Source organism: Parambassis ranga, chromosome 2, assembly GCF_900634625.1.
Source record: "Parambassis ranga chromosome 2, fParRan2.1, whole genome shotgun sequence".
NCBI classification, from domain to species: Eukaryota; Metazoa; Chordata; class Actinopteri; family Ambassidae; genus Parambassis; species Parambassis ranga.
In genome coordinates, this window is record NC_041023.1 from 1,855,345 (window position 1) to 1,965,002 (window position 109,658).

A 109,658-nucleotide genomic window follows, 5' to 3' on the forward strand; every position below is an offset into this window, starting at 1 on the left:
TCCACAGATGGTTGGACTTCTCTTCCTCTTGCTAGCGTCCACGTTTTGGCATCACAGAATGGGGCTTAAAGGCCACTGAAGACTGTGGAAGCTTCCATTCAGAGAGAAACCTCGTCTTCCTCATCAGGGAAGGAGAATGAAGCCATGATGGCTAAAAAAAACTGCAGCTCCTCAAAACACCCAGACTGCCTGGGGTCAGCGTCATGGGCAAACAACACATGGTGCGAAGTGGCTGAATCTCTCTGAAGATGGATGAAAGCTCTGCTGAAGACATGCTGGACTTCACCTGTTTTACTGAGGTCCTCTTGAATTTTCTGCTTTTTCCTTCATAACCAGCACGTTACAGCGACAAACAGAGAAAATGATGAATAAAACATCTGACCTGAAGCCGAGCGTTCGATCAGATCATCAGATCCATCTGTGGGGATTTTAGCTCAGTGGTTCAGATCAATGTTTTCTAGAGTGCCTGAGAGCACACAGATCCTTTTGTTGGCTAAAAAAGCATCTCTCTCTCTCTCTCTCTCTCTCTCTCTCTTTGGCTTTCATCTCTCATTCGGGCTCGGGGCATTGATTGAGTGAGTGTGGAGTCATTGACATCAAACCTGGCCACTGTCTTTTATTCCTTCCAGTTTCGTAGAGACTTACAGGTACTCCGGTCGCCGGGTTGCCAGGCTACAGCGCAGGATTTACTTCAAAAAGGTGGGATTATCTGTCATATATGTCACAGACGAAATGTCCTTCAGCAAATGTGAAGAGAGGATTAATCAGCAGGACGCCTTTGTGAATGAATTTCAGAGACGTTTCTAAAAAAGGACTTAATCCTGTACACCTGAGACGTTCCACATTTAGCGTAAACAGGGTTATTTTAACACGGAGGCCTGTTGGGATTAACTCAGCCTCTAGTGGCCTTCAGTGGAACTGCATCTTCATCGTCTTGTATCCGCTTTGCGTGAAATAACAGCGATTGGTCTCCCTTTGATGAAAGCACCCCAAAGTAAACTGTTGTTGACTCCAGGTGGTAAACATGTGATCAATCACTTGAGCTGAGCGCTTATGAGAGAGCGCCGAAGGTCACGATGAACCACACACGTGACCCCGTCTTCCAGATGTTTACCGTCAGCATGATGAATCTGTTTGTCTTCATTAGGCTCTGGGGTTAAACTTCAACCAATCAAATTGCTCCTTTAATCGTGCGCCTTATTGGAGGATTGATTATAATTAGACCTGCTTGATGGGAAGTTAATATCCGTCAATTATGCAGGAGATACCGGAATAACAAAGACCAAACACGGCTCGATGATGCTCCCTTGCTGATGACTTGCTGCGATGACAGAGACTCCAGGCTGGCCTCAATCTGTCTCCAAGAAGAAATACATCTGAATATTCAATACTTTTTTAAAGAGCACACACTTTCTCTCCTGGGATAACAATCCTCTTTTTAAAACATCTGCTGAACGCACCTCATGCGATTTTAGGCATCACTGTATTGTGACTGGACACCTGTGTGACATATCCAACGTTATTTAAGAGGCCGATGTGGGTCATTTGAGGCAGAAATGTTTAACTGTGGACAAGACTGACATGGTCCGATCGGTGGAAACACTCAGAGTCCTCCAGTGAGGCGTTATTTTTCATGATGGTGGACACAGCTGAACACTCCTGACAGGTGAAGTCATGCGAGCGTAGCGTCAAAAACGCCTGTGGTCGGCTTAATACACTGCAAAATATGGCGATAAGCGCCGGGCATTCACAGCCAGCTGGTAGGTCAGGCTGATTACACCCCTCCCAGACCGCAAGACAACAACACCGGCAGATAATATCTGTGCCCACAGCATGTGTCCAACACAACACATCACCGACTGTCGGTGTGTATTCAACCATTCCGACCATCATCTGTGATAATGTGACCTCACCGAATCTCATCAGGAAGGTCAAAGGTCGTCGCAGCAGTGCGGTGTGTGACAGGTGAAATAAGGTGAGAGGAAAACACACATCTCAGTGTGTTCACTCTGCTCTGCTGGCTCTGTGTGTGTGTGTGTGTGTCACAAATATATCAGTGGGATTCCTTCCCTCCGGCCAACCCGATTAGAGAAAACACTTCACCCAGAGAAAGGTGCCTGTGTGTGTGTCTGTGTGTGTGTGCTTCTACTATTATGAGTTTTTTTTACCACAGTAGCTGCTTGACCCCTCCTGAGAAAAATCCAGTTTGTTTTGTTCTTCTTGAAAACAGATCTATCGATGCCCACATTGTATTTCTCTGATTCCAACGGGCTTCAACCTTGAGCTGCAGCCAAAAGCCAGACAGGCGCCTCACACACACACACACACACACTTCACATCGCTGGTCTGGGGCCAGCTTCCAGCACTCCCTGTTTGTGCCAGCGCTGTCATCGCCGCTCCAAACACAGTGCTTGATAACGCCAGAGAGAGACGGGGGGGAGCTGCTGCCAACACGCTATCTGATCTAACCATCGCTTCATGCTATTAAACCACAGTGATCGTCTTATGCAGAGACCTGGCACGGCCGGTGGGGTGGGGCGGGGTTAGAGGAGAGGGGAGGGCATGTAAGTTATTGGGTTATTTGATTTGGCTCCACCCCATCACAGATGCTTCATTGATTTTGGGCCTGCAGCACCTCCAAAAGGTTCAGCAGTGTTTTTTATTTTTATTATTAATAGGTAACAGTTCGGTACAGGATCAGCTCTGGTGAAAATCAATATAACCTGCTTCTAATCAATATCAGTTTTTCCCTGTAACCTTCTTAAGTTTTTCGATTAAATCTTATCAATTTTTTTAAATGTTTGGCGCTGACAGATGTTTTGTTCTGTCCATGAACACTGTATTTTCCTAAAGGGTGAGTGATGCTAATTGTATCTGTGTGTGTGTGTGTGTGTGTGTTTCCCAGTTCACCTTCCTCTGACTGCAAAGGAGATGTGAGATGAGGACGACGTTTGGCTGGGAGGTTAAACAAGGTCAAAGGTCACTGTATGGGAATCTAAATCATGGTGGGTTCATATTAGGAAACACACACACACACACACACACACAGACTCTGAGGTTGAGGCTCAGTGATGCTGACAGCTTTACAGCCTCTCTTGTGTACCAACAGCATCCCGAAGCACCAGTGACCTCGAGAGCTGTGGATCATTTTTAGACAGTGTCATCACTGCACCCAGAGATGAAAAGACCGCATTTCCCATCAGCCCTATCACTGCGTTTGGTGTCAGACACATGCTCCCTGAGCTTTCATGGTCTAAATATCGACATGTGACGCCACATCAGATTTTTTTAAAGTAAGAAAACAATGGATGGAATTCACTCCCTAAGAATAAAAAAAATGACCTTACCTGATTTGACCTTGTGACCCTTCTTCATCTCCTTACCACATTCCAATCTGCACGTGTTTAACTAGATGTGCAGGACTGAGTTGGATTGGCCCGTGGTGATGTAATGTACCTGATGAATGCACCCGCCTACTCCTCCTCATCCTCATCCAGGCAGCCGGCCAGGCAGCATGAGCTCATATGTCCTTGGGAAGGGAAAGAAAGAGAAGACGAAGAAGAAGAAGAAGAAGAAGAAGGCGGGTTGGTGAGGGGGGGGCATCTTTCATTCTTAAGTAGCCCCTTGACAAATGAAACGGGACTGAGACACTATTTTTCCATAACACTCCAGAGAATAAAGCACTGGACTGTTAGACTGTAACACTGTGAGGTTTAGTAATGTAAAGCCACACCAAAACACCCATTTTTAATCATCTTATGATTTATTAAAATCATGTTTATGTCATTCAAATGTTTGTCACAAATTATTCCACATTAGTCCTGCTGATTTAAACACTTTGACAGGCTGCTGACCTTGAAGAATTCATGTTTTCTCCATTAAACCTACCCCAGTTGTATTAAAGTCTCATTAATATACACATTTAGTATTAATTTGCCTGAACACAACGCTGCTAATGACTCCTTTAAGCTAATATAATCAAGACATCACATAAGAATATGACGTGCTGCATTTGTGGCCTCATATTTTGGTAAACAGTGCCATCTGGTGGATCAATACTTCAAGTGCAATCAGGCACATAATTATCCCAACAGTTAAAAACAAACATATAAATACGGAAGCGCTGAACTGTCACAGTAGAAAAAAATTTTTTATCACTATCTCGTTATAACGTCAAATGCTATCACATTATAACGACATATTATCTCGTTATAACGACATATTATCTCGTTATAACGTCAAACCGTATCTCGTTATAACGTAAAACCTTATCTCGTTATAACGTGATATTATCTCAAGCATGAAATAGAAATTAAATCTTGTAAATGTGTCATTTTCCGATGTGAGCAGCAAACCGGTTAGGTTAGGCTACTTATAAACAGTTCATTTTTTATTACAGCAATAAAATGTATCTCGTTATAACCAGATAATATCACGTTATAACGAGATAGCGTCTTATCACGTTATAAGGAGATACGGTTTGACATTATAACGAGATAATATGTCGTTATAACGTGATAGCATTTGACGTTATAACGAGATAGTGATTAATTTGTTTTTCTACTGTGGCAGTTCAGCGCTTCCGTATATAAACATACAACCACTCATTAAAACTAAACGCTGAAAACTCAGATTAGAGTATTGAGTAATCTGGTTCGTAATTTCAGACAATAAAGATTTGTCACATTTGTCTTTTTGCTGATTGTAGCCGCGATAGAAAAAAAATGGCCGTGAACCGCCATCATGGCTGTTAGCTTGTGTTAGCATGACGCCATTAGCCCACACTAGACGGGACTAATTCACGGCCTCCAACAACCACTGACTTTATAACTAAACTGCACATAAAGCAAAGAAGTCATACTAAGCACCGAATATGACTACGAGTACTTGGAGTTTATTTCAAATGATAATATCTGCCCGGAGCCACAAGAAATTAGCATGCTAACGTTAGCTGCTAAGCTAAGTGCTTACGGCTGTTGACGCGTCCGTTTCTGGACTTTTGACTTGTCTCCACCTTCCAAACGTATCGTCAGCATTTATAAAACATAGAAATAAATACTGCAGGATTGTTGTAGGACAAAACAGTAACATTTAGCGTGTTTTTGAAATGTCCGCTAACATTTCCATCGTCACATTAGCCGAAATTACTACTTCCGGTATTAGCTTCACTTATTTAGCTAAACTAAAACTGCATGATTACCAATGGCAGTCCTACTTTTGGCAACAAAATATATATGTGTGTGTGTGTATATGTGTATAAGCTTCATGTGATATTATTTATTATTTTATTATTATCAGACTGTAGGTTTAAATTGTGTGATTAAAGTTTATTTGTAGAGAAAACGCCGTTCTTTACGCCGTCCCGGTTGTCATGGAGCTGCAGTGAGCGGCGTTCAATGACCTGAAGAGAGTGTGGTTTTTTTCCACCGCTTGTAATCTGGCGAATATACCTTGATATTCCAGCGGCGTCCTGATCGCGTAAACGTTTGTTTTTTTACGCAGGTTTCTTTTAAAGAGACACTTTGAAATTAGTGTGGTGCTGATGCGGGCCCAGGCGCGCGCAGCAACACTGTGTGCGTGAGCGCGCCCCCGCCACCAGTCCGGACGATGCGGCTGTCTCTGCGCATCCTCCTCTCAGACTCTCCCTCTGCAGACCGGGCAGCACTTTCCCCCGAGACTTCCCGTCTTTCGCTGTTTCTGCGGGAGGCCTGTACACCGGAGTGTGGGACGCAGCGCTGCGGTGGATCCTGCCTGGCCATGGCGCAGCTGACGAGGGATATTTAGCCTGGATACAGGACGCGTTGCGCATTGGATGGGTGGGAAACTTTCAAGGAGGCGCCTCGGTCTTTGTCAATAATAACTTGTGCTCTGTAATTAAATTAAACCCTGAACCGTGAGTTGGACATCATCAAGAGGTCCGTGGACCTCAGCTTGGGCACCACCGTGCCTCACAGAGACTGATCCTGGTTGCTACCCGCATTCATCTGGAGTGGGCGGTGTAAACAGAAGCAGCAGCAGCAGCAGCAGCAGTCATGGTGGATGCAGCGGAGTGCGGGGTGAGGGTGATGTGCCGCTTCAGGCCCCTGAACGAGTCCGAAATCAACCGAGGAGACAAATACATCCCCAAATTCAAAGATGACGACACGGTGGTCATAACGGCAAGTCTGTCTGTCTGTCTGTCACTGAGGAGGGTAAAATAATAACAGAAGGAAAGTCATCTGCAGGCAGGAAGCCAAGTGCGCAGTGAGGCAGAAATACATGTAAATATATTTATTACAAATGTAAAAGAGAGAGAGAGCTCTGACCATAGAAACAGCATCAGACTTCACAAGTTTAAGCAACAGAAATGATATTTATGTGTTTGTTTTCTCCTCCTTGGACTTTCATGTGGGTGGAGTTTACAACGATTACAAAATAAAAGTCTGAAAATCAAAAAGATGGAGACGTGCCAGCCTCCTCTCCATCAGCAGCTCTGCATCATTCAGGCCGCTCGGTCCCCCCGTCACCGCCTGCTTCATCAATCAGAGGAGCAGCAGCCTGGTGCTGTGTGGCTGCTGCTGAGGAGGCCAGGCAGGAGGAGTGATGGATGGACAGAGGGTGGAGCTGCTGGAGCAGTTTAAAAAAACACATGATGATCAATACTGCTCACATTTGCAGGAACAGATTGATTGTTAAAAACTGAATTATGTATCAGGTTGAACCTTTTTTTTCACACTAACTGATCAGCTGCATTGATTGATTGATTGATTTGTCTGGATTCTGTTCTTAGAAGCTCAGGTTTTGTACAAAAATGGGTCAAAAACAGCCTGATGGGTGTGAACCTGTTGTTGTTTTGTCTATAAAAAAACAGGGCAAGCCGTACATGTTCGACCGCGTGCTGCCTCCCAACACGTCGCAGGAGCAGGTCTACGACCAGTGTGCCAAGCAGATAGTCAAAGGTAGGAAAGGGGGAACCCCTGGCTCCTGTGGGTGGCGCTGGTGCTTTGGCTGTGATGTGACGTTTCTGTCCGTCCCCCAGATGTCCTCGGCGGGTACAACGGGACCATCTTCGCCTACGGGCAGACATCCTCCGGGAAGACACACACCATGGAGGTAAGTCGACGCGGGCCTGATGGTGAGGCAAACACACAGGTCCCTGAACGCAGCTTAGAATGTGTCACTGTAGCAGATTAATCCAGTGAAACAGAAGCCCTGAGCCTCTCTCTCTGATCACTGTCTTTACAACACATGGTAATCTTTCCTCTTTAAGCCCTCGTTACATCATCAGAGCGTCGACCCCGTTTGACCCCATGTGCTGTGTGTGTGTGTGTGTTCAGGGCAAACTGCACGACCACCAGCTGATGGGGATCATCCCGCGCATCGCCCACGACATCTTTGACCACATCTACTCCATGGACGAGAACCTCGAGTTTCACATCAAGGTAAATATTTAAAAAAAAAATGAAAATGTGTTGTTGATTCACTTTAAACACAACAAACTGACGCTTCTCTGTGCAGGTCTCTTATTTTGAAATCTACCTGGATAAGATCAGAGACCTGCTGGACGGTGAGTCTGAGTCTGTATGTCCTGTTCGCAGCGTGCACATTTGACATTTTTTTTCTCGTTTTTAAAAGTGTCCAAGACGAACCTGTCCGTGCACGAGGACAAAAACAGAGTGCCCTACGTCAAGGTTTGTGCGCTTTGACTTCAGGTGTGTCGGTCTGGCTGCTGCCGAGCGTGACTCCTCTTCAATGTTGTCTCTCACAGGGATGCACCGAGCGCTTCGTGTCCAGTCCGGAGGAGGTGATGGACGTCATCGACGAGGGGAAAGCTAATCGGCACGTGGCAGTGACCAGTGAGTGTTGTCTTTTTTTTGTCCATCGCAGGTTTGTGTAGTTTCACACGTGTGACAAAGAGTGTGTGTGTTGTAGACATGAACGAACACAGCTCTCGCAGCCACAGCATCTTCCTCATCAACATCAAGCAGGAGAACATCGAGACCGAGACCAAACTGTCGGGGAAGCTCTACCTGGTCGACCTGGCTGGCAGCGAGAAGGTGGGTTGGAGTTAAAGATCTCTGAAAGGTGCCGAAACCTTTGAACCATGTGACCTCTTTGAGCAGGTGAGCAAGACCGGAGCGGAGGGAGCGGTGCTGGACGAGGCGAAGAACATCAACAAATCCCTGTCTGCGCTGGGAAACGTCATCTCTGCTCTGGCCGAAGGAACCGTAAGTCACAACAGCGGAGTCTGTCTCTGTGAAACATGAGGACTTGGTGTCGGTGTCAGAGGATGTGAGAGTGTGACATGTTCCAGAAAAGCCACGTGCCGTACAGAGACAGCAAGATGACCCGGATCCTGCAGGACTCTCTGGGAGGGAACTGCCGCACCACCATCATCATCTGCTGCTCGCCGTCCGTCTACAACGAGGCGGAGACCAAGTCCACGCTCATGTTCGGACAGAGGTACCCGCTCTGTCATTCCTCTTTCAAATATTTCCCAAGTGCTGCTGGGAAATCATCCCTCCAGCTCCAAGAAAATCTGCACCTCTGCAGAAAAGACACCGTAGGACAGGATGATGCTGATTCATCAGGGTGACGTCAGTTCTGCTAACTAACCACCAGATGGCAGCGGGTCTCCCACTGTTATTCCTATTTATAGCCTCTCTTACCTTCTCCTGTATGTGTCTTCTAAAACAAAGAATAATCCACCATTTCTAATCTGACAGTAAACAGTAATCTGACCCTGATTCAAGCTGTTTATGTAACACACACACACACACACACACGCTGAATGATTACTGTGCAGCCATCTGCTGAGGAGGAAATGAAAGAGTTTAAACCACCAACGAGATTTACAGCAGCTGCAGACGCAGCACAGCATCCCTAGGAGGCGCTGCTAAGACGACTCTCTGTGTGTGTGTGTTTATATAGAGCCAAGACCATCAAGAACACGGTGTCTGTGAACCTGGAGCTCACGGCCGAGGAGTGGAAGAAGAAGTACGAGAAGGAGAAGGACAAGAACAAGAGCCTGAAGAACGTCATCCAGAGGCTGGAGGCGGAGCTCAGCCGCTGGAGGAACGGTGAGATGATGTCACTGCTCCTCCTCTTCCTCCTCCTCCTACTCAGCATCCTCGCTCTCTTTTCCCTTCTTTGTTGCTTGGTAACCACGGAAACCCCCGCGCCCGCTTCCCTGCTGACAACACTCCGTCTCCACGGCAACAAATCAGCCTGCAGTCCTCACACACACACACATGATGCCTCCTCTTCACAAAGTTTGTGTGTTTTTTGCTTCCTGTTTCAGGGGAGAATGTTCCGGAGGAGGAGCAGCTGAGCTCCAAAGATCAGAGGAGCGCCGAGCCGTACGACAACACTCCCATCATCGACAACCTGCTGCCGGCTGGAGGTGGAGGCGCCGTCTCCTGTGAGGAGAGGAGCAAGTACGACGAGGACATCAGCAACCTGTACAAGCAGCTGGACGACAAGGTGAGGACACGTCCTGTCCTGCTCTCGTTCGTGTAAATGTCTGCGCCTTGTTTACGTTTAAAAATGTCTGCAGGACGATGAGATCAATCAGCACAGCCAGCTGGCGGAGAAGCTCAAGGAGCAGATGATGGACCAGGAGGAGGTTTGTCTCCTTTTTTTTAACACTTTCTCCTTTAGGTGGATGTTTCTGACGGTGTTCTGTCCTACACAGCTGCTGGCGTCCACGCGGCGGGACTATGAGAAGATCCAGGAGGAGCTGTGCCGGCTGCAGACGGAGAACGAGCTGGCCAAGGAGGAGGTGAAGGAGGTGCTGCAGGCGCTGGAGGAGCTGGCCGTCAACTACGACCAGAAGATCCAAGAGGTGGAGGAGCGGGACCAGGCCAACCTGCAGCTGACGGAGGAGCTGCAGCACAAGACGGTGGGTGGGGTCCTCCTGATGTGGAGTGTGTGTGTGTGAGCAGTGGCTGATGGTGTGTGTTGTGGGCAGGCGCTGCTGGCGGTGGTGCAGCGGGAGCTGAGTCAGCTGCAGGAACTCAACGGCCTGCAGAGGAAGAGAGCCGCCGAGGTCCTCAACCTGCTGCTGCGAGACCTCAGCGACATCGGCGCCATCATCGGCACCAGCGACATCAAGACCACAGCGGTAAGCGACGCTGTTACAGACACACAACACAACAGGTGACTCACAAACACTTTGTCTGTCCCAGTCCTCAGAGGCGAAGGGGAACGGGTCGGCCGTGGAGGAGGAGTTCACCGTCGCTCGCCTCTACATCAGCAAGATGAAGTCTGAGGTCAAGTCTCTGGTCAATCGCAGCAAGCAGCTGGAGAGCACTCAGGCCGACGCCCACCGCAAGATCCAGGCCAACGACAAGGAGCTGGCGTCCTGTCAGCTGCTCATCTCCCAGGTAACCACAAACACAACACCGCAGGGAAGGTGGAGGTCGTCCTCATCCTCCTTCACGGTGTCCCCCTCTTTGTGCAGCATCAGGCCAAGATCAAGTCCCTGACCGACTACATGCAGAACATGGAGCAGAAGAAGAGGCAGCTGGAGGAGAGTCAGGACGCTCTGACGGAGGAGCTCGCCAAGCTGCAGGCTCACGGTGGGTGCACGACACAACACGGCACAACACGACACAACACAACATCTGCCGCACGCACTAATAACACCGTGTGCACTTCAGAGAAACGGCACGAGCTGTCAGGGGACGAGAAGGAGGACATCCAAGATGAGGACATGAAGGTAAAAAAACAAAATGGCCGCCCATTTGAAGCTGGGCTCAGATGATGTCGTTCTCATGCGCATGGTGTCTTTGTCCTCTAGAAGACGCTGGAGGAGCAGCTGGAGCATCACAGGGAGGCTCATCAGAAGCAGCTGAGCCGCCTCCGAGACGAGATCGAAGACAAGCAGAGGATGCTGGACGAGCTGACAGAGTAAGGAGGACGCACTGCAGGGTCACGTTTACAGATTGCGCGTCAGCGTACGTGTGATTGAAGGAAAAACTCTGTCTCAGCTTAAACCAGGGTCTGCTGCTGGAGCAGGTGAGGCTCATGTCCGACTACGACAAACTGAAGGCGGAGGAGCAGGAGAAGGACGCGAAGCTGCAGAAACTCATGTGGGTACCGGAGAACACACTCCCTGCTCCGCTGTCCATCAGCGTGTCTCTGTAACATGTCTCACTGTCTGTCAGGCTGCTGAACGAGCAGGGCGAGCAGGCCAGGGAGGATCTGAAGGGTCTGGAGGAGACTGTGGTGAGTCCCGCAGGCGCTGCCGTCGTTGCCGTGGGATACCAGGTCCTCGCATCACACTTATCTCTTTGTCTTTCTGTCTCAGGCCAAAGAGCTGCAGACGCTGCACAACCTGCGCAAACTCTTCGTTCAGGACCTCACCATGAGGGTCAAGAAGGTACGCCTGCTCCTCCTCCTCCTCCTCTTCCTCTTCCTCACTGTCATCTATGTTTCCAGAATCTGCTGCTCAGGTCTGTTTTTGTTTAGAGCGCAGAGCTCGACTTTGAAGAGGGACTCAGCAACGTGGCTCAGAAACAGAAGATCTCCTTCCTGGAGAACAACCTGGAGCAGCTCACCAAGGTCCACAAGCAGGTACAGACATCACCGGGACCCGATCTAACAGAACGGGTACAGCAGTCATTAAGAGGTTCTCTCTGCAGCTGGTCCGGGACAACGCAGACCTCCGCTGCGAGCTGCCCAAGCTGGAGAAGCGCCTTCGGGCCACGGCAGAGCGGGTCAAAGCCCTGGAGAACGCCCTGAAGGAGGCCAAGGAGAACGCCATGAGGGACCGCAAGCGCTACCAGCAGGAGGTGGACCGCATCAAGGAGGCCGTGCGGGCCAAGAACATGGCCAGGAGGGGGTACTCGGCACAGATCGGTGAGACCTTCTCCCAGCTGGCTAAAAATATGTGAAAACATTGTGAAATATTTAATCAATAAATTCAATTTCTGTCTCTCAGCAAAGCCCATCAGGCCAGGCCACCATCCACTGTCATCCCCCATCTGCAGCTCCGTCAGAGTCAGAGTTGTTGTGGACACCTACACCCACAACAACTGATCCCACAGCAGCAAGGCAGCCTGTGAGTGTGAACACCGCAGTACCCACAGTCACCACTAGGTGATCAACACTAACATGTAATGACTGCCTCTCTACAGACATACCATAAACAACGCATGGCCCGCCCGCCATCCTACCTGGATCCCACCAGCCCCGCCCCTCCTGCTGGAGCACCAATGGGAGGCCATCACCACAGACTGTCACCGCTTCAAACATCCACAGTGTAAATACGGACATTTTTCACAGTGGTAGATTAAATATGCATCATAGTTATTGATCATTATTTCCAACATACATTCTTTACGTACTATTTTTGCACCATGTACGGTGTTTTTTGTTAATATCGTATATGGAAGGCGGAGGTGAAGCTGCATGGAGTGGAGCTCGTGTTAAAGGCATGCTGGGAAGGTTCAGGCTGTGGCGTCATATATCTGAGTGCACCCACGATCAAAGACAATAAATCTGTTTGTCTCACAATGAGGTGAAAAAAAACCTTCAGGTGTGTCGTCATGATATAATCTTTAATCCCTATACATATACGTCCATCTGTAACATTGCACATCATCATCATCATCATCATCATCAGTTTGGACAGGAACAGACAGACGGGCTATTTTGGTCAGGTCACGAGTAAAATTAATAAAAATAATCAATAAATAATAGAAAACTCTTCTTCACACCAGCACATAGAAAGGTCTACATATCGAATACAACAATGCAACAGGACGGCTGAACATTGTATCTGTACAAATAGTGTTTTTTTTCTTCTTCACATGTGTCACGTACTTTTATGATACACTGCAATGAGTCCTCCCCGCAGTTCTCTCCACGTCTTCTTCTTCAGGTGGATATTTATGTTATTAAAGCCGACACACTGCAACACTTTTACTGCAGGATGAGAGAGAGAGAGATGACGTCAGTGGACAACGACGTCAGGGCTGGGTTTTCTAACGAGCACCTTTTGACCGAGTCCAAAGATTTATGTGAATATTTGAAGCTAAGAGGTTGTAATCGGATTAGTTGTGACTTAAAGTGCTAGAAATGTGATTAAAAATGACACCGTCACAGCAGCCGTGTGTGTGTGTGGTGTAACACTTCCCTCACACACACATCGGTGTATTAACGTGAGAGAATTTATTTGCCACCACTTGGTGGCGCTAATGCTCCAGGCTGCTGCTTTAAACCTGCAGGAGAAGAAGAGGAATGTTTGAGTCAAAAGCTGCAGGCGCAGCAAACCGAGCCCTGATCACCAACACAGATGCACACACGCACACACACACACGCCACCCTGTCACACACACACACACACACACACACACCGAAAAACATGGTGGAACCGTCTCTACACCCAGGAGTCGGGGGAGCCGGTGAACTTGTTCGCCCTGTTTGAAGGCCGCCGCGTGGTGGAGTAGAAGTCCACGTAGTTGGTGTTGGCTTTGAAACGGAGCGACTGGCTGGCGAAGCCGTCCGGGGACGACGGGGTGAGGTGGACCGGCTCGTCCTCGTAGGGCTCCTCGCCGTAGCCTTGTGGGGACGACAGGTACATTCGGTAGCTGTTGTAGTTCTTCCTGTCAGGCTCGTCGTAGAATGGCTCCGGGTGCTGCGAGGAGAGGACAGGAGTGGTTATTAAAGAAGGACGGGCGGAGTTTGAGTTTGAAGAGTTCCCTACCTGAGATCTCCTCAAGTCCTCTCCTGACTGGGACGAATACGTCCCGATGAAGTACGGGGTTTTCTTCTCAGACCCTGACAGGGACAGAAAAAACAACCTTCAGCCTCCTCTTCATCACAAACAGGGCTACCTGGAAGCTGATTGGCTCAGACCTGTGTACGGCTGCTTGTGTAAACTGTTGTCTCCGTAATACGTGTCGAGTTGCATAGATGACTGCGCCCGCTGATAGTTGGAGCTGTGTCTGCGGATCCCGAGCATCGCCGGCGAGGACGTCGCGCTGCCGCCTGGAGACAGAAAAACATCAGTACGACAACAACAACAAAACCAGCGAGGGGTGTATGACATCATCTCTGTCTCACACCTGATTGGATGACGGGGGACATCTGCAGCGGGCTGGTGGGCAGCGTCGGCTGAGAGCGGTAACGGTCTCGTTCCAGGGTGGAGACGGGCGTGACGAAGTGTGTGTAGTTCCAGCCATCCTGCATGCAGCACAGAAACATCAGTGTGTGTGTGTGTGTGTGTGTGTGTGTGTGTGTGTGTGTGTGCGTGTGTGTGTGTGTGTATGCTGACCTGTTTGTAGAGGCTCCTCAGCTCTCTGTACTGCCACAGTGTGTTCAACACCTGAGCTGCTGCCTTCACCACCTTCATCGAGTACCTGCACACACACACACACACACACACACACACACACACACACACACACACACACACACGTCATGTATGAAGTAACCAGACATGTTATAATCCTGCCATGGACCCAGGTCCTACCCTTTCCCTCGTCCTTTGCTGATGTCCACCAGCTTCTCGATGCCGCCGCTGTCCGCTAAAGCTTTGGCGTTCTCCATGTTGCGGCTGGTGACCTCGTGCAGCGTGCAGCAGACCGACGCCACTGTGTCATCAGAGAGGAAGGTCGGGCTGCCGCCGGGGAGGCGGTTCACCAGATCCCGCATGGCGTACTTTCCTGCAGCAGGACACACAAGAAGCAGTGTTGTGATGTTGTAATGTATAATTTCACCACCAGAGGGCGACGTGTTATCACTGAGTCTCATTAGAATGAATGGATTCGCTCATAAAAACTGTTGGAAGCTGTTGGAAGTGTGAAGATGATCTCTTCACAGCTTGGGCTTGGATCAATCTGTGTGTGTGTGTCTGTGTGCATGTGTGTGTACCTATCAGCTCCTTGTTGCGGCCATCTAGAGCCATGTTACGCAGAGCCGTGGCGACGGAGCAGACGACCCGGTCGTTGTCCATCCTCAGCAGCTCCACCAGGATGGGCAGACCCTTCTCCTTACGCACCGCGGCTCGGATGTAGGCTGAAAACTGCACACACAGACACACACAGATATCAATATTATGACAACACTTTTAGAGTTATCCGGCTCCGGTTGTCTCACAGTACCTTCCAGTTCCCGGCAGAGAGGTTCTGCAGGGAGCCGGCGGCGCCCTCCAGCGTGGCGGGGTTGGAGCTCTCAGCCAGCAGGTTGAGGTATGGCTTCACCACCATCGGGTGCCACAGCAGCTCCGCCCCTCGCGGCGGCTGGGAGAAACCCGGGATCGGCCCCAAGCCGTCCCACTGTGCCACAAACAAACACAACATTAGTCGCCGTGGATCTTCAGTGGTGGAAACGTTGTCAGTGTGTTGGTACCTTGCCGTCAGGCCAGCCGCTCCTCTTCCTGCCGCGCCTCCTCTTGCCCCAGCAGAGGTAGTCCAGCTCCTTCACCGGGGAGGAGAAGCCCAGCAGGGTGTCCAGCTCCTGGTTACCGAGGAGACGAGAGGAGGGCATCTCCACCTCCAGTCTGTACGAGAGGTTCCTCAGGGTGCAGACGCTGTTCTCCACGATCTGACCAGGGAAGAAACACACATGCTGGAGGAGAGGCTGCGTGTGTGTATAAATGTGTGTGTCTGTGTGTGTGTGTTTATGCTGCACCTTGCTGTCATAGTCGGACGTGTTGACGCAGGCTCTGAGGACGTGAAGCAGTGAATCCACCAGGCCCTCACAGCAGCGCAACTGGCTCCTCGCCTCCTCCCCCGCGGAGCTCAGGTTCCTCACGCACACACACACACACACACACATGGATTCAGACTGAGGTGCAGTGTGTGGGTTCCCCCACAGGGTGGCTTTAAAACCTGCCTGGATACAGTAAAGGAAGGGAGCCGATCCTCCAATAGGAACCTCCAGCCAGCTGCTAATGGAGTGCTGACATGAGAGGACTGCACAGCAGCACAGAGCTCCCACAATGCATCTCTGCACTATACCATCAATCTACAGCCAGGAGGAGAAAAGCAGGCGGCTGATGACATCGATCAGCTGAACATACGTCTGAATGAATCTAAAAACCTCCAACCTTCAGACAGACTGCGCCTTCACCCCCTGACAGCACCTCTCCGTTATCCATTATTGATATTATTGATCGATCCTCACCTCAGACAGCCGGTGGTGTTGCGCAGCAGCAGGGACGACTGGAACTTGACTTTGTGCTCGTCGCGGTGCGAGCTGCTGCTCCAGCCCGAGTGCGGGATGACCACCGTGTTGGTGAGCGTGCTCAGAGCGTCGCGGATGATGGTCATCTTCACCGCGTCGCACGAGGAGAGGTTCCACAGGACGCCTAAAGGGGGCCAGCACACAGGAAGCACTTAGTTTTCTGCTTCATGTGTGTGTGTGTGTGTTTCTGCCTGTCGTGTTTCCAAAGCACATTATCTGAGCATCTGTGCCGAGATCTGTTCTGTCAACAGAGCGCGTTGAGTGTTTAAGCCGTCGCCGCCGCTCTCACCTCCCACAGAACAGCCGAGACACAGATTAACGTGCCGCCAGCCAGAGAGCGGACACCCACACACACACACGCCTGAGTCTGTCTTTAACGTACCCGTGACGAGCTCCCGGACCTCGTTGTCTGTGGTCTTCCGGAGGAGGCGCAGCAGGGCGGGCACGCCGCCGCAGTTTCTCAGCGCCACCTTGTTGTTGTCGGTGGCTTTGCCGTACACGAGGTTCCTCAAGGCCCCACAGGCGCTTTTCTGCACCTCGGAAACTTTGTTGTCCAGCAGGTCCACCAGGTGCTGGATCCCACCCAGATGACACACCTGATGTACAGAGATCAATGTTATTCTCATTAAAGCCCGAAAAACCAACAATCAGAGCTCTTAAGGGTTAAAATGTACAAATAAAATCAGATTAGCGTCTATTAAACTGCACTAAAATCATATCTTGGAATAAATCCTGGACCCAGATGCACAGAAGAGTTTGCACAGAAAACTTTGTGGAAATAAAGCAGGTCTCAGGAGAGCGGCAGAGCGGCGCTCCGTTTCTCTGATTCCGCCTTCAAACTGAAGGCGCTGGTTTCTAAACGAGCAGGCGTGCGTCCAGGCTCATTAAAAGCTCGTCACCACACAGACCAAACCAACTCTCGAGCGGAGCCGCACCATTGTGTTGGCTTTATTTACCGCATGGGAGGCAGAGCAAAGCGGATCTGGGAAGAGGGGGGCTTCGGCGTTTTGGCAACGCCGCGGCTCAAAGTTTTGCTGGAGCAGATGGCGCTCTGGCTGCCGGTCTGAGGCAGGCAGCAGCTCCAAACACTTCCAGGACAGTTCAGAGGCACAGATCTGTTTTCATAGATGATGCTGGCGTCCCCTTACCTCCACCTTGATCCTGTTGTCTCCGTAGCACAGGTGCTGCAGGTAGGCGGCGGCGTTGGCCTGCACGGAGGGGAAGTGGTGCTGCAGCATGTGGATGACCTCTGGAAGCTCAGGGTCACGCCACGCAAACTCCCTGAGGAGAGAGGAGGAAGAGAGTGTGCGCTCTAAATCTGTTGTGTGTCAGACTCTGTGTGTGTGTGTGTGTGTGTGTACCTGGGGTCCTTGTGGATGCTCTCGATGGATGGCGTGCGGGTGATGATGCGGTCCACCAGCCCAGAGTGCCTGTGAGAGAAGACGGGCTCTGCGGGGACCCTGAAGGAATCGACGTACGCCGCCGCAGAGCTCAGCCCGTAGCTGCTTCTTTGGTACGGCAGCGTGCTGCAATGGCTTGTGGTCCGAGGGAGGGTCCCCATACCTGTGGGAGAGCAGCGTTAAAGCCTGTTCCTGCATCTTAACTAAACTAAAATGGCTCCTTAGATAAATCCGCAGAGCTTTACATCAAGACTTCAATTAAGACGCGGCGAGCACATGAAAGGTTTCAGCCTAATTAAGCTCTGACCTCGGGGAACTGTGATATTAACACTTCATGCGCCTGTAAAGCGAGATTTCCTGCTCAGATTTCAGAGCAATCATCTTCAGAGCAGGACCAAGCTTCTTCATGTGTGCTGAGGGGGGCATAAAGGTGGAGAACAGGGACCAGCTGCCACCAGGGGGAGACTGAAAGACGGTGCAGTACCTGTGTTCGCCCTGTAGAGGGAGCCCTGGGGGTCGTGCGTGGGGCTGTGGTACAGCGGGCTGTGGAAGGAGCGCTCGTCGAAAACAGGCGTCATGTGGCAGTCTGGGGACAACGCCGCCCTCAGCTCGGGGTCTATCTGCTGCCCGTGGCCGGCGTACGAGCTGTGGAGGCCTGCACGCAAACAAAGAAACTTTATTCACACCACGTGACACAAACAGACATGATTCAAACATGATGCAGGCGAGGTGGACGGCTGCGTTTGACACAAGAGATGAGCTGCGAGCGGCCACATCAGAGTCAAACCAGCCGAGCGGAGAGTTCCTCCGTCCTCCAATCTCTGAGCAGATCAGTTCAAAGAGCGCTCCAATTATAAAGAGGCTCCAGGGCACCATGGGGGGGGGGGGGGGGGGAAGCACACAATCTGCACTTTAAGCTCTTTTCTTGATTTACATAAATTTCCCAGTCAAATTAAAAAAAGGAAACAGTCTTTATACTTTCCAATAGTCCTTAAATGCATCGTCTGCTCTCATAATGGATTTATTCTGCATTAGCTTTAACAATAATCTGTAAAAACCGATCAATGCACACCTCAGTGCAGACATGAAGCCGCAGCTGACCCACGTGTGACCAGAAAATTTCACGTTTTTTTGTGCGTTGGCGGCTAACCAGGTCTCACTACCTAAGCTGTGAGTGTAGCTGATCAGTAATAGCCTAATCTAGTATATCCATCTATTGCTTATCTCCCTCATGTAATCTGGGATTATGCTGGATCTGCAGGATAACTGGGAATAAGGACTTAGGCGGCGTATTAGGCCACTTAGCAGCACCGCCGGATGGAAATCACTCAGCTGGAGAGGAGGAGGAGGCACAACACACACACACACACACAAAAGGTGCATGACTGCGTGCACACATGTGCGGCAGCATCACAGAACCCTCCATCAGCTGATTATCACAGGATGATGCTCCTCTGGGCTTTGTGCAGTGGAAACGCCCATATTTGGGTCAGTGGGCGGGGCTTAGAGGAGAAGCTGTAAATCCTCCATGTTACCAATAACAAGCAGAAAAGCATTGATCAGTTCAGCAGCGTGTAGCTAACAGGCAGATATATTTAGACTTCTTATCATGTGGAGGAGGAGGAGTCTTTTGTGCTTTGAGTGGCGGGTGCAGCGGGTGGAGAGGTGGTGCCCTGCAGGCCTGATTCCAGGTCACACTCAGAGCAGTGTTGTGATGGTTTTGAATGTGCGCTGCAGAGTGTGTTTTCCAGCAGATAAAGAGGAGCTCCGCTCCGCAGCCTCCACCCCTCCACTGATTTCATAACCTTTTGTCTGCGGCGGCGCTGGTTTCATGTCGTCGACATGTTCAGCGAGCAGGAAGGCTGCTGCTGCAGCAGAGCATCATCACAGCTGGCTGCATGTTGAACAGAAGAAGTGCAAGCTCGGCAGGCGATGTTATCTGGCAGCTCATTTCATGGAGTTCTGACTGGAATTATCTTCCAGCGCTGGCAGATGATGCTGCCGGGTTTGCCAGGATGAGGAAATAAGGAGTGTGATCTTTGAGGGGGGGGGGGGGGGGGGGGGGGGATTTCACTTGTACCAGGTGGATGTTAAGGCTTCGTTTTAATGTGGTTGGTGTGTGTGGAGGAAAACAAAGAGCCAGAAAGTGTTGGAAACAGGATGAAACAGGATGAGTCCAGATCAGTGGGAGGAGCCAAACACAGTAAACATGCAGACTGTCAGAGGGTGGGACTGACCTATCAGGCTGTCTGGGCGGGGCAGCGCGCTCCTCTGGTAGAGGCCGTATGGGTCGGCGCCGTAGGCCAGCGGCTGGCTCTGCCTGGGCAGCGTGGAGCCGTAGTGCTGGGGCACCGCCGTCATCCCCGAGCGCAGCGGGGACCCCGTCAAACCCCGCCCTTCGATCAAAGACAGGGTGGAGCCTAACCTCGCTCCTCCTCCTACTCCTCCACCACCACCAACTAGGGCCTGGGTGCCATCGGTTGGGGAGGTCGGTGACGGGCAGGAGGGCGGCATGGTGGTGCCGGGGAAGACGGCGGGCAGCGGTTTGGGCTCAGACAGGATCGGGGAGTCGTACGTGCTGCCCTGGGACGTTCGCAAGGAGATCCGGGAGGGCGAGACGGTGCCGCAGCCAGGCGATTGGCTTCTGGAAGGAAGGGAGGCCATCCTCCGTAAGACCCGGCTGGACGCCTGCACAGAAAGCAGAACCCTAAGTTCCTCTGTGGTCCTCCCAGTGTCACTAATAACTGACATTTACTGACATTTGAAATCATCTCTAATTAACATTCACTTGACGCCTGACGTCTACGTCCTCTCCAGGCCCCAAACTGCCAAAATGTCAACCATAACATCCAGAACACTGCTGACAATTAATCACTTCAGAATTGTAGCTGAATTTAATTATTATTTCCTTCCTCCTCCTTTTTTTTACGAAGTGTTAAATGTCGCTCAATTACAGGCTCAGCCAACTGGAGGCCGATCTGTGCCGCCTTAATCCGCCGAAGCCTCGCAGGAAGGCTGCCGGGCTCGGAATAAATCACAATGGCGTCACTATTATCTGTCACTCCGGCTTCTGCAGCTCTGCTGTGCAAAGAGCGCGTCATTATAAAGCTGTTTTAAGGTTTGCAGCTGTCCTGGCTTCTTCTCAGGTAACACCGAACATGTGGAGGCTTAATTTCCCCCCACGAGCTTCAGTTAAGAGACTGTATGTGATCTTCATCAGCCACTGGAATATGTCCAGTCGTCATCGTGTTACAGACGTTCAAATTTACATTTTTTTTTCCCTCTCATCCGAGCTGAGAGCTGCGGTTCAAAGCTAATTAGTTAACTCAATCATTTGAATTTGATCCAGAACGACTACAGAAGTGACGGAAAGGAGAAAGTCATCTCCTTAACTGCTTTCCAAGGTCAAGCATGGTCTTTGAGCGTCAGCTTTCTGGGCTTCAAATGGCCCAGAATGTCTGCTAAGTGACTAATTATATGATTATGCAGCATTTAAATGCTAGCTAGGTCTGTTAAGCCTTCTGTTACGTACAACAGCCTAGCCATAGCTGGCTAATTAAGCTAATGTTAGCTCAACAAGTCTAAAAGTAAAGCTACAATGTTTAGCTGTTTACTATACAGATTTTTATTTTACATTTTAGCTATAACAAATTAAGCTAATGTTAGCTCAGCTAGAAGTTAAAAGAGAAAAAGCTAATTCTTGTAGCTGTAGCTGGCTAATTAAGCTAAATAAATCAAGCTATTAAAACAACGTTTAGCTGCACGCTAATGACCTTTTTAAAAATAAAATTGCATCCTTAGCTAATGATGGTAACGCTAACTATTGTAGCTATAGCTTAGCTCTACAAATAAAATAGTACTCTGGTAGTTATGAGAGAAAACGCTTGAGTGTAGCTTGTTAGCTTCCAGGAAGAGTAAACATAAGCTAAGTGTTAGCTGCAGGTGTATATTACTGCATGCGACATAGCAAAAGAGCTAATGTTAGCTTACACCTGTTACACCACAAATGTTTGCTAACAAACATGCTAGCACAGGGGGGCCCCTACCTGCCCGGAGGCCTGGCCCTCTGCTCTGGGGCTCCTGGATAAGGAGGCGCGCGGCTCTGAACGCACCACGTTCTGGTTGCTATAGTAACTGACGCTGCTGTCCTGGTAGCCGCTGTCTGAATAGGAGGTCATCTGGGCCGAGTGACCTCCTGAGCCTGGAACAGAACAGAACAAACACACACATGAGGGGGGCCGTGGTGCATCGTGGGAAAGCAGCGACTGCAGCTCGTCGATTTGCATATTTATCTCCCTGTGCATTCAACTTGTTTGAAGGCATTATGCATATAAATACATATCTGCATTAAGCCCGGGCTGCTCCCGGAACAATCTGCTGGCCTACTTTCCTGTGTAGGATGAGGAGGAGAAGGCATGTGGGGGATATTTTTACACCACCAGCACCACCAGCACCGCTCCAACTGTATGGAGTATAAATAAGACCAAAGGCGAATTTTGTTTTAACATTTCAAACAGCCACTCCTGTTTACTGAAATTAGCACAGCAGGACAGAGGTGGAGGATTCGTCTCCCTTTCACAGGCGGGCTGAGGGTGGGGGTGGTGGTGGTGGTGGGGGGCAGATGGATGGAAATGTCACACGCTCCAGTGAAGATGCCTAATGTCCAACAGCGACAGGCTGTGGTTGTGATGCGGAGCTCCCAGGTGTGAACGCACGTGGTGCAAATCAGACGGCGCCGCCGATCTGAGAGGAAGCTTTGTTACGCTGGCAGAAATCAGCACAGCTTGAGCACGAGGAGGGGGTTAAAAGTAAGAGCCAGTTATTCTGAAATGTGTATTAATGCGCTGCTGAAAATAGTCCCAAACAAAAGCTTTCCTCATGCAGAAACATGGCCGCCACTTGCTCCTCCTCCTCCTCCTCCTCCTTACTTTGAGCGAGCTAACTTCCTGTTTGTTAGCCGGGCCGAGCAGGTGATAAACTCTGAACATTTAACAGACCCTCACTGTCATGCAGGGAGGCGCGGTCCACTTCAGGCAGGTAGAGCCCCTCCTCCGCCTCCAGGTGACGCCCCGGACATCCGGACGCCTCCATGGCTCCACCCTGAGACTCTCCACCTGTAAAAAAAAAAACATGATCCCAATGGATTTCATCTTTTCAAGCCGTGTGTGTGTGTGTGTGTGTGTGTGTTCTGGGGGTTATAAAGTTAAAAATCAGCAATCATACCTGCAGATCTCCATGCAAACGACTTCTCAGAGGAGCTTCGGTGACAGAGACGAGCAGGGAGGAGACGGGAGACCACAGAGAGAAAGAGGTCAATCGGAAGCATCCACCCAAAACTCCTTCAGTGAAGCTGTGACACATGTCAGAGTGGGACATCCTACCTGCTACTGTCTCCCCCCGGCGACTCGGCTCCCAGCATGCACCTCTCCAGCTGGCTCGCCACGATCTGCCGCTCCTCCTCCAGTTCCCGAGTCAGCCGCTCAAACTGCAGCTCCTGCAGCGAAGACGTGGCGATTATTACCCAGCATCCTCCGTGACACGGCGCTCTAAGCCTCATCCTTAACACCCATTTGATGCCAGTTAGACTTAAATGTAAAAACCTCATTTTGCATTCAGCTGGGACACCACCCAGGCTGAGGCGGAGTTAAGGTGGATTTTAAACATTAAAACTGTGTCCAGCACCTTGTTAGGAGGTCAGGGTGCAGATAAAGTAATGACACAGGTGGTGAATGGTGATGGAGTAACAGGTCCGAGGCCCTGAGAGGAGCTGGAGGACAAACCATCTCCACAGGTGGAGGCCTTCAGGCCCCCTGCTGGGCGACGAATGTGTGAGCTGCAGGTTAATGCACCAAACACACACATTGCTATTAGAGGAGTGTCCTCCACCCTCCCTCCACAGTCCACAGAGCTGGTCTGGCTCCAGGAAGGATCGGGGGTGTGAAAGTGGAGCAGTCCCTCATCTCTGTTCTGTTACATCACACAGAAACAGCTTCCATTCATCACAGCAGCACAGCTGGTGTCATCTCAGAGGTCCGCTGGAGAATCAGCCGTCTGCAATTAACCCACCGAGTCCCACACAACGGACCTGGACCCACGAGACGGGAGTTCACCTCCACAAAGATGGGACTCTCAGGGAGCCAGATCTGTTCCACCTCAGTGTTCAGTAGATGAGACTTTTTACAGTTTGAAGTGGAAAAAAGTGGAAAAGTCTCCTTCTGACTGAGGGGTGAGGTTCTGACTGAGGGTGAGGTTCTGACTGAGGGTGAGGTTCTGACTGAGGGTGAGGTTCTGACTGAGGGTGAGGTTCTGACTGCAGGGTGTAGCCCTGACTGAGGGGTGTAGCCCTGACTGAGGGGTGAAGTCCTTCAAATCTGAATAATCCCTTCCAAACTACAGAAGACTTAACTCCCGCCGCAGCTTTTTTTCGTTTGCTCTCTTGATAAAAGCTCTTTCTGTATGTGGGTCAGCTCCGGTCATGTGACGCTCGCAGCCTTCACTGTCTCTTTAGTCGGATGGTGTTTAAGCTAATGGTCTCATGCTGATGGTGTTTTAGGTGGTGTCATCCACAATAACACAGACCAAGATCTGGGCATGTGTATGGTCCACGGAGGAGGGTGACGGCGCTGCTGTCCCTGCTGCACCCTGTCCCTGCTGCACCCTGTCCCCTCTCATTGATGCACCCTGTCCATGCTGCACCCTGTCCCTGCTGCACCCTGTCCCCTCTCATTGCTGCACCCTGTCCCTGCTGCACCCTGTCCCTGCTGCACCCTGTCCCTGATGCACCCTGTCCCTGCTGCACCCTGTCCCTGCTGCACCCTGTCCCCTCTCATTGCTGCACCCTGTTACTGCTGCACCCTGTCATTGCTGCCTGCCCCACGTCTGCCTCACAGCAGCACACAGCTGCCCTTGTTTTAGTTACAGCACGCCTCGAGGGCCAAACAGCGGCGCCCGGCACCTCGTGATGTCTGGAGACGCGGCACGGTCCTGCCACCCCGACGCAGAGCAGTGCCAGGCGATGTCTGTACCAGCTAACGTCACGGTGCTCTGTGCTCCTCCGTGCTGCTCCCCGTCTTACAGGGAGGCCTTATCTTAGCTCTGTTGCCCCGCACACACACTTCCTGTCTCCTGTCAGCCAAACAGCAACAAGTCGAGCTCTGGAGGCCGTAAACACAGCCTGATGACATCACAGGCGGGGGGGGGGGTGCTCCTCTCTGACGCGCACGCTGTGGCTCAGGAGGAATCAGCATCCTCCTCCACCACGCTGACTCTGCTGCAGACACGCCAACCTCAGGCTTCCGTCACGTCGAGTCAAGAAGGCTGCATCACACACACACACACTCTGACGTCAAGCGTGGTCCTTCTGGCTCTAATCAGGGGAAATCAATTCACGCGTGGATTGTTGTTGTTTTATTGAGCTCCCCCCTCTTATATATCCTGAGATTTGCTGAGTGTGCATGTTCTTTTCCAGCAGCAGCAGCGTCATGCGTCACATCTATGTGGGACCAGGCGCGTACACCTGGGAGCTGCCCTGCACGGAGGAAGAGGAGGAGGAGGAGCATGTGACAGCCTGAGCCAGTAGAAACCCTTCAGTGTGGATCTGTGTGGATCTGGGTGGAGCTGCGTGGTGCTGTGTGGATCTGTGTGGATCTGGGTGGAGCTGTGTGGTGCTGCGTGGATCTGTGTGGATCTGGGTGGAGCTACGTGGATCTGTGAGGAGCTGTGTGGATCTGCGTGGAGCTGGGTGGATCTGGGTGGAGCTGTGTGGAGCTGCGTGGTGCTGTGTGGATCTGTGTGGATTTGGGTGGAGCTGTGTGGTGCTGCGTGGATCTGTGTGGATCTGGGTGGAGCTACGTGGATCTGTGAGGAGCTGTGTGGATCTGTGTGGTGCTGTGTGGAGCTGTGTGGAGCTGGGTGGAGCTGTGTGGAGCTGGGTGGAGCTGTGTGGTGCTGTGTGGAGCTGTGGTTGTTGTGACAGCTCGGATCACCTGTCATGGACGTGTTTCAGTCTCAAACGTCTCATCTTTCAGTTTCTGCTGCAGGCTGTTGTCTCAACATGGAATCCATCCTCCCCGTGTTTGCTGAAGAAGAAGTGACTAAATTAAGCGGCACCGGGTTTGGGTTCGGGTTTCTCTGCCCCCCTCCCCCTTCACGTCACTAAATGAGAGCGGAGTGGAGCAGCATCCGGGCCCCAGTAACTGCTGTGCTCCATTTAGCGCGGCTAATGTGACATTTCTGTGGAGGAACTGCAGGCGGTAGATTTGACGCTTCAGCGGCGGCGCCGCCTGCATCGCAGCATCCCAGCCCCGCTCAGAGGGAAGCACCGTGATGATGGTTTCTGCTCACAGATTGTTCAACGGTCCCAGACGTGGGTCCATAGCAAACCTCTAACCCTGTGTTTAATACCTAACCTTCACCACGACCAGCCGAGAAGCGGGGAAACCTCCCTCTCCCCAGCCACCTTTTTCAAAAAGGGGGCGTTACCAGACCAGCTGACAGATGTAACCCCCCTCACCCACATCCTGGGTCTGCACCAGGGCCTCCTCCACTTCACCAGGGAGGCGCCTGAAGCACCTGAACTAGCTCCTGCTAACAAAACAGCTAGGTGTCAGGGGTGGAGAACCACAGAGTCCTGGCTTCAAGACTCTTCAAGTCTTTGCTTTACTGTCCCACGATGGGTGGCCTCAGCTAACATGTCACCAATGATTACTTTGGACCACAACAACACAACAACAACAAAATATGGCCGACATCACTGATCTCACAGATGCTTCCGAGCTTTAGCACACACATGAAACGACTGCTCAGCGGCCAGCTAGACCCAAAGACGTCCAGCTGCCCTTGACTTAACCCTTGTGGGCTCAGAGCGGATCAGATTTCATCACCTCACAGTGATCCGTCCTCAGAAAACATCACTTCTGGTGCTGAAAATGCACCAAATAAAACACTTTCATCATGACGAAATAAATAACAGACACACAACCTCTGTCCTTAACCTCACATCCGTCCAGATTTAGGCCCAAATCTGCAGCCTAACAGATTAAAAGTAAGAGCAGATTCTTGGACATCATAAGCCTTTAAATAGCCGTGTGCCCGATTCACACACACCCGGGGACCGAGTCCAGAACATGGCCGGCGTCCAGGCGGACTGAAGAGCAGGAGAACAGGCGGACTCCCGTAAATAACAGCAGGAGAGGATGAGACAGACGGAGGCTGCGCTCACATGTGTCTCCATCATCAAAATCTGGCCTAACCAGACCCTTCATCATACACACCTCACTCTCAGAGTCTTCCTCACATGTTTTTCAGAGGGGGAGAGAATTATTACGGGGGTCCAACAGTGGAAATTATTCATGAGACTTTTAATAGAATTCTGGGTGTAAATTCTCGGGGCTCAGCATGGAGCCTCATCTGGAGATAATCTGCTCAGTAATTTTGGGTGAATCGCAGACTTCGTTTATTCTGTGAGCCTGGAGAGGGAACAAAGGGACGAAGGCCAGGGGTGAGAAGGGGACATCAGACACAAGCAGGACGCAACATAAGTCCTCAAAATGGGACGCCAAATGACCGAGAAGACATAAGAAGACAACGGATGACCTCAGAGATGCTGAATGTCCACACGGTGACACAAGAAGGGACACAAAATGACCATGAAGGGATGAGAAATGAGGCAGGAGACTCAAATCAGGAGCAAACTGTCACCCAGAGGCCACGAGGAGACACAGAAGACGCCAAACAGGATGGAACAATGACCCAGAAACACAAAGACAGAAGCATGGATGCAAAACACCAGAAAGAGACACAGAAGAACAACAATGGGACGAAGCGAGTGGAGACACAGACAGAGAGACGCTAAAACCAGCTCATAGAGACATGAAGTGGAGACGGAGGATCAGCTCTGATCAGGGTGTCTACTTCTAACATCCGTGGAGCACAGGTGTGAAAATGAAGCGCACACTCACACCGACAAGGGTGTGACTGCAGCATCTCCTACCTGCTCCTTCACCGAAGCCAGCAGGTTGGTGGTGGTGGTGGTGGTGGTGGTGGTGCCGGAGTCCTGACCGCTCGGCCCCTCTCTGACCGCCATGGGCCCTTCCCCCTTTGCGTCGCCCTCCTCCATCTCCTCCACCACTCCGCTCCGCTGTAGTCCGGAGGCCGGCTGGCTGCTGAGGCGCCCTCTCTGACCCTGCAGGGGGATTACAAGCCGGTCAGGACGTGGACAAGGAGGACAGAGGAGGACAGAGGAGGACAGAGGAGGACCGTCCCCTCCCCTCTGAGGGGCAAAGTGGGACCTCACACAGTGACACAATCTGAGCTGTATTAACCCTTTCCGCCTCCATAGATTACCTCAAAGGTGATGCATTTTCAGGTGTGCATAGGAGGCATTTTAGCAGCATGTCACGTTCTTCATCACCTCCTCCTCCTCCTCCTCCATACTAAACATCACGCCGCCTGTCAGTCAAACATCAATCACTCAGGCAGCCAAGGACGAGGTCACACCGACTCACCGGACCTGAGACCGGGGAGCGCGGCTGCGCTCAAGCCGAGCCTGGCTCTCTGGTGTCCGTGCCTGCTGCACACAAGCCTCCCTCCTCTCCCTCCCCTCTCCTCCCCGCCGCCCGCCTGTCAAGCGGCCGCGGCCGTCAGAGCGACTCACCGGCCAGATGTTGCTGTTAGAAGCAGGCCACAGCTGGCTGGATCCGTCCTCTTACGCATCCATCCTCCTCCCGCAGGCGGCCGTGACAGCTACTACATTTCCCACGCGCCGACGTCACAGACAAACAAACAAATAAACAATCCCGCGCGCGTCCACACGCTCCTCGTGCGATAATCTGGTTCTTCTTCTTCTTTTTAATCCCGTGTCGATGCGCGCGGCACCCAGCCAGCCACCCACCCACCGACCGACGGACGACCAACCCGCCCAGCTACCCTCCCCTCTTTACCGATCAGCGGCGTGACGTCACCATGCGGCTATATGGATTATTTTCCGATACAGGGATCGATCGGGTGCCGATGCAATAATGAGGCTGTGCACGCGCCGCGTCTGCAGCAGCTGCGTGCAGAGAGGACGCAGGAGAGAGAGAGAGAGAGAGAGAGAGAGAGAGAGAGTGTGTGTGAGTGTGTGAGTGTGTGTTCTACACAAACCGCTGTAGGCCTGACTGGTCGTTAAGGGACTCCCATTAACATTTAACAGGCAAAGTTTATGCAGTTCAGTTTAAATTATTGAAGTCCACTAATCTAAGTTTGTTTTTTTAACATCAGAAATGTCAGTAAAAAAAAGTGAAATATTACTTTTATTGATTTTATACATGTGCTTTTATTTTGTATTTTTTAAATTGATTAATTTTATTTTCTTCTTTTTATTTAATTAAAATTTATTCTACTTTTAAATAACATTTTATTTAATATTGTATTTTTTTTTAATTTATTTTGTATTTAATTTAAATTTATTCTACTTTTAAATAACATTTTATTTAAATTTTGTATGTTTTTTAATTTTATTTTTTTATTGAATTAAAATGTATTCTATTTTTTAAATAACATTTTAATTTAGTATTTTTATAAATTTAATTAAATTTTTTTAATTAAAATGTATTCTACTTTTAAATAAACATTTTATTTTTAAACATTTAAATCTAAAGAGCCTAGTGATGAATAAAAATAAGGAAACTAAACCTTTTGGTAAAAAACTAAAAAACTCAGATTATATGTTCCTGATTTAAGGGTCGAACGTCAACCTTAATGTCGCTTCACAAAAAAAAAAAAAAATCCCTTTGTCCCACAGATTATGAGACAAACAAAGGACAGCAGACATCTTCATGCACATGCCCATTTATTTTAATTACAGTTAAGACTCTGTGTGCAGTGGTGGCGCTGAGCGGGGGGGTCTTGCACCGAGCCGTGTCCTCCAGTGCATCTTTAAAAACAAAAAAAACGTCAGGCTGCTAAAAGTAGTTTTACATCTGCTGGCCTGTAATACCTGAATAATCCAACATAAAACTCGCTCATTGGAGATGGTACATCCCTTTTACTGAAAGCCAACGATCACTTGTTTTTTTTACACCACACACAGATAAATAATGCACCATAGATGAATATAGTGTGTTAAAGAAAAACATGACACATGTCTTGTTACCGCAGCAGCAGTTCTCAACACAAACGGCCCTGTATTAGGATTAGGACTAGCTGCGGTAACAGTCCGAGTGCGAGCAGGCTGTGTGCACTAACACTAACTTCTTCCTACTGACGTCTATAAAGTCAAAAACACTGCATGAGCGCAGGGAAAGCTGCTTATTGGCACGTTCAGAACGGTACAAAGTGGTCAGTCCTCATCTTCACAGGGGATTACAGCAGAACTCTGAGAAGCCGTGTGATGTTTCTACCTATTTTTTTTTGCATGTTGCAGTGAAGAGCATGCAGAATAATCTGAATTTGGATCAATAATTAGCAACATATCTGAACACTTGGCACTAGAACCTCCGATTTACTGGTTTTGATGTCATTTTGATGGGAACTGGAACAAAGAGCGACCGCTTACAAGCTTAAAACGAACCGATTTGGCCCCTTAAAACCATTTTGACGTGTTCCTCCACAACCTCCAACCAATCACCTTTCAAACGGCAAATAACAGATGATATCTCACATCACTGGAACCACGATTCATTAGCACGAACACTTTAACAACTCCACCAACTCGATCTTCATACAACCAGGGAGGGAAAGCTAACGCCAGAAACGTTAGCTTCGTTAGCTTCCAGCTTCCTGTTCACAACTCGTCTTTCAAATCGAGACGCACAGAAAATTAAAAACACGGCGCGACACACGTCTACTCCAACGCAAAAAAATCTTTACAAATTAAAGCAAATAAATAGAGACGGTACCTTTGCATAAACATGAGTACAAAAAAAAAACCCTAAGAGTCAGTGGATGTACAGTAATGAGTGAAGACGAGGAGCGGAGCGTTCTACTCCAGGTCGTCCACGTCCTCCGTCCCTATGGTGCTGGTCTGTTCTGAAGTCACACCTGAATTAAAACAAGGGAAAAACAAACACCAGAGTTCAGGCTGCAGCAAAAGAAGAGAATGTTTTTGAAGTTTTAAGCGTCGTACTTGAGGCATCGTCGTCATTGGGAGACTTCTTCTTCTCCTCCACGTACCCGTGACTCAGCAGCTTGGACATGCTGACCGGAGGAGCCTTCTTATCGTAGGACCTGCGGGGGGGCGGCATGTTTAAAAAAAAAAAAAAAAAAAAAAAAAAAAACCACCCGACAGATAAAAGTTTGAATCTTAGCGGCACATTCTTACGTTCTCTTGTATTTGTTAATTAACGACAGACCCTCCAGCTGAGTGGCAGCATCGTCAGGAGACATCTGGAAGAAGGAGAGGTTATCCAGACTCACAGCGTAGCAGCAACGTCAATGAACACATCGCTCTGATGCTCATTATTAACCATTAACACAGATGCAAGGAGCAAATTAAAAAAGATGCGATGAGTGGAATGAAATGATAAAAACATGAATGTACGTGTAGCATCGTCTCCACTTCCTGCTCAAGCTAAGAAACGTTTTGAGAGCTTGAACCTCTCAGATCAGAACTCACCTGAACTTTCCTGCCACAGCAGATTTAAAATCAATTTTAACAAAGTGGAAATGCGACGATGAAGCAAAATCAGGCGGGAAAAAAAAACAACGTAATGTGATGGCAAAACAATAAATAAGATGGAAGACATCGGCGTAGCGTCAGCGAAGTTGTGGGGGGGGGAGGAGAAGGGTGACCAGTTTGATCCATTCACCTTTTCTTTATCATGGGAATTTCTATCAGGCTCTCTTTCCCAGGACGTACTGTTATCAGTGCCAAACGGTGCAGCCAGAGGCTGCATGCCACCCTTCATCTGGCTGTCGGGTGACGTTGCTTTGCTTCCGCTGAAAGCACAAAACCACGTTGACATGCCACGTGAAATCACGGCTCACTAACGCTGGCGCTCAAGGAGGATCAGCAAGCATTTATTGACACTCTACAACATTTCCTGACTGTCAGCTACACGTCAACGTGATGACACGTCTGTGCAGAACGCACCGTGTCGTCCTAACACGCGGCACCACATCTGTCTGTCTCAAGTGTTCTTACCCCTTTGACTCGTCAGCAGAAAACCAGTTGGGTGGATTGTAGGGTTTGGATGGTTTGTCGTCAAGATCGACGTCATGACTCAGCAACCCTGCAAGAAAGGGGGCGCGGCGTTCAGACACAAGCTTAGCAAATCAACACGCCGACACTAAAATGAATCACCTTTGTGTCCACCCTGCTTGGCGAGCTTGACGTAATCAGAGTCTGACTCGAAGATCCCGACGCGCCGCCCGCTGACCCTCTCCACAGGAGCGCTCTCATCAGCTGACTGGGACAGACCGGGGATCTGGGAGGTCGGTCCGGTCACGCCGCTGGTCACAGCCGCGGGCTTGATGCCTGCAATGAACTGAGAATTACATCCTGGCCGCACCCATGGCCGGAAAGACGCTGGAAATGTGTGTTTCATTAGACTTTCAGTATGTGCATTAATTCCTGGTAACAGAGCCACACATTGTTGTGGAATGCTGGCGGTTAAAGGGAGTCTCACCGCCGGGCTTGGTCCTTCGATGGTTGGGGACAGCAGTACTCATTTTAGCTGAAGACACTAGACAATCTGCAGACAGAGGAAGACACATTATGACAGCTTCAAAAACCAGATTTAACCGTCACTTTGGACTGAAAACCTGAAGAAAAGTTCCAGCTTTAGATCTGTTAATGTTCTAAAAGACTAATATAACAGATTAAATGCGTTTAGCAGCTAGTGCACCGTCAGCTCTGAGCGCAGCCGGCTTAAAAAACAGTTTTTTCTGATGGACTTTTGCGCAGAGTGTCGGGACGTGGGCCACGGCTGCTCCAAACCAGCAATTTCACATTATTAACCTAAACATCATCAATTAAAACGAGTAAAGTACATATTATTTACAAGAATATCTACAAATGTTTGCATCTACCAGGCTTAAAGCAGCTACAGTATCTGTAGTTTGACTATATTTCGCACCAGCGGAGCCTTTTTTAGACCCAAACGACCGATGGAGGAAAATGAATCTAAACCCACAAACACACCGAGACACAAGCTGTTCGCATACTTAGCACCGTGGCTAACAAAGCCTTGCTAATTTGGTTAGCCGCCTAGCTAGCTGCCACTGTAGCTTTCCAGCGCTAACCGTGTTTAACGTGTCACGTCATAAGTACGTAACTAACAACAGCGCAGCAAGAACAAAATAAAACATCGTCTTACATCGGTTGGAATTTCTGCTTAATTGTAAATGTCGGCGCTGCGGTTCTAATTAAACGCCGCTAGCTTCTTCTTCTGCAGGCAGGGATTGACACTTCCGGTACACCTGCTGCCACTTCCGGTACGCTAAACAAAGATCGTTTATGTACGAAGAAGCTTTGCTGTGCAAAATTTTAACCAATGCCGGAAAGCATACCTCCAAACGGGACAGAGTGGGACCTCTTCTCCTTGTTCAGGCTGTGGGTGAGCTTAAGAGACGATCTTTGTTCAAGCTTCTAAACAGAAAGCGTTTTGTTGCCTTTTCTTTGGCAATAATTGAACAATTGTGTATTGATAGGTTATGTTAAAATATTTTGTGTATTATTTTAAGTCCTTTATAACAACTTATTAACAGTTTCAACTGCAGACATGGCGTTTTAAACCCCTTTATTATGCATTTATTAACATTCATAGCAGGTCTTATTGTTTTAGTTAGTAACACATTTAAAAGTGCATTTTCACCACACAAAGAGATAGACAGCTCACTCTTGGATACACACACAATAATGATTAACATCAGTTTCTAGCTTTTACAATCTGAACACTTTCTCCAACATTTATTGATTTAAATACCTCATTTCCTCCTGGACTGACTGTGATTAAACGTTGTTAGAGGGGCATCTGTTTCCCTAACGAGCTGAATCACTGAGCCGGTTTGGCATCCACACAGACAAAAATCTTTTTACTATGCTCAAAAGATTCGGATTGGATTAGATGGAAATGATGAAATTAGACCATTAGTAGGAAACACTGCAACATGATGCTGCTCATTAAATCAACTTTAAATGTTCTTATGTGCGCTAACATATCAGAAATGGTTACTTTGAGGCCACATACACTTTCATTCTGGCACATCTGGCTGAAAAGCAAGTTCTCCTGCAAAACACAACCGCGCTGTGGAGTGAAATCATCAGCGTATGCAGGAAACACCTCGGCAACAGGTTAATGTGTGAGAAGCTGTGTGAGGAGAGGCTCTCTGGATCATGCTCTCTCTCTCTCTCTCTCTCTCTCTCTCTCAGGTCTCTCAGATGTCTTTGCCGCAGTCAGGGCAGAGGATGTCGTCTTTGCACGTCAGGAAACCTCGGCCCACCAGAGACACGCAGCAGCGCTTGCAGTTGAAGCAGTCGTTGTGCCACTGGCGCTGCTCAAAGGAGATGTACTTACTCCCCCCAAGACCTGAGACAAAAGCAAAAAGAGGGCAGTCTCATGATTTCTGTAATGTAATAAGACACTAATTGGATACACAGGATGCAGAGGGAGGAGGGTTTACTGCATGGTAAAGGTTCGGTCGCATGTTGAGATTGTTTACCGCTGATGGGAGTGGTGCAGTAGGCACATTTCTTGGCAAACAGGTTGCAGAAGCAGTCGAGGCAGTAGGCGAAGTCGTCCCGAGAGGTGAACCTCTGGCCGGCCAGCTGCTGCTTGCACCCGATGCAAACGAAGCACTCCTTGTGCCAGGGCTGCTCACGGTAGTTCACCCCTCCGGTGGTGATGGGCTGTGAGAAAACATGCACACATTTAGCTACACACACCTCACAAAAACATCCTGAAAAGAAGCCTGTGGTGTGTTAAACGCTCCAAAAAATGTGGCACAAATTAAAAGTTTTGCAGCCCACATATCGTCCCTTTAGTCATTTCGCTCAGTTTGATGCTGACTTGAGTCACAGAGTGGAGTCAGATGACGCACAAGAAGACGCCTCTGACTCCATCTGTTTGCAGGCTGGACGTCTGTTTGATAAAACATGGCTGCTACCTTCTTGCAGTGGATGCACTTCAGGGCAAACTGCTTCTCATAGCAGGGCAGGCAGTAGTTGTTGGCGTCCTTCTGGACGAAGCTCCTGGTGCCGATGGGCTGCTGGCAGCGGTTGCAGGTGAAGCAGTTCTCGTGCCAACTGCTGCTCTTATGCTCCATCTTTTTAGAACCTTGTGGGTGGAGAGAGCAAGACGCTAACAAATGTCCTTTTTTTCTTTGGATTCAGGCTGCCCGTCAGACAGCCTGGGTTAAATAAAGAAATAGGAGGAGTGTGTGTGCCTCACCTGGCATGATGGTCTTCAGACACGCATGGCACTTGGCAGAGTACTCGTTGCTGTAGCAGTCGGTGCACATCAGCATGTCATCCTTGGTGGCAAAGGGCCGGTCCACCAGAGACCGGCTGCACTTGATGCAGAGGAAACACTCGCTGTGCCAGTGGCGCTCCTTGTACGACAAATCCTGCAGAGAAAGAGGCTTGTAGGAACTATTTCACCCATGAAATACAAACGTGTGTGTGTGTGTGTGTTACCTTGCTCGTGCAGCTGATGAGCTTCTGGCACACTTCACATGTGCTAGAGAAAAGCTTCTCGTAGCATTTGATGCAGAAGGGGCTCTCCTCCTTCAGGATGTACTTCTGCCCGTACAGGGACTCCTCACACTCTGTGCAGTCGTAGCGCTCGGCCATCTTGACTCTCTGTGAGACAGAATATGACAAAGAATATAAAAGAACATAAAAATCATAACCGCACATTGGACCCACCTACAATTTGAAAATTGGATTGGATTTATGTAATTGAAGAGATCGCCTGCTCAGTAATTCACAATAACTTAAACCATGTCTGCATGGACACGTACAGTGGGGATTTTCTGCAAACTTAATTGAGCACTACATACAACAAATTAGGCGGAGGAATGTCACACAGAGCCTCCACTTTAATGATGGACCTGAGGTGACTTTTAAATCAGGTTTACTGGCTCCAGAACAGCCTGAATGTAGGATCAAAACCAGGCTGGCTCACTATCATAATTAATGGTTGTGGGAAGGAGGAAAGGAGGTCTGACACGCAGTTTCTGACAGAGATGCAGCCTCTGGAGAGAGCTGTGCTGGTGTGATTAAAATAAAAGGCCAATATTTATTTGAAATCACCACCAAAGACAGCAGAGATGATGATCTTGTTATGAAAGAAAGGCCTCTGTCAGCTTTTGTTAAGTCGACAGAGCAGTGAATTCATTCATCGGCCTCTGAATAACTCCTTAATGTGGAGTTCATTCAGGCACAGCTCCTCTATAAATCTACATCCTTCTACAGATGATCCAAAGACATGAACAAAATCAGGAAACAGAAGAAGGTCTTACCTGAGCGTCAGAGGTCTGCACGCAGTCTGAGAGCGGCTGAGGTGGCGACTGAGCTGAACTCCATCTGCTTTATAACATTAGGGCGCAGGAAGGTGGAGGCGGCGATGTGACCGGAGTGGGCAGGTCAGTTTATATTCAGACAGCTATAAATTCAACTGGATTCCAAACATACTTCCACAAAATCCCAGGAGTCTTCATCATTTGTGTAACATTTCCGACCAACAATCAGTCACAGATATCTCCTGTTTGTCATTTCATGATCGAAAGAACCGATTGATCACACAAAAAAAGCAAAGACGTGGTAAAAAAAAAGTTGAACTTTTCTTAATTTAATAAAGAAGGACGTTTAGTGGCATCAGATGACCACGACTGCTGAGAGATATAATTCATAAGGTTTCAGACTTGGTGCAGGATTTACTCCACTTTCTTTCCACTAACTTAATAACGCATGAGATAAATGTGGACTGAACTTTTTGAGCTGGACGTCGTTCAAAGCGTTTGATTCCCGGACTGAATATCTTCACTGATCAGAAGAAGAGCAATGTAGACAATTACACAGGCCTGGCAGAGGTGTGTGCTTTCCAGTATTCAAACAGCAAACTGCAAACACCACAATAAAATTAACATGGAATCCGATACACTGGATCTGGAGCTGGATCTTCTGACGCTCAGCTGAGTCAGGCTAATCAGGGTCACCTCAGTTGTCCTCCCCCTCCTGTGTCCCCGTGCGGCCTTAACGTAAAGAATCTACGTTATGTAAGGATGCTCGCCTGCTGGTCTGCTCCCTGAAGCCGGAACGAATCAGGTTATCAGTTTGTTTTGAGGCTTGTACCCACAAACTATGGGGGGGGGGGGGGGGGGGGGGGACACTTAAGGGGCTGCATGGTTTAATCAGGGAACACAAGGTAATTGCTCTAAATGCAGAGGTTGTTTTTCAGCTGACTGCATGCATGTCATATGTTGCTTTTAACCTTTTACAAACACTGTTTGATCTAATCAATGAAAAAAAACAAAATGCTGTTCTGCAGAAACTCTGACGCCCAGGTGCTGCGACGTCACTTTACAGCGACCATCAGGCAAACACACACACTCCTGTAGCTGATTAACAGATTATGGCACAGAGACAACAACTGATATGAAGAACTGATAAATAATAATGATATTAATCAGCCACCAAATGTTTTGGATCTCATTGTGCTGGCACAACAGCTCATTTTTCTGTAATATCCGATCACATGATCGCCGGTTTTATGTAGCAGTAAAACAAACTTTTGTTGTGTAATCATTACCATAAACGTCCTCATGATCACGTAACTTCATTACTTGTCCTCGCCATGTTTATCTGGAAAGAATTGTTGTCTTTGTCGTTAAAAAATTTTACGATCACTTTTACATTTTAGGAAAAATATGACTTCTCCACAGGCTGTTAGGGACGATTACTGTTGAACTACTCAAAAGCAATGAGATTAAAAAGCAGCAGGGGCCTGAGGTTGGTTTCTAATGTCAAACTTCCACAAAAAAAGCTCCTCTTTGTGCAGCAATAACAACAACTACAGGTTTCCATTAGCCGCTGAGCAGACGTCCAAAACAGCTCGGAGGATCATTCCTCATTGTTGTCACAGAACTGTTTGTTTCGGGAGCTTCCACGACATTTTAGTTGGAATAAGAACATGAACGTTCTTCTTTTTTAAAGCAATCTGTGTGACCATGATGCTACCACCGCCGTGTTTAACAGATTGAACCTCTTCCATGAAAACACCTCTGAGCAGATGGGTTCTAGTCTAACCCTTAAATAAACTGATAATCCTCTAAATACATGTAACATTGGATCAATTTCTTGAAAAGATTGTGTTTCATTGTTTGTCTGGCTTCTCTTTTTTGGCTCATATTTATGCAGAAATATAGAAAAGTTAAATGAAAGTGTTCATAAGAGTTGTTTGAGATATTGTCACAGTTGTAGAAACATGAGTAAACATGGAGGATTAACCCTGCACAGGACATGAATACAAACTAAACGTCTCAGCATATACAGCCTGGAACCACGAGTCCAGACACATGACGGTTTTTCCCAGTAAAATTAGCTGGTTAAGCTATTTTTCACTGTGAATGTCAAAAAAAAAGTCAAAAAAGAAAACGTCTGCCTTAATTCGATTAGCCTTATCTGCTGCTTTCACAGGAAAAGCAGGTGACCCAGTTGAGCGACCATATGTTCTTCATTTCACCTTCCTGTCGCTGCAGGATTTACAACACTTGCATGTTTTCATGCAATGTTTATCGGCCGCTGCTCTGGTCATGATCTCTACAAATAAAACACCCTCTTCATTCTACACAGATCATCTGATGAGGGTTAAATTGGGTAACAAAATTTGAAAAAAATATCTGTTTACTGCAGATAAACGCCTGATGTGATGTGGCTAGAGCTTTCACAGCACCTACTTGTAACGGTTCTAAGAAATGGCATGCTTAACAGCAGCCGCTCGTTTGCTAATAAAAAAGCCCAATTTAGGGGTAATCTGGTCATGTGTGACTCCAGTGAGGGTCAGGATGGGACATGGGTGACACTGAATGGCCCAAAAACACACACAGCCAGAGAAAATAAAAGCTTTTCTCACCTACGATTTAAATTTCCTGGAAAAACAAAAAGTGTGACTTTACTCCTTTTTAAAGGCACACTAAGACACAGTGTGTAAATATTACTACATTAAGACATCTGATTGTTGTTTATAAAAATCATTGGGTTCTTGTATCATACCAGCTGTCATGAGCCCACATTATTATGATTTCCGGGGGGTTTAAGGCTCCTAACTGGCTGCTGCATCCTCTTTATTTATTTACTTAAAGTAAATTAACTTAGACGTTTTCTGTTTTTATTTTTGTTCTAGAGTTTGTGATCATTTATTTTGTTTTGACAGCAAATCACTGCGCTTTTGCTTTGATATGCTTTTATTTTGAAAACCCCGCTACAGGAAGTGGTGACGTTTCTGTTTCCGGAAGTAAACGCTTTGAAAACAAGGAAACGGAAGAATGAGAAAAGTCGAGACGATTATTTTCGACAGATAGCAGAATATTAATTTAAGGTGGGACGGACATGGAGGGCAGGCAGCGGCCGCAGCTCGAAGGACACCCGGACTGGATGTCCCGCCTGCCGGAGGAGCTGCTGGACGTGCCGCTGTGGAACCTGGCCATACCCGGTAAAAACAAACACAGCGCGGCTCAGCTGGAGCCATAAAGAGGATAACTATCAAACATTTATTCACAATAAACATTTATGGATTAAGCTTAATGATTGATTGACTTAGGGAGCCATGACAGCATGTCGTTCTGCCTGGATGTGTCCTCTCCTGTACTCGGGTCAGAGCCCTGCTTCCTCAGACTCACCGACAGGCTGGTTCCCTGCTGTACGCGCCGCTGTGTTTACCGCTGGGCCACCACTCAGGTACAGGGGCCCCCGGTTCAGACCAGACATCTGTGTGACATTTGTCAGGGTTTTTCCTAAGATTCCCCTGCATCCTCTCTCTCTCTCTCTCTCTGTGTGTGTGTGTGCAGCAATCTGTCCTCAGTGATCAGTGTGATCTTGGTATTCGTTTCTTGGACTTGCGGATCGCCAGGAAGCCAGCAGGGGGCAGCACAATGTTCTTCGCCCACGGGATCTACACGCTGATAACTGTGAAGGTGCGTCCACTGTAAATAAGCTCTGTCAGGTTCAGTCAGTTTAACCTGCCCGCCTGCCAGCAGGAGGCTCTGGAGGAACTGGCCGCATGGCTGGACGCGCATCCCAAAGAGATCGTAATCATCTCCTGCTCGCACTTCGAATCCCTGACCGATGATGACCACGCGTGTCTGGTGGAGTTCATGATGTGGCTGTTTGGAGGGAAGCTGTGCTCCTCCAGGGTAATAACCGAGCAATAAGAAACTAAGACAAAACTTAAGAGTGTACGTTAAATGTGTTTGTAAAACGAGCAGGAAACTCCCACTCTGCGCTCCTGTTGGTCCAGAGGTCAGCAGGTCATCGTTTCCTATGACAACCAACAGATGGTGCTGCAGCACCCGGAGCTGTGGACCGGCATCCCTTACTGGTACGCACTGCTGCTCATGTTTACTCAACCTCAACAGCACCAGTGGTTTAATACTTAAAATGACTGGCCTCATGGGGGCGCTCTGTCTCCAGGTATGCTGACAGCACAGACCCAAAGAAAGTGATCAGTTACCTGGAGGAGCAGAAGCGCAGAGGAAGACCAGGTGTGAAAGCATTCACACATTTACTGAAGGAAACGACAACACGTACTAAACGGTCTGATGTGTGTTCACAGCTGGTTTTTACGTCACCGGTCTGAACCTGACGGAAGACGCCCCATACGTCCTCCTCCATCCCTTCCAGAGCATGAGGAAGATGACGATGAAGGCCCTCTCGCTGCTGCTCCGCTGGACGGACGAGCAGCGCCCGGGACCTGAAAGGGGCGGAGTCAACATCATGTGCTGCGACTTTGTGGGCGTGAGTCAGTTCTGCTCGCTCGTCATCGGCCTCAACGACAAGCTGCCGGTCAGAGCGTGCACTCTCGCTCCTCGTCCCATCTGCAGGACACCCCAGATGGCATCGACCTCAGATGCCAGTCAGGTTGCTACGGCAACGCAGAGTAGCATCTGAGATTTCTTTGCAAAAAGCGTCAATTAGCAATAATAGTTCTTTACTTACTTCACTTCCTGTTTACACACGGGTCACCGTAGCACTGTATTATTGCTGTTACACACACATGCTGTTTTATTGTGTATAAATATGAGTTATTTTGTTTACCTGCATTACAGCTTTATGCTGTGGCACTACTTTTGCACAAATCACTAATAATTATTCATATTTTTATCCTTGTTGATTTGCATTTCCTCCTGTTTTTTTATCAATAAATACGTTTTTCTACTTCTGGTATTCTGATTGATCCTTTATAGGAAGACATCATATACAGTTTAACATATTTCAATCAATACTTATGTTCCTATTAGCCTACTTACAGCTACTTTATGTTGTGGCTGACCTGCTGACCGTCTCCCTCAGCTCTGCCTGGCCTGGCTGCCTCTCTGCTGACATCTCTAGGCGTTCTATACTGTAAGCAAGCAACCAAAGTGAACGTTAAAAAAAAACATGCGGCAGCGTTACACCATCATCTGAGAGCGTTCGCTCACAAATTCCACTCAGGTTTATTGAACCAGTTTTTGGCTCTGTTAGTACAGGAAACACATTTATGGCTGAATCCTCATCAGATATCTGTACATACACTTTGCATGTGCACATTATTCATTATTCTATGTGAAAGCATTCACGTCACACATTACAGGTGAAGTAGAAAAAGCACGGCTTATAAAAAATAAATATTCTTTTGTTACTGCTAAAAAATACGGTTTGAAAATAATCTTCCCTTTTAGCAAAATTAAATGTGTGTGTGTGTGTTACAGGTAACATCAGTGAGTTTAAAAACATTTCACATACAAACCCTCAGATGCTAAATATTATATCATACCCCCTCCAGCACGGACACATACTGCATAGCTGTGGAGTAACAACCAGAAACCTGACAGGTAGCTGTGTTTTAGCGGTGTGCCCCACTCCTAAAATTGTGTAACATAATGTGGAGGGCGAGTAACTAAAGGTCACCTGAGCTTCAACATGTGGGATAATCCTGTGTAGCACCATATAGGAGGGGCTAACAAACATACACATTAGAAAAACATATTTACAAGTGTGAGAAAGAAGCCTGATGTGTGTGCGTCTATCGCTTAGCAATGTAGCTGTTCTCGATGCACAGCACGGTGTAGGAGCTGGAGCAGCTGCTGGCGCTCTGCTGGAGCAGACTGCCGTCCCGCAGCGACGACGCCATGCCGCTCAGAGCCCGGTCGCCCACGCGCCACGCCTCACAAAGGCCGTTGTCATGATGCTGACCGACAGCGGTGGAGCCGTGCCACATCATCTTCTCTGGCCTGTGAAGGAAACGGCCGATTAGTTCAGTCGTACAGATGTTGTCGTCATTTGTGTTGTTGGCGTTTGTGTTACCATGTGCTGTCGGTAAGAACATCCTTTCCATCAAAGGAGTAGATGGGCACGTTGTCCTTCATTCTGCTGTTACTGAAGATGGCGTCCCAGTTGTCAAACAGAACCTCATCCTGAGAAAGATGAAGTGAGTTGTGTGCTGATGCTAAGCTAAGCTAACCCAAGCTATTCCTTTAAATGGCTTTAGATCTACCTTCAGGTTGACGATCGGTATACTGTCCCTGTCAGCTCTGCGGACGATGCTCTGGAGATCCTGCAGCCTGGAGGACAGGAAGGCCCGGAACGTTCCCTTCATCCCGATGGCCTGCGCCTGGGTGAAGCACATAAAGTCTGCGCCACGGATGCCCCTCATGGCGCCGGTCTGAGGGCTGTTCAGGGCGATCAGGTGGAGCTGTGAGGACACATGCAGACAGTGAATACTTGACCAACACAGCAGCTGTGGTTTTAGATGAGGCTTCTCTTACCCCTGGCCCTGACGTGTGATGGTGGACAGGTGTCTGTGGCACGGGTGGAGGCGGTCTACGTTGAGGGGTAACTGGGTAGCGACTTTCTGGAGCAGAATACCTACCATCTGGTTGATTCAGCCGGTCTGAGTAGCTGGGAAACCTGGGGTCTGTTGGTGGTGGGTACCGTGGGTCCGGCTGGTATCTGGGATCAGTGTGGGTGGGGTTATGTGGCTGAGGTTGATTTTCCGGTGGACTCTGGGAGTCGTGGGTGGAGTGATGGTCTGGGTAGGGGATGACAGGCGGAGGCTGCACAGCTGCAACCTCATTACCCTGAAAATACGTCACGTTAAAGCAGGATAAGCAGCCGGAGGACAACACAACCAAAGAGTCACACTCACGTCGGCGGGGGGTAGAGGGATGTAGCTCCCGAGCTGAAAAATAAATCAGAAGTATTTTTGCAACATTCCGCTGATTCACGTTCACCATGAAGGCAGCGAAGTTTCACCTGGACTTGACGAACTCCATCCCGCACACGGAGGTAGAGGTCTGTCTGGTCGATGATGTACACCAGAGAGCCCTCAGGTTGTCTCCTAGCTGTGGCTCTCATGGTGTCGTAAGACCTCAACACTGTCACCTGCACACACAGAAACATAATGTTGCAGTTACTCAGAAGGTTTCAAGAAAAAAAGTGAGGGTTCACTCACTCCTGAAGACTGTCCAGGTAGTCCTGGTGCTCCAGGTGGTCCCGGCGGTCCAGGAATACTGATGGCTGTTGGTTAAACATAATCAGAAGAGTCTTGATAAGTAGAAAGTCCAGCTGTGGAAAGAATTTACTCTTTAATCGGAACTTACTCTGTGTGCCTCTGTAAGCACCGGGCAGGGAGGGTCCTGGAGGTCCAGGTGGCCCTGGAGGTCCAGGCCGGCCATCGTAGCCTCTTCCTGGAGATCCAGGTGGCCCCTGAGGCCCGGGTGGCCCGGTGATGGAGTCACCTTGAGGGCCCTGAAGAGACAGAGTCGCGTTTACAGACTGAATCCTGAAGTCGCATCATTTTGTTTTCACAGTGTGATTTTACCGGAGGTCCAGGAGCCCCCGGGGCTCCGACTCCACTTCCCCCATAGCGGGGGTCATAAGATGGTTCTCCTTTCTCTCCTTTCTGTCCTGGAGAACCTTTCAGCTCATCCTGGATGGATTAAAAAGAACAAACTGGACCTATAAACCATCATAAAGTCCGACCCACACGATCAGGCTGAAAGGAGGTCTTACCCACAAAGTGTAAAGGTCAACCTTTGACCTGTCACCTGCATCAGAAACAAAAAGCCCTGCTGTGAACGTGTCCACACACCAAAACCTTTAAACATCCATTCATAAAAAGTGGTGCTACCTGGAAGTTCGAGTGTGATCCCTGGAGGTCCACGATCACCTTTTTCTCCTTTAACTATAAACAAGAGGAAGAGCAGCAGCGTTACTTTCAAGTTTAAAGCTGAATTAAGTCTCACACAGCTCGTGAACTCACCTGGGTAACCCCTGGAGCTATCGTCATAGCCCTGAAATAAACAGGAAAGAAGATCATGGAAATGTAACACAACCATCTCTGTGTTGAAATCTTTAACTCACTGCGCCAGAGACGAGGTGAGAAGGAGGTCCAGGAGGTCCGGGTGGCCCTGGTGGACCTGGAGGGCCCTGGGGATAAAAAACAACAATCACTGTGTGTTCCTGTTTAACACGCTCAGTGCATCAATTCAAAGAAATCCAAAGTCTCACGGGGTAATATCCATATCCAGATCCACCGCCGGAGTCGCCCTTCTCCCCTTTGACCCCGTTCAGTCCTGGGCGACCCTGAGACAGGAACATAATCGTGTCATCGGACGGAGACGTTATTGCATTTGGGTTGGTGATTTTTTTTTCAACTCACCGGCCTGCCAGGAAAACCGATCTCCCCCTTCTGTCCAGGAGGACCATATGGACCCTGCAGAAATGCACATATAACCTTGTTATGCTAATCTGATGCTATTAAGTTGTTGATCAACTCAGAAATGATTAGATTTAAAGAGAAAGGTACGCACTGGAGGCCCTTCTGGGCCTTGAATCCCTCTGTCACCCTGTAAAGTTTAGACACTGTTAGACTGTAAACATCACATTGGGCTCATTTAATTTAGGGTTATTATAAAGCGGTTCCTCTACCGGTTTTCCTGCCAGGCCCCCTAGGTACATAGGTCTGCCATCAGGCCCCAGAATGATGCCGGGCTCTCCTTTCTCTCCCTGGAAGACACAAATGAAGTTCTCATTATTATAAAACCATCCAATAAACAGAACTATATATTCAATATGTGCTTCTTAAGATGTATAATGTGTCCCTTCCTCCTACCTTAGGTGCGTACCCTGGACGACCCGTGTCCCCTTTGTCTCCTTTTGGCCCCATCGGCCCCTATTTAGAGAAACACGCACACAAATGCCCTCATCACATTTTCTCAAATCAGCTGGATGGAACCGAGTTGTGCGATACGTACTGGGAAGCCGGGTCGACCTGGAACGCCAGATCTTCCCTGAAAAAGAGACAATAACACACTTTAGAAGGACGTGAAACATGCAGTCTTGTGGTGAGACGCATGAGCACCCTCTGTTGGCCTCCTGGTTGTTGTGTTTTTTGCTTTTCTCTTTGCTTTTCTTTCAGGCGCTGTGTTCGGGCTGCAGCTTCCTCTGGGCGGAGTACTGGGCTGATTGGTCTCATCTGTTCCTCATCTACATTAAGTTCCCTGCCTATTTAAGGACCTCTCTTACCTGCCTTCCTCGTCAGTTCTTCAGCTCACGTCGTGGTAATCAGATCCATCTCCTTCCTGAACCTTTGATTCTCCAACCGCTCGTACTTATCCTTTTTTCCTTCCACATCCTAGGAGCCTCAGCCTTGGTCCCGTCCAATCTCCGGCTGCAGTCTCCAGAGCGCCTTTAAGGATTCCCTCTGTCGTGGACCTTTTGTTTCCCTCAAAGACTTTCGCCCTTGTGGTTGTTTTTCGTTTACTCCTGAGAGACCTTTTCGCCCTAGTGGTTGTTTTTTGTTCTTTGAATAAACCTGAACACCTTTTGAGACCAGCATTTGGATCCTGAGTTTATTGTCTCATAACAGGTCTGCTAGTTTATCATGTGATGCTTTAGAGGACCAAAGGGCGTGTCCACTCACCTCCGATGCTTCGTTCCAATTAGCCTCGGTATACTACAGCAGGACAGAGTTAGGTCAGTTAGTGTGTGAATGCACAAACAGGCAGGCTGTGACTGTTAGTCTGATTTAGTCTATGAGTGATGATGCAGCAGGCTGTGAAGCTTTGTTTCAATGATGCACATTACAGCAGACTTCATCTGAAGCTTCACAGTTGGAGCTGAGACTCACATCTCCTGTCGGTTGGTAGAAGCCCTGCCCGGGAGGCCCGGGGGGCCCTGGAGGCCCGGGAGGTCCGCCGTCTCGTCCTGGACGACCCTGTGTGAGAATATTGTGTACGGTGAGAAATATGTGAATAATCTAAGTGTTATAACAGAGTCAGGGTCCTCTGTACTCACCATCTCTCCTTTCTCTCCTCTGTCTCCCTTCTCGCCCTTCAAAATATGAACACATTAACACACTGTAGTATGTCGGAGCTACACTGCACACATGAGGAGTAACTCAATAAAACATGTACCCCCAATCCGGGATATCCATCCAAGCCTGAGATGCCAGGAGGTCCTCGTGGTCCCTCTGCTCCTTTGTTGCCATGGTTACCTGGCAAACCAGGCTTACCCTAGAAACCATTATTATCACACTCGTGATTAAGAAATAAAAAGATTTATATGCCTCATTTAGGAACACGAACATAAAGACTTACAGGCAGACCGGCAATACCAGGTGGACCCTAGAAGACACAAGACAGGGTGACATGAGATGGAGCTCACGCAGGACTTTCTAGAAGGAGGCATGAAGCAGGTTACCTGTGGTCCAGGTGGGCCTCGGACTCCTGGTAAGTCATTGATCAAGTTATAACCATCCTGGAGGGATGAAGTTAATGCAGTTTAGCATCTGTGTCTTTTTTATCTTCATCATTAGAAAACTTCTTTTTACTCACATAGCCGATGCGGAACGGTGGCCCTGGAGGTCCAGGGGGCCCAGGAGGCCCGACTGGTCCCATCGGACCTGGGAGCCCAGCCAGCCCTGATTCCCCTGTTGTCCCTGTCTGTCCTCTGTCACCACGAGCACCCTGAGGTGGGAGAATGAGGACGCTTTTGATGTTATAAACCAGAAGAGAAGATTGCAGCAAAACAAATTCTACTCCCACGGTGAGTTTAGACAGCAGAGAGTGTGTGAACGTGTGGAGCTACGGCTGGTGGAAACAAGAAAACTCAAAAGCAGAGACCAAACCCTGTACCGGAGACCCACTACACACCGAAGAAGGTGGAGCAAAGTAGGAGAAGAGGTCGTTGAAAAAGTTGGAGTCTTGTGCGTCGTGCTAGAGGAAAGCAACAAAGAGTCGTTCTGGATGCACCCACCACCAATAAACAGCATTCTGATTTAAGAAGAACTGAAATGTAGACGTAACTCACCTTTTCTCCAGCCGTACCCGGGAGACCCAGATCACCACCGTCACCCTGTGAGGGGGAGGAAGAGATCACAAGTGCTCTGAGTGCATCTATCAGAGTCTCTACTGGATTATTCCGCAAACCTTTTTACCTTTACTCCTCTGGTTCCAGGTGGACCAGGTGGACCGGGAGGACCGGGGGGCCCCTGGAACAAACAAAACATTCAGTCAGTCCTGCAGTTTATCTTGCTTTGTAACCTCATTATGCGGCTGCACCAGTCACTCACTGGCCGGCCGGGGGCTCCGTCTTGTCCAGGCGGCCCAGGAGGCCCAAACGCTACTGGCCCATTGGGGCCCAGTGCCACAGAAGTACCAGGGATCCCAGGAGGGCCTGGAGGACCTGGGGGACCTGGCAGCCCTTGGCCACCCTGCATATTAAATCATAATTTCAATATATGTTGTTAAATTACTTAATGTTTCTTTTTTGTTTGTTTATGAAAGACAACAAACCCGGAATCTGTCCAGGTCTGGGAATCCTGAGCCCTCCATGTCCACAAACGTCTATAAACACATGAAACAGTTAGAACTTTTGTCAGGAGCCAGAAAAGATCTCTGGTCTGAAGTGTGGACGTACAGGACGGTCACCAGTGCCGGGTCCAGGAGGTCCTGGTGGACCTGGAGGTCCTCTGGGTCCAGGCTGACCCTCTCCACGCTCACCCTAAAATGATTCAAAAGCCACAGATTATAATAATTCAACAATCCACCTGTCTGATTTAAACAGTTTGTTTATGTCTGACACCTTCTGGCCTTTGGTACCAGCAAGTCCTGGATTTCCTGGGGGACCTTTTGGCCCAGGAGGACCCTGCAAATCAAACATTTTCAATCAATACATGCAGAAAAGCTCATCAATACCAATGCGCTCTTTTATAAAGCTTAACCAAAGTGACTCACAGCTTTTCCGTCCTCTCCTGGATCACCCTGAAACACAAAGAACAGTCACCGAGTAACCCTCACCTCCAAACACACATTCTTCTGAACCTCTTTGCACTCACAGCCTCTCCATCAGTTCCTCTTGGTCCTACAGCTCCATCCACCCCTGGTGGCCCTGGCGGTCCAGGAGGTCCAGCCACCTGCTGCACAACAGAGCCGTCTCCGAGTCGGACCACCTCTGCTGCAGGTCCTGGAGGGCCAGGAGGCCCGGGAGAACCGGGATTGCCACGTTCTCCCTTACTGCCAGGGTAACCAAAGCCGGAGTTACCCTGATGAGGAAGGCAAAGGTTTTTAAAGGGAAGTCTATATACAGAAACATCTGACAGAGGTAGAGGAGTGGTGGTCGACAAACCTTTTCACCTTTTTCTCCCTGAAAAAAGGAAAAGAAAGATGATTCTTTTCACTTTTCTTTGTGTGGTAGTTGAATATATCTTCCACACAGACTTACCTTCTGCTCTCGTCCTCCTCCCTGTGAGGAGAAACCAGACCCAGAGCTCGAGCCTGAATCTCCCTTCGGCCCGGAAGGACCTTGGTCCCCCTTTGAGCCTTTCTCTCCTCCGTCACCTTTCTCACCTTTACTGCCAGTAGGACCTGTAAGACGCATCATAATATTTTATTTTATGCATAAATGCAGCTTTAAATAAAAGCGGAAACTTTACTGCAGCAGCGATTAACAGCAAAAAAACCCACTGATCACTTCACACCATCAACACCAAGCTAAATCTAGAAAATCAATCAAAGTCTGAGACACCAGGAAAGAAAGCAGGCAGCAGGAAGCAGTGTAGAAGTCAGTCCTGTAGAGGGCGCCGCGGCACTACTCTCAAAAACCCCAGATCCAGAATAACCCAGCAGCCAGGCTGCTCATTCTATCCTGTGATAGGATGGCCACAGATCAATTAGGACATAATCCTAATCTCAATCTGATTCCCTCCAACAGACCCACCTCTTGGGCCGGGCGATCCAGACCGGCTGTACTCCACCGACGGCTGGCGATACCTGATATCTAAAGTCGACACAAACACACTTTCACCTGTATTCAATCAATTCTAATCACTATCTACTACTTTAACTATCCACATGGGGGCGCCAGAGAGCTTCCCACACAATGAAAGCTGGCAGGAAAACTCCAGACTCCTCAGGTCCAGACAAGCACCATCTAATGCACATATTTCTGCACTAAAAGCACTCTGTGACTCAACAAGATGTCTCTTTGGCAGACGCTGCTGCAGGATTTAAAAACTTCCATTACACTTTTCCACAGCGTTGTTGTGTGCATTGCTTGTTCTTACCTGTTTCTTGGAGTCTGGATCCATGTGAGGAAGTCAGTGGGGGTTCAGGGACCGGACGGAAGGATGCAGGAGTGGTCTGGGTAGAACAAAAAAAAAAGAGTAAACATCTGTTGTTTATTTACAACAAAGATAAAAACTCTAAAAGACAAACTGACCTTGACGGTGCGTCCGGTCTGTCTGGAGTCAACTTCACCGCTGCCGAAGTCACCAGAGGCCTGCGAGGCAAAAAAACGTCAAAGACGTCACATCGCGACCTCCAGAAGGAGTAAAGGGTTAAAGGCGAATGCTTACAGTGTCGTAGTCGTCCTCGTCGTCGCACAAGCGCTCAGCGGCCCGATGATTTCCCACCACTTTCAGGTCTGCGATCTCACCCTAAAAAAACAATTAACAGTTACATCAACTTCAAACGCAGACCACATGTGGTCTCCTGGGTCAGAGGTCAAAGGATGTGGAGGGTTAAATCTGCCTTTCCTGCTGCCATGAGGTGACGTTAAACAGACACGATGTGACCCCACACACCTGCTCTTTAAGCACACAGTGTATTATCCTGCTCCGGCTCCCGCGGGTGACATTTGGTGGAGGATTTTTTCATTTATTTCTGTCAAATATGTGAATCATCTCCTCAGCAATTCCAGCATTTCCTCTGCTGGTACCCTGGAGCTTAGAGCCTCTTTTCCAAGTGTTAGTGTGTGAAACTAAAAGAATCCCTGGAATTTCTCATCTGGATTATTTTCATCAACAACAGACTGACAACTTCTACAAATAGACTTTGTGTTGTCCTGAGCTTACCTGGAACTTGTTGGGGTCCGCTCCACCTGCCTGACCCACAAAGATCCCCGCTGCTGTATCTAACTCCATGGGATCCGGTGAGCGCTCAAACTTCACCACCTGCGGCTCCGAGTCGCAGCCCAGGTAGAACATCACCTGGTCCTCGAAGATGGACAGCGAGAAGCGGGTCCAGCTGTTCACAATGCTCGGCACGTTAAAGACGGCCGCTTCATATGAAGCCTCAGAGTCGGGCTCTGTGTAGAAGAACTGGACCTTCTGTCGACCGCTGTCTTCTGCGCTGAGCTTGACGCCGATGTACATAAACTTCTGCGGCCCGTCTGTGATGGAGAAGAGGACGGCGGCGGCGTGACTGGTGGGCTTGACGTGGAAGATGAGAGAGAAGTGCCGGTAGAAGGGATTTGGAACATGAGCCAAAGCCAGCTGGCCCGACACCGCTGCACGGGTGAAGACATAGGCAGAATCCCCAGTCGGGCCGTAGACCCTGGTGATCTGGTCCGGTGGAGGGTCGCCAATCAGCTGGAGCAAAGAGACGCCGCTGTCCTCTGCAAGAGAGGAAAAGACGGGAACAAATCATGAGCCACCAAAACACAGCAGCCGGAAGCACAGAAATGATCAGCACATCACAAGTTCTTTAGAAAGTTATTGTTTTGTTAATGTGACGTTCTTAAAATGCAAATGTTTAAACTACAGGGGGTGCAACAAGGTGGGGAACGGCAGTGAAGTCAGCTGCCGGCTCAACTGAACCATGACAAGTGTCTCTGGATCAACAAACCATAAACCACACTGACCTACAGGTCAGACAGCAAACCACAGATTTAACAGGCTTTACAGGAGAGCGAGCAGCAAACTCTCTGCAGCATATAACATTTATGCAGCAGTCTGAGAGTCTGAAGGTCAAATTAATGGAAAAACTGCTGATACTTCAGTTCCCATAGACTGATATAGCCCAAAGGGAAACCAGCAGCTGCCATGAGACCAAACATTACATTCTCATAAATCGGTGTCACAGGGGAGAAGACGTTTTGGCCCAGCTCGGCAGATTCATGAGAGGGGATGACCAACGATCTGTGCATTAAAGGGGTCACAGGGTGCAGCCGTCGTGGGGGTTTCCCAAGTTTAGAACTACGGCAAGGAAAGGAAACTATAACTCAGACAAATGAAAGAACAACATCAGTCGCTGCGTGGACTTTTTCCACCAAACAAAGGACGATAATGATTTAATAACTGACTTAAAACACACTAAATGAGGCGTAAAACGTGAACATTTACTAAATTCCTGCTCGTACTGAAAGCAGCTGGGCGAAGATTTCACGATATTAGAGGAAAAATTCACAGAGCTGCTGCTCTGGAACTCTAACCAGCTCACAGCCTTTTCGCTGGTTGTAAGTAACACGCACATGTTGTGCTGTCTGAACTTGCAGAGCAGCTCCAGCTAAAGCCCGGGTCCTAAGGGAGCTCGAGCAAGGCCCGGGTGGTCGGCTTCCCACTGAGGGACACCTGCTGCCGGTTCATCTCACAGCTGCTGCTGCAGCTGTTGTATAAGAATCACGTGGGTCAAAATATGTACACAGAATTTTAAAATAACAATAAAGATTTGTTGTATTTGTGTCCTTCTGCACCAACATGTGAATTTCTACTTTAATCAAGGATGGTGGAGTGAACAGGACTTTCTCAGGCCGAGCATCTGGAAGCCGCCCGGTCCAACAACAGACCCTCCTGCCAGTAACAGTGAACTAACATTGTGGTTACAGGGGCCATTATATAACAATTATGAACACTTATTTCTTTATCAGAGCTGCAATCTCGGCCTCAGGCTCCGATCTATTTATGTTTTTTTCCAATACACCCAAATGCAAAGCAACCACGGGGAACTTTTGTACCACATAAAATTACTCCTGAAGCACATTTCTGGGTCCCTTCTTCTGTGTCCCAGCCCTGAAAGCATATGACCTCATGTATTCTGTTACAGAGGATTACTGCAGTGCCATGCCTGTATTTTCCAACATGTAACTCTGGGGAAATCCAATGCCTGTAATTCTGTGTGAAGACAAGAGACGCACAGACGGACAGATGGACGGTCGGAGCGAGGAAGGAAATACGTGTCAAATATCCATGGGAAAGTAGATGATGAGGGTCTCTAATGGGATGACAGGCCCAGGAGCCCGCGCTGACACAACATGCCAGTTAAAACATGATGGAATGTCATGGTGGGATTTAATGAACTCCTCCAGAGGTTTGGGAGTGTGGAGCCCGTCCGTGCTCCCTGAAGGTGAAAATGTAAAAATCTAAATGTCACTTTTTGTGATTCAGCTTTCTTTTTGCATGCAAAATGTTGAAGACCAGAGCTCGTTCTGAAAGCTTCAGGCCTTATATGGATGAAATAACAACGATAATTTAACTGTGCAATCATACCGTTCCTAAAAAAAACAAGCCGACACCAAACACTCAGCCGGTCAGAGGCGCCCAGCTGGAGTTCTGCCCTCCGGGGCTCTAACCAAGCAGAGTGGCATCAGCTAACACTTCAACCAGAGGCAATGCAGCTGTGACACCTTCACAGACTATGATCCATGTTTGAATAAGCAGAGAACCAATTAAAGTTGACTGATGGAGGGCGGCTCAGATTACATCAGATGGAGTTTTTCTGGTCTTATCTGGTTTTTCTGAAAGCGTTAAGCTCTGAAAAAAAAAATCAGGTTTCTTGGCTGCAGACCAAAATAAAGGCAGTTGGAGTGTGAATAATTTGAATAGAGAAATGTAAGCTGGCACAGGAATGTAGCTGTAACCAGAGCCTTAGCTTAGCTTAGCTTAGCTTAGCTTAGCTTAGCACAAAGACTGAGGCATTCTGCAGATCAGACAACTCACACAACAGCTAAGCTAAGCTAATCTGTTGGATAGACGCCTCAGCGGTTGCCACCTTTTATTGGAACGTGGATGTGACGCCATAATGGCACAGGAAAGCCACGCCTCCTCCTCAGTGCATGAACGGCGAGTGAAGACGGCTAACTTTAATATTTTCTTGATAAAACCTGTCAACATTTGGTCAAACATGCAATCTATTCAATGCTAAATTAGGATGCAGCCAGGGGTCACAGAGGTCATCTCATGGCTGCCGTGGCCTCTTAAAGCTCAGTCAGATGCTGTTTAAACTGACCTCATGCCAAGTTGAGTTAAAGAGTGGGTAATTCCCCGCCTGCATATAAAAGTCTCACACTGTGTCTGACTCTCTGTATGTGCTCATCTTCTAACGCTCGGCCCAGCACTCAATTACCACCCATCAAGTGCTGCTGGTTGGAGAGGGTGGGTGACTGGCTGTGCCCTCTGACCTCTGGCAAAGACGTCGAGCCGCCCCATCTCATCACAGTCACAAGGCTCTCTTGTTGCACCGCTGCCCTTTCTCTCCCAAACTGAGTGCACAATCGTGACTCTCTGTCTGGGGAGCAGACCACTTTTCCCACCCACGGCCACCATCATAAATGTCACCACAGCTCGCTGTTGCCTCCCCGCCACAGATGGCCTGATTGTCTCCTCCTCTGTGATTCTGGAAGCTTAAACGCCATCCAACGCCAGCTGATCAGAAATTTGATGACAAGGAAGATAACACAGAGCAGGAAAGCGTGGCTGGCATGCAAGAGCTGGCATGAGATGGGAGAAAATGGAGCGATTATTGGCCAAACAGGGTGATTTTACATAGTTTAAGTTCAAAACAATTATAAAAAATTGAAAAAAGACCAAAAATATCTCATTTCCCCCTTGTGTTAATTTGTTGCAGGTGTATGGAAACTCACACCCCGTAAAAGCAAAGCATATCCTGCACTTATCAATAATAATCCACACAAAAGGGGTAAAGCAGAGTATGTTCCTGTGGGAAAACACATGATAATGAAGGTTTTATGGAGCAGAGTTCATTCTGTTAACCCCTGAAAAAAGGAGTCTATACAACCACTGACTGTGCTGCTAAATTTATGAAGCCATTAAAAGCCTGGACAAGAGCCTTTTAGTGCTTCCTGTCTTCAGGGTTTACACTCAGGGGGAACACTTGGTATATCATACACACTTACAACCAGAAAAACCTTCAAAGAACCTGTAGGATAGCTGTTGCTGACCATTACTGACTCAACACACACACTGTGCAGGTGACGCACACACTCACAGGGATGCAGCATGCAGCCAGGTGACAGCGACGTGAACGTCAACAGGGAACATGTTTTCAGGCTCCAAAATCAATATGCATGTTTGCCCTTTTAACAGAAGTTAGAACGAGCTTACCCTTCCACTGAAGCCATGCTAGGTTGCAGGCAGCATTAGCTGCTACTAGGCTAAAACACCTGAGCCATAGGAACAAATTGGTGCTGGTAGTGTTGCATTGTGGGTAATGTAGGCTCTACGATTGACCTGCAGGCTGATTAGCATCTTCTAATGACATTTAAAGCACTCACAAATGCATTAAAAATGGCAAAAACATGCAAAGTTGCAACACAACAAACACAAACAGACTTAACGCGGCGAACGACGACAGGTTTCCGGATTCAAAATGTATCGCAACACAGGATACATTCTAACCCGCTGGGGTTACCTTTACAGTTACTAACTGACACGCACGCAGGACGCCCGGGCTCCTGCGGCCCCTCAGCCAGGAGGTGGCACTCCACCGGGAGGCGCCTGTTTTCCAGGGACTCCCAGCAGCTGTCCTGCAGCACATGGCAGAAGCTGCGGCAGGGCAGGTGTGCGGGGGCAAAGCACCTGGGCGCCAGCAGGAGGCAGAGGAACCACTCTGCGCTATGGTGACACCCCAACTTCGGGAGCCACGCCCACTCCCGTAAGAACGCCCCCACCTCCTCCACAGACGTGTGGTTGAAAAAGTTTGGAAGTGTGAAAAATTTTGGCTTTTTGCAAATGGACCAATCAGAGGGCACAGGGAGACAGGGCGAGTCCGAAGGATCAACGTGAGCATGAACAGTCCTGTTAATATCAGAAACGTCACCTACAATCACTACATCTGACCCCAGATCAGCCCCGCCCACAACCCTTGACCCCTCCTCCCTCTCCCCGCTGAACCTGCCTGTGTTATCCGTCATGTTAGGGTTAGCGTTCTCCACCTTCTCTGTTAGGCCGCCGTTAGTAGTTCCAGGGGTCGTGGTCGTGGTCGCGTCCCATGCCTCGACAAACTTACGAATTCCGGTGGCCACGTTGATGATTTCTTCCCCAACCCCGGATAAGTTGTCCTTATCCTCCCCTTCTTTCTTCTTTACACCACCTGCAGTCGTGGTGGCGCCTGTCGTCCATGTCCTCTCTGTTGTTGGTGCTTCTGTAGTCGGTTCAGTGGTGAGTTCAGTTTTCGGACCTGGGGCCCACCACCAGGCCTCCAGTCTCCCGGCACAGAGAACCAGGAGCACCAACCACATCGTCTGAGCCCTCACCATGCTGCCGGCTTCTGGAACAGTGTCTCTCACTGTCTCCCCGAAGCACCACCTGTTAGGCCAGCCGGTCAACAGTTAAATCCAAGCTGTTCAAGGGCCACTGAGCATCCAGTGAATGAAAGCAGACACACAAAACTGCTCACAGACCCTCCCTCCAGAGCTCCCAGTGCAAAACTCCCTCATAAAAAACCACTTGCTGGGATGGAGGGGGGGAGGCAGGCTTGTTATGTGATGATCCAAGTCATTGGTTACTCAAAGTTGCCCCAAAAACTCCTCCCCTGGCTGTGTGACTTGACGAGTGGGTCCCCTAAGACAGTTTTTTCTGCAGCATGGCGGAAACCTGCTTTGCTGTTACCACACCGACACGCCCGCCCTGCACAGAAATAACCTCATCGGAGTTTCTGTAAATATACATCGTAATCAGCAGGTTTACTTCCAAGATGTCATGCATGTGGAAACGGCCAGTCATCATCAGCAGGAATTTGTACAAGTGTGCATATTTTTGCATGAAGCTTGGTGATTACACCGCTGAATAAAAGCAGAGAACATGTGCTCATGTAAACCCAGCAAAGCTGCATTCATTCTTCCACATGTCTACATGTCTTCCTCAACTGTACAGGGCTTCATCATTTTAAGGAAAAAGGAAGGAAAGGGGTCACAGAAGACTCTCTTTTCGCTTTTATTCAATGATTTATGTGAATTCAGACACAGTGAGATTATCAAGAGTCACACCGAAAATGACCTGCAGCACAAAAGGAATGATTTCCTTTGCTCTCTGAAACAACATCAGAAAGGAAAAAAGAGGGCAGTGGAAAAAATGTGGCACTCAGTTACACACTGCTGACAGGTCACTCTGATGTATCACTCTGTTTCCAAGATAACCAGAATAGCCAGATAGTAAACCACAGAGTCGACACTGTGCTGCTTTGGGTGGCTGGTAACTTGATTAACTTTAACACAGCTGGAGAGGAGCGCAGGGATGAATGGGAGACAGCAGCTGAGAGAGCGAGGCAGCAAGAGGAGGGCGTATCTGATTGGATCGATGGCTTAAAGCTGCTCTCCCAGGGGGAGCGGCTCCATTCCTTCAACGGAGAAAATCCTCGGAAAATGTACCACTTCCAGGTTCTCACAGACGAGCGATAATAGACGGAGGGATCCTCCTCCTACGCCTCCACCACAGCCCAGAGTGCCCCCATCAGCCAGCTACCCGTCCTCCTCATCTGCCAAGCTAGGACATCCAGCTGTTACACATTCCAACCCTCAGACCTCCCACACCCACGCTGCATGACGAGCTGCCATATCTACAACATTTGTGCATTCATGCAACGCTGCTGCTGCTGCTGCAGGCAGACGACAATAAAAGGGCATTTATGAGAAAATAAAACAGCACACCCAGGATAAGTGACTGTAGATTAGCAACAGAACAGTCTATAACCTGCCTCCCTGTGTCACCTGTTTGTACTGAAACTAATGGAGCTGCATCTTGTGTTTATTAATGGTCAATTCTGACAATAATCAGCTGATTATTCAATAAAACGTCAGATTATTTCACAGATATCCGGCCTTTCAGACCCCAGATGTTGTGTTCATGCGCACATACATGCGTTTCCAACACTTTTCATCACCATCAGCTGTCAGCTGCAGCGACCTGCACAGGGGCCACGAGCAGGGTAAGTAAACACACCGCTGCATTATGCTCACTGAATGGCACCTAATGAAGGCAGCTGCTGCTTACATATGTGTATTCCACTGAAAACTATAAGTTTAAAAGGGGAAATCTAGATATAACTCAATAAATGAGGCTTTGATTAAGCATTCTATATTGATTATTTCCACTAAATGTTTGAGAAAGTGCTTCTGCTGCTGTAGTTGAGAGAGGAGCAGGTGTGTTTCCTCAGCAGTGTTTTCTGGTTTAAGGACACACCATCAGTGTGTGAACTGTGGGACTGAGTACACCAATTAAACAGAATGACAGACAAAGGAGACTAGATCTTTACATCTGGTGGGAGAAATTACCTCTGTACGTATTCTGCGACTTATAAAATCAATCTGCTGGCGGCAGCTGTGAACTTCTCCCTAGGGACAACCCCAAATATGGAGATTTAATCAATAAAAATGTCAGACAAAGGTTACTACATCACTGGGGGTGGTGATTTTAGGGAATTATGGTGATACTTGACACTTTCCAGCATCCATCAATGTGTTCACAGTACTTCCTCCAACCAGCAGATGGCAGCAGCACATTTAAACATATATTAGGTGTGCAGTAGTTCCTGGGTGGACCACAAGGTGGAGTACAGCTGTGTTAATAATTGTAGGTTCTGGTGAAAGTTTGCAGCCTTCAGGATGATCTTGAAACCACACTGAGCTCTTCATGATCTTATCATGCTCATGCTCTTGTTTATGTGCGTCTATAACTCCAAAGATTTCCTCTGTACCTGCTGTAATCCCCACTCTTTAAATATCTTACATTCTTCAAAGCCAAGGGAGCTAAATAAAAGAAACATCCCTGCAGGGATCTCTGGCACAAGCTCAGCAGAAATCAACACCCATGACACTCCTCCTCCTCCTCCTCTGCGGTATGTCGAAGCGGGTTTTTAGCACAAACAAAAGCATGGCATTTCCAGAGGAGAGAGACACTTGGTCGGTGCCTCATCCTGCCACAATGCTGGATTCATGAACCAGCACAAGAGCCTAAAGACGAGACAGTCCTGTCCTTGTCTGCTGAATCGCTGAATGAGGACATTTGTTGAGGGGTATGTGTGGGGTCAATATGATAAATGTGAGAAAGTCCAAACATTCTGCTAATGAAATGACTGACAGCAGTGATTAAAGGTAACAATTTAAACCATTTAACGCCCTCTATAACCAGGCTCACCTGTCAGAGGTGGAGTTCTGCAGCAGGAGCTCCAGGCGACATGAACTTGAGGCCTCGGTGTTGCAGGCTTAAATTCCTGCAGCACAGATCATGGACTTCAGGGCGAGTAATGCTCCTCTTTTGCCCCGCTGATGCTCACAATGAGTCATAAAACCACAGAGAAATTCTAAAGACATGATGTCACAAACCACGCTACTGAGTTTAACACTCATCTTGTTGTTTATCATGCTATTTGTGGCTCATTAGGCCTTAAAGAGAGGAGCAGGTGGCAGCAGCCGCCATCATCACCACCACCACCACCACCACCACCACCTCAGAGCCACCACAGCGCTGCAGCTGGAAAAACACAGAGCATCGTCTGAGCGGCCAGCTCAGATGGGACGTCAGATACGCTGCACACAACCACGGAAAGCAAAACATCCTCTCACCCCCCCACACACAGCGTGAGATCACACCTCCGCTGTTTGACAGTCAGTTTTTTAAAAAGCAGGCGGCAGGTAGAAATCACCCACAGCTGCCTTTTTTGTGAGGCTTTTACAGGCGTTTGATGTTTCAGAGGTTACAGTCTGCAGCTCTAATCATCTGGAGGAGGGCTGCGCTCGAGACGCAGACGGGAGGAGTACTGTCCTCCAGGCAATGTGGAAAATAAGGAGTGTCAGGAGTTTGTTTTATGAAGCCGAGGTGCTGCTGTTTATTCAGCATGTACATACAAAACCTCACTCTCTGCTGTGCACATAGTTGCTTCTTTGAGAGCAGCAACAATGCAGGACTCAAATAAAAAACACAGAAACCGACTCATCCAACACCTACTTCCTGTCCAGCAAAACGCTCTTTGATGCACCTACTAGCACCTAAAACTAGTCTGCAACATGCAGAGAGAGTGAGAAAGTAAATCTAATGCCGCTGAGCCAGACATGCTTTCTAGTGGAGCCTAAACACCGAGGTTCATCTCTGTAATTAGTGGTTTTCATTCCAAAGACACCGCAATGACTCACAGCAGGAACCTGTATGTTTTAACATAAACAAACGTCTACACCGCTTCTGTTTCAACCCAGCTGACCACAAGCAAACAGGGATTTAACTCATGTTATGTTCTTCAGGGAACGATTATCTGGTGTGTGGGGAATAAGCTGCGTCTTAATCACTATTCAATTATCAATTAATTTGCCACAAAATTTTTAAAAAATCATCAAAATGCAAACACGATAAATCTCTCCGTGAAAGAGACTGCAGCAAGTTTGGATACCCGTCATCTTCAGCACAAGCTTAAAGCATCAGGCAGCAGATTTTCCCTAATAAAATACAACGCTGACATGTTTTGGAAGTATAAATGTTTGCCTCGTGTTCAGACAGGCTGGACCTGCAAACAAAAATCAGCTTCCCTCTTGTTTAATGTGCAGCACACAGCCATTCATTCTCATGTGACTTTCTACCGTCTGCTTTGATAAAATATGGGATCGTATATAACAGAAGAAGAAGAAGAAGGGGGCTTGTTCGGCCACCCAGGAGGACCAACAGCATTTACATGCCGTGTAAACACACCTACAGTAAATCTGAGAGGCGCTACACACAGACACACACAAAGAGGCTGAATAAATCCAGGAGAAAGACAGTAAATTATCCATTTATGATGCTCACACTCACACAGAGGTGTCCTTATTTGGCGACGTCCAACACAACTCTGATAGAAGTCACCACACAGATGATGCTTATTTCCTTCGTAAGGACTTCATCCTAAATTTCACTTTCAGAGGGTTTAAAAGTTGTGACTTGTTTGATAAACTGAACGTGCTTTCTTAGTTTGTTTCGTCTTGGATGGAACGTCACGCCGTAGCTGTGATGGACACATCGATGATTGTCAGCAGAAAAAGTTTCTTCTCCTGCTCTGCAAGCTAAACACTTCATGCCTGAATTCTTGAACTTTGCTGGGGCATTTTTTGAAAATACAGTTCTATGTCTCTACATGAATGTGTGGGCATGCCTTGAATGTCAGCATAAAGTGTGTGTAATTGTGTGTGTGTGTGTGTAGCCTGCAGAGGAGGGAAAGCGCAGCCGGGTAAAGGGAGGAAAAAGCAATGAAAGGAGAAAGTCTGACCAAACACACCTGCAAGGACGATAAATCCTTAAATCTACTCCTAATCTTCACACAAATATTCTTAAACAGGGAATATGCTGCAAAGTGTAACACAAATACACACATGCACAGAATCCCAGGGGATTACTGAACAGGCCGACATGGAACAGGGAGCCTGAGGGTATGAAGAGGCCCAAGATAGAGCCTCCAATGAAAGCACTTGACTTTTCCTGTCAGCCTTATACAAAGAGCTGCAAAATGACCACAAAGACACTAAAAAACATATAAAGAAAAGCACAAAGACGCCAAAATACGATGCAAAATGACGAACAAAGACTAAGAAACGGGGAGAAAAGGTGACATCTAGAGGGTTAACAGCAGAAAAAGATTCCATATGACCACAAACACCTGGGGGTTTGTGAGGGGGCCTTCTGTTTGTCTGCCTCGGGGTCCAGAGTCTCATAATCTGTCCACGTACAAAATGCCACAAAAGGAAATGAGATTTTAAGCCAGACAGCGGCGAATACTGTGAATTCAAAGTCTTTAAACAAAAGGACACAAACAGGTGATGGCGTCATCCTTACACTGCCCACGTACAGTGACATACAGCAAGCCTCTGTCAGCGGGAGGTGATGATGAGCTTTTATCCCCAATGAACAAGTCCAGACATTCATACCAAACAAAACTTACTCCAGCATGAAAAGCTTTGACATCATAGCTGTGAAAAAAGGATTATTCTTCACTTTTAAAACTGTATTTCAGATGGTTTCTAACAAATTAAAGTCCCCACTTACCTGTGCGCTGTGATTCTATCTTAGTGACCAGCAGCAGCATGAAGATGCAGGTCCGTGGGCTCAGGGTCCACCACCTGTCGCGTCGACCCATCCTTGTGTTGTTTACTAATCTGATTCTGTCAGAGGAGGAAAATAAAACCCCGTCAGATGCTTTGAGGTGGAGGTGGAGGAGTTCTCATCTCCAGCAGACACACTCAGCAGCTTCTCCCACCTCCTGTCTACCTGAGGAGGATGTGTGCACCTTTACGCACAGCTCTGTGTGTGAGACCGAACGCTGTCAAGCCGGAAGAGACATTATGGCAGCTTCCAGTGCAGGCTTTTCAAAGTAAAAGCTTTAATAACCCACACTTCCGTCAGTAAAAATAAATCCGGGATCAAACACATATCTGCAAAAGCACGACAACTTACAACAATGTCGCAAAACACTGATATAACACTAATAATAATGCAGCTAACTTACCTTCATTGCTAGATAAGCTAGCTGCTAGCAATGTCGAAAATAACTTTTTTCTAAAAAAAAGTACTGTCCAATAAAGAAAACAGAGCTCGCTACCTCCTACACATGAGAATAATCACTGATAATTGACCTATTAATGTATAACACACATGTAAATATACTTTGTTTTGCCGTAACATAAACTTTAAATTAGCTACGAGCAGCTAGCTTGCCAATAGAGGTAAACAGCGCAGGCGCGGCTGTGAGTGACGCAGGTGGATAATTGACAGTGTTAATATTATTTTTTTTAACTAGTGAACACAAAATATCTTAAACGTTGTGTTTTCTGTTGTGAAATAGCCTGGAGATTATTTAAAAAAAATTGTTTTAGTATTATTAATAAATAATATTAATTAATTTGGATTCAGAGCTCTGTGATTGGCTGAACGTGACCTCAACGAACCAAACCAGGAAGTTAAACAGATAAAAGATGTGGGCTAATTTGGCTAGCATCCTTTAGCCACCCTCTACTTTTTGTAGCTCTACTGAAGCATTGAATAGCTTTATTGGGCTAATGGTGGGCAGTGTAGCATTACATTGACTTTAAATGCCTTTATCTTGAAAGTAGCTGCTTTTATTTAATGTGTTAATGGGGTTTGTCACGGCCCATGCTGCTCATGCAGCCTTGAGGCCCAATTTCAGATGAGTTCATGAGGTATAAACCTTTGCAGATTTTGCAGAACTGTATCTAATCTGTATGTACTTGTGTGTCAGTGGACAATATATACCCTGCACATGTTAAAGTCTTGTGGAGGGCCTTACAAGGCTGTGTCTCTGATGGCGAGGTAGTGTTCTGAAAAGGTAAACATTTGCATGATTATGGAGCTATAAAATTTTTTAAAAGAGAGACCGATGTAAAGTTTTCCACGTGTGTGACAGCGTGTCTGTTCAGACATGTTTGTGGTCACCTGTCTGGGGTCTGGACCAAAACCTGCATTCCACATGGAGAGAAAGGCTCCACATGATGACAGATGCTGCATAACCACCACCAGAGGAGGAAGCATTCACAGTCTGTACCGGAATAAAGCTGCTGTTTTTTAAATTACCCCAATAAAACATATAGAAACGCTGACACACATCTGCTGATTACATATCATTTTTTTTATCAGCTGATCAATCCCTCAGAATGTGCCGTGGCCTGACGGTGTCAGTGTAACGAGGTTTGTCAGAACATGCCTGAACCACACGTCTTAGGAGAAAAATCCCTCCTCGTCTCGTCATTTCTGCGTCTGTCCTGTCGGCACATGTAAAAATGAGTCCACTTTCCAACTGTCATGTCCTCGCCATGGGCTCCTCCTCCTCGCTTCCAATTGAAATTCCATCCATCTTCTCTCCTGCTCTCAGCTGTCAGAGATCAGGAAGAGTCATCTTGAAGGTGCCACTTATGTCAACGAGTGAAACACCTGTCATGTTTGTCTGAACATACATCATCACAGCACGTCCTCTCACCGACCTGCAGAGGAGAATACAGGGCTTTGTTCAGCGCTCAGCACAGCTGCCAGGTGACGGAGAGCTTCCTCCTCTCCAGCAGGAAGTGGACTTCCACCAGCATGTGGTGGGTGACCTCATTGCTCTCAGCTGTACGTCCTTCCACCTCTATTTACTGACACAGACATGACGCACACAGGCTGTCTTCCATTTTTATTTATTACTTAAACACATAAAAACATCAGATCATTGTTTCACTCGTCCACTCCCACACGAGCTACAGCTCACAGCACATCACAGTGCAAGCTGAGAGAATGATATTGAGTGATCCACCACAGACCTCTGCACTGCAGGTCCTGTATGGAAGGTGTGGCGTCACTTTTGTGCTATGTGTAAGACAATCTGAGACCTCAGTGCAGTAAGAGTCTCATGCAAAAACAGAGACGTAAGAAAAAAATGGCAGCAGGGGGATATAATAAAAAAAACTACACAGAAAATGACCAAACTACACAATAACAAGGCAAGTAAATACATCTTAGGCATCAAGGTAACATGTTATCCCTCCTGAATGTGTGCACAAGACACACAGGGGATAAAAAGCTATGGAGGAAGAGGAAAGCTTTGAAATGTGGACTCTCTGACAGAGGGTCTCACCCGCTCCACACTGTGCTGACCAGCTACAGGAGCTTGCTCAGCAACAGACTCCGACTCCCACGATGCACCACTGAGAGACACAGGAAGTCATTCCTGCCTGTATCAATCAAACTACTGAACTCTGAACTGTAACAGTCACTCAGACACTGGACATTCACACTGGTACATTCATGTCGTGCTCTTTAGGTTTTTATACAGCAGTAAATATGTTCTTCTTCTTTACATACAGCTCAGGGATTAAAATGCTATCTAGGTATTTAGATAAATAAATAAAAGAATTCTATTTATCTCCGGGATAAATAAAGGAATTCTGATTCTGAGTGTATGGAGCCCTCTGGTGGACAAAAGCTGAATGACAGTCGTGTAGCTGTCCTCTAAAAGCCCTCCTGTGTTGTAGTTGTACCACCTGGTGGAGGAATGTCTGCAGCAGGATTTCCAGTTTTAGAGTTTGGTCATTTTAAGGCTTCCTCTCACATTTCATTGTCTTCTATCTGACCGCACTTACATAAAAACAGCAAACATGTTCAAGTATAAGGGCTGTTTGTGCAGCTTTTAACCCCTTACACTTCATTTTACAGTGTTTACATCCAGTGAGGAAAGGTTCAGCTGGAGTCCTCCTCCTCTGCTGTCGGCTCCTCCACGCCGGGAGCTCCTTCACTGCTTGGCATCACAGCCGGCGTCTCTGTCACATGAAACAATGGTTATCTTCTTCTGAGCACGTGCCGAGCACAGAATCGCTCTCAGTACTTTTTCTCACCGGGATTGTCGCAGGCGTCTGAGGGCGGGGCAGTTTGCACGTCACCGCCGGAGGATTCTCTGTCCGCTGAACTCGTCACTGACGACTCTACAAAGACACACAGCGTGACTTCCTGTTCAGAAACGGTCCTTTGACTTGTTTGCATTGATTCCTCCGACAGTAAACTCACCGGCTTCACCGGCCTGCTCTGAGAACACAGAAGCCGGTTGGTCCTGAGTCGACCCCTTTGGATCCTCTGACACATCAAGACGCTCAGCTTAACAGGTAAGACAAAGAAACGTTTTATATCCTCATGCATGAAGAGTCAGGAGCGACAGTTCTGTCAACATACAAATATGATTTCAGTTGCTGCTTTCTGTCTGTACTCACCATCATCCTGGCCGCTACCTTGGGCGACAGGAGGCGCCGGGTCGACCTCGGCTGGTCCTTGGTCCTCTAGCTGCTCTGTCAGATCTGTGGGTGATAGAAGATCTGTCACTGTCTTCAACACTGCTCACCTGCTCAAGGAAACACCTGCAGTCCTCTTATGCCCGGTTTACACTGTGTGATTTTGGGCTGTCGCAGATGAAAGACAAGCATCGTAGGAGGAGAGATATCTCTATCATCGTGGAGATATCTTTGGTTGTGGCTCTAAAATCGGTGGTTTTACGCTGCACAAGACAAGCTGAGATAAAATTCTAGCTGTGTCAGAAATTTACGATGACTATCTCACAGTGTGACAGCATACATGTCCTCCTCCTTCTCGCATGTTGACATTCGACGTGACCTGTGTTCGCCTGCGATTCAGTAAATGGTCATCGTAAAATGTGCACGCATCAAACTTGGCGATCGTACCAAAGTTTATTAGATTCATGTCGCATAGTGTGTCATGCAATGGTCTTATAAGATCGCTAAAAATATAGTATAAAAAGGTCATTACTCACCTGCTTCGTTGCTGGTCTCTTGGGTTGGGGCAGGTGTTTGGCTCTCAGAGGAATGAACCTGAACCTCCAGAGGTTCTGCTGAAGCACCAGCCAGATGACACACAGTATTACAGCATGTTTGTTGGGCTGCTAACTCAGGACAGTCACACTGTGAGTCTGTTATGTTACCTACCAGGGTTGTTGGCAGTGCCGTTCCTGTGCAGTACTTCGGTTTCTGTGAAATGATGAAAGCATGACTGTGAGCAGTGATCCACGGTCTGTTCAAAACACAAACTACATGTGCCGTCTTACCCTCAGGGGTCACTGGTCCCCATGTTTTGGTTCCTGTTTCAAACACACAACAGTTTTGCATCATTACCAGTATGCTAAATTAGCCACTAGCTAATCTGACACTTTGTGTATTTTGTTAGTTTGAGGAGTGCTTACTTGTTTTCCATTTGTAAAAACCGATTCCCAGTACAAACAATAATATTGGCACGAGGACAAGAAGCCATAACTTCTGATAGTTTCCTGAAAGAACAGGAGAGTAAGTCTGATTTCAGCAGATTCTAACACCTCACAGTACAGAGGTCATGCTGTGCTAACTCACCGATGAAACGGTTGTGAAATTTCTCACTGCTTTGGGAGCTGACGGTGTTATTAAGCACACAGTGGAAGGACGGCTCCTTTGCATCCTAATGAGAAACAAGATCATGAACCTGTGTGTGTGTGTGTTTGTGCGTGTGTGTGTGTGTGTGTGTGTCCACGCCTGCTGCTCCTGTCTGTCTGGTGTGTACCTTTGTGAGGATGTAGTCCTTGGTGGAGCTCACTTCTGTGCCACCTGACATCCAGGTGTAGGTGACCGGTCCAGTACCTGTGGTGTTGCCGTCACAGGAGAGGGTGCAGTAGTCCTCCTGTGGGTCACATGTCTCGGACACGGTGGGTTTGGGGACAGAAGCTGACAGAAGACTTTGATTAGGATTCAGGGTTAAAAACAGATCACCTGTTCCAGACCTGACTCACCTAAAACCAGGAGTTCCGTGGGGCTTTGGACCACGCTGTTGACCTCTGCTTTGTAGCTGCCGCTGTCCTCCAGAGTCAGGCTCAGGATCTTCAGCTCTGCTGTCTTGGTGTTCAGTTCACAGCGACCTAAGAGAACAAGCAGGTATTTCACTGACTTTAAGGAGTATCGATGGATCAATCCCTACCTGCAGTATATTAGATTATCTGCACAGATTAAGATGATTTTGCAGTATAATCCACAGCTGTCCAGATGTGCTCAGTGCTCAGTGAGTGTACCTTTGAAGTGTCTGTAGTATGTAATGCCTGCTCCTTTGTCCCAGTCCAAGACGATGTCCTCATTGTGCTTCCACGTAATGTCCTTAATGTCTCCGGCAGGCACAGGGTCTGGCTTTAGTACAACCTGGTCCCCCACTTTAACTGTAAGAGCTACAAAATAATACAAATAAGTACATTACACACATGATCCATCATCATCACCAGTCCTCCTTAAAATGGCGCTGTGCACTCTATCAGCCTTAAACTGATCAATATGGATGATTTTCCCTAAACAACAGGTTAAATGTGGAATATAAACTTATGAATGAAACTTTATATATAAAATATCACACAAACATAAAAACTCACCAGCCTCGGAACATGTTACAAACACCAGGAGGCTCAGAGCGAGCGAGGAAGAAAACTGCTGCGTCATGACGTTAAAATGAGAAAAAACTACATAAATAAGATCGATAAACGGCGCCGGAAGTCACATTGACTCTGATGATGATATCAGAGACACGTCTGTCATAAAATACGAAAGAAAAAACGGATAAAATCAGTCATTTTAGGGCCTCACGGTGAGAAGTGGGAGACAAGTCGTTCCACAAGGCGAAAGTGAAACTTAGGACGTCATTACGTCATCAAAAGGCGTAAACAGGAAGTGAGAAAGTTCCGCACTGCCTCGCTTCAAATTTAAATTCCATCCATCTTCTCTCCTGCTCTCAGCTGTCAGAGATCAGGACGAGTCCTCTTGAAGGTGCCACTTATGTCCAAACACCTGTCATGTTTGTCTCAACACACGTCATCACAGCGCGTCCTCTCACCGAGGAACCAGGAAGCGGACTTCCACCAGATAAATACCTGCATGTGCTGGATGACCTCATCCGTCCTTCCACCTCTATTTACTGACACACACATGACGCACACAGGCTGTGTCTTCATTTTTATTTATTACTTAAACACATAAAAACATCAGATCATTGTTTCACTCGTCCACTCCCACACGAGCTACAGCTCACAGCACATCACAGCGCAAGCTGAGAGAAAGCGTGCTGTTATATTTTGTACTGTGTGTACAATCAAGCAAGCAATCAATCACAAGCCAGTCTGAGACCACAGTGCAGTAAAAGTCACATGCAAAAAAAATAGAGAGAAATGTAGAAAATAGCAGCAGGGTGATATAAAAAAAATACAAAAATTATATAAAAACTACACAGAAAATGACCAAACTACACATTAACAAAGGAAAATTCTTGTTTTTAGACACAGCTCAGGGATTTTAATGCTATCTATGTTTATTCTATATTTACATTTCATGTTTGATTTGTATTCTTGTCTGTAACAAAAAGGAATTCCCCCTCAGGGATAAATAAAGAACTTCTGGGAATGGATGAAACCCACAGGGCTTGGAGAGACAGCTTGCTGGCGTATAAGAAGGCAATTCGCAAAGCCAGGACAGCCTACTATTCATCACTAATAGAAGAAAACAAGAACAACCCGCGCTTTCTCTTTAACGCCGTGGCCAGGCTGACAAAGAGCCACAGCTCTGTGGAGCCTCGCATTCCTGCAGCTCTCAGTAGTGAAGACTTCATGAACTTCTTCACCGGTAAAATCACCACTATTAGAGGACACATCAACCACAATCTCTCTGTGACCGCTGAGGATTCACCGCCACTTCTGGAAACGGATCCTGATCTAACTCTGGACTGCTTCGTGCCTATCGGCCTCCCTGAGCTGACCACCAGCATCAGCAAGTCTAAACCCACTACCTGTCCTGTGCAGTCCGGCCCGTGAAGTCTCTCTTGCCCTACGTTATCGGGGGGCACAAACATGATCCTCTGAGCAGTTTCCCCCTCACCCTCTGACCTCTCCTCTACTCTCCTCAGTCTGGCTCATACTGGTAATATCGTCTCATAATCTGTGTTTACTGTCTTCCTCGTAGTTCTGTAGTAGTACATTAATGTTTAGAATTTATTAGGTTTTTATTTTATCTTTTTTATTTTTTACGCTCACTACCTTATTTGTATTTCTGTCTTTTTGAGTATACATGGAGCACCTGGAATGAAAACAATTTCCCCCCAGGGATCAATAAAGTATTTCTGATTCTGATTCTGTGCCTCTCTCTCTCGCTCTCTCTCTTTGCAGGTCTCAAGACCTGCATACTGACCTGCAGTCCGGCCCCTGATCTCTCCTGTGCTCATCACTAGCCCCTGCTGCTCATCTTTGCTTTGATTACTATCAAATTACTATTACTACTTATGGACTGACGATATATGTAGATATCCATTATAATATAATCACTGTTTCATCTTGCCGTCATGTTTGCTCTGTACTGTATCATGTTTGCTCCTCTCTCTCTCTCTCTCTCTCTCCTTCATCCTCTCTGTCCTGTCTCCCTCTTCTTCTCTACCCGGCCGACTAGCAGAAGGACTGGTTCCCCCTTAAGTTGACGGGTCCTGCTCAAGGTTTCTTCCTCTTAAAGGGAGTTTTTCCTTGCCACAGTGCTCTTAGGGGGGTTCGGGTTCTGGGTCTCACGCTCTGAGTTTCTGTGAAGTGCTTTGAGACAATTGCTGATTGTTAAATGCCCTATATACATAAAACTGAATTGAATTAAATTGATGAAGCTGCTTGGATGAGCAGTGAAACGTCTTCAAGGGAACTCTACAAGTCCAGACGCCTCGCTTCAACCTTCTCTACGTATGATGACCTGGATGACTGAGAAGCTTTATCAACATATTTTTACAGTATTTATATCCAGTCAGGAAACGTTGAGCTGGAGTCCCTCCTCCTCCTCTGCTGTCGGCTTCCCCACACCAGGAGCTCCTTCACTGCTTGGAATCCGAGCTGTGTCTGTCAAATGAGACAATGGTTATCTTCGTCTGAGCATGTGCAGAGCACAGAATCACTCTCAGTACTTTTCCTCACCAGGATTGTTTGCTTTGTTTCCTGTTTCTGTGGGTGACATTAAACTCACCGGAAACACCTGCAGTCCTCTTACTCACCTGGTTCGGTGCCGGTCCCTTGGGCAGTGTTGGGAAGAATACTTTTAAAAAGTATTCAGTTACAGAACACAGATTACACGCCCTAAAACATAACTTGTAATGTATTCCGTTACATTACTCAGCAATGCAGCGATCAGCCCCTGCTGACTACAGAGGACGCTATAAAACATTAAATAAAGTGTCCAGACTGTCACAGCTGACTGCATCACATCAATGTTCTTCTATTGAGAGAAACAGAAAACATGACAGAATAATATTTTTTAAACAAAGCAGCCAAAGGTCATTTTACACACAGAAACAGTGTTTGAATACGAACATCAAACAGACCCATGTATAAAACCAGCTGACTGTAGAGACACGCTCCTACTTAAATGTTCATCAGCCTCTGTTTTGGACAGAGTTAGCTAGCAGCTAACAGCTAACTAGTTCACTCCTTCAAGTGAACCGGCATCAGGACTGAGGAGCATTAAGCACGCAGCGCTTCGTCCTCTGACTCTGACCCCATCAGTCCGGCTGCTCTGTCCTCTCTGTCGCCCGCAGCTTTCTGTAACTGTATTCTGATTACCATCTCTTTAAAGTGCAACTGTAACAGAATACAGTTACTCATACTTTGTATTCTAACGTGGGTACATGTAATCCGTTACTCCCCAACACTGCCCTTGGGTTGGGGCAGGTGTTTGGCTCTCAGAGGAATGAACCTGAACCTCCAGAGGTTCTGCTGAAGCACCAGCCACATGACACACAGTATTACAGCATGTTTGTTGGGCTGCTAACTCAGGACAGTCACACTGTGAGTCTGTTATGTTACCTACCAGGGTTGTTGGCAGTGCCGTTCTTTACAGTACTTTGGTTTCTGTGAAATGATGAAAGCATGACTGTGAGCAGTGATCCACGGTCTGTTCAAAACACAAACTACATGTGCCGTCTTACCTGCAGAGGTCCCTGGTCCCCATGTTTTGGTTCCTGTGTCTAACACACAACAGTTTTGCATCATTACCAGTATGCTAAATTAGCCACTAGCTAATCTGACACTTTGTGTATTTTGTTAGTTTGAGGAGTGCTTACTTGTTTTCCATTTGTAAAAAACGATTCCCAGTACAAACAATATTGGCACGAGGACAAGAAGCCATAACATCTGATAGTTTCCTGAAAGAACAGGAGAGTAAGTCTGATTTCAGCAGATTCTAACACCTCACAGTACAGAGGTCATGCTGTGCTAACTCACCGATGAAACGGTTGTGAAATTCTTCACTGCTTTGGGAGCTGACGGTGTTATTAAGCACACAGTGGAAGGACGGCTCCTTTGCATCCTAATGAGAAACAAGATCATGAACCTGTGTGTGTGTGTGTGTGTGTGTGTGTGTGTGTGTGTGTCCACGCCTGCTGCTCCTGTCTGTCTGGTGTGTACCTTTGTGAGGATGTAGTCCTTGGTGGAGCTCACTTCTGTGTCACCTGACATCCAGGTGTAGGTGACCGGTCCAGTACCTGTGGTGTTGCCGTCACAGGAGAGGGTGCAGTAGTCCTCCTGTGGGTCACATGTCTCGGACACGGTGGGTTTGGGGACAGAAGCTGACAGAAGACTTTGATTAGGATTCAGGGTTAAAAACAGATCACCTGTTCCAGACCTGACTCACCTAAAACCAGGACTTCCGTGGGGCTTTGGACCATGCGGTTGACCTCTGCTGTGTAGCTGCCGCTGTCCTCCAGAGTCAGGCTCAGGATCTTCAGCTCTGCTGTCCTGTTGTTCAGTTCACAGCGACCTAAGAGAACAAGCAGGTATTTCACTGACTTTAAGGAGTATCGATGGATCAATCCCTACCTGCAGTATATTAGGGATTATCTGCACAGATTAAGATGATTTTGCAGTATAATCCACAGCTGTCCAGATGTGCTCAGTGAGTGTACCTTTGAGGTGTTGCTTGTAGTATGTAACTTCTGCTCCGTCCCACTCCAAGACGATGTCCTCATTGTGCTTCCACATAATGTCCGTAATGTCTCCGGTCACAGGGCCTGGCTTTAGTACAACCTGGTCCCCCACTTTAACTGTAAGAGCTACAAAATAATACAAATACATTTAATCACATCACATGATCCATCATCATCAGCAGTCCTCCTTAAAATGGCGCTGTGCACTCTATCAGCCTTAAACTGATCAATATGGATGATTTTCCCTAAACAGCAGGTTAAATGTGGAATATAAACTTATGAATGAAACTTTATATATAAAATATCACACAAACATAAAAACTCACCAGCCTCGGAACATGTTACAAACACCAGGAGGCTCAGAGCGAGCGAGGAAGAAAACTGCTGCGTCATGACGTTAAAATGAGAAAAAACTAAATAAATAAGATCGATAAACGGCGCCGGAAGTCACATTGACTCTGATGATGATATCAGAGACACGTCTGTCATAAAATACGAAAGAAAAAACGGATAAAATCAGTCATTTAAGGCCTCACGGTGAAGAAAGGGCGTCGAACCGAGTCCACAAACGAAAGTGAAACTTAGGACTCATTACGTCATCAAAAGGCGCAGACCAAGAAATGAGCAAAACGTGTGACGTCTCAGCAGCAGTTCTTTTTTATTCAAGCTTTTGTATGTATTTTAATTCTGAATTACTTGTGTATATATTCATTTATTTAAGTAAACCTGCCTCTAAAAGAATAATAAAAATAAATAAAAATCAAAACACCACCGCGTGTTTAAATCTTAATAATTTTATTGTCTTTGTTCTCCATGATTTTACAAATATGATACTTCTGCAATTCAACTGTAACTGTGCAACACAATGGCATTATGGACTGTTTAAACTCGCCGTCCAGAGGGACGCCTGTGACTCCGGGAGCTGTGCATCCTGCAGACCGTATACTCTCTTCTTTTAGTGTCATGACGCCTGTCTGCAGAATAACTAGCAGCTTACACACACATTCAGACACACACTCACACACACACACATTTATCACCACTGATGTAATGACGCTACTGTCAGAGGAGAGGGGGAGGAAGCAGGGCGCCTGCCTCCCTCTCTCCCTCCTCCCCCCCCCCCCACACACACAGGTCAGAGAGCGACTCCTGGGACGTGGGCTTGAAGTAAAGTTGTACAGTCTCTTTGGATGAGGCTGGTGGGACCTGGTCGGAGCTGCAGGGCTGCTTGTCTTTTTAGAAATGGGTGATCTTGCCACAGTTTTTTTTTTTTTTTTTTTTTACTTTTTTGGGACACCGGTACAGATAAGAACAATGGCATGCAAGACTCACACACAGACCCACTTTGTTATTATTTCTTTTTCTTTTTGTTTTTTTTTAATAGAAAATAAAGATTCCGACATAAGTACAAGCACTGAGCCCGACAGCCAAGCGTATCGGAAACTGTACGGAGGGTGAACGACGCCCGAACCCACGGCGCTTCTTTTGTTTTTTCTCTTTAAAGAAAAATATCAGGGGTTTGCGACGCTTTTTAAACCATTTCAACACGACAGCTGGCTTCTTTTCATATTCAATAAAGTCCTAATTCAAGGACGTAATACATCTCACATTTATATTATTTCTTCTTCTACACTTCTACAAATGTATGTGCTTTCGATTTAAAAATAATAAATTGGGGAAAACCGGGAAAATAAGTGAAATATTTGTTGTCCAACAGCCGTCCACCCAACTCTGGCCAATTTATTGCAAATGAAGTGATCACCTCTGAACAGCAACACACACTTCAAATATGGCACAAGCGTCTTAGAAATGACCTAAATGCATCCTTGTGGGTGAATATCAAAAACCGAACCACAGCATATCGAAAAATATTAAGACAGTAATCATCAGTAGAGCAGAACAGAAACGTTTTCCCCTCGTGGAAACATGCAGTTTGCCGCCCCGCAAGCAAAACTCTTATAGACTCCGGACCTTTATCGCCAAAACAGAGGAAACTTCAGATTTAGCCTCACGAGCTAACGACGCTAATAAACTTCTATGATTCAGAGCTGCGGAGTTAAGACTTCAAATCCAGGTCGTTGTGCAGTTTGAGGATCTTTTTCCTCTCTCTGATTCGAGGGCTGGACGACAATTCCTTCACCTGAATGCGTCAGAAAAATACCTTTCACACAAAATAATTTAAAGCACTCACTCCGGTGTGCTTATACGAGTCAGCTTTGGCACGCTCGCAGCTGAGGTACCTGACCACAACAAAAACCTGCCTTTCCCAACCGAGTATGCTCGTCTCTGTAGTGTCTCTGGAGTGTCGAGGAGGAAAACCTACACACGAAGGCACATTTTCCTCCAGCCCTTTTACCTAAGTCCCTCTCAGCAGCCCCCGTCTACCTGCTCACCATTTAACCCACTACTAATAAATATCATTTAAAATAAAATAAGGGCAAACTGGTAAAACAGAAACAAAAGAAGTAAAAAATGTAGTGGCCTCATCGTTTAACCCACACACACACACACACAAAACAAAACACACCCACCAGCCTCCAGCCCTCCTTGGTCAGATAAAGAAAGAGTACAGGGAAAGATATATCTAGAGTAGTGGTTGTTTTACAATGGCGACTAAGTCGAGAGAATGACTGGGCTTCAGTTTGTCAGAAACGTCTTCCTCCTCCCCTCCCCTCTCGCCTGGTCTGTCTTCGCCCGGAGTGTGATCATGCTCTGTCTGATCAAAGTCTCTGACCTTTACCCCCTCCCCTCCCCACCCCCTCCCCACCTTCACTCTCACCAAAAAAAACGCCCCCCCCCCTCCTTCCTTCCTCCCTTCCTTCCATCATCGGAGTGCGGTTGTTCAGTCGGCGTAGTGCATGATGGACTCGACGTAGTTGCCGGGGAAGAGGCCCGTGGTCCCGTTCATCACGCCCTCGTACCAGCCGTCGTCGTTCTTCTTGATCACGTAGATGATGGCGCCTTCCTGGAACGAGAGCTCGTCTTCTTTGTCGCGGGTGTAGTCGTAGATGGCGACCACTGACGGGAAAACACACACAAACCCTTTAGTCTCTAAAAGCAACAGGTCTCACTCATCAGCTCAGTGGGAGTCTGCATCAACATGACAAAACATTCTGCACTCCTCGTCGCCTCAAGGAGGCCATGACGGTCACATGATGAAAATTCAGCCAGTTATTGCCTCAAATCTTGCGGATACCTTTCTCCAGGTAGCTGCGTGGGGCCCACGGTGGGTCCTCCTCGGCGTAGGGGTCGCTGTACTCCACCACCGCAGACTCCTCTTCATCCTCATCGTCCTCGTAGTCCTCGGGCGGCGGCGGTGGAGGTGTGGGCTCCTCAAACACCGGCTCGTCTGCAGGCGGAGGCGGAGGCGGCACATCTGAGACTATAAAAAGGGGTGGAGGTGGGGGAGAGATTAGAGGCGATGAAGGGTTGCACGGAGACAAACAAGAGCATGCAGGAACAAAAACATGCACAGATCCACACAAACATGCTCATGAACACACACACACACATTAAACACAGACACACAACAACCACCGACATCTGAATGTGGCGGCAGCAGCTCCCTCAGCTGGTGGCTGAGGTTCAGGCACAAAGTGTCGGGGGACGAGTGGAGGTCATGCAGAGGGAGCGAGGAGCTAAAACGCCACTTACTAGTCTCCTGAACCCGGGCCACAAAGCCCATCAGAGGCAGCTGAGGGGTGATCTGCATGGAGGGGGGAGGGGGCGCGAGCGGACCTGCTATCACCAGACAGCATCAATACAGAGAGAGAGAGAGAGAGAGAGAGAGAGAGAGGGAGGCGTGACAGATATGTGTGAGAGAAAGAGGTTTAATACACAAGAAACAGTTAAAGAGCAGCACAGAAACAACAGCGGTTATTCTAGAACTAAGAATTTACTTTAAAAAAAGCCTTAAAACTACGAATTAGGCAGCATTTACCCACATGAACAAAGTGGAAATGAGAGTATTTGGTTATGTTGCCTGGTCTATAACACATGTTAACAGCTAATCAGAGGTGCAGACAGGCAGCAGAGGAGGTGAAGGCAGCGTGACGCTGACAAGAAAAGAAAGATGGCCTCTCTCTCTCTGTCACTGTGAGAATAAGGAGACGTCTGCCTGTAAGAAACTCGTCGGCTCATTGCGTACCTTGGTTCTGGGCGAAGTGTGGCCCGCCGTTCAGCTGGTTTTGGTTGTGCACCATGTTGTTGTTGGGCTGACCGGTGACGGAGGAGGGTCGGCGGTACGGCAGGGAGCCGCCCACCGGAGGGTTCTGATGCTGCTGCTGCTGCTGCTGCTGCACCGGGCGGTTCATGCTGTAGAACTGAGGGGCACCTGAGAGGAGGCGACAGCAGGGGGCAGCAGAGAGTCATTAAACACTGCAGAGGAAGAGGAGCAGGAAGAGCTCTTCTCTGCTTAAAAGTTGTTTTTACATACAGCTGCTCACCTATAGCTGCAAAAAACTAAGTAATCTGGAGTAATCTCAAAATGGCCAGATTAAGGTGCATATTCATTGAACATTAATGTCTTCTCTAAACTGAGAGATTGATAATTCTTTGCAGAAATGATCAGAAATCATCACTACAAATGCTGGAAAAACATGTGGTTTAACATAATCCCTTAATTCATGCTAATCTGATCCAATCAGATCACTGATCAAAACACCCAGCCACAGATTAAAAAAGAAAATTAAAATAACCTGCACTGCACACGACAAAGAAAAAACACGAATGAAGCGTTTCACCACACAGCTCATGCATTAAACATCATCATCATCATCATCATCATCACAGACACCAGCAGCTGATGCAATGCTAAGAGGGATGAAGAGTATGAGATGAAGCAGTAAACATCCCGACAATGTGGAAAAAAAGTTTCCATTCTAATTTGAGATTAAAATAATCCAACACAAGCACAGAATATCCAGCCTGAAGACGAGCACATCTGGGACTAACAAGCAGGGGGATGCATGTCAGTGGTGGGAGGAGGTGGGATGGAGGGTGAGAGCCTCGCACTCACCTGGTGCAGGGTTGCCATAAGTAGCAGGGCCTGTGCCTGTGGGGGCCACGGAGGCAGGGAGCTGGGGAGGGGGCGGGGGGACAGGCGGGATCTCTACGGGCGGGTTAGGGGCTTGTGCGGGACCGTCAAGGGCGGAGGTGGGGGCACCGGGGGTAGTGGCAGTGTTGGGGGGAACTTTAGTAGGGTTGGAGGGGGCGGGGACTGAACCTGAGGGGAGGGGATGGGGGGGAAGGGGCGAGCGAGAGGAAGGAAGATAAGGGAGGAGAGAAAGTGAGGAAGGTCGAAACAAGATAAGAGTGAGGAGGAAAGTTTCACTGAGTCGAGCTGGAGATTAGTCGAGTTAGTTCAGGCGCACACCCGGACAGCCGGCAAAAGAAAAAGCAAGCGTTACCTGGGAAGGCGGTGGGCGGGGCCGGGGTCGGCACGGCGATGGGCACGCCCACGCTGCCGCTGCCGCTGTTCTCTCGGCTGCTGCTGCGGCTGCTGCTGGGATGGCTGCCTCCGCTGCTCCCACTGCTGGTGGCAGGGCGGCAAAACATGTCAGACACACAGACACACACAGAAGCTGCTGGTGCACACAGCGTCCAAAACTGTGGAGCCACAGGAACTAACATCAGGGATTAGACTTCAATTGGATGAATTTTAACAGGTTTTTTTTGTCTTCATGAACATCCAATTTTAAGTTTTGCTCAAATCTAACAAGGAAATGGTGCAAAAAACGGGACTTGACTTGACTTTTTTTGTCAGAAATGGTTCCTGAACCCAAAGCTGTGCAAGCAAGGAGTTCGTTTCTCCAGCTTCTCAATACCTGAGTTTATTAACGCAGCACCCTCAAGAGCATCGATGTGTTAGCGTGAGCGTGTCTGCCTCTGAAATGACTATGTCACAGTGACAACAAAAACAAAAAAGCAGTTGCAGCTGTAAAGCCTGAAGACATGACACAGAGGACGCCAGACAGAGACACAAAAAGATGTGAGACGCAGAAGGACACAGGACAGCAGAGAGCGCATGGCTGAGAAGATGGAGAGGATGAGCTGTGGATGGTGCAGATTAAAGACTGAGAGGAGAGTCTGGGGGGGAAGTATTAAAAAAAAAAAAAAACATATGGGGGCGCCACGGTGACACTGTCCACATTTCGGACAGGAGAGTCGGCGAGCATGGCTCCGTGTTTGGGATGAAGGCGTCTCAGGAGACGAGCTGACTCTGAGTTGACAGGACTGTGGGGGCGACGCTTCCATTTGAATGACTATTACCATAGGAACCTGTGTCTGAGCTGTGCTAAATACAGAATCTGGGCATCTCGTCCTCGTTTCTGTGAGCAGACAGGTGAACTGGGCTTTCTACAATAATCTAAAAGCTGAATGAAGAAGAAGAAGAAGAAGAAGGTCGCACTTTAAGTGTAAAAGAGGAGAGGAAGAAGAAAGGGGGAGAAGGAAAAAAGGGGGCCTGTTCAAAGGAGTGTAGAGAGGCATGCTGGGAACTGGGAGGTGGGGCGGGGGGGGTACCTGTACGTGCGGTTCCTCTGATTAACAGATGCAGTGCGTGCAGGGCTCTGCTGGGGGGGCGCCATGTTGCGCGTCGGGCTCGAGACGTAGTCGTTAGGGACAACGGGCGGACGCACCGGCTCAAGCGTCCTATAGGGGGAGTGGCGCCTGCGAGAGGGTCAGGGGGGGGGAGAGAGGGGGGCATCCACAGAGAAGTGTAAGGGAGGAGGGAGGGGGGGGGGGAGAGCAAGAAAACAAAGTGCAAACTTAAAAAATGTGGAATGACAGGTGGTGAAGATCGGGGCCATGTCAGGGACACAACTGCTGTGGGCTCAAAAAGTTCTGATGGTTCCTCAGATGAAAACGGTTTGTGCTAAAAAAATCCTGTAAAAAACAAAAAATTCTGCACACTGTAATAAAAATAGGAAGCCATACCTGACTCATTTCCCATAAACAGTCGCGTGACAAAAATTCAGTGATGTTGCAGTAAAAAAAAAAAAAAAAACTAGCAGCGTTATATATAATAATATAAGAAGAAAAAGTTACTACAAGCTATTTAATCTGAGATTTTCTCACATAATCTGAGCTAAAGTCAACACAAAACATAAAAAAAAATGAATCTTTTAAGCCGACAGCAGCGCTCAGTCCTCAGTCGGGCAAAAGAAAACAACTGAGGTTTATTATCTGGGCCTTTAAAGATGTAAATTTCCCAGCTGACACAGTGGGGTGACCCATCTCTGTGCACGGTTGCTATGGCAAAAAGGTTGCGATGAGGAAATATGGGGCAGCCAGGAGTCTGCGTCACAAACACAACTGAAAGTAAAAATAAATAAAAATAAATAAACTGAGGAGATGTCGGGCCGAGCCGCAGCAGGAGGTGCATCGTGGAGGGTTCGGAGCTGCTGCTGATCGACATGCGTCTTGAAGGGACAGAGACGCCTCTGAAGGACACACTCAGGTCACACAAAGACACACACACACACACACAGATTTTCACACCAACAGCAATTTACGCCCAGGAAGGTCCCAGAGGTGACATGAACACAAGGTTTATGAGCTGCTGTGGGAAAAGAGACACCTTCACACAACATAGAAACACACCTCCACCACACTTTCAGGAGCTGACACATAAAATACACCAACAGTTTAACCCTTAACTGACACTGAGGCAGGAAAAAGTTCAAATAATACAGAATACACTGACACAACATTTTAAATTACAGATCAACTAACACGCACGGCTTCTGATGGGCTGCGCACGTCCATCATGGCGCCCGCACACTTTACATACCCAAGCGTGCCTTTCCCCGTCATGGGCGGGCTGGGAGGTTTCTGTGTGGGGGGGTTGGTGCGAGGAAGACCTCCTCCTCCTCCTCCTCCTACACCGGCCTTCATGTTTTGGGCACTGGCCTGCGATGGAGGCACATTTTTGACCATTATTTTCTTGCCAAGGCGTGGAAAAGGCACACAACTCCACTCTAGCTAGCCTGTTAGCTTAGCTTAACGTAAGAAAAGCATTGGCTTTTATTTTGAAAGTCTTACCTTAAACCTTTGCAACCACTTGGGTTGATAATAAAGATAAAAATTAGGCAAGCATAAAGAGAGAGAGAGAGAGAGAGAGAGAGAGAGAGAGAGGAGACATCAGGTGATTAGTGTGTGAAGGAGCAGAGGGAAAACCACCATCATTCCAGCATGTGGCACATAAGCTGCTGAGATTCATGCAACAATGGCTCAGTGTTAAGATGTGAGGAATTTGATCTTTGGAACCTTTGTGAGCTTTACTGCAAAAAAATAATAACACACACACACACACACAGGCCTGTCTTTGTTCAGAGAGTCAGAGTCAGAAAGGAGCTGAATGAAATCAGCCGCCCTCAATGTTTAATCAAATCAACAAACATTGCAGAGAAACCTGTTACCAGCAGCAGGTGACAGGTTTCATGCCCTGGCCCGACATTCGTTTTTTTCCAGCCTGAGTCATTGATTTTTTTCCTGCATTACTTGAGTCTGAAACATAATATGAAGTCTTTGACCTCTACAAGTTCTTTCCATCAGAGTTCCTGCAGCGCACACACACACTTCTACCACATCATCTCCATTTCATGAGCAGGTCTTCAAATCAAATCATCGAACAACAAATAAAAAGCAGCACCTTGACTCCGTGGCCCATGTCGTCTAGCAGGCTGTAGTCGATGGGTTTGCGGATGTAGCGCACAGGCCTCTCCGGGTTGGCCGGGGCGATGATCTTGTGCGTGCGGGAGGTGTTCTTGTTGGTGGTGAGGATGCCGATCTCCCGCCGCGCTACCTTCTCTTTGTGGATGTCCACCGTCTGAGGGGGAACAGGAGGACATTGTGACGTCAACACTTCAAGGAAATGCAAGAAAAAAAAAAGCAGGACTTCCGTGTGTCTGCTGTGTGCGATCCAGGACCTGTGAGATGTGGTTGATGGAGGACTCCATGCGGCGGAGCTGCGAGGCCTGGATGTCCAGCATCTGCAGGACATTGTTGGCCAGCGTGTTGATCAGGTAGGCTACGCTGGCCAGGGACTGGGTGGTGTAGTTCTTGGTCTCCTCCAGCGCCCTCTGCTTATCTGGAGACTGAAGGAGACACAACATTCTGACTTTTAAAGGATGCATTTGCATGATTGTGGACAGGTTCTGGAGTTTTGTGCCTTTAAAACCTACACAGGAGCGAGTGATGAAACCTTAATGCACATTGTCCTAAAACATCAGAACACAAAAAGGAGGTTGGACGCAGCAGGGTGGAGACAAAGTGCTGCTGTAAAAGGTTTCAGAAACTTCAGTCAAGTAAAATAAAAATCATAATGGCAGAAAAGTATCAGGTAATACAGCTGCAGCCAGTGTGAAATCCAGCGTGGGCACAGCAGCAGCAGGAACATCAGAGGGCAGCAGACAGATCGGGTAATGTCTCTGCTGCAGCACATTTCCCAGCATGCAGCACACATGACATGACAGGCTCAGATGTGAGCCGAGGTTTGCAGCCTTCGAAAACACCTTTGATCATTCTGACTCTGAAATGAAAAGCCTGCAAACACTTGATCATTTTTATGTGTAAATTAATGGCAACATCTGGGATTAGGAGTCTAATTTGGTGTGTTAACCGGTTAATCTGACTCTGTGTGTGTGTGTGTGTGGGGCACAACAGCAGATTGATTACCGGACGAATACTAAACACACACACACCCACCAAGTCAGAGCAGCCTTTGTGTGGCAATTGGATATGGATTTAATGATGTTATTTTAAACGAAAGCCACAAAAACATTCTATAGGTTTCCTCACATGCTAATGGCTAAACATAACGAGCGGCAGCAGAAGCAGCGGTGTGTCCCCGTCCTCGCTGGTAATACGTCTCATTCCCTTTTATGTGAAGCAGCGTGTGACTGCGCTCTTAGATCTACAGTAAAGTAACGTGAGATTCCGGCACAGCCTGCAAACAAACAGCATCATTTAAATAGGAGTGTGGAGGGTGCAGTCAGTGCTGCCGGAGTATGAAGACAAACGGGTTAGTGTGCACCTGCAGGGCAGAGGAGAAGTGATGAGCATCGACTCATCGCACTTTTAATACCTCCTTCCTACATATTAAATGGCCGAACCGACAGGAATTACTCTCATGTAAGGAAACATGACACGTTGAGCTGTCACAACTTGATTAGACGCACAGGAAATGCTGAATATCCACCTTGTTTACTAGCAGAAAGTAAAATCATCAATGATTCCCTCACACACAAACACAAACTCCTCCTCCCACACTGCTGATGAATCAGACATCCTTTGCTCAACGATAAAAAATGTTCAACAGGTGTAAACTCCAGCATGCTGCAGGACTGGGTAAACACTTCTTCTTCTGTCTGACTGGTACATAGCAGCCGGTAAAACCTTGCAGGGTAAGAGGAGAAGAAGGCAGCCTGCCAGGCAGACAGGCAACAAGCTGCCAACATCCACAACCTCACCTCCTCCTCCACCTCCTCCTCCACAGGGGAACCTGTCAGACCTGATCAGCCCTGTTCATCAAACATGTCCGATTTCACTATCACACCTGTCAAAACCTCTTCTCTCCAACACCACACTCCAAAATGTCTCACCTATCAAAACACGCCTGGGATGGTGATAAAAATAAAAACAAACACACACTATGCAAATCAGCAGCAACATTTGAATGTGTTCAGCAGCAGCAGCTCAGTTTCACCTGGACATTCAGGCACAGATACAAACATTTAGAACAGGTCAACATGCATTATTTAAGTGCATGATGTGGCTTGCTGCCTTGCAATCATAAATCACTGTTTAGAAGATTGTCACGGTGGTTTATCTTGTGTCAAACTGCAGCTCATCACTGATTAATTTGTCCTGATATCTCTGTCCTACATCTCCGGCCGGTAAGCGATCAGCTGGCTGCTGTAGCACCAGGCATTGATCCCACAGAGAGCGGAGAAATTGATTTTCACATCGCCTGTTTGGTTTATTTGGACCGTGGGTGATGCCGAGCAGCTGGCTAGCAACATGCTAGCCGGCTAACCCGCATCCCCACGGTGGCTGCACACGCCGCACACGGCGTCACGTCGATGGGAACAGAAGCCAAAAAGCGTCGTGACATAAATGTGTCCACAATATGAAGAAGTGAGATAAATTTATCAAATTAAACACGCTGACAGCTGGTTGTTTTTACGTTAGCCGAGGCTAGCTAACGCCACATCGTTAGCAACAGATAGCCTAGCATCAGCTCGCCCCAGTGATGCTCGTCTGAAAAACAAAAACTACACCGCCCTTTCTCTCACGACATTAACGACCCACCTGCACATAGTTGCTCTCGCAGTATTCCGCGACTCTTTCCAAATTAGTGAAACTGTCTAGCAGCGCGCTTCGTCCTGCTGGAATCTCCTCTTCCAGAAGCATTTGTAGCTCCGCCATTTTCACATCTTTAGCGGAGAGGTGTGCGCGCTCACCGGCGCCGCCGCGGCCGTGTGTGGTACTGCAGGGGGCATCACCTGCTGCTCAAACGTGGTTGTGGTAAAGAGGTTTAAACTGCTTTTTATTAGCTTTCAATTCAAAAATAACGCACTCAGGGAATAATAAAAAAAAAGTTTATTAATACCCCTGGAGGGAAGCCTTTTTTTACTCACTCGTACAGAGCAGGAACTGCTTCTATAACACTGATAGATCATAAAGGAGTTGAATTTAGAGCAGCAAACAATTAGCTTCATTAACTCAAATTATTTCCTAGGCTGCAGAAAACACTGTACACACTGTGTGTGTTCGTACTTATTTATTTATTAACCAACAATCTTCTTTTTTCGAGGCACACAGCACAGAGACCTCGAGGACTAAACAAAGAAAAACAAAGAGATTGTTCCAAATATTACCACATTGTGGGTATCATATATATATATATATATATATATATATATATATATATATATATATATATATATATATATATATATAGCATTTGACAAAACAAAGTAGCATTTTAAAACAACACCTATTAAACACACATCAGCATTTTGCTGCAAACACAATGGGAGTGTGTTTTCTGTCGCGCCCCCTAGTGTCTGTGTGTGTTTTTGAGTGTGTGCAGCACCTGCGATGTTGAACTGATGAGGTTTTCTCTCAGGCTTAAAGATCTTTTTTTGACTGCATCCTGTGCAAACGGTAGACACTTTGAACTGTTAAAACCTGAAGTAAGGCAGCTGTGAACAGCGATCAACGTGTGATAAATATTCAGCAAAATAAATAGTGCTCTACAGCAGCTCTGTCAGCTTGTGTGCGTGTTTTTGGCTCAGCCTCTCTGTTGGTTCGGGTCTTCTACGTCTCCTCGGGTGGAGGGACGGTCTACAAGGCACTTTTTGTCATTTTGAGGTGAAGCGGCGACTCCTCCGGCTCACAGAGCCGTTTCAAAGATAACAAGGTTCCCGTCCGCTGTCTCTGCGTGTCCATTCAACAAGCTGGACTGACCTCGGCTGTTGTACGCCTGGAAAGACAGATGTTTGCACGTCAGTTTCACCAAAGGCAGCAGAGAAAAGTTTTATTTTCACATAAACATATGTATATTGTGCCTGTTTAGCTGCCTCCAGCAGAGCTGCCGCCTCCTGTTTGCCGGTCTGTTGCACCATTTTATAAAAGATGCCGTCTGGATCCTGGAGCAGGGTGTACGGCTGGTCATAGGCGTGGATCCGTCCTGCATCAAGAACCTGGAAGAACAACGTTATTTTAGCGTGTGTTTCGGTCTGTCTAAGGTGTAAGCACTAATGGAGGGCTCACCAGGATGCGGTCGCTGTCTATGATGGTGTTGAGGCGGTGAGCGATGGTGAGCACGGTGCACTCTCTGAACTTGTCCCGTATGGTTTTCTGGATCAGTTCGTCTGTCCTGCAGCGACACACACACACGACACGCTCAGCTAAGAAAAGGCCTTTTCCTTCTGTGAGGGTTCTTTAAATGTGTGCAGTACCTGGGGTCCACGTTGGCTGTGGCCTCGTCGATGATGAGGATGCGGTTCTTCCTCAGGATAGCTCTGGCCAGACACACCAGCTGCCTCTGACCCACGCTGAAGTTTGAGCCTGACTCTGCCAGAACCGTCTCCAGCTTCCCGGGCAGCTCCTCCACCACGCCCTTCAGCTGCACCTGAGGGGGATCACAGCAGGGAATCATACAGAAGCTCTGAATACAGCGTGTCCGATAAAACCAGACCCCCTCCAGACCTCCTGCAGGGCGTTCCACAGCTCTTCATCCGTGTGTTGGGTGAAGGGGTCCAGGTTCTTCCTCATGGTGCCTGTGAACAGCACTGGGTCTTGAGGAATGATGGACATCTTCTGACGCAGGTCGTGGAGGCCGATCTCAGAGGTCACGACGCCGTCGATGTAGATCTTTCCCTGAGGTTCTGCCAGGCGGAACAGAGCTGAGATCAGAGAGCTTTTCCCTGCGCCTGTTCTGCCCACGATGCCGACCTGACACACAGCACACAGAACAGCGTCAGCTTCGGGTCGGCGCTGAACATTTGGTGATGAAATAAAAGTGTCTGACCTTCTCTTTGGGTCGGAACATGGCTTTCAGGTTCTGCAGCACCAGCGGTCCATCAGCGCTGTAGGAGAAGCTGACCTTGTCAAAGGTTACTAGGCCTTTGGTCGGCCAATCAGGGAGCGGGCGCTTCTGGGTTTCCCAGGGTGCCTCACTCTCCAGCTCTGTGTACTCCACGACTCTCTCCACTGACGTCATCTGAGGACAGAGATTCAGACGATATGATGTAAACATACCTGTTGCCGAGTCAGTTTTCTGACACACAAAGCGAGTATCTCACCATGTTCTCCACCTCCGCACTCTGCCTGACGCCCCACTGGAACATGCCCATCAGTGTGACCGAGTAGGACAGAGCCAAACCAACGGAACCAGCGTCCAGCTCTGACAGAGACACACAAACATTTTCACTTTGTACACAAAGGTTTCCTGTCCTTGTGGGATGCTCTGCTGCCCCCTGGTGGTGCAGTAAGGATCATGTTTAAAACTCTTCCTTACGGTCTCTGAGGAGCAGGCAGCCGAAGGCGGTGACGATGACGAAGATGGAGCAGATGCCATCGAGGCGGACGGCGAACCAGCGAGACGTGGTGAGGAAGAGGAACCAGGCCTCTGTTCAGGGTGACAGCATGAGTCACTGACAGCGTGGCCACATAAAATACTAATAAACAGAGAGTGTCTAAGCTCAGAGGAGAACCTGAGTGCAGGTCCTGATGGGCGTCAAATGCTTTCTGGAACCTCTCCTCTGCTCCAAAGGCTCGGATCGTCCACAGACCCTGAAGAGACGAGGACAGGTGGGAGAAGACGGGACTTCGAGCTGAAGAGACACAAGATGTGTTTAGATTTTTAATAGATTGACCAGGAAATCTGACCAAAATTAAAGGAAATAAGCTTTAACTCACTCGTGGCCTCGAGGCGTTTGATGTCTCGGGAGGTCCGCAGGAAGTAGCGGCGCAGGATGAGAAAGAAGAGGAGGAGGGGGATCACCGGGATCAGGACCCATGGGATCACAGACGCCGACACAGCGACGACCCCGATAATCTGCAGGAACACCTGCTCAGAGAAACACGGCGGTCAGCGCCTGCTTTACAGGTTGTATTTGTTGCCCACAAATGCACCTCACCTGAATGAAGTCCACAAACGTCCACGGCAGGTTGGCGTCCAGCTGACCGATGTCCTTTGAGAACCTGTTTAAGACTCTTCCTGTGGTGAGACAGCAGAGACATTTAGTCTGCATGTGTTTTTTTAAAGTGTATGTGGTTAATCCTAACTCACCGATGGGGTTGATGTCAAAGAAGCGCACGGGCGTTCTGAGGATGGAGGTGAACATGCGGTTGTGCAGGGACTGCGCGCACCTCACCAGCACGTTGAACATGATCAGATTTCTGGTGAAGCCAAAAACGAGGGTGGCAGCAGTCAAACCTGATAAAAACAATAAGAACCAGGAAGATGGTTCCACTCTGCAGGACAGAAATACCACAGGCTGACACTGAAGATAAGCACATGCTGAACGGTTACCTCCATAGATGCCCAGATAGAAGTCCTTACTCAGCTCTGTGGTGCTGTTTGTGCCGTTTTTGGCGCCAATGTTCAGCTTTTCCTGCTCATCGGCCCTGAAAAGGTTCAAAGAAAGTTAAAGAAGCTGTTTCAAAATGTAACTTTAACACAGCAGAGCCTTTAACTCACCAGTAGGCCAGCCACCAGTCAGTCATGATGTAGGATACCTGATGAAGAGGGAGAGGTTAAAGGTTCTGCCTGTGTTCGATCATGGCTTCTTCACATGTGAGTGCTTCATGTGTACCTGGGCCAGGAGGTTGATCAGTATGACTATCAGCAGAACCACAAAGTTGGCTCCAGCTCTCAGATATTTGACATACAGGCTCAGACCGATGGTCCCCTGAGCTCGGCTCTCCTCCACCACCGTCTGCACCTTCTCTGCCTGCGGGAGGAGTGGATGCTATGTCTCACATGATGCATTCAAGGGTAACTGGGAACTCTTTGACTTGAGCTGCACTAACCGGTAAATGGTCTCCATCTTTGACCGATTGGACGGAGGAGGTCTGAGAGAGAGCAGAATTCTGGGACAGAGTCCTGGTCCTGGTGGAGTTGTCTTGAGGATGTTGCTGCTGCTGCTGCTCCTCTTCGTCGTCTTTCTTCAGCAGGGAGGTGAAGTCCACGCCAGACCGCTGCAGCTCTGTGTAAGTTCCCTTCGCCACCATGTGACCCTGACACAAACAAACAACAAGCGTCGACATTTAGAATAAAAACACAAATGTCTGCCGCACATGAGGCATTTGAAAGATGAGTACAACAGTGTTACTTGGCCGTGGAGGCACCGACCTCCTTGAGGACGACAATCTGGTCTGCTGCCTTCAGGTACTGCAGCTGGTGGGTGACCAGGATACGAGGCTTGTTCTTGAGAAGGCCACAGATACACCTGGGGGGGGGGGGCACAGAGGAGTTTTGTTTTCACACATCAGTGCATCCCTCCTCCCTCTTCCTGATCACAGCCCTTATGTAACGCTCCAAGAGGAGAACAGGAAGAGTGGGGCCAACTTCAATTGTCTGCCTGACATCAGCAGCACCACACCTCTTCCTCACTCAGTGACTTTTACTTTGTCTCACGGCAGCACTGAACTCATGCAGATGTTTTTATCCTGCTGTGATCTGAAGACTTTCCCCGTCAGAACTCAGAAGAGTTTGTGAAGTCACTCACTGTTCGAAGAGGTGTCTCCCGACCTCAGCGTCCACGGCACTCAGAGGGTCGTCCAGGAGGTAGATGTCTGCATCCTGGTACACCGCCCTGGAACACAACACATTCATAACCTCTGCTGCTACAACACCGTGTCCTGTAGACTGCAATTTTCATACCTGGCCAGGTTAACACGAGCCTTCTGTCCCCCACTCAGCGTGGCCCCTCTGTCCCCGATCAGGGTCTGGTCTCCATCTGGGAGCAGCTCCAAGTCCTGCACATTTATTTACGAGTTAGTCGGCACACTATTGTCTGAAAGGGCATCTGTGTGATTGCACATACAGACAGATAGAGCAGGTTTATGTCACATGAGGAGTTACACATTAAAGGTTATTTGGTTCATAACACTCTTGAGAGACTCATTAACTGACACCGACAGGTCAGGGGTTTAAACTCAAGGCGTGCACTTTGGCAAAGATTCACCGTTTGCATAACCAACGCTGTGTCAAAGGCAACATGTCTGACTCACAGGCCACAAACGTTCTGGCGATTCTTACAGGTGCAGGTGTGTCTCACCCTCTTCAGCGCGCAGGCTCTGATGACCCGATCGTACTGCTGTTGGTTCATCTCTTTTCCAAACAGGATGTTGCTGCGAATGGTTCCAGGAAACACCCAGGGCTGCTGGGCCGCGTAGGTCAGCTGACCTTTGACTTTCAGCACCCCCTTCTCCGCAGGAAGCTCTCCCAGGATGGAGCTCAGCAGGGACGACTTTCCAGCTCCCACCGGTCCAATCACAGCCAGCAGCTGCTTGGAGTTCAGAGTGATGGAGACGTTCTGCAGCGACGGAGCATCCAGAGTCTGCAGAGGTGAAGGGAACGATTTATTTTTCAGAAAGATTTTCAGCACATATGAGAAGGAGCGCGCAGGAGAGTCGAGTGACCTTGTCCCAGTAACACGTCAGCTCCTGGATGTCCACAGCAGCATCCGTCTTCTCCTCCTGCGGCAGAGCAGCGCTGCTTTTTGTGACCTCATCCAGCATCAGGAACTCCTTCACACAGTTCACATCAGAGACAGGTTCAGTCACATCATGAGGAACAATAAGCAATAAGACACCTGAGGCTTTTATTGTGGGAGGCAGTTAAGATCATAAGAACTGAACTGCTTTTTTACAAGTGAAAAGAAATAGAGGCAGAGATAAGGAACCTCTGACATCAGCCATAAGGCCGATGACCGTTGTATCCGATTTCACTGAAACTACATCAAAACAGGCTTCACCGAGAGCCGGGCGCAGCTGTTAGCAAACACGCCGTGCCGTACCTGGATCCTCCGGATGCTGACTCGGCTCTCAAACAGCTTCTCGATGGCGCTGGGGAAGAAGAGCGTGACGGTGAGACGCACGGAGGTGTACAGCGACACCGTGACAAACACGCGGCTCGCCGACAGCGTGTTCCCCAGCAGGACGTAGATGGTGAACGTGATGAAGACGATGATCTTGCTGGCGCAGAAAAAGGAGGCCATGTTGAGGCCGCGTAGGTAGGAGCTCTTCATGATCTTGGAGATCTCCTTCCTGGACAACACAAAAAAACAAGGGCTGACTGCCAAGTGGAGATCAGCGGGTTCATTCCCGGTGCTCGGGCACTGACTCCAGAGGAGTTTACATTCCTCATTACTCACCCAAACACAAATCTTCAGAGTGTGCACTGAGTGCATTTACTCCTAAATAAAACATATTTCTTAGACATCATTGTTTACATCTGCATTTACCAGCCCTTTCACATAACAACAATCAGAAGCCCTTTCATGTCCTTACCCTCTGACGTCAGAGACCAGAGCAGCAAATGGTTTCTCCCAGGCGTACATCTTGATGATCCTAATTCCTGACACCACTTCGTTCATTGTGCGGATTCGGCCGTCAGTCAGGGCGGCCGTCTTACTCCTGTAAAGTGTAAACAGTATTAACAGACGGAGGTGTGGGTCTGGTGACCAATCAAGAGATCTAGAGAGCGTTCGCTCACCTGAACTTGGAGAAGAGTCTTCCGAACATGGTTTGGAGGGGCATCAGGAACATGAGGACCACCATGCCTGCTAAGCACGAAGGTCCGATCTCTAACCACAGCAGCCCCACGACTGCGGCTGCCTGGAGGGGCCCCACCCACAGGTAGTGCAGGAAGATGGTTACCTGGGGAAAGGACAAACCGTTAAGCTCCAGTTTCTGCACAGTGGAGCTTTAGTTACTCTCAGAACGGAGCCCGACACAGTGAACATCCAGCTGCCAAGGAACAAAAACACCCTGGAGAAACACAGCAGGCGCTGCCCTGCCGATTAAAATGAAACCTGCATTCCAAAGAGGCAAACTGGATTTGGTGCTGAGGGGGTAATCAAGCCTGAAAGGGATTTGTTAGTGTTTCTCAGCCAGGATAATGCTGACGTGAGAAGCTGCAACCGCACCGTTATACCCAGCCGGCTGATGTATCTGCTGCCAAGAAGCTGACAGGTAAAATGAAATTAAATCAACAGATTACACTCACTTCAAACCTCACATGAACCAGGAATTTAACCCAGATTTTAAGGTAATTGCAAGGAACACACTCTCTTCTAAAAACATTTACGTACGTCGTCAAACTTGTTGACGTCATTGGAGAGCAGGTTGACGATCTGTCCCGTGGTGGTCTTTCCCATGGCCGAGCTGCTCAGACACAAAGCCTGAAAAAAGAAGCACAACCTCTGATATATTTAATCATGTGAGTAAAAACAGGACGCCATGACAGCTAGCAAACATTGAGCCACTATTTATGCACGTTACTGAGTCGAGTAGAGGGCAAAGGTACAGCTTTATGACCCCCCCACGCCAACCCTGCTGACCTTCTTGTAGATCATGTGACACATAGCCACTCTGATCTTCATGCCTGTCCTCTGAACGTGGTAGAAGTAAAGGTGGTGCATCACCGCCAGGCCGATGGTGCACAGAGACATCCCGGCTGCGTAGCCCAGCGTCTTGTGTAAAGCCGCCGTGTCGTTTGGGTCATAATCCTCAAAGTACAGAATCATCTGGCCCAGGAGGACGGGCTGGACCACCTTAATAACCTCCTGATGAGCAGAGGAGGAGAGGGACCAGGGTTAGCACCGCTCAGGTGGTTCGTTATTGTTATTCCCAGTGCAGATCTAACACTGACTTCAACAAGCGTGAAGAACCCCAGCACGGCGTACGGTTTCCAGTAGCACTGGACGATGACTTTGGACAGCTGAGGTGCACGCAGCTCTTTGGTGGCCTTCTGGACCTCATGGTCCCAGTACCTGTTAGAGACAGAGGTCATGTAGTGATAAACATCCGGATCAGCCACGGCACGCCTTCAAGGCTTCCCTTTCACCTGAGAGGACGCTTGCACATGAGCGGCGGAAGACTATTAGTCATTCATATGTGTTACAAACAAGCCTAAACACATCCACTGAATGCTAACGGCTAGCTTCAGACTATGGCAGTCTGCCTGTCTAGACGGATAACAACCTTTAACATTAGCACTATATTAGAAATCACGGTGCCTGATCATCTGAGCAGCCTGCACATGTTGCAAAACACATGATCATGACAACTAATAAAAAGGGGAAGCTTATTGTGGCTGCGGAGGGTGAGGCTCCCCTGACCTCTGCAGGTCCTGTCCCAGTTTCTCTGACCGGTCCTCCGCCAGCACCTCGTACATGTCATCCTCGTTCAGCCTGCATTTGTATCCGATGCGGAAGAGCGGATTCAGCCAGCTGAGGATGAGAAGATAGCAGCACAATGCATCAATTCACCATTTAATCCAGCGCATCACGAGTTCTTCAAGGTGCATTAGAGCCATGTTAAATTAAACAGCATGTCGTGCACCTGCAGCCATGAAATGTTACGAAAGAGTGTTTGTTTTGTGGTTTATGTGTAAAGTTATTATAACACTAACCAGGAAGTATGTTAGGTGAGACATCATTTTCCTTTTGTGTATTATTCACAGCTGTGACCACAACTTTTCTGGAGTTAGGGTTAATGTTAACCACTTTAAAGGTTTGTTTTTTTACAAACATCAACTTGACTGACTTTTTATTAAAAGGTAAAACTTTTCTACTACAGTAAGTGGAGCCCCGGGCTACAAAATCCCTGCCTCCCCTGAGTCTGAGCAGTGTTTGTTATGGTTGGAATGTTAATTTGATGAAGAAGAACACTTCTTCTTTCACTCATTCGTCCACCGCTGCAGACTGGACTGACTCTGGGTTTAAATGCCCCGCTGAGCTGGCTCTCCGCCGCCCCCTGTCTCCACCGTTTCACTGACCGGGGCAATTTTCTGTTGACTTACCAGAAAAATATGTTGGAGAAAAGGTTCGCCGTCGCCGCCGGGTTCGTCTTGGCATCTTTCCGAACATTCTCCATGGCGGAGCCGCGTCTTCTTCCTCAACTTTCTCCCTGAAAAAGCGCTTCAACCCCGGGATCTGTGGCGTAACTTTGAAGCAGACACACGTTACATGTTGGTCCGGCGCGCACACACACACACACACACACACACACACACAGGGGGGATCGTTACGTCTTCCTCACGGCACTACAGCGGAAAGCAAAAGGTACAGTTAGGCCCCGCCCCCCTTGCGCCTCTGATTGGCTGACACACGGGTCCCCCACAAACCCTATTGGCTGAAAGTCTGCGGTGCGTTCAGGGGTTGTCCGTCGCGTCCAAATTTTTTACCCCACGGGTTATTATCACACACAACAAATATTTCATGTTGATTATAATGAATTTAACAAATCAAACACACAAAGTAATGATTTAATAAATGTAAAATGGCGTCAAGTTTGTTATTACCTCATATAATTCTACAAAATCCTTCCAAATGTCTGTGTTCCTGACCTCTGAGTGTAACTTCCTGATGATTCTTTTTTATGACATCACTTCTGCAAAACCGTGTGATTCCAATTATATGACACTGCTGCTTAGATTCAACAGTGATTTTCGCAGATGAGGAAATGAGGATGACTCACGCGAGATTTCCAAAACATCCTCAGTCAGAGGCGCAGAAGGGTTCTAATGTTCTTGACGTGTGCTGCTGACCACTTGGCCAGGTCACCCTTGTAAATGAGATCTGGATCTAAGTGGGTTTTTTTTACCTGGTTAAATAAAGGTTAAATAAAAAAATAAAAAGTGAACGTCTTGCAGAGTGTTGTCAGCTTATCACAGTCTCTTCCTCGTACCTAATCCTGCCTTTTCATAATGTGGTGATGATAACACGGGTCTGTGTGCTATTCGTGCTAGGCCAAGGCCTTTTGCTTGTACACCCGGTGACTTTCTGGTTCCCTGTACAAACACACAGAGATGTGTTATACACACACAAAGAGGATATCCTATAAATAACGAGCTGGCTGTAGATGAGAGATGCCGCCCGACACTCTACAGGTGTTTCCTGAGAGAGAGAGTGAGCAGACACAGCAGACAAACACACACACACACCTCCCTAACTTCCTCCCGTCTCATTTCAACATTCAGGGAAACTCTGATCGAGGTCAGCTATTATCCCGCTGCCGATAATCTAATGATAACAGTAACAGAGTGTTGATGTTTAGCTCTGACCGGGAAGAGAGATAACAGCAGGGAGGTTATTACAAGCAGCCGATCTGCAGGGGATCGGGACGTTTCCCGGCCAGAGTCTGTGCATGTTCCCAGGATCTTTCACACAATAATAACCTTTAAGGAGAAAGTGATATAAAATCATGTTTTCTTTCTTGGTTTGGAAACCTCGCCTGCTGCTCTCTAAGCGGGACAACATCCATAGCTTTACACAGATAACCATCTGTCCCAGCTGCCTGCCTTTCATTTGCAGGTTTCCTGGATCCCCCCCCACACCGCCCCGCCCCACCCTTCTAAGGGTGCCCGGCAACAGCGGCCATGGAAACACACCATCATGGCCTCTGGGGAGTTTGGTGCCAGTATACCAGTGGCTGTGGGGACAACAAGACGAGGAGTGTGTGAGACGACAACAAAAACACAAACAATCACTCGTCAATAATCACCTCCTTAGAGAAAAGGCTCGGGACAACTCACACCTGTGACTCAACCCGCCGTTAGTCTTTGCCCTTTATCTTCATCCCCTCCTCCTCCTCCTCCTTCTCTAAACACGGTGCTCAAAGTTCAATCCTGCCAATAAAAAGCTCGCCTCTGAGTCTAATCAGCCGGTGTCTCCTCTAAACATTGATGTAGAACTAACAGTGTTGATTTTGTAAGTGAACCTCCTGATAGTCTGGCGTGCTGTGCGCAGACACGGTGATACAGCACAGAACATGCTGCGAACAGTGACAGAACCATAAGATTTAAGAGAGCAGAAACACTGATATGAACCATGAACAAACAGGAAATACAGTGCGCTTCCACTGAGTACAATTTGCTCGTAAAACCAGATTTTATAGGTTACACATTGTCACCGTGACAACGCAGAAATCCAGTTTTACTACGTGGAGATTAGTGAAGTAAACAAACACAGAAACATGTTTAAATCAGACTCAGAAGAGCTGGCAGATCAAAAACTGTGACTCCAATCTACTCAGAATGAACATTATTATATAGGAGGGAGGGTGTTTTTATCTTCTGCCACTTGATGGAGCTCTAACGCTGTAACATAAACACAAAGGGTCTTGCTGTATAGTATAAAAGTCTTCTTGACCCAAAGGGGGACAGACTTTAGTCCCTCTGTCACATCCTTTCAATTAAAGACTTCCTTGTCCTGCAGATCCTCTTGCAGACCCTGCACACTGTGTGGAGTGATGAGTGTACCCCCCCCCCTCACCGCCTACCAACCTACTACAGCCACACACACACACACACACAGCCCTTTAAGATGCTGACGTACCTGTCCTGGACCAGCCCTCCTGTCAGTCCTGATTGAAAGACCTCTTCAGACCCCCATGCGCACACATACACACACACACGCCAGAGGCAACATGGGCAACATGGCAACAGAGATCGTCGCCTTCCTCCTGACGGTCTCCGGGTGGATCCTGGTGTCGTCCACGCTGCCGACAGACTACTGGAAGGTGTCCTCTGTGGACGGGACGGTGATCACCACGGCAACCTTCTGGTCCAACCTGTGGAAAACATGCGTGACGGACTCCACCGGGGTGTCCAACTGCAAGGACTTCCCATCGATGCTGGCTCTGGATGGTGAGTCTGTGTGAGAGGGAGAAAGGGGGAGACACAGCTGCTGTTTCTGAAGCAGGTTTTTAATTTGTTGTGTTTGTTGTTTTGTAATTTTAAAGCCTACATCCAGGTGTGCCGCGGTCTGATGATCGCCTCTGTGTGTCTGGGTTTCTTCGGTGCCATCCTGGCCCTGGTGGGAATGAAGTGCACCAAAATCGGAGGCTCGGACACCACCAAAGCTCGCCTGACCGTCCTGTCGGGGTTCCACTTCATTCTCAGCGGTAAAATCTGAATTTCTGTGACTGTTTTTCAGGAATCAGAGAATAAAAAGTAAACTAATAATACATGTGTACCCACAGGCCTCTGCTGCATGACCGCCTGCTCCATATACGCTCACAGGATCACAACGGACTTCTTCGACCCCCTCTTTGTCGCGCAGAAGTGAGCAGATTAGAAGCACACGCAGGTGACGTGGAGTCCAGGGGTGAATATGTTTTTTTCTCTCTCCTTTGCAGGTTCGAGCTGGGAGCCGCTCTCTTCATCGGCTGGGCTGGGTCTGTGCTGTGCGTCTTAGGAGGTCTCGTCTTCTGTCTGTCCCTCTCTGAGGGCTTCAGTATCAGGCAAGCATGGACGCTAACACTGATCATCTATAAGGCTGAATGTTTTCTATGTTCAAATGTCACCTTGACAGAGGGTGGCCGTACAGATACCTGCAGAAATGACTGCACAGAAATGGATGAAAATCTCTAAACTTGCTGTCCTGCTCTTTGCAGAGCTGGGTACTCCTACAGTGGAGCTGCATCCTTCAGGACCACGCGCAACAAAAACAGCAAGACGACCAACAACCTGCACAAAGAAGCACGGGAGCCCACAAAGCAGTTTGGGAGAAATGCCTATGTGTGAGGCCAGACTCTGTGGGACTGTTTACCTGTTTACTCGACTCCAGGTGCCCAGATGGCTCCTTTAAATATGGCCGACTGTTTGGTCACTTCTGTCAATAAGTCGTAAATAAAACAGAAGCTGGAGGGCAGGAAATTTGATTTGGCACGGAGCGGCGCTCAGACTCTCCGGTCACCTTCAAGGAGCTGCTTTTTCCTGCCTGTCACGCAGATTCGAGCTCTGTTTCACAACAAGAACAAGTAAATAAAATCTAAAACTCAACTCTATGCATGTAATTCTATGTAATTCCAGGTTAATAATTCTCGGGCTGACTGAGGGAGTGAACAAAGGTCTTTCTAGCTCTCCTGCTCTGACCTCCAGAGGTCACCAGGTCACATCTGACCCCACAGAGATGGCTATGCAGATCTGAACCGGAGGTTTCCCCTTCCCTATCAGCCATCCATCTTCACCTCAGAATTATTATCAATAGGAACCCCAGGCTATGTTACGCAAAACCTCTTGGCCCAGACGCTGGAGACTTGAACCAGCTGGCAGGAAGCTGTCATTCCGTGCTCTCTGCTGCCTCGCATCCTTAAACAAGTGTCAGGTGTCCGGAGCTGAGCAGCAGAACGGCGGCATTGTGCTGTCCGATGTCTGCCGGGTGCGTTATATTTAAAAAGAAAGCTCGTGCAAATCAGAGCAAACATCAGTATGCTAACACCACACAGGTTTGTTTACAGTACATTAGTGTGCTAATGAGTATGAATCACACACTTCCTCCAACATCCAGCAGAGAGCAGCGTTCTTACACATTTAAAGCTTTCATCATTTTAAAGTTCAAACTGCTTTTTCAGCTTTCTCGAGCTAACGTTTAGCCACCCTTTAACAATCATGTTAAGACTTCCCAGCAGACCACTCCTTCCAATATGTCCCTACCACTACCAATAACTTCCTAATCCCAGCGCACTGGAGGAACAAAGGAGAGCTCTTTCATCCCGGCACGAGCATTCATCACTCCCTGGAACTCTCATTACCTCAGCTTTAAGTCTAATTAGAACAGCACAAAGACCTTGCACTGTAATTATGAGACCCACAGCACAGCCAGCTCCTGGGGAAATGACCAATAACTAGCAGCTTAGGGCCGGAGTGATGCTTCAAGCAGCTCAGGGTCACAGCAGTGTTATTACATAATTACCATAAAGGTCAGAAATGCACTGTGACCTCACAGCAAACAGCACTGACAACAGGTTCATGGTGTCTTCAGTAACTTGAGATGCGTGCTTAGGTGAGCACTTGACTACATTGTGGCTCATGGGAACCTGAAGAGCTGCGGTCTCTCACCCTCATGTGCAGAGATACCAGGAAAACAGACCCGGCGTCCACTGCTCCTGTCCCCCTTCAGGGAAGAGCGGCTCGTTAGGAGGCGTTCAGGCCACCGTCTGAAGACAGCGCTGAGAACATCACTGGAGTGTGGATGAGAGGTTTGGGATTAAAAGCACAGGAATACACGTACAGCCCGGCGCTGAGATGAAGATCCGAGTGGTCCAGATATGGGGGTTCTTGATGACAGTGCTGGGCTGGATATTCGTGGCCTGCACCATGGCCATGGAGGGCTGGAAGATCACCTCCGTCGGTGGCAGGGGGGGCGCAGCCATCATAAAGGTGGCCTGGTACTGGTCCAGCCTGTGGAGATCCTGTTTTACAGACTCGACTGCCGTCACCAACTGTTATGATTTCCCCGTGCTCTGGTCTGTGGAGGGTATGGTCACAGATCTGTCGGTGCAGGCTGAGCTGGATTTACGCTCCACTCTGACTTCTTATAAACCCCTCTCTGTGCTTCTGCAGGGTACATCCAGATAGTGCGAGGCCTGCTGATGGCGGCTCTTACCCTGGGCATGCTGGGGTTCGTGCTCAGTTTGCTGGGCATGGAGTGCACCTACATCGGGGGGAAAGACCGGTCCAAGTACAAGAAAATCTATGTGGGTGGACTGTGCCACATCATCAGCGGTAAATGTTGTAAATAACTGGACAGTTTATGCAGCTTTCTACCAGTTAATGACTTCAATCAGACATCTTTCTGTCTCCAGGTGCACTGTCCACATCTGGGTATGTGGTCTATGCTCAGTATGTTTCAATAGAATACTTCAGCCCAGACTTTGACGGACTCAGGTAAGTCTTTAGATTAACTCTGTGTTCCAACAAGAATGCTGTTTATGAAGCTAAATACTGATCTCTAACAGGTACGACCTCGGCACCCCGCTGTTCCTGGGCTGGGTGGGCTCGGCCTTTCACATGGCTGGTGGCTTCTTCCATCTGTGGTCAGTGTGCACGCCCCTCTGTGGAGGAGAGAAGAAGTAAGTGCAGACACACCCCTCAATAAAATGCTAAAATAGCTCATGAAAGTAAGAGCTGTGTGTGTGTGTGTGTGTGTTTCAGGGTAATCAGCGTTCAAGCTCTGCCAGTCCCTGAGCAGAACAAGCCCAGCGCAGCTCCCTCCATGGTGTCCGAGATCACCTCAAAGACCAAGATGTCCTCCGTCTCCGAGCTGTCGTCCAGGTCTGAGAGCTCGGAGCGCTCGGCTGTGTCTGCCATCTCCCCCAAATCCGGACGCATAGCTGCCTCGGAGAAGACTGGGCAGACCCCCAGGTCTGCAGGGTCGAGGTCAGGGTCCCAGTCAGAGTCCGGCGTCTTATCAGAGTCCAGTGTATCAACTTTATCAGAGATGAGGGGCGATGGCAGCCGGACGGCGTCCTCTCTGTCAGGCGCTGTGAGGAATAACAGGATGCCTTTCAGCAAAAACTCTTATATTTGAATGTTTTTGTGTTAATATGAATAAAAACTGACAAATCTTTGTGTTCCACTGAATTGTGTGTGAAGTCCTTCATTCAAACTGCACCCTGTCCACCTCTCTGTGACATTAGACAACAAATAAAGCTCTATGGACAGAGTCTCACTGAGGTTTAGACGTCTCTTTACCAGACTGAGGAGACCGGCTCAGATCCTGGACCTGCTGCTCTGCATTCTGGTCTTGGTTTTGGTGGGCTGCATGCTCACCCTGGAGCACTAGAGGGGGGCAGAGACATCATAAACAGCCCAGTTAGTGTGGTCTCTTTGAGAGCAGATAAAGGCGTCAAGGTGGCTAACACCTGTGGTGCTAACAGCCTGACCTGTGGAAAGCCTGCTTTGAGGACTCACTGTGGTGAACTGTGTAGACTCTGGGAGGCTGGGGCTCGGGTTTTTTAGGATGGCGTGCACACGTGTGGGTGGAGGCGATGGAAGTAAAGACAGGATGTAAGCAGCAGCATCTGGCTTCCATCTGGTGGGCCGGTGGTTCTCAGATCATGCCGCAGCGCTCGCTGCTGTTGGTTTAGTTTTCCCTGTGAGTCATCGCATTCCCCCCTCATGCAGGCGTCTCAGACATGATTGGGTGCTGTTGATATGTAAACAGAGTGGCTGCAGCTTTTTACACAGCAAAGCAGGTCCATTAAACATAAGGTAAGAAGTCTTTAAACACAAAATGGAAATAAATCAATATGTTTACTTGCTGCCACCCTCAGCTATCAGACTGGACCCCCCACGTTTGTTGATTTTACTCTGAGTTGGAAGAATAACTCCCAGGTAACATGACCCCGCCTGATGTCACTCTTCACTGCTGCTGCTTAGTGGACGAAACGTATCTAAGAGATAAGATGAGTGTGACAGCTGCACACCCCTGAGGGGAGAGCTCAGTTCTGCTTTCCCACCGTCACACACCCTCACTGTTCTGGGTTTTCGGTTGAGGACTCACCATGAAGTACCGGACGGTGGTGATGTACATGGAAATCGGCTGCTTCGTGTCCTGCCTGTGCGGCTGGATGCTGGTGTGTTCCACCCTCCCGACGGAGTACTGGACTTTCTCCGAGGTGGGGAGCCTGGTGATGACCACCGCCAACTACTACTCCAACCTGTGGAGGGACTGCATCTCCGACAGCACGGGGGTGTCTGACTGCAAGAACTACGCATCCATGCTGGGCCTGCCTGGTACCACACTCTTAATAAAAGCTGTATACGCGACACAGATCGATCACATGATGCCTGAGCTGTCTTGTGTGTTGGACCTCCTGTTCTCTTGCAGCATTCCTTCATGTCTGCAGAGCGCTGGCCGTCTGTGCCGTCATCACCGGCTTCTTTGGAGGCGTCCTGACACTCATAGGGATGAAGTGCACTAAAATCGGCGGCTCAGAGATCGCCAACTCCAGGGTGACCTTTGCTGGTGGTTTAACCTACCTGGTCTCAGGTAAAAACATGTCAAAGTATGCGTTTTGTATTTTACACTATGCAAATGTTTACAATGTGCGGTATCTACGGCAGGGTTCTGTGGTATGGTCACTTATTCCTGGTGGGCCAGCAAAACCATAACAGATTTCCTGAATCCAAATTTCAAGGCACAGAAGTGAGTAAAGACTTTTCCTTACAGATACAGACATGTAGCAAAAGAACATCTGCACACAGCTCTGTGTTTGTGCTTTAGATTTGAAATCGGAGCTGCTATTTTCGTCGGCTGGGGAGGATCCATCCTTCTGTTAGGTGGTGGTTCAGTGCTGAGTTACTTCTCTGGGAAAGAAGGTCTCCCATCGAGGTAACTTTTTAAAATTCAAGTTCTCTGCATGTATCACCAGCCAGCAAACGGTAACACAACGAGAAAATGAACTTCATTCTGTCGACCTCACCAGCACCCCTGACAGGCCACAGAGGCCGGCTACTTATGTCACTGCCCGAACCAGGCAGACCTACATGCTGCCCCCCTCGGCATCCAGAGTGACTCTGGCGCCGCCGCTGTATTATGAAGGCAGGAAAAGCCGAGCGACCGGAGTGACCGGAGTGACCAGGGTGACCGCGGCGACCGGACTGACCAGAGCGACGAACAAGACCAATCACACCTTCGGCAGGGACAGCTACGTCTGAGGCGGAAGGTTACCTCAGAGCTTAGGACTAGTGTAATGTGACAAACTGTTTACAAGACATCAGTAGAGCTTCTTATTGATTTAACTGAGCAGTCATGTGAATCATGTAAGAGGAGCTGACAGATGGCACCCTGTGTGTTGCATGAAGTCAGCCCTCTAGAGAACTATTTTTATTTTCTTTATTTTTATATTCATTTTGTGATTTTAAGCCAATATGTTGTCCTGTACTTGCTCTGAGGTGCCACGAGAGGGCGCTCAAGATCAAACTATCATAATATTTTTTATATTAAACAGGTTTAAATGGTTCGGTTCATCTCCTAAACTAAAAATATGCTGCTTTTATATTACTGTAGACATAAATCTTGAACAGTGGTACACATTCATCTAATATTTCTGTTTTTCTCACACCGAATAATAAATTGTGTATTTGAGTTCCACAAAGAAGTCATTTATTGCTTGTATAAATATTGCCTATACAAAGTCACATTCCATTTTCTGTCACATGAAGGCGTCATAAAATCTGATGTAGAAAAACTGGATTGAGACAAGCACAGTACTGGGACGTGGAGAGGTGGTTACATATCAGTAAACAAAACAAAACAAAGACACTGCCCAGCACTGACACAGGCCAGCAGAGTATTGGCACAAGGCATATGGCGAAACTGGATTTACTAGGGTCCACGGTTCGGTTCGTATCACGGTTCTGAGGTCACGGTTTTCGGTTCGCCTCACATTGTTGAGGTTTTTTTTTCTACCAGTGCGTTGAGGCGGGGGAGGAGCTCACGGTCGCTGCTTGTCGAGGACAGTAGCCTGACTGCAGAATGATTTCACGTCGGTCTCCAAACGTCACCAGAGAGAGTCACTAGTTGCTTTTGATTAAAAAAAGGTTTGGAAAGTCACCAAATGTAGCGAGAGAGACACCAAGTTGTCAACACTCGTCTCCATGCTGTGGTAAAAACGCCTCCCTGCTTTACTTGATGCGCATGTCCAGAACCGAACAGAACACGCGCCCCGAACCGAAACACGTGTACCGAACGGTTCAGGTTTTTTTCCTGAACCGTCTTACCCCTAGAATTTTCTAACGTTAATGCAGGTATTGCTTCCGTCTGCATCCGTTTCCCTTTACTGTGAGTATTTGGCGTTAACTGCTCCTGTGTCTGTGCGACTTCACCTGATCAGCTGTAGTGCTTATTATTGCCCTCGGAGTCAATGATGTCACTGATGGAGCACAGGCTGCTCCTCAGGGTGCTTCCTGTCCCAGCTTCGGTCAGACCTGCGGGGTGCAGCACACGACATTTGCTTTAGATACACTGAAAGGTTCTCGCCTTCCTGCTCTAAGTATCAACGTTAAAACTGCAGACATGTGGCTGACCTGATCTGGGAGCCTTTCCAGTGGAGGTCCCCCAGACACTGGTGCTGGATGAGTCCAGGCTCCTCCTCAGCGGTCCAGAGCCGTGGAGAGAGGTGGGTTTAGACACTTCCTGTCTGTCCTCTAAGAAGGACACCACCTCTAGATCTGAGTACTAAGAGCACCACATACACACAGATGACTGAATGAACTCAGAAACGGTGCAAACAAAGCCGTTCACTGATGTGCCGTCCTCTTACCATCAGCTCCTGCACCACATCCTTCATGTCCGGTAAGATGCTCACGCCCCCTGCTGGCTTCCTGACCACTCGGTCTGGGAGCTGCTTCTCCATTGTTCCGACCAGGTTATTACTTTTGTTGTCTATCAGAAACAGATGTGTGTTGATACTTTCACCCATCACTCATGTTCACAGTCAGAAAGCCACAAACCTTTTCTCTTGTCCACGTTTCCATTCTGGTCTTCGTAGCTCTGCAGCTGCCTGAGGTCGATCTCCTCCAGCTCGCTGACTTCTGACCAATCATCCACTTCTTCATCACTCTCAATCTTTGTGACTGCAGTCTTGGTCACACCGGCTGTTGTTCCATGGGACTGCTGGAGGCTGGAGGTGGATGACTGCCTGACTGCCTCCTGCCGCTCCAGGATCGGGCTGGCCCTGCTCGCTCTTATTAGGATTGGGGCGGCCTGGTTCGGTCTGGGCTGTTGTGGATTGCCCCTCTGGTGTTTTAGAGGCTGTTCTTCCTCCATGTAGGAGTCCTCCTTCTCAGATTCTTGTTCATCTGAGCTGAAGGGAGGCGTCCTTGACAATCATAGAAACACCACAGCTCATCATTTTTGCCTTCCTTAAATTTAAAGCAGAGTGAATTTTCCGTACTTTGTGATCCATGAAACCGCCTCGGCGATGGGCGTCGATGTCTTGGGTTGGGTGGTGGCCTTGGTCCTTGGGGCTGGCTGGGGGGTCTTCGGCTGTTTGACCACAGGTGCGGGCATCATCTGGCTGGCTCTGGAAGGCAGGCTGCTGGATCGAGGTCGGATCTGCAACACTATTCAGACACAGACGGATAATCAGTCATCAGCAGAGCTTAAATCAGCTTATGTAGTTGTAAACAAGCTATTCTACAAACTGTCGGTAATCTCATGGGCTTTCCGATGACTCATTCTTGTAAAGCACCTTGAACGGGGAGTCTGGATCTGGCCTGTGAATCCAGAGCAGGATCACTGCCTCGCCTCTGACGGCCTATCCTCTCCTCGACAGTGCTGGCGATCTCCTCTCGATGGTGCCAGTAGTCGGGCGCCGCCTCGGCGTTGTGCTCCCGCTCTATTTGTAACTTGGTCAGGATGGAGGTGAGCTCCTTGTTCTTCAGGCTGTTTTGCTCCTAAGATTAAAAGCACAGGGATCAATAATAAAAACTGTTCATATGTAAACAGTACATTATCAGCGTGTGACATACGGGCTTGACTCCCAGATTCTCCAGCTTTTGGATGAGGGCCTGTTCCAGGGCTGGCCTCATGTCTTCCTTGATGCCGGGGTTCAGTTTCAGGGCGCTGTTGGTCGCCCGTTGTTTCCTCTCTGGCGCGGGGTCGGGCTTCCTCTTCGCTGGCCTCCTCTCAGAAATGCTGCTCGAGTCTGTAAAAATAGTCAACTTTTAGTAAAACAACCTGGATCCCATCACAAGCAGCAGAAGAGGGGGAAAAAAAGACAAAAAGATCAGCATGCATTTGGCCAATTTTCACAGCAAGCGCCGTGCCACAGGTCCAGACGGTGGCTGCGAACGTCTACACGTGTATTTGCCACAAACAAGGCAATGAGATGATAGATGGACATGATGATGATCAGAATGATGGAATGTGAGCTGCCTTTTCCAGAAAGCTTCCTCATGACAGACCGATGCGTCCATGCAGCAGCATGCAGTCGACCGGCTCCGTCTGTTTTACCTTTCTCCTCCTCCGACAGCTCCTGAATAGGATCCAGCTTAAGAGCGGAGACTGGCTCCTCTAATCGGACAGCACGGTCAAACAGGCGGATAGAAGAGGCGTTACAGAAGTGGGAGGACAGGAATGTGGAGGACGCTCATGCTCGGCTTCTCTGGGAATGACAATGTTTTTATAGTGGGACATGTATAAGAGCCAGCTTCTACCTACCGAGAACAACTCTCTTCTGCTTAGGCTCCGGTGCTGGCGTGCTGACGATGACTGAAAAACACACAGTAAGGAGTGTTAGTGATAAAAACGCTTGTGTGATGTAGCAGGAGAGATGATGAAGTGTAAAGGAATCCGTACCTGGTGCTTCCACAACTTTGGTTGGTGGATTTAAGGAGATCGTCCTCATCTGTAAAACAGTAACATCAAATGAAATATAACAGCCACTTATCTAAACACATGGACCTCCTTCAGGAAAAGCATTAGCAGCTTCCTGTTGCTCCTGCCAAACGTACAGTATCGCCTCGTGCTGACAGAAGCCCATACAGGACATCCTGAACAAGGCCTGACCCTCCGCCTCACTTCCTGTCCCGACATTATCACACACATGGTGATTACAGTGTGAGTGCTAACCTGCTTCCTCTGAGCCTGGATGGTCTGCTCCTTCTCCTGCAGCCTCCTCCCCATCTCCTGCTGCAGCCTCTGGCTGCGGTCCTGGTGCTGGGACACGGACGACTGCATCCGGCTCAGCTCGTCCAGCAGCTGGAAGAGAATCAATTTTTTAACAGGTTCATTGCGACGTAAGCTTGTTGAACATTGCTCTTTACAGATGTCCTGAAAGACGGACAAAGCTGACCTGGTTCTTTTCGGCCTCGTGGTGAGCTTTAATTTCTTGCAATCTGGATTCCCACTTTTTATCCTAGAAGAGAACATTTTGAGGATGTCAGGTTGGAGTTTAGCTCACTTCTCAGAGCTGCACCTCCCACCCACACTGACCTGCTTCTTCATTTGATGCTCCAGCTTCTGAATGGCTTGTAACTGCAGCTCCTTGTAGATGTCCACATCTCTCTCCGGCTGTGAGTGTACAGGGCTGCCGGGCTTTTCATGCTTGGCTGTCTGGTTCTGGTTTACCTCCTGTGAATTAGAGCATTTCTTGTAAACAGAGGGCACCGTAAAGATCAAATAAATGGACGATAAAACCAGATTACATACATTAAGAGCCTGAATATTCCGGTTGTAAAGAAACTCCATCTCCCTGCGCATGCCGTCCCTGCTGTCCTCTATCTTTCTGTCCATGCGTGCCATCTCCTCAGCCTTGAAGCGGTCCAGCTCTCTTTGCAGGTCTTTGTGCATGGACTGCTGCTCCTTTTCCTGGAAGCACAGACAGAAACATTAAACTGAATGTGTAGATTAAAACCTAATAACTGTGAATGTGCTCTTCTTTTGTGATTCTACCTGAACTAGTTTGGCTTGTAAGGCCTGTTGCTGTTGAGCTATCTGCTCCTTCAGACTGCTGATCTCCAGTTTGAGACTATCAATCTGAGATCTATTCTCGCTGTCAGACCGCAGCTCTGGAAGGACAGAAAATGAGAAGGAAAGTACAGTTGACTGGTTTTCATCGTTGATATTTCTGCTGGTGCTTCTTTGAATCTTAATAACTGACTGACGTACGGGTGTCATACTCGTCGGGATGCCGGCGCTGAATGTGAGTCTTGAGAAAGGTGGAGTTGAGGAAGCACTTTTCACAGTGTGGACACTGAAAAACAGTAAAACAAAAAAAAAACACAAACTGAGATCATTATCATCAAACATTCATATAAATCCTCACAGAACTAAAAATGTGTTGGGTTGTCAGAAACAGTGTCCATCCGCTGAGTTCATCCTCGTGTGTTTCCATGCAGACAGATAGCGTGAGTGATGCTGATGGCTCCCTGCGGCAGGCATCACCTCGCTGCAGCTTACCAACAAACAGAATAGACGCTGCCTGTGTCACACACACGCATCATACGCCACATTTAACACTGACACTCATTGCGCCTGTGACTTCATTCAATGTTAAACCTCCTGCTACTGATATCTCGTTGCACCATATGCTGGGAACGATTCAGTGTCAGCGACATGACAGGGGGAGAGAGAGAGAGAGGCGGGTAGATTACTGAGGAAACAGTGAAAGAATTAAAACATGTGTTAATGTTGTAGAAATGTAGACGAACAAGAAAGGCCTCCAGGAACAAACACATGGCCACTCTATCAATTATTGAACCTGCTCTGTTAGCTGAGCTTCGACAGCAAACCTAGCAACCACACGCTGTCTCGACACACTATATCTGTTGCCTTGGCAACCGCTTGGCCAGGTCAGCTGCAGCCGCACACTTAAAGAGCACGGGGAGATTTTTGAGTCTGTACTATAAATAACCCGATGGCAGAAGAGCCAGACCCAACAAGGACATGACAGCGGGGGGAGGTGGGAGACAGTCGGTGCTAATTATTGCTCGTCTCCTTTTTGTAAGTGGTTTAAAAAAAAAACAAAACTTAATTGTCACAGCATGACACCATCTGCTGGGCTGCACTAAATCCTCCTCTTTCAGGCAGAAATCTAAGCTTATTTTAATCACTGCACGACAACACAGGAGCTGATTTTACAACAGAAATACTGTGAGGCTCCGTTTTTCCCTCCAAACCGCAGCACAGAGCTGGAGCTGTGAATAGATCTCAGGAACAATGACAGAGTGGGGCCCAGAGGAGAGGACAGAAGGGGGTTGGGTGGAGGAGCTAGCTGCCTGCTTGCCATACATGTGTGAAATGCAAATGGTTACGGATACCCCCCCCAGAGAGTGAGCGATTAGCCTGTCGGCAGGTACCTGGCTGCTGATGATCTGTGGCGAGAGCAGGGTCTGCTGGGTGCGGATAACCTTCTTGCGCTGCTTCAGCTCTGCAGTCAGTGCCTTCACCTTCTCCTCCTGCTTCTTCTGCTGATCCAGCAGCTGCTCGCGCTCCCTGCCTGCAGCCAGCAGCTTCTCCTCCGACGTACGCAGGTTGAGGGTGAGAAATTCCTGGCAGTGCAGGACCCACTCCACCGTGAGCTGAGCCAGCTGCAAGAGCTTCACCAGAGCCGGGTCCACGGGGCTCTGGCAGCGCTGGCATCGTTCTCCATCCAAGCTGCAGAAGGTCACCATGCTGATGTGCTCCTGGAGAGCGTCCACGTCCAGCTGGCTAATCACAAGGTCTATGTCCACAGCATTAATCCGCCGCCAGTCCACGCTCTCCCTGCGCGGGCGGAACCTGAACGGGAAGATAGTGGAGGCACCGCTGGACGGAGTCATGCCGGGCGCGGGGTGGCCTTTTACTGAGGGCTGGCTGAGCGGAGAATTCAGGAGGGAGGAAATGCCTGCTGATGAGTGGGTCCCCTGGGTGTCACTGCTGTACGGGTAGTAGACTCCGTCCTGAAATGGCTAAAACAAAGACCGGTGAGAGGATAAATCCGACTGATCAATTCACATTAGCATCAGATGTCCTGCATTCACAGTACGGGAAGAGGATGATGCTGCTGCAGTCCTGGCGCTGCAGAGCTCTCCTTACCATCTTCGACGGATTTAGCCTTTGCTCGGAGAAAGAAACCCTAGAGCCGTCGTTTCTCCTCTCCGGTTCCGCCCCCTTCAATCTTTGCAGGCAAGCTCAAAACGACAATGCAGGGGCTGGGCGTCCGCCGCGTTACCATGGAGACACACACACACACAAGCGTCCCTGGGGAGACAAATGTTATCAAAACACTGCAGGCAATCAAGCAAATGTCTCCCCACAGGGCCAAGAGAGAGAGAGGGACAAGCTGTATCCCAAGTGTGCTTCAGAACAAAACAAAGCAAAACAAAAAACTTACCTGACTTACCGAAGTCCGCTAATCTGTCTGGATCACGTTTCCGAGTGAATCACTTCATGTCGGGGCAGGCAGGAGTGTTTTCACCCCCTTGGTTGACCTCAACCTAAACAATGACACACAGGCTTGAACTTGCCTGACTTACAGTTTAGAAACACCGCGTTTAAGATTCCACCATCACTAAAAAAAAAAAAACGGAACTTTTTTCCAACTGGCTAGCTTAAAACATCTCTAGCAGCCCGGCTAACGGACATTTTGAGACAACGGCACACAAAAACACTTTAAACGCTGCTTTACACATCCATACCAAGTGTGACTGTTGAATGTTGAATTAAAAAACTCAATGTTGACTTACGTTAGGGGCTGTGTTGTTGGTTTATAAATCCTTTTTTTAAAAAGTTTTCTTTTTTCTTTTCTTCGAAACCCCAGGCGATTTCAGGGTGACGTAGCTGCTGGTCTCCACATTCCTAAATCCCTGCTCAAAAAAAAAAGAAGAAGAAGAGGACCGCCATGAAGCTAACGGTGGTAAACATAGCACTTCCGGTCACCTTCAAAGTAAAACACATGCGTAGAATTGAAGGTGTGTGTAATTAAAGGTTTACGGGTGTTTAAATGAACGCTACACGATATTTGAAATTAATATTAATTTCTAAATTGAAGTCACGTGTTTTTAAAGCCATAGCGTGATTAAATTACAAGAAAACAAAAAAAAACCGGACCTTTATTTTGAAGGCTAAGGTCCTCATTTCCGGCGTTCTTCCGTTCAGGCTGACGCAGCACGCAGGAGTGAGATGGGGGTGGGGGTGGGGGGGGCAGCTTTGAAACGGGGAGTCTGATAAACAGGGCTGACGGTGTGTGTAGCTGCTCCACCACAGCGGAAGTTACACATATTAAACACACGTAGGAAGATGAAGTCAACATCGCAACATACATACAGAAGCATCAACATGGCTGCTGGCGTGCAAGTGCAGACTTTTTAAAAAAACTTTACAACCATACACAGTAGATCTGCAAGGCAAGGTGCAAGGGCTCCCCCATGAGACTGAATTAAATAATGCACCTTAAATCAGACAGACAGAAATCAAAATTTTAATCAATTAATTGAACATAGAGTTGATCTGCTATTTAAAAATCAAAAAATACAAATATTAGATTTAAAAAAAAATATTTATCTCTTTTATTTCTGTCACTTTTACAACAATAAGCCAGGTGCCCTAGCACCATCTCACCAGCAGATGTCAGTAGAGATCTGAGGTGAGCATGTGCAGGTGTTGGACCTTTGTTGTTGTGGAGGAGTGATGGCAATTCCTCCCTCCTTGTCGAAGGAGATGCTGCCTACTGCTGCCGTGATGGAGAGCAGCTGCAGGAGGCGACACAGTCCCTGCTTTAATAAGACGAGGAGCCCAGCAGGGTGGACACACACACACACACAGATACACACCGTGTGTATTTAAGAATCAGGCTTAGATTGTTCTTTGGATGTTTTCTTTTAAGCATACAATTAAAGATTGATTCACATTCAGGGCAGTGCCGGCGCTGGCGCAGCACTTTAAAGTGAAACAAAGTGTGAAGTTGGGATAAGAGCTTTTCATTA

General features: G+C 48.2%; 14 protein-coding genes across 36 annotated transcripts; 5 read left to right on the forward strand and 9 right to left on the reverse strand.

Annotated features, from left to right (window-relative positions):
• Positions 1-5,634: 5,634 nt before the first annotated feature.
• On the forward strand, positions 5,635-12,456 carry LOC114447930 (kinesin heavy chain-like). The gene is made up of 26 exons (XM_028424489.1): positions 5,635-6,158; positions 6,851-6,938; positions 7,019-7,092; positions 7,317-7,421; positions 7,498-7,546; positions 7,615-7,670; positions 7,748-7,835; positions 7,912-8,036; positions 8,103-8,207; positions 8,294-8,442; positions 8,911-9,059; positions 9,281-9,462; positions 9,536-9,604; positions 9,674-9,880; positions 9,950-10,102; positions 10,167-10,364; positions 10,442-10,559; positions 10,641-10,699; positions 10,781-10,890; positions 10,971-11,072; positions 11,148-11,208; positions 11,291-11,362; positions 11,452-11,556; positions 11,625-11,841; positions 11,924-12,043; positions 12,120-12,456. Exons 1-25 carry the CDS (start codon positions 6,033-6,035, stop codon positions 12,019-12,021), a joined length of 2,865 nt encoding a protein of 954 aa, XP_028280290.1. The 5' UTR covers positions 5,635-6,032; the 3' UTR covers positions 12,022-12,043; positions 12,120-12,456.
• A 188-nt stretch (positions 12,457-12,644) lies between these two features.
• Positions 12,645-30,551, reverse strand: LOC114447917 (plakophilin-4-like). 2 transcript variants are annotated; one of them, XM_028424478.1, is made up of 23 exons: positions 30,504-30,551; positions 27,565-27,756; positions 22,955-23,067; positions 22,797-22,831; positions 22,577-22,687; positions 21,620-21,774; positions 19,811-20,261; positions 18,058-18,228; positions 17,535-17,736; positions 17,322-17,454; positions 16,556-16,769; positions 16,114-16,297; positions 15,619-15,736; positions 15,337-15,531; positions 15,090-15,263; positions 14,860-15,010; positions 14,459-14,651; positions 14,261-14,345; positions 14,052-14,169; positions 13,843-13,974; positions 13,691-13,764; positions 13,341-13,621; positions 12,645-12,909 (listed from the first exon to the last, which is right to left on the reverse strand). In XM_028424478.1, the coding sequence occupies exons 2-22, from the start codon at positions 27,688-27,690 to the stop codon at positions 13,364-13,366; spliced, it is 3,393 nt and encodes a 1,130-aa protein (XP_028280279.1). In that variant the 5' UTR covers positions 27,691-27,756; positions 30,504-30,551; the 3' UTR covers positions 12,645-12,909; positions 13,341-13,363. The 2 variants fall into 2 exon arrangements, with proteins under 2 accessions (XP_028280279.1, XP_028280269.1); XM_028424468.1 differs by lacking the exon at positions 30,504-30,551 and adding an exon at positions 28,228-28,400.
• Positions 22,734-61,499, reverse strand: LOC114447874 (collagen alpha-1(XVIII) chain-like). 9 transcript variants are annotated; one of them, XM_028424392.1, is made up of 44 exons: positions 55,164-55,687; positions 50,105-50,646; positions 49,607-49,687; positions 49,471-49,530; positions 49,316-49,391; positions 48,970-49,029; positions 48,475-48,617; positions 48,379-48,396; positions 48,089-48,295; positions 47,988-48,014; positions 47,836-47,898; positions 47,671-47,754; positions 47,547-47,597; positions 47,324-47,464; positions 47,189-47,242; positions 47,062-47,106; positions 46,905-46,967; positions 46,587-46,718; positions 46,453-46,509; positions 46,350-46,376; positions 46,167-46,265; positions 46,048-46,083; positions 45,881-45,967; positions 45,674-45,706; positions 45,006-45,041; positions 44,864-44,923; positions 44,680-44,757; positions 44,562-44,597; positions 44,411-44,464; positions 44,260-44,334; positions 44,113-44,178; positions 44,012-44,042; positions 43,880-43,933; positions 43,762-43,796; positions 43,571-43,678; positions 43,350-43,497; positions 43,202-43,266; positions 43,003-43,131; positions 42,896-42,928; positions 42,516-42,827; positions 42,245-42,442; positions 42,055-42,164; positions 41,772-41,981; positions 22,734-22,754 (listed from the first exon to the last, which is right to left on the reverse strand). In XM_028424392.1, exons 1-43 carry the CDS (start codon positions 55,522-55,524, stop codon positions 41,774-41,776), a joined length of 4,383 nt encoding a protein of 1,460 aa, XP_028280193.1. In that variant the 5' UTR covers positions 55,525-55,687; the 3' UTR covers positions 22,734-22,754; positions 41,772-41,773. The 9 variants fall into 9 exon arrangements, with proteins under 9 accessions (XP_028280193.1, XP_028280239.1, XP_028280229.1 ...); XM_028424438.1 differs by lacking the exons at positions 22,734-22,754; positions 55,164-55,687 and adding an exon at positions 61,268-61,499 and having other exon boundaries at positions 41,219-41,981; XM_028424428.1 differs by lacking the exon at positions 22,734-22,754 and having other exon boundaries at positions 41,219-41,981; positions 55,275-55,686.
• LOC114448025 (uncharacterized protein C7orf57 homolog) lies at positions 29,387-32,988 on the reverse strand. Its single transcript, XM_028424640.1, has 8 exons — positions 32,870-32,988; positions 32,180-32,245; positions 31,855-32,028; positions 31,696-31,783; positions 31,361-31,490; positions 30,874-30,938; positions 30,679-30,779; positions 29,387-30,593 (listed from the first exon to the last, which is right to left on the reverse strand). Exons 2-8 carry the CDS (start codon positions 32,220-32,222, stop codon positions 30,535-30,537), a joined length of 660 nt encoding a protein of 219 aa, XP_028280441.1. The 5' UTR covers positions 32,223-32,245; positions 32,870-32,988; the 3' UTR covers positions 29,387-30,534.
• LOC114448018 (four and a half LIM domains protein 2-like) lies at positions 33,324-36,067 on the reverse strand. The gene is made up of 6 exons (XM_028424629.1): positions 36,015-36,067; positions 35,188-35,352; positions 34,943-35,117; positions 34,659-34,828; positions 34,215-34,401; positions 33,324-34,081 (listed from the first exon to the last, which is right to left on the reverse strand). The coding sequence occupies exons 2-6, from the start codon at positions 35,341-35,343 to the stop codon at positions 33,930-33,932; spliced, it is 840 nt and encodes a 279-aa protein (XP_028280430.1). The 5' UTR covers positions 35,344-35,352; positions 36,015-36,067; the 3' UTR covers positions 33,324-33,929.
• On the forward strand, positions 38,995-40,926 carry LOC114447997 (PI-PLC X domain-containing protein 1). Its single transcript, XM_028424587.1, has 7 exons — positions 38,995-39,205; positions 39,314-39,450; positions 39,561-39,686; positions 39,750-39,905; positions 39,978-40,090; positions 40,183-40,253; positions 40,325-40,926. The coding sequence occupies exons 1-7, from the start codon at positions 39,103-39,105 to the stop codon at positions 40,657-40,659; spliced, it is 1,041 nt and encodes a 346-aa protein (XP_028280388.1). The 5' UTR covers positions 38,995-39,102; the 3' UTR covers positions 40,660-40,926.
• Positions 61,500-64,045: 2,546 nt separating the features above from the next.
• LOC114447987 (uncharacterized) lies at positions 64,046-67,426 on the reverse strand. 2 transcript variants are annotated; one of them, XM_028424574.1, is made up of 13 exons: positions 67,152-67,426; positions 66,804-66,953; positions 66,528-66,653; positions 66,302-66,462; positions 66,115-66,199; positions 65,952-66,035; positions 65,817-65,849; positions 65,698-65,739; positions 65,526-65,600; positions 64,972-65,055; positions 64,772-64,858; positions 64,603-64,689; positions 64,046-64,527 (listed from the first exon to the last, which is right to left on the reverse strand). In XM_028424574.1, exons 1-13 carry the CDS (start codon positions 67,216-67,218, stop codon positions 64,448-64,450), a joined length of 1,161 nt encoding a protein of 386 aa, XP_028280375.1. In that variant the 5' UTR covers positions 67,219-67,426; the 3' UTR covers positions 64,046-64,447. The 2 variants fall into 2 exon arrangements, with proteins under 2 accessions (XP_028280375.1, XP_028280366.1); XM_028424565.1 differs by having other exon boundaries at positions 65,526-65,603.
• Positions 67,427-69,227: 1,801 nt separating this feature from the next.
• On the reverse strand, positions 69,228-72,294 carry LOC114448002 (SLAM family member 5-like). 3 transcript variants are annotated; one of them, XM_028424609.1, is made up of 9 exons: positions 72,040-72,294; positions 71,693-71,839; positions 71,422-71,547; positions 71,196-71,356; positions 71,013-71,097; positions 70,853-70,937; positions 70,718-70,750; positions 70,600-70,640; positions 69,228-69,635 (listed from the first exon to the last, which is right to left on the reverse strand). In XM_028424609.1, the coding sequence occupies exons 1-9, from the start codon at positions 72,104-72,106 to the stop codon at positions 69,544-69,546; spliced, it is 837 nt and encodes a 278-aa protein (XP_028280410.1). In that variant the 5' UTR covers positions 72,107-72,294; the 3' UTR covers positions 69,228-69,543. The 3 variants fall into 3 exon arrangements, with proteins under 3 accessions (XP_028280410.1, XP_028280402.1, XP_028280419.1); XM_028424601.1 differs by having other exon boundaries at positions 70,718-70,756; XM_028424618.1 differs by having other exon boundaries at positions 69,499-69,635; positions 70,718-70,756; positions 70,853-70,933.
• Positions 72,295-72,906: 612 nt separating this feature from the next.
• Positions 72,907-83,184, reverse strand: LOC114447938 (abl interactor 2-like). 8 transcript variants are annotated; one of them, XM_028424525.1, is made up of 10 exons: positions 83,027-83,184; positions 80,644-80,811; positions 80,367-80,543; positions 79,506-79,624; positions 78,236-78,382; positions 77,122-77,243; positions 75,861-76,046; positions 75,368-75,451; positions 74,910-75,095; positions 72,907-74,731 (listed from the first exon to the last, which is right to left on the reverse strand). In XM_028424525.1, exons 1-10 carry the CDS (start codon positions 83,141-83,143, stop codon positions 74,556-74,558), a joined length of 1,482 nt encoding a protein of 493 aa, XP_028280326.1. In that variant the 5' UTR covers positions 83,144-83,184; the 3' UTR covers positions 72,907-74,555. The 8 variants fall into 8 exon arrangements, with proteins under 8 accessions (XP_028280326.1, XP_028280319.1, XP_028280311.1 ...); XM_028424518.1 differs by having other exon boundaries at positions 75,368-75,454; XM_028424510.1 differs by having other exon boundaries at positions 77,122-77,246.
• A 503-nt stretch (positions 83,185-83,687) lies between these two features.
• Positions 83,688-92,951, reverse strand: abcc4 (ATP binding cassette subfamily C member 4 (PEL blood group)). Its single transcript, XM_028432421.1, has 29 exons — positions 92,259-92,951; positions 91,576-91,686; positions 91,107-91,227; positions 90,796-91,020; positions 90,547-90,636; positions 89,949-90,112; positions 89,744-89,869; positions 89,251-89,500; positions 88,874-88,981; positions 88,510-88,791; positions 88,113-88,207; positions 87,958-88,044; positions 87,582-87,678; positions 87,260-87,466; positions 87,043-87,180; positions 86,928-86,965; positions 86,760-86,854; positions 86,517-86,663; positions 86,365-86,444; positions 86,144-86,294; positions 85,939-86,058; positions 85,743-85,853; positions 85,528-85,628; positions 85,254-85,445; positions 84,932-85,177; positions 84,682-84,854; positions 84,494-84,599; positions 84,289-84,423; positions 83,688-84,203 (listed from the first exon to the last, which is right to left on the reverse strand). The coding sequence occupies exons 1-29, from the start codon at positions 92,330-92,332 to the stop codon at positions 84,114-84,116; spliced, it is 3,960 nt and encodes a 1,319-aa protein (XP_028288222.1). The 5' UTR covers positions 92,333-92,951; the 3' UTR covers positions 83,688-84,113.
• A 1,934-nt stretch (positions 92,952-94,885) lies between these two features.
• Positions 94,886-95,984, forward strand: LOC114431755 (claudin-10-like). Its single transcript, XM_028399368.1, has 5 exons — positions 94,886-95,105; positions 95,201-95,362; positions 95,441-95,522; positions 95,597-95,701; positions 95,855-95,984. The coding sequence occupies exons 1-5, from the start codon at positions 94,886-94,888 to the stop codon at positions 95,982-95,984; spliced, it is 699 nt and encodes a 232-aa protein (XP_028255169.1).
• A 1,434-nt stretch (positions 95,985-97,418) lies between these two features.
• On the forward strand, positions 97,419-98,772 carry cldn10e (claudin 10e). Its single transcript, XM_028399660.1, has 5 exons — positions 97,419-97,719; positions 97,806-97,967; positions 98,048-98,129; positions 98,201-98,314; positions 98,397-98,772. The coding sequence occupies exons 1-5, from the start codon at positions 97,488-97,490 to the stop codon at positions 98,770-98,772; spliced, it is 966 nt and encodes a 321-aa protein (XP_028255461.1). The 5' UTR covers positions 97,419-97,487.
• Positions 98,773-99,665: 893 nt separating this feature from the next.
• Positions 99,666-101,293, forward strand: cldn10d (claudin 10d). The gene is made up of 5 exons (XM_028399409.1): positions 99,666-99,980; positions 100,075-100,236; positions 100,311-100,392; positions 100,471-100,578; positions 100,673-101,293. Exons 1-5 carry the CDS (start codon positions 99,749-99,751, stop codon positions 100,902-100,904), a joined length of 816 nt encoding a protein of 271 aa, XP_028255210.1. The 5' UTR covers positions 99,666-99,748; the 3' UTR covers positions 100,905-101,293.
• A 551-nt stretch (positions 101,294-101,844) lies between these two features.
• dzip1 (DAZ interacting zinc finger protein 1) lies at positions 101,845-108,542 on the reverse strand. 4 transcript variants are annotated; one of them, XM_028400544.1, is made up of 20 exons: positions 108,420-108,542; positions 108,077-108,170; positions 107,770-107,934; positions 107,052-107,642; positions 105,862-105,949; positions 105,646-105,761; positions 105,403-105,561; positions 105,187-105,324; positions 105,047-105,109; positions 104,824-104,952; positions 104,551-104,599; positions 104,413-104,463; positions 104,206-104,265; positions 103,722-103,897; positions 103,442-103,646; positions 103,145-103,313; positions 102,702-103,069; positions 102,512-102,633; positions 102,276-102,426; positions 101,845-102,176 (listed from the first exon to the last, which is right to left on the reverse strand). In XM_028400544.1, the coding sequence occupies exons 3-20, from the start codon at positions 107,770-107,772 to the stop codon at positions 102,079-102,081; spliced, it is 2,736 nt and encodes a 911-aa protein (XP_028256345.1). In that variant the 5' UTR covers positions 107,773-107,934; positions 108,077-108,170; positions 108,420-108,542; the 3' UTR covers positions 101,845-102,078. The 4 variants fall into 4 exon arrangements, with proteins under 4 accessions (XP_028256345.1, XP_028256346.1, XP_028256343.1 ...); XM_028400545.1 differs by having other exon boundaries at positions 105,862-105,946; positions 108,068-108,170; XM_028400542.1 differs by having other exon boundaries at positions 108,068-108,170.
• Positions 108,543-109,658: the final 1,116 nt, after the last annotated feature.

Bases quoted from the DNA above. Each gene is read 5' to 3' on its own strand.
- LOC114447930 (XM_028424489.1), top strand. From the start codon at position 6,033: ATGGTGGATGCAGCGGAGTGCGGGGTGAGGGTGATGTGCCGCTTCAGG. The intron at 6,939-7,018 runs GTAGGAAAGGGG...TCCGTCCCCCAG, and splicing joins TGCCAAGCAGATAGTCAAAG to ATGTCCTCGGCGGGTACAAC. The intron at 10,700-10,780 runs GTAAAAAAACAA...TTTGTCCTCTAG, and splicing joins TCCAAGATGAGGACATGAAG to AAGACGCTGGAGGAGCAGCT.
- LOC114447917 (XM_028424478.1), bottom strand. From the start codon at position 27,690: ATGGAGGAGGGCGACGCAAAGGGGGAAGGGCCCATGGCGGTCAGAGAG. The intron at 15,532-15,618 runs GTGCAGCATAAA...TTCCCTGGTCAG, and splicing joins CGTCCGACTATGACAGCAAG to ATCGTGGAGAACAGCGTCTG. The intron at 14,346-14,458 runs GTAGGACCTGGG...GTGTGTGTGCAG, and splicing joins AGCAAAGGACGAGGGAAAGG to GTACTCGATGAAGGTGGTGA.
- LOC114448025 (XM_028424640.1), bottom strand. From the start codon at position 32,222: ATGAGTACTGCTGTCCCCAACCATCGAAGGACCAAGCCCGGCG. The intron at 30,939-31,360 runs GTGAATGGATCA...TCCTTCTTCCAG, and splicing joins ATTCCCATGATAAAGAAAAG to ATGTCTCCTGACGATGCTGC. The intron at 30,780-30,873 runs GTAAGAATGTGC...GCCCCCCCGCAG, and splicing joins ATTAACAAATACAAGAGAAC to GTCCTACGATAAGAAGGCTC.
- LOC114448018 (XM_028424629.1), bottom strand. From the start codon at position 35,343: ATGGCCGAGCGCTACGACTGCACAGAGTGTGAGGAGTCCCTGTACGGG. The intron at 35,118-35,187 runs GTAACACACACA...CTTTCTCTGCAG, and splicing joins TCATCAGCTGCACGAGCAAG to GATTTGTCGTACAAGGAGCG. The intron at 34,082-34,214 runs GTAAACAATCTC...CTTTTGTCTCAG, and splicing joins CTGCACCACTCCCATCAGCG to GTCTTGGGGGGAGTAAGTAC.
- LOC114447997 (XM_028424587.1), top strand. From the start codon at position 39,103: ATGGAGGGCAGGCAGCGGCCGCAGCTCGAAGGACACCCGGACTGGATG. The intron at 40,091-40,182 runs GTACGCACTGCT...CTCTGTCTCCAG, and splicing joins TGGACCGGCATCCCTTACTG to GTATGCTGACAGCACAGACC. The intron at 40,254-40,324 runs GTGTGAAAGCAT...GTGTGTTCACAG, and splicing joins GAAGCGCAGAGGAAGACCAG to CTGGTTTTTACGTCACCGGT.
- LOC114447874 (XM_028424392.1), bottom strand. From the start codon at position 55,524: ATGGTGAGGGCTCAGACGATGTGGTTGGTGCTCCTGGTTCTCTGTGCC. The intron at 46,968-47,061 runs GTGAGTTACGTC...GCTTTCCTCTAG, and splicing joins CGGGTACGGCTGGAGAAAAG to CACGACGCACAAGACTCCAA. The intron at 42,443-42,515 runs GTAAGAGAAGCC...GTGTCCTCACAG, and splicing joins ATCACACGTCAGGGCCAGGG to CTCCACCTGATCGCCCTGAA.
- LOC114447987 (XM_028424565.1), bottom strand. From the start codon at position 67,218: ATGACGCAGCAGTTTTCTTCCTCGCTCGCTCTGAGCCTCCTGGTGTTT. The intron at 65,850-65,951 runs GTAAGCACTCCT...TGTTTGAAACAG, and splicing joins TTTTTACAAATGGAAAACAA to GAACCAAAACATGGGGACCA. The intron at 65,740-65,816 runs GTAAGACGGCAC...ATCATTTCACAG, and splicing joins GGGACCAGTGACCCCTGAGG to AAACCGAAGTACTGCACAGG.
- LOC114448002 (XM_028424601.1), bottom strand. From the start codon at position 72,106: ATGACGCAGCAGTTTTCTTCCTCGCTCGCTCTGAGCCTCCTGGTGTTT. The intron at 71,840-72,039 runs GTGAGTTTTTAT...ATTATTTTGTAG, and splicing joins TGTAACATGTTCCGAGGCTG to CTCTTACAGTTAAAGTGGGG. The intron at 70,757-70,852 runs GTAAGCACTCCT...GTTGTGTGTTAG, and splicing joins TTTTTACAAATGGAAAACAA to ACACAGGAACCAAAACATGG.
- LOC114447938 (XM_028424501.1), bottom strand. From the start codon at position 83,143: ATGGCGGAGCTACAAATGCTTCTGGAAGAGGAGATTCCAGCAGGACGA. The intron at 80,544-80,643 runs GTCCTGGATCGC...GTTCCCCCTCAG, and splicing joins CCATCAACCACATCTCACAG to ACGGTGGACATCCACAAAGA. The intron at 78,383-79,505 runs GTATGTAAAGTG...ACCCTCTCGCAG, and splicing joins ACGGGGAAAGGCACGCTTGG to GCGCCACTCCCCCTATAGGA.
- abcc4 (XM_028432421.1), bottom strand. From the start codon at position 92,332: ATGGAGAATGTTCGGAAAGATGCCAAGACGAACCCGGCGGCGACGGCG. The intron at 86,855-86,927 runs GTGAGTTAAAGG...GAACCTTTTCAG, and splicing joins GACTGGTGGCTGGCCTACTG to GGCCGATGAGCAGGAAAAGC. The intron at 85,854-85,938 runs GTTCTCCTCTGA...CACCCTGAACAG, and splicing joins CCATCAGGACCTGCACTCAG to AGGCCTGGTTCCTCTTCCTC.
- LOC114431755 (XM_028399368.1), top strand. From the start codon at position 94,886: ATGGGCAACATGGCAACAGAGATCGTCGCCTTCCTCCTGACGGTCTCC. The intron at 95,523-95,596 runs GTGAGCAGATTA...TCTCCTTTGCAG, and splicing joins CCCCTCTTTGTCGCGCAGAA to GTTCGAGCTGGGAGCCGCTC. The intron at 95,702-95,854 runs GCAAGCATGGAC...TGCTCTTTGCAG, and splicing joins TCTGAGGGCTTCAGTATCAG to AGCTGGGTACTCCTACAGTG.
- cldn10e (XM_028399660.1), top strand. From the start codon at position 97,488: ATGAAGATCCGAGTGGTCCAGATATGGGGGTTCTTGATGACAGTGCTG. The intron at 98,130-98,200 runs GTAAGTCTTTAG...GATCTCTAACAG, and splicing joins CCAGACTTTGACGGACTCAG to GTACGACCTCGGCACCCCGC. The intron at 98,315-98,396 runs GTAAGTGCAGAC...TGTGTGTTTCAG, and splicing joins CTCTGTGGAGGAGAGAAGAA to GGTAATCAGCGTTCAAGCTC.
- cldn10d (XM_028399409.1), top strand. From the start codon at position 99,749: ATGAAGTACCGGACGGTGGTGATGTACATGGAAATCGGCTGCTTCGTG. The intron at 100,237-100,310 runs GTAAAAACATGT...TATCTACGGCAG, and splicing joins TTTAACCTACCTGGTCTCAG to GGTTCTGTGGTATGGTCACT. The intron at 100,393-100,470 runs GTGAGTAAAGAC...TTTGTGCTTTAG, and splicing joins CCAAATTTCAAGGCACAGAA to ATTTGAAATCGGAGCTGCTA.
- dzip1 (XM_028400544.1), bottom strand. The intron at 105,950-107,051 runs GTACCTGCCGAC...TTTACTGTTTTT, and splicing joins CACAGATCATCAGCAGCCAG to CAGTGTCCACACTGTGAAAA. The intron at 104,600-104,823 runs GTTAGCACTCAC...ACTGTTTTACAG, and splicing joins TCCAGGCTCAGAGGAAGCAG to ATGAGGACGATCTCCTTAAA.